The sequence below is a fragment of the Sminthopsis crassicaudata genome, chromosome 2 (genome assembly GCF_048593235.1).
Source record: "Sminthopsis crassicaudata isolate SCR6 chromosome 2, ASM4859323v1, whole genome shotgun sequence".
Taxonomy (NCBI): domain Eukaryota; kingdom Metazoa; phylum Chordata; class Mammalia; order Dasyuromorphia; family Dasyuridae; genus Sminthopsis; species Sminthopsis crassicaudata.
In genome coordinates, this window is record NC_133618.1 from 440,760,847 (window position 1) to 440,882,742 (window position 121,896).

The 121,896-nt window shown below is 41.6% G+C and overlaps 1 protein-coding gene across 12 annotated transcripts; it reads left to right on the top strand.

Annotated features, from left to right (window-relative positions):
• Positions 1 to 28,042: 28,042 nt before the first annotated feature.
• Positions 28,043 to 121,329, top strand: DLGAP4 (DLG associated protein 4). Of its 12 annotated transcripts, none has more exons than XM_074292573.1 (11): positions 28,043 to 29,158; positions 30,648 to 30,868; positions 32,500 to 32,614; positions 35,434 to 35,484; positions 50,187 to 50,415; positions 98,765 to 99,129; positions 103,111 to 103,190; positions 104,245 to 104,657; positions 116,716 to 116,807; positions 119,004 to 119,156; positions 121,040 to 121,329. In XM_074292573.1, the coding sequence occupies exons 1-11, from the start codon at positions 28,118 to 28,120 to the stop codon at positions 121,256 to 121,258; spliced, it is 2,979 nt and encodes a 992-aa protein (XP_074148674.1). In that variant the 5' UTR covers positions 28,043 to 28,117; the 3' UTR covers positions 121,259 to 121,329. The 12 variants fall into 12 exon arrangements, with proteins under 12 accessions (XP_074148674.1, XP_074148663.1, XP_074148662.1 ...); XM_074292562.1 differs by lacking the exon at positions 103,111 to 103,190 and adding an exon at positions 103,449 to 103,537 and having other exon boundaries at positions 28,052 to 29,158; positions 119,004 to 119,231; XM_074292561.1 differs by lacking the exon at positions 103,111 to 103,190 and adding an exon at positions 103,449 to 103,537 and having other exon boundaries at positions 28,063 to 29,158.
• The last annotated feature ends 567 nt before the right edge of the window (positions 121,330 to 121,896 follow it).

Genomic DNA, 121,896 nt, shown 5'->3' on the forward strand with positions numbered 1-121,896 from the left:
GTGACACCTTTTGTCTGGTCAGTCCCACTCTGCCCTCTGCACCTTGCCAGCTTTAAACTTCATTGAAAATTGTCTGCAAGAATCCTTAAAGATCAAACCATACAACCTCCAATTAAAAATCTTCAATGGCTCCCTATTGCCTCTAGGATAAAATGCAAAACATTCAAACTATTTGAAGGATCCACAAATTGGTTACCACTTCCCTTTCCAGGCTTATTTAATATTTTCCCCCTAAATATTCTCTGTGCTAGCCAAATTGGCCCATAACTCTTCCCTCAATCAACATGGTTTTTCTATCTCTTCACTTTTGCACAAATTCTCTCCCTTCCTCATCCTTTCCTCTCTCCCTCTCCCTCTCCTTCTTTCTTTTTGTCTGTCTGAGTCTGTGTGTGTCTCTGTGTTTCTTTTTCTTTCTCTCTTTTTCTCTCTCTCTATCTCTATCTCTATCTCTGTGTGTGTGTGTGTCTCTCTCTCTTTCTCTCTCTCTCACACACACACACATACCCCACACACACACACACACAGACACGTCTTCCATGTTCTCCTTCCTCCCTCTCATCTCCACAGTAAAGACAATTCCCTCGGCTCCCTTCAAAGCACAGTTTGGATAATCCCATCCCTCATACTTTTCCTAATCTCTTTAATTTTAAAAACTTTCTCCTCTTAAAATTACCTATAATTGCTTTATATTTATTTCTGTACATATTGTATCTGGTCAATAGAACGTAAACACCTCGAGGGCAGGAAATGATTTTGTTTTTATATCTCCAGTGTGTAACATAATACTTTCCACATAAATTTAATGTTAAAGGAATCTCTGAGGCTCCCTTAGAATAGAAAATAGGCTTGGACATATGTCTTCCCCAAGAGGGCATAGGCATTAAGTGTTATAAATTGGATTTGAACACAGCTCCCCTGACTCCAAACCCAGTTAGGACTTAATGTTTATGAAATTGAATCCCTTCATTTTACAGAATGGAGAAACAAAAAACCAGAAGGAAAAAGTATTTTGATCAGCCAGTTAATTAGTTAACAAACATTACTATGAACAGTTATTCCTTTCACATTGTGGGGGTTAGGGGATTGGCACCCTGCCTTGATGTGGAAAAATCTTTATGTAAAAATTTTTGACCCTCCCTTTGTACCAGAGAAGTCTGAATTATTAAGGTATGAAAGGATAGAATATGTTGATTATTATATAATACTATACATATATTTTATGCATTTCTGAGTTTCTAAACTTTTTATATGTCATCATTTGGCTTTTGCATGTTATCTATTCCACAAAACTTCCATTTGATTTCTCATGGCAACCTGCGATATATTGAAACCAAAATGGGGAAACTCAGAATGTGGAAGGGATAACTGTATTACTATGGATTACTATGTGCCAGACACTGCACCAAGCACTAAGGACACAAAGAAAAACAGAAATAATCCCTATGTTCAAAAAGCTTACATTCTAATAAAGTAGAAAACATAAATAACTAGACATGTAGAAAAAATGAAAGATAATATCAGAGAGAAGGCATGAAGGGGAGGAGAATAGGACAAAGTAAGACCTCCTACAGAAGGTAAGATTTGAGCTAAGTCTTGAAGATGGGAAGAAAGGAGATGGCAGTGACAAGGGAGAGCCTTTCAAATAGTCAAAATTTTCCTGCATTGGTTGATTAGAGTAGATAATATGGAAAGATATTTCAGAGCAGGACTAATTGAGGAGGTAAAGAGGGAGAGGCTTTGAGGGTCCTTGCTGTGCTATGGTGGAACAAGAAATCTGCTCTTAGCCTGTCCACCCCCCTTTCCCCTCCTCCCTTCCCCTGCCCTGCTTTCAGATAGTGAACAACACAGTCAGGTATTGTCATAACGGGAATGAGCATGAGACAGGACGATTGCTTACCAAGAATTTGGCAGCCAGAATAACTGCCACCATCTTAGGCTGCAAGGAGAGTGACGGCATCCAGAATCAGGGAGGTGATAGCCCTACTGGGCTCTGCCCTGGTCATACAGCATATGGATGCTTGTGTTCTGGGCCACATTTAAGGGGACATTGACAAGCTGGAATTTATCCAGAGCAGGAGGTCTAAGATGGAAAGAAGTACAGCGTCCATGGCACCTAAGGAGCTGCAGGGAAAAACTAGTCATGTTCAGCCCAAAGAAAAAGATGTGGGGAAGGGAAGAAGAGTAATAGACATGATTAGCTGTCTTCAAGTATTTGAAAGGCTGTCATACAGAAGAGATTAGACTTGTTCTGCTGGGCCCCAGAGGGGCAGGGGGGAGAGGAGGGAAGGTGAAAGGAGGCAGATTTAGGCTTGAGATAAGAAAAAAATCTTAACACTCTGAGTTGTCAACAAGCAGAATGGGCTGCTTTGGGAGGGGAAGGGGAGAGTTCTCCATAACTGGATATCTTCCAACAGGAGCTGGATGATCACTTAACTGGGATGTCTTGGAGTGCATTTTGTTTCAGGTGTGCATAGGACAGGGTAGCTTCCAAAAAAAAAGGGGGGGGGGGAGTTAGGGTTAGGATTAGGGTTAGCTTTCCGTCCGGCTCTGTGATTTTGGGAATGTGCCATAATTCTGGAACATCTCGGCTTTGGAAAGAGCTTTTTTCTTATAGAAAGCAGCAGAAGTACAGAGAAGGGACTTTTCATCTACTGTAAACATTGACATTCACGGACATTTAGGAGAGACCAAAAGCCATTCTCCTTGTGTGGCGGCGTGGGGGTAGGGAGGAGGGAAAAGCTTCATACCTGGAAGTTGCTATAGGAAGGAGATCTGATATCAAAAGATAAAGATGGCAGATCTTTGAGAAACTGCTGAGAGAAACAAAACCAGACCTTGCTGAGGAAGTCAGCATCAACCCCTACCCCAGAATCTGGGGCTACATGGGTATAACCTGTATGCATTAGAGGGGACTACTAGCTGTTGTCAACCAGGAAAATCAAATGAAACTCCATGGCTGTGACAGCTAATTCGATGGTAAAAGCTCTGGGCTAAAGGCTATCTCTTCAACCAATTTATGCCCTGGTCTACACAAATTATTATCCCTACCTGAAACTCAATTCTCTTTTTCTACAAAACAGAAACTAAAATGGAAGGACCCTTAGGTGCCCTTTGAAATGTCACTGCACATTTTCAATCCATAGATATGACAGACTTATAGAACATCAGAGCTGAAAGGGCCCTTCAGAGAGACCCAGGTTGGGGATATGTTCTGCACCACACAATTCAGAGAAACTACAGTGAATTCAAGGAGCCCCCTTAGGGTTTTTTTGGCAGAGATACCAGAGAGATCTGCCAATTCCTTCTCCAAATCATTTTACAAATGAGGAAACTGAGGCAAACAGGGTTAAGTGACTTGCTCAAGTTCACGCAGCTAATGAGCTAATCTGAGGCTAGATTTGATCTCAGGTGTTGCTGACTAGTTAAACAAAACCTTGAATGATGAATAGAAGGGTGGCTCAATATGCAGAGTATCCTGTAAAGCTTTATTAAGCTTAAAAATACATATTGAAGCTGTCATTTCCTATTCCCTGCCTATTTACTGGTTCCTCACTATCTCTAACCACTGCCAATTAAGTTGTATCACTTTTTAGGTCTTATCTATTGATTTATTTTTGTATAGATTGCTTCCCTCAATAAACGTTACACTTCTTGAGGGCAGGAGCTATTTTGTTTTATGCTTCTATATATCCAGGATCTATCACAGTGCCTGGCACACAGTAGAATACTTTAAAAAAAAAATGTTTTGGAATAAATAAATGAATGGGAAGTGTGCTGGATTTAAAATCCATAGCCCTGAGGCTGAGTTTCAGATTTGCTGTTTACCAGTTCTGTGACTTTGTTTCTTCCCCTTTCTGAGTCCAAGTCTCTTTATCAAGGATAATGGTATTTATAATTTAAAGTACTTAATAGATCTATAATATCCAACTAATTTCTTTCCTTTTCTGAGACTGAGAATCATTATCTGAGAAATGGGCATCATAATTCTTGCACTAGCAAATAAAATTCTCCTTCTCTGACCCTGTAATGGTTTCTGGGATGCTTGCTGCCCAGCCTGTCCAGCCACAGTCTGGCTGGGAACCTCAGAAATACAGGGAACAGAACTCGTCCCTGATGGAGATTTCAGAATATCTTGGGAGACCCTCAGTGCCAGGCAGTCTTTGGAGATATTGTAAACTAGCACGTATGCACATGAATATGCACACACACAGACACACGTGCAGACATACACGTGCACATGCGTATTCATCCTGGATTACTGCACTGGTTGGTTTCACTGAGCAATCAGGAAACTGGTGACAGATGTTCTGGGTCTCCATGACAACCTGCGCAGCTGGATGGACAGAAATGGCAATACAAGGACATATTGGTAAAGGGTCAGCCTTCTGGTGTTCACTGGTCCTCTGGAACTTGCTTTGAGGTCTCCAGAATCCTGATATATTGTTCACCATATTCTCCCAGGGTTCTGTCCTTGCAGAGACCCAGCACAATACGTACCTCCTCGAATCATAGAACCAGAGAATTTTAATCCCTTAGAGGACATCTTATCTAACTCCTTCATGTACTTAGGAAGAAACTGGGACCAAGGAGAAGAATGACATTCCATAGAGTCACAGAGCAAAGAAATACAGAACTGAAGTTCAAAATCAGGTCTGTCTTTTAGCTCACACTTCACGTACCTCTAGAATATCCTAGTGGAGACACCCATCACATATTCCTGAGCTCCTACAGGGAGATAGAGATGGCTAGACTGAAAATTAGGGCTTTCTCAATTTTTGATGTGTGATCTTGGGCAAATAGTTTTTCTTCTCAGGGCTTCAGGTTCCTCATCTGTGAAATTAGAATAATAATATTTGTACTCACAGGAATGTTTTGGAAATAGCATTTTGTGTCCTTTAAAGAGCTATTAAAATGGGAGCTTCTGTTTTTCATTCTTATTTTTCTCCTCCTATGTCTCACCGTAATACCAATGGGACCTTAGTTTGTGTCTGGAGAGTGAAAACTCCACTCCCACTAAGATAGAAACCGCTCAAGTGTAAACATGCAGACAGATTATGTCTGCTCTCTGAGGACCAGGCTAGCTAAGGCCAGCCATCAGGAGATGAACTTGGGTCATCATCCTCACCACCCAGAATGCAGCAGTTGTTACTACTAAGAGTTCAATTTTGGTCTTAGACTAGCTGCTTGACTCCAAGCAAGTCACTTAACTCCAAATGCCTCCATCCTCTCATCTGAAAAAAAAATGACAATAAGAATAGCACCTACCTAAGTTATTATGAAGATAAAAATGAGTTACTATTTATAAAGCACTTGCAAACCTTAAAGCATAATACAAATACTAGTTATTATTACTGTTTATTGTTATTATTCATCATTCTCAAAGACCAATGGTATCATGAGGATGAACAATTTATGTGAAAGAGGAGATTCTTTACCTCAATTGCCTCATTTGACCTGTTTAAAAACCCTTTAGCTTAAAAATACCAAGGTCTCCCAGTGCATCCAGGGCCATCTACAGTCATCATGATCTATATCTGGCCACTGGACCCAGATGGCTCTGGAGGGGAAAGTGAAACTGGTGACTGCCCAGTGGTTCTTCCCTTAAGTCCAATTCACGTGCATATCACAGCATCAACTCTCTGATGTTGTGGTCCTCTCTGAGAACAAGAGCAAAACAACAAGTACAGTAAAGAGGCAGATCTGTGCAATGGCTGAGATCAGCCTTACTCTTTCCTCCAGAGTCATCAAAATCCAGTGGCAAAACAAAAGTCAAACGACTGACCCAGAATGCAGTGGGTGTCCTTGGCCCTTTTTAAATTAAGTCTTTTCCAGGTCTCAGTTTGTGTGTTTGATAAAAAACAATCTGCTTTGTCTCTAGAGACCTTTAAGGTTATAAAATACTTTCTCAGTCCCATGAAGCAGGCAAAGCAGTTATTTGTATTGGGGATGGGGGTTGGGGGTTTCTGAGTTTGCTTTTGACTTTGGTCTGGACCTGTGATGTCATCTTTTGGAGAACTCCCAGGAGGATAACTCCCTAGACACAGGTCCACACCACCATGGTACAGGCTTAGAGATGGGTAGTCTGGAGAAAGGAGAGGCTGGATGACTTGCAGTGAATCACCCAGCTAGGATGGGACCAGAATCCAGCTCTTCCTGCCTCTAAGCCCTGCCTTTTTGCAGATAGGTCCTGCTGCCACTCATGGTTTATTATTTTTGTTTTAAAAATGAGGAAATTGACACCCAAAGAGATGAACTGACTTACTCTGTGCTAGGACTCTGGTCCTTTGATTCTAAATCTAATATATGTATCATGGACAAGATTTGAGGGCAATTATATGTGATGCAGTGGATAGAGCTCCAGGCCTAGAGTCAGGAAGTCTCAGCCTCCTGAGTTCTGATACTTACCATCTGGGACTGTAGGCAAATCATTTAGCTCTGTTTGCCTCAGTTTCCCCATCTGTAAAATGGGCTGGAGAAGAAAGTGGAAAATCAAGCCAATATCTTTGCTGAGAAAATTTCAAATGCAGTGACAAAAAGGCTGATGAAACTAAAAAATAGTCAAGATTTGAGCCCAGCCTGCTTTGTACTGTGCCAGTCTGATATGGCTTGCAGGGACTATAATCTGCATGGGTTAAAGAAGCACTCTCTGATGAAACCACATGTCTCTGAGATGTTGAAATGTTATTTTTATTTGCTCTGGGGTGGGCTTTGAAGGGAAAGAAGACGTCAATTGGCAAAGACTGGGGAAAGGGGGAGAGGAGAGATCCCAGGTATAAGATCCACTTGAGTCTTTAAGTTCTCCATAGGATTACTTGAACAGGGCTGGACTCAGACAGATCACCACCACACAGGGTTCTTTGGGAAGGGGGGGGGGGATTTGTATAAAGGCCCAGAAAGGACAAGTGGAAGTCCATGGGCCAGGGATATCAAATAAGCCAGCTAGACTGGAATGCTTACACATGAAATGAGGGGGAATGAGAAATCAGTCCATAAAAAAAATCATCTTTTGGAGCCAAATTGTAATAAACTGTGTTTTATCCTAGATAAAATAGGGAGTTAGGGAAGCTTCTTGAGAAGTAAGAGTAACATGTTTAAACCTGTAAGTCTCACAGATTCTTACAACTAGAAGAGAATTTGAAGATTATAAAATCCAAATCTTTTATTTTATATATAGATATAGTATGTGTGTACATATATTACATATAAGTATATGTATATGTATGTATATGAACATATATATATGTATGTATATGTGTATGTGTGTATGTATGTATGTATGTATATACACATAGAGTAAATATCCTGACTCCCCCAGGAGTCTGACAAAACAGGATAAGGGGGAGAGAGGTCTCAGACCAGAGTGGGGAGTAAGGGGGTGGTCCTTGACTTTGAGTTGACCTAAGAAAGAGGGAAACAGGGAAAGGGAAGAAGGGTCCTGAAGCATCTTCTGAGATTCAGGTTGAGCCTGGGCCATAGCCTTGGCAGATGGGATGGTCCCACTGACCCAGGCCAAGCAGACATGGAGCACCAAGCAGATGGAGAGGGAGGTGGTGAAGTAGGGAGGAAGGAGGAGAGTTTTACACAAAGACCAAGGGATTTCACAGCTAACATTATGAAAAATAACATCTTCCCTTAGGCGGTTGTGCTGTGTGTGAGTGTTTTGTATCTCCATGTCTATGTTTTCGCAGAATGGGAGGTGTCTGAAAACCATACACAGCCTTCAGATTCTTATTTGTATCTCCAAGGTGCTTAATTAAGTGCTAATTAGCGACCATGGGTCCTCCGGGGCCACATTATGCCTGGCTCAGCCAGCCACTAGACTGGATGTCAGCGCAGCCGCAGCCAGAGAACCTGGGCTGGGAGCCTCAGGCCTCTGTTTTGCCAGCAAGACAGTTGCCAGTAAAAGAGGAAAAGCAGAGGGCTGGGAGAAATGCCTCCTTGTGTGACCTTGCTTTTCCCTGGACCTCAGTTTCCCCTCCTGTCTAATGAGAGCATTCATGCTCTGAAGTGAGTGTCTGGGCTTAGACGCTGCCCTGAGAAGTATGTCTGGAGATTGAAAGAAAGGTTCAGGGATAGACTTCAGGCATGAATGCCTGCACAATGCCCTACCCTACCTGTCTGGGCCGGGGATCGAGCCAGACAGTCAGCCAGAGAGCCAAGCCGTTGGTCAAGCACACACACTGTAGGAAGTCTCAGTCATTATCCAGGGCCCAGCAGTCATTCGTTGGCAGTCAAGCCCTGGGCAAAGAGGCTTCTGGGAAACAGGGCTTGTGATCTTTTTCAGAGCTTGACAAGAGGCTTAATGGGCCAAATCCTTGAAAATGCTTTTGCTCTGTCTGCCAGTTTTACTGAACACCATTTTGTATAGGGAAAGAGTTTGCTCATTTGAAGATGGGGTAATCATAATAATAATCTCATATTTCTATAGTACTGCAATGAGATTTACTAATGAATTTATTTATGGCAACCCTGTAATGTAGGGAGTACCAAAGTTATCATCCTCATTTTACAGAGAAGGAAACTGAGGCTGAGAATCTGAATAACTTGCCCAAGATCACATTGGTCGAAAGTGGCAGAAGCAAGATTTGAACTGGCCCTGCCATTTACCATGTGTGTGACTTTGGGCAAGTTTAACCAGTTTGGTACTCAGTGTCCACCTTAAAATTGGTGGGGATAGGAGTGGTGATTTCTAAGATTCTGAAATCTATCTCCAAATCATCTAATGCTAAGCATGGATGTAATAATTCCTTATGAAAGAAAAAGCAACCCCTATGCATTTGGGAGGGGTAGTCATCCAAAAAAGAATAATAAATATTCCAATGAAGGAAAGAGCTTTTCCAGCCTGCCTTTATTGCCCCAGCTTGGATTAAAAACTGTTGTTCACTTAGACTGCTTTCCACTGGGAGACAAATAACTCTAGATTCCTGTAAACGCAAAGAAATCAGATAAAAAGTGTCAGTTTTAGAAAGCAAAGGGGAGAGCACAGACAAAATCACTTACTTCTAAATTTTGCCTGGGGCTGGCCTATCTTGTCTTAGACTCCCCAGCTTTCCCTACTTCCCACTTGCCACTCCCTCCATCCAGCCCTCTCCTGGAGAGGGGAGGTAATTGTCATTCATGAGAGGCAGCTGAATGGATAGATGGAGAGCTTCCTCTTGAGCCCTGCAGAACTGGGGTCAAGTCCTGCCATAGACACATCCTGGCAAGTGTATTAAACCATCAGTGTTCTAAGAAACTTCCTGGTAGAGGGTTCCTCATTCAGGATTCCTTGTGCCCCTGAAATCACAAATCTGGTACTTAATGCAATATCCATGTAGCCTTCATAACAAAGAGGCAGTATAATTATCATCATCATTATAATGGTCTTCATTTTTATTTTCTTTCCTTTTTTTGCTTTTGGTGAGGCAGTTAGGGTTAAGTGTCTTGCTCAGGGTCACACAGTTAGTATATTAAGTGTCTGGAGAAAGAGATAGAGAGAGAAGGAGAGAGAGAGGGAGGGAGAACACCAGACTAGATACTCTTTCCACCATGAAAAAAAATTGGAGCTAAAAGGCAGAAAAGAAAGGTTTGCCTGCCTCCAGTCTCTTCTTTCTCCACTTTGTATAGTTGCCAACCTAATATTCTTGTAATAAATATGTGTATGTGTATATGTGTGTGTGTGTGTGTATATATATATATATATATATCTGTGTCACTCTACTGCTCAGAAAGTTCTCATGGCTCCCTATTACTTTGGGGATAAATTCAAAATCCCCAGCCTATCATTTACTTGGCCTTTCATAATCTGGTTCCTAACAATCTTTTCTGTTTTGTGTCATGTTACTGCCTTTCATACAATATCCATTCCAGTCAAAGTAACCCACTATTTTCTAAACATGCTATTCCAACTCCTACTTTCTCCATACTTTTTCATTGGTATGTCTGAAGTGTATTCCTTCCTCACCTCTACCTCTTAGAATTATTAACTTCCTTCAAAGTATATCTCAAGTGCCATTTTTTCCCATTTGAGAACTTTTCTGACACTCCCTCCCCCAATTATTACTATTCTCTCCCTTCTAAAAATTATTTTGTGTTTCCCTATCTGTGTGTTTGTTCAATTCAAGAATTATTTTAGGAGCTGTTATGTGCCAGGTATGTGCACAAACATGCAAACAGTCCTTGCTTTCAAGGAGCTTACTTTCTATGGAGGGAAAGGAGTATAACCTCTCCCTTCCACCCCCAGGTAAGATGAAAGTCCCTTAAGAGAAGGGAATGGACTGTTTCATTTTCATCTTTTCATTCTCCAGTGCCCTGACACGTAGTAGGTATATAATAAATGTTTGTTGAATTGAATTGAAGTGACAAGGCTGGGCTCATCCTGAGCCATTAGCTGGGAAAGTTATTTTTCTGTTCCATGAAGCCAAATATGGGACAATGAAGGCAATTAGATTCCCAGGCAGAGGGAGGTATAGCATTGTTAATGGCCTCCGCAAACCACCAGCCACTGATAAATATTTTATTTTCCTCTAAGCTTTCCCAAGCAGAATATTAAACAGGCTTGAGTAGATTTCATGGCAGTTTTGAATAAAGATTAATGGGACCCTCCAGAGATAAGCTCCTTAGACCCAAACAGTTTCTGTGCTATGAGGAGAATCCAGTGGTTAGAAATCTGGGTTCTAATTCTGGCTCTGCCACTGACTTTCTCTGTTATTATGAGTTAGACATTTCCCCTGCCTGGGACTTAGTTTCACTCTCTGTAAAATGAAACAATTAGACTAACTATAATTTAAGATCCTTTCTAGTTTTGCCCCTAAAGGGGGCATTGTGGCATAATGATTAAAAAGCTGAATTTAGAGTCAGAAAATCCCAGTTTTCAAGTGCTACCTCTAAACTCTGTACTGGCTGTGTGGCTTTAGGAAAGTCACCAAGTCTCAGTGTCCTGGGCAATGCTCTATAGGTTGTAAAGAGGTACCAGTCTTCATTGGCAGAAAGGAGTTTCCTCATTCAGTTGCCTCTTTTAAGGAAATCACCTAAGCCCAGTTGCTATGCCTCTCTAGCTCTGATATTCTGACTCAAGAATAAAATTTCAGTGGAAACTAATCAGAACTTGATCAAAAGAAAACAAGAGCAAATCTTTGAATTGAGTCTTCCAATAATAATAATATAATTCAATGCTTTATAAATGAATATTTCTTCCATAAGTATAGATCATGCTTTACCTATACCTGCTCATCCTGAGCAATTCTCATGTATGCCTGACCAGAAATATTCTCCAGTTCCTCTAGGCAACAGGCTAGATTGAGACCCTTTACATTTCATAGGATCATAGAAGCCATCTAGTCTAACCCTTTCATTTTAAAGATAGGGAAATTGTCATTGAGAAAGGGGTATCTCTCTGGGGCCACACAATGAAGTAGTAGCAAAGCCAAGACTTAATAAGGCTATAAATGTTAGAGTTAAATTTGAACCTAGGTCTTCTGACTCCAAAGCCAATAAGTATCAATGCATCCCTTGAGTCATACTTCTGTTAACCCTCCCTCTCATTGCATGACCAGCTGGTCCCCCTTTTTTCAATAATGCATTTTCTGGATGACATCCCTCTAAATTCGGGGTTGGCAACAGACTGAATCTGCAATCTGAAGATTACTCTAGTTCAATATGGAGAGGCACTCAGCCAAGCATGTTGGCTACTAGCTGATGAGTTCTCTGGCCATGGAAACCTATGTAATGAATAATAATAATTCTACATTTCTATAGTACTTTAAGAGTATCAATATATCAAAGGAAGAAGCAGAGAATAGTAGAAAAAGCAATATATTTGGGATTAGAACATTACCTATGGGCAAGTTACCCCATTTATAAAGTGAGAAAAATGATCTCAGTAACCTCTATAATCTTTTCCCACTCTAAATTTGTAATCATATGAGTCAGGATCATGGATCTATGTGTTTTCCCTCTATCCACTCATCAATCAAAAAGTATTTATTAATTTCCTTCTACGTGTCAATCAGTAAAAAATGATTCTAGATAATGAAGGTACTCAGTCAGAAATGAAATAGTGCCTGCCCTCAAAGAACTTAGCTTCTATGGAGAGAGGAAGCTAAGATGCATATATGCAAAATATATAACAGATATACATCTACAAAGTAAATATACTTGGGAAGGGGAGGAAGCACCAGCAGCTAAGGAGATATAGAAAGGCTTCATGGAGGATGTAGCATTTGAGCTAAGCTTTCAAGGAAGGTAGGCCAGGGGTTCTCAGAAGTAGAAATGAGAGGCCTAAAGGACAATCTGTGCAAAAGTACTAGATGTAGGAGATCAAATATCTATGCAGAATAGCAAGATCCAAGTCCTTCCACTTTATGAAATGGGCTTCAGGAATTGCTGGAAATGCCTTGTAGTGGCCAACTCTGGTGATGGGCCTCTCTGCATTGAATATAGCTGAGCCTTGAAGAGTAGACATATGGTTCATCCTGGATGTATCCATGAAGACTTTATGGTTTGACATCACCTCCAGGATCAAATATTAAATCCTCTGTGCATTTTGAAATCCATTATTATTATTATTAAGTGGGGCCTTCCTATCTTTCCAGTCTTCTTATACTTTACTCTCCCGTCCAATGACACCAGCCTCCTTGGTGCTTCTTGCACAAGATCCTTCATCTCTGACTGCATGCATTCTTCCAGCCAGCTCCCATGCCTACAGTGCTTTCCCTGCTTGTCTTCACTCCTCATGTTCTGTTTTCCTTCAAAGCTAAAATCCTATCTTCTACAAGAAGCCTTTACAATTTTCCTTTAATGCTGGTATTTTTCTTCTGAAAGTACCTTCACGTTATCCTGTATATATGCTGTTAGTATAAATTTGTAGGTTGTGTCCCCCATTAGATTTGAGCTTCTTGAGAGCAGGGACTATTTTTGCCTTTCTTTGTATTTTCAGCACTTAGCACAGTGCCTCATATATAGTAGGGACTTAATAAATGTTTCTCAACTTGGCAAAGGACCTACCAGAGCTTGGATTCTCTGGACATAGACTCCATTACCCCAACACCACCTCTGTGCCACCAGAAAACATGAAGGAGGACATCAGCAAAGAAATTAACAATACCAACAAGATCAATTTACTTGTAAACAGTGTATAAATTTTTCCACATTCCTAGATTCATCTGAGCATAGATTTCACTAATTTTTTCCAAGTCTAACTTCTATGAAATCTGAGTGTAATCTGTAGCATTTTTATTTAACTGTCCTGGTCTTAGATGCAGTATAAATCAGTATAATCTCTTTCCTTTAAAAAAAATGCTGTGTCTTCTACTCAAATCTTTAAGACAGATTCTTCTTCCTGTAACGAACCGTTGTCTCCAGGCAGTTGCTGTTAACTCTTGTCCTTAGAAGTGACTTCCCTTCCTGCAGAGAGCCCCGTCAGGCCTGATGTAATGCAGAGAGTCTTCCTTCTTGAATCCTGGCTCTGAATCTCCTCCAGCTCTTATCCTTCTCCAGGCCGATCTGCTCTCTGCGCCCAGTGCTGTCTCTTTTTATCCTCCCAGAGAATGGGCGTGGGATAATGCAAGGGCTTCTGGGAAGAACCACCCCAGCCAATGAGCTTGCCCCCTCTATCAAGTTAACCTGAGTTCTCACCTTGTAATTGTCCAGAAAACCTGAATTCTCACCTTGTCACCATCCAGACAACCTCAGTTCTCACTTAGTAATCCTAACATCTCCCCCTTTCTTTTGATTTAGAACATAGGACAGTCATGACCTTGAAACATAAATCCATCAATATGGGAAGTATTACAGATAATTACATAAATGACCTTGAAACATAAATCCATCAATATGGGAAGTATTACAGATAATTACATAAATTACATAAGCATATAGTAACATAGTAACATAACACATGCTAGAAGTATATAACATAATCATAATCATAAATTGAAAATTTATAAATGTCCATAAGTCCATTGTCCATTATTCTCATCTTGTGTGAGGAAGTCCAATGATTCCTGCTGGTTTTTAAGTTCTTTAACAGTCTTCTTATTATCCATGCTCTTTCAGTGTCAGATGTTTCTTAGATCTTCTCCTTTATTTTGAGGTCTTTCTCTTTTTCTGTCTCTCTCTGATGGACAAGGCGAATATGACTTGTTGGCACCCATCTGATTCCTTCTCCTGCTGAAGAAATACAAGCAAACCCTCTCTCCCAGGCAGTTAACCTATCTAATTTCCTTCTATTTACTACTTTCTAAATCTCTTCTCATCATCTGACAATTACATTGGAGTTGTTTGCACTGGGCACAGCCCTGTTGGTTTATAAGGCCTGTATTCTCCCCAAGTGTAATCCATTTTTGCAATCTGATTGCCTTTTGACTGACTTATCAGGTAATCCCTTTCTGCCATGTGATTGCTTCTCTGCTGATTGATTAAATCAGAGTCCTGGCCTTCTAAAGGCTCTTTAGGTGTAACATCAGCTGCCATCATGCCCCAAGTCTTTTTTGCCTGGGGCCCTGGACCTGGGCCCCTCATCCCATTTCCCTGAATTATTCTACACTCTGATGCCCAATGGAGTCCTCTGTTGCATTTTGGACATGGGGTTTTAGGTCTTCTCTCACCCTGTCTTCTCACTGTATCTCCATACCTACACTGAGCTCTTAGATGTCCAATTTTTCCACATTGAAAACATCGCCGAGTTTCTCTAGAAGTCCCTTGCCAGGAGGGACCCTGCCTTTCCACATTCATCATTGTCCGGGTGTAAAAAGCATTTGTTCCCACTGTAGCACAGCGTCTTATAATCTCTTCTAAAGGAGCATCTTTGTCTAATCCCCATATAATTCTTTTGCAAATCTCATTGGCATTTTCCTTAGCCAGATGTCTGGTCATTATTTCTGTAGCTGAATTTTCTCCAATAGTTCTTTTGACAGCAGTTTGCAAACGTCCCACAAAATCTGCAAAAGGTTCATTGGGACCTTGCTGTATTTTAGTGAAAGCCTCTCCACGATCTTTCTGTCCAGGAAGGACACCCCAAGCTTTTATTGCAGCCTTAGCAATTTGCTCATATATTGTCATGGTATAATTAATCTGTTCCGAATTCTCTCCATACTGACCTTCACCAGCTAAGTGCTCAAAAGTGAATTGTGTGTTAACTCCTATTTCCAAATTGCATCTGACTTGAATTTTACATAATTCATGAAATTCCGCAAGCCATAATAAATTTTCTCCAGGTTCCAGACATGTCCTTGCTATGGATTTCCAATCATTCGGGGTTAGGACTTCATAAGACAAACCATCTAGTAACATTTTGACATAAGCTGATGTAGCCCCATAAAGGGTACAACCTTTTTTCAAATCCTTAATTTTATTCAAATCTAAAGGTGCATATCTTCTCCTTTTTTTACCTACAGAGTCAGTATTTTCAATCACAGGATATGCATGTATAAAATCACTTATATCCTGTCCTTCTCTCTTAGCTTTAACCAATGCTTTTTCTAATCTTGTCATAGGCTTAGGCTGCTTCACAGGCAATTCTGTTTATGTTTCTGCCTCTTCCTCTCCTTCTTCTTGCTCCACCCATGAAGGGTTAATTGAGGGAGGAGATGGGAGGTGCTCCTGTTGCTCAGAATTGTACTTAACTTCATTGTTATCTGATTCATCCTTTTCACCTAGTTTAGTTGACACTTCCCCATTTTGCTCCTTCATCTCTTCCTTTAGAATAACATTGTTTAAAGCCAATTGGATTACATTGTATATATGAATTGTATCTTTGGAAATTGTTTGGCCTGGAATTGTAGTGTTCACCTAATGCTTTCCTACTAATTCCCATTCATCTGGATCCAATTCTTCTTCCAGAGAATGGGCGTGGGATAATGCAAGGGCTTCTGGGAAGAACCACCCCAGCCAATGAGCTTGCCCCCTCTATCAAGTTAACCTGAGTTCTCACCTTGTAATTGTCACCTGAATTCTCACCTTGTCACATCCAGACAACCTCAGTTCTCACTTAGTAATCCTAACACAAGGCAAACTAATAATGCTTATTGAGAGGTAGTATGTTAATGGAAAAATGATAGATGTGGATTGAGAGAACCTGGGTTTGAGTTCCAACCAAATTTATTAATAATGTGACTTTGGATATGTATGAACCTCAATTACTTCATCAGTAAAATGAGAATAATGATATTTTCTCTTACCTACTTCATATGACTTTCCACCAACAAATGCCATCTACACATCAACACTAAAACAAGGAGTGAAAAATATTTCCCTCTTTCCTTTACTCAATAAAGGGCTGTTTTCTTAACATTTAGTTGAGAACCCTGGAAATGAATGAATGGACATAGGTTTAGGTTTTATTTTGTTGGGTGTTATGAGTAGGAAGAGGCAAATTTTGAGCAAGAAGGCTGCTTAGAAGAGGAAGAGAGGGTGCCTTGAAATACAAGCAGGATAATAGAATGTAAAAGAGTCAGGGGTTATTTTAGAAATTTTTCTTTGTAGTCCTCCATGCCTGGCACATTCTAGGCATTTAACAAATATTGTTTAATGAATTGTAAAGTGAAAATGTGGTGTGAATTATGAACAGCTATAGAAATTGGATCTGTGACTTTCAAAGTATCCTCTCTGACAACAATCCTGGGAGATTATCATGACATAGATTATCAGAGGAAACTGAAGCTATTGGCTCACTTTTTATAGTACTTTAAAACTGGCAAAACCCTTCTTCAAAGAAGTCTTTCCAGGTACTTATAAAAGTGTTACTGTTCCTATACTGCAGATGATGAAACTGAGAATCACAGAGATGAAATGATATATGCAAAAAGTCACAATATTAAGTGTTAGAATAAGAATTCAAATCCAGGGATCCTGTCTCCAAGTCCAGCTTTCTCTTTCTTTGTTTAGCTGTTTCCCAATTATAATTTTAACATTCATTTTTTAAAATTGTGTGTTCTAAATTCTGTCCCTCCCCTCCCCCTTGAGACAACAAGTAACACATTAATTATGTATGTGAAGTCATGTAAAACATTGTTTCGTGTGAACCAGTATGGCCTCTTTGCATAAAAAAAAAAATCTTATTTTGTTGATTTCTTCTATCTTTATATCAGTCATTTCCCCACCCTTTCCCACACTCTCTAGAGGCAGCTGGGTGACATGTTGACAGAATAACTGGGCTTAGAGTCAGGAAGGCCTAAGTCAAATTTAACTTTAGACACTTTTTAGCTATGAGATGATGGACAAATCACTTAAGTTTCCTCAACTGGAAAATGGGGCTAACAATAGTGCATATCTCAAGAGGTTATTCTGAGGAGCAAATGATAATATATTTGTAAAGTGTTTAGCATAGTGCTTACAAATGGTGTGTATTTAATAAATGTCTGTTCCTTCCCTAGCTTCCATTGTGACAAATAAAAATTTGCAAAAAAAAAAAAAATTGATGCAGAAAACTTCCCTGACATTCTCCACTTTTCAAAGAAAGGTATATTTAATTATCTCTTGACCAGAGCCCTCAATGATTTTTCCATTTGCTCAGAGTTCACTTCTTTTTTATGATCTTTCATTTTCATGGCTGAACTCACTGTGTCTCTACAGATCAATAGTATAATGAATAGATCAATAGACTTGAAATCAAGAAGACCTGAGTTCAAATCTTGCCTCAGGTATTTCCTAGAGTTGTGATCCTGTGCAAATTACTTAACTTCTCTATGCCTCAGTTTCTTAACTGGGAATAAAAATAACCCATCTTTCAAGGTTGTTGTGAGGATCAAATGAGTTATATGCAAAACGCTTTGCAAACCTATAAGTGCTACTCAAATATTAGCTGTTCTCTTGCTTTTCCTCATTTGTGTAAGACACAAGTTCTTACAGATCTTCCCACATTTCTCTCAATTCTTCATCTTCACCATTTTCTACTAATCAGGTCCTGTGTTGTCCCTCAGGACAGGAACGATGTTGGTTCAAGGCCAACAAAGGAAAGATGATAATAGATTTTTTTCCAAGTTACTTTTTCCAGGGGATAACAAAAGTATTAAAGATTGGGAACAGCCCATGAGGGTGGATTATTCTTTGTTCCAAAGTGAAGATGCTGAGAGCATAAAAAAGTAATTTGATAGCCTCCTGAGGGACTCTCTGGGCTCTTTAATGGGGTTGGGAAGTCCTCTGTTGTCCTACTCCAAGGAATTGGTTAGCCTGTTCTCCTTCTCTCCCCCCCAAAAAAGTCCTTCACCTTGAAAAGGAGCTGAGTGGCTTGAAAAATGCAGCTTTTGAAGCAATGTTCATAGGCTTTAAAGTTAAAAGGAGTCCTTGGAGATCATCTAATCCAATCAACTCATTTTATAGATGAGGCAAAAGAGACCCAGCAAGGCTAAGAGTGATTTATCCAAGGTCATAAGAGTAATAAGTAGAAGAGCAAGAATTTGAACCTATAGCCTCTAAATGCAAATTCAGGCTCCTTCCTTACCCTTTATTGACTCTCTGCTCCTGATTTGGAAGCTATGCCACCATGCAGATCCAACTCTCTCTCTCCTTCTGGCTGATTCAAGTGGGAGTTTCAGCTGCAAGGCAGATTTTAGGGTCTCAAGTTTTGCTTTTTGCCATTATCCCCTCTACGGAGGGCTTACACCTGTATAGTGAGATAATTAGCCACCTGCCCCAAAAGAGAGTTTCTGGGCCTATAATCTCTGAGAGGGAAGGAGAGGAAAATAGATAAGAGAGCAGGGTTCACTTGGTTTCTTTAGAATCTTTTATTCTCCTCAAGCTCCCACTCTTCCTCTCCCAAGCAGTTCTGCTCCCATATCGAACCTTCCAGAAAAACCAACAAAACTCAACTCAAGCCCACTTCCCATTCATTCCTTACTACAGTTCTCAACTAAACCTTAAGAAAGCAATCTGATCAAAGGAATTCATATTAAAAAGTGACTAATAGTCCATCTTAACTTTCAGAAATGTTTGCATTTTTAAGAGCATCTTGATTAGTCATAGGGATCTTAAGTTGGTTGAATCTCTTATGTATCTAAATAAGGAGTTCTTAACCTGGGTTAACAGAAATATTTCAGGGGATCCTTGAACTTGGATGAGAAAAGTTACTTTTAATTTCACTAAACTTTGGTTTCCTTTGTAATCTTATGTATTTTATATATTTAAAAACATTATTCTAAGAAGGGGGTCATAAACTTCCCCAGATTGCTCAAGGGGTCAAGGACACAACAAAGGTTAAGGATCACTGAATTAGACAATATCTAATGTCTCTAGAAGCTCTATGTTTTATAAATCTGTAATCTCAACAAATTTGATGAGTTCCATAGGATTTGTTTAGTTGGTCACATCTAAAGATAAGATTTCATTCTATACCTGCAATCCATCCTCTCTCTTTTAGGAGATAGCTGGCATGCTTTATCAATCTTCTGGAAATATAACTGGTCATTGTATTGATAAAAGTTCTTCAAAGTTGTTTTTATTTACAGTGCTGGAATCATTATATTAATGTTCTCCTGGTTCTACTCACTTTACTCTGCATCAGTTTATATGAGTCTTCCCCAGTGTTTCTAAATCTATCTTTTTAATCATTTCTTGTAGCACAAAATTGTAACATTTCATTATATTATATACCATGATTTGTTCAACCATTCTCCCATTAAAAAGTATCTAGCTCATTTCCAGTTCTTTGCTACAACAAAAAAATGCTACTCTAAGTGCTACTCTAATATTGTCTTTTCCCTATTCCTGTGATCTCTTTGGGACTTAAAATCTCTTTGATTTCTTTAATCTTTACTAGTGGTATTGCTAAGTCAAAGGATATACAGTTACACTGGGAAATGAGTGTAAACTGTTATTTCTACCTTCAGAATCCAATTCTTCCTGTGCAACAAGAAATTCGGTTCTACACATATATATTGTATCTAGAATATATTGTAATATATTTAACATGTATAAGACTGCCTGCCATCTGGGGGAAGGGGTTGGGGGAGGAAGGGAAAAAATCTGAACAGAAGTAAGTGCAAGGGATAATGTTATAAAAAATTACCCATGCATATGTACTGTCAAAAAAAAGTTATAATTACAAAATAAAATAAAAATTAAATTAAAAAAAAAGGATATACAGTTTAGTGACTTTTTGAGTCCAGTTCCAAATTACTTTGCAGAATTGTTTGATCAATTTCCAGCTCAAGCAACAATGCATCAGTATACCTGTCTTCCAAGAGTCCCTCCAACAATCCAGATCAGAGCTTTTCTCATCATACCAGGCTATGTTTGTCCTTCCAGAGTATATGATTTAAAGGGACACTCCTTCCTTGAATAGTTTAGAAATGAGCAAATGCTTGATTTAATGTTTTGTTGATTGCCTATACTTAAGAAAGTGATAAAGAAAATATTACTAATATAGATTAAACTTAACAATATATTATGAGAAAATAAGATGGCCAGTTATTAAATATTTACTAACATATCACTGTCTCTTCTCCCAACAAAGCTCATTTCAATTGATGGGAATGGAGCTCAGCCTGTAAAAATAATAAGGACTCTGTCCGGGACAAGAGTTTAGAACTTCAGTTGTGTTCCAAGTAACAGCATTTACTACTCTGCAACTTTTGATACTAGTGTGTTTGGCAGGCTTCCCTACCAGTGATTGGCTGACTTTGATTATTTAGTTCTCATAGGGGCAGCAAGGTGATATAGGCATAGAGCACTATGAATACTTCCTGGAGTCAGGAGTACCTAAATTCAAATAGAGCATCAGATACTTACTAACTGGGTGATCATGGACAGTGATCACTTATCCCTAATTGCCTTCCCCCCCCAAAAAAAATGTAGTGCTCATCCATATGAAAAAAACAAAATCATACTATACTAAAACTATACTGAAGAAGTTAGGTAGTATCACCATGTAAGTTGGCAAGTTTTATGAGAACTACTAGAGACCAATCTATAGGAACTATCATCTAATAGGCCTGGGAATGTTTATTCTAGGATAGAAGAGGTTTAGGAACAGTGTGAGAAGTGAGTCCCACTCTGAAGGACAAAGACAAAATGGAGCAAATCCAGAAGAGTGTGATGAGGGCAGTTGAAGGACCTCCATATCATTCCATCTAAAGATCAGATGAAATTGAGGGTAGTTAGTCTAGGGAAGAGAAGACTTGGGGGAGAGAATGAAACAGGATACCCATCTTCAAATTTTTCAAGCACTATTTTGGGGAGGGGTGAAGAGTTAGACTTCTCTTTAGGTTGAGAGGGCAAAACTAGGAACAAAGAAAACATTTAAGCTCAATATAAGAAAAATTCCCTCATGAGAGCTTTCCAAAAGTAGATTGTCTCAAGAGATAATGAAATTGTTCAAATAGAGCCTAAAAGTGAGGGCATAGAAAGAATTCATTCAACAGGAATTTTAAATTTATCATGAATAATAATTACTAAATTTTATGATTATAGAATACTTTGTATACATTCACAGAATCATTAAATCAGAGATTCTGGAAAATTGGAAAGAATCTGAGATATTGTCTAAGTCAACTTGAACTTCCTCTCTTGGCCTTTTTTTTTTGCAGTTATTTCTGTCTTAATCTCTATCCCTCTCTTTTGTTTGGCTCTCAGGCTTTTTATAGCTCTTTCTGTATCTCTCTATATCTCTTACTCTTCCTTCCATTTCTTATTTCTTTGCCCATTTACTGACACTCCGCCCCCTATTTTTCCCAGCCTCAAATTTCCACTTGAATCCCAAGGCTGACCTTCAAGGACCTCAGCCCAGTGAGGAGAAAGTAAACACCATTCTGCTGATGTTCTGAAAGAGTGGGAAGTCTGTGATTCAGACTCTATGTTCTAGTCTAAGCATTCCTTGGCACATGGTCCTTTGGAAAGGAGAAGGGAAGCAATAAGCATTTATTAAATGCCTATACTATGCCAAGCACTGGCTAAAGACTTACAAATATTATCTCATTTGATCCTCACAACAATCCTGTGATGTAGGTGTCCCTTTTTTACCATTAAGGAAATTGAGGAAGAGGTTAAGTGATTTAGCTAATAACACAGTTTAATTGTCTCAGACCATATTTTAACTCAGCTTTTCCTGACTTCAGGTCCAGTTTTCTATCCTCTTTGCTACCAAGCAGCCTCTAGGCATTCTGGATACCCGTGATGAGTGCCAATTTGGAGAAAAGGGCAAATAAGCCTCCATTGCCTCTTACACCAGGTTCATTCCTATCCCTTTCCTATAAGGAACTTTCCTCATCTCCCAGTCTAACCAGTCCTACCCATCAGCTAAGGTCCAGCTTAAACCCTACCTCTCCAGTACTGCTTGCTCTGATCTCAGATCTCTAGTCTCCCTCTCCAACTCTTCCATCCTTCACTCTACCAAATGGTTTTATTTGATCGCAAGACATTCACTTTGTAAAATCCTCCCAGGAACACATTGAGGCAGATGGGGGTGGGGGAGGAATCATTCTCTCTACTTCATAGAAGAGTAAACTAAAACTCTGAGACATGAAAGAGCAGGCACAAGGTTATATGACAAATTAATGACTAAGAAGGGTCTTTAATACAAGTCTTCAAACTCATAATCTTCTACACCAGGCAGGATATAATAGATGTAATGATAATCTAGCAAAGTTAGGTGAGGTATTTTTATTACTGTGGTGATCCTTGACCTTCCTCTTCATCACTCCCCCAACAGTGCCTGTTGTTTCATTGGGTAATGACATAATAATTTTGGGCTCAGGCCAACTCTAGATGTCATATGCACATTCTTCAAATGTCACTGTCAGAGAAGAACAAAAGCTGAGGATTTACTGTGAAGGAGCTAGGTGTGTGTTCATGGTGTGTTTATAGCACCTTATTTGATTCCCACAGTGACCCTCCAAAGGAGGCAGGACTGGGTATTCCATCTATGGATGAAGAAACCAAAGTTCCAAGATGAGACAAGATTTAGGATTATGACATCATAGCATCTAGTGCCAAAAGGAAACTTGGAGAATCATAGGATCGTAGATTTAGACCTGATATGAAGCCTAAGAGGTCACCTAGTCCAATTCTTTCATTGTACAGATGAGGAAACTGAAAGACAAGAAAGAAAGAAGACCCAAGATTTGAAGCTAGGTCCAAATCCTACATTGTTTTTGAAACATGGTGACTTTAGATATCCAGACCAACCACCTTAATCTTATGGATGGGGAAACTTGAATGGGGGGGGGGAATTTACTCAGATCTGGAACTGAACCAGGATCTCCTGACTCCCCTTTCAAAAGTTTCTCTAGAACTATACTTGGGAGGCTAATCAATCAACAATCATTGATTTAGTGCCTAATAGACATCAGGCACTATATTAGTTAGTCATCAAGCCCCTGAAGTTCCCATGCACAAAAATAGAATGGTGGGCAAAATACCACTTCAGAGATTTAACTATGTAACCCTGAGCAAGTAATTTAACTTCTCTGTACCTCAGTTTTCTGGTGTCTATAAAAGGAGGGGGTTAAACTTGATAGCCATTATGATCCTTTCTAGATTTCAATCTATGATTATGAGGATTTCAGGCTTCTTTTAAAAATTTATGCATTTTGTTTTCTCCCTCCTCCACTCCCCAGAGTACCTTCCAATTTAAAAACAAAAAAACAACTTACAGTTGAGCAAAACTACTTTGTTAGAATTTCAGAGACCTGCATTGACCCTGCATTATCTACCAGAGCACTGTGAAGCTGCTCAGTGGGAGCTGTCCAGGTGCTGAGATTGCTTTGGCTCAAGAGCCTTCAGTAAGAGCCTTCAGTCTGGTCCATTTGGGCCTGCTGTGAATACTGGGAAGGTTAGGCTATTTTTCTCTCTCCCCTTTTTTATCCATTGCCCACTCTACCAAAGTTCACAGGCAAAAATGGCCTTTTGTTAGTGGTCTGTTCTCTCCAAAAAGCACAGTTTTTGCACATGGCACTCCCACTCATCCAATCTTTCACCAAGAATAAATTCAATTTTGTAGAGCCCAAAGAGGAATTGATGATTTTCAATGTGTTCTTAGGAAATCCCAAAACTGACATGGTTAAATCTTGAACCCAAGGAGAGGGAGGGACCATATTAGTTGTATGTGTGATTTTTGGGGGGGGCAAGGAAATTGGGGTTGTGACTTGACCAAGGTCATACAGCTATTAAGTGTTAAGTGTCTGAGACCAAATTTGAACTCAGGTCCTCCTGACTTCAAGGCTGGTGCTCTATCCACTGCACCATCTAGCTGCCCTGAGATCACAATGTTTTAAGAGTTTTAGCCAACCCACTGGCTTACTCTTCTCTCTCTCATCCTCTTGCCCTAGGAATGGAGAGTCAAAATTTAGAGTTAGAGTTAAGCAGGGCTTTCCTTAGAATTTTTCTTCCAAAGTGACCATCTTAGTTTCCTATGTTTAGAATTATAATCCAGTTCTCCAAAGTACCAGCCAACATATCTTTCTATCACATCTCATTTGACCCCTTTGGCATTCTGGGAAGCTTATGAACCCCTTATTAGCTTTTTTGTTACATTATAATTGGAGAAATTGCAAAATTTTAGTTAGAGGTTAGCAAAAATAAAGATGAAATTTTCCAAGTTCATAGACCTCAGTTAAGGATCTCTGTTCTAACCTCTCCTACGCACACCCAGAAATATGTTCACTAATGACACAAGGGAATTATTCTTCCTTATGTATCCTGTGGAAAGAGCCTAGTCTGGGCTCTGCCACCTCACTATGTGACCTGGATTATTTTGTGGTTTTTAATTACCCACATGTAAATTGAGAATGATTATTTAAGGCTCCTTCTAGTTCTAGTTCTAGTTCTAGAATTCCATACTTGTCCCTGAGCTGGAATCAGAACTCAGTCTAACATTAGGACATTAGGTTAGGACTAAGGCCAGACCCAGAGACTGGGGTCACTCTAAAATAGAGACTTTTCATATTTTTTGTCATGAACCCCTTTGACAATCTGGTAAATTTTGCAGATTCCTCAGAATATTGTTCCCTATTACTCATAATTCAAAGAAATGGTAAATTTCACTTGGAGGTTAGTAAAAATAAAGATTTTTTTTTGTTCTCATCCAAGACCTCATAAAGTTTGTTCATAGATCTGAGATTAAGAAATTCTTCTGTAAGGCTCTGGAAGAGGGGTTTATTTTCACTTAAGGTTAGGATTCATTGTGGGGCCAGGTTGAAGGCTCAGTCTGGATCTGTATACAGTGTTTCTGGCCAGCTCCCAGGAGCTTAGAAGAACCCTAGGCCAATCAGGCAGGAAGCTAGCCACTCAGAAAGACTATGGAGGAGCCTTATGGGCAGATGGGGGTGGGGGTGGGAGCTCCTGAAGCCAACCCCCTGTGAAGTTCCATTTCCTTGAGGGCAATGAGGCTTGTATTAATTACTGCTAATTATGGGGAGGCTGCATAGACCTAAGAATAGCTTGGATGTTTTCTTCATGGTTCTAAGGAGAGAGAGCTGAGAGCCACAAGGGGAGGACCAGCCCTGCCTACTGTGCTGAGATGGGGAAGGAGGTTGGGTGAGGGGATTTAGTTTACCCCATACACCCCCCATCCAACTCTTAGCCTTTGATATATGGGGTTCTTGCCTCTTTCTTCTGTAGCAGTGTTTCCAGAATTGCTGCTCTGCCCTATAAACCTAAAGGAAAAATCCACTCACTTTGCTGATGGCCCCAAAAAACCAACAAGAGCTCTGCATCTAATAGGGCCTTCTGCTGACTCGAAAAGGTTGCAGCAACACCTCTTGCTTCCTTGTCTGCACCACCTCCCCTTCCCCAACTAGCCCTCTCAGCTCTACAAATCTTTTAGGAATTTATCAAGGTCACACAACAGTCCAATAACTGAGGCCAGTCTGTTGATTCCTTATATAGCGCTTTTCTATGATACAGATTTTTTTAATCCAGCATTCAAGACCTAGAAAAAAGAATTGATTGTAGAGTAAGAGAACCTTGACTCATATCCTACCACTATTATCCAAGTGACCTGTACCAGCAGATACATTACAGAAATTATGGGGCAGCCTCCCCATAATTAGTGGTAATTAATACAAGCCTCATTGCCCTCAAGGAAATGGAACTTCATAGGGAGTTGGCTTCAGGAGCTCCCTCTGCCCCCATTTGCCCATAATGATCCTCTATAGTCTTTCTGAGTGGCTAGCTTCCTGCCTAATTGACCTAGGCTTGTTCTAAGCTCCAGCAACTGGACAGAAACCCTGTATCCAGACCCAGACTGAGCCTTCAACCTGGCCACACAATGAATCCTAACTTTAATTGAAAACAAACCCCTCTTCCAAAGCCCTACAGCAGAATTTCTTAATCTCAGATCTACAGACAGACCTAATTGTGGAAGTGGGACTGAAAAATACCACTCAGAGATCAAGGAGGGAGAAATCAGGGAGGGCTTCTCAGCCCATATTCCCTAGAATATGGAAGTGGTATGGTACAGGGGAAAAGGCACTGAATCTGAAATTGGAAGATCTCAGTTCAAATCCCATCTCTAATGCTTACTACTTGTGAGATCCTGGGCAGTTCATTCCCCTCTATGTGGTATGTCTTAGTTTCTTCAACTGTAAAATGGGAGCAATAATAGCACCTACCATGCCCAGGCTCAAATGAGATAATATTTGTAAAGTTACTGGCATATAGGAAGTATTTAATAAATGTTTCTTCCTTTATTTCCTCCTCTGTAAAAAGAGAGAATTAGACTTCACTCCCAAGGCCTCTTCCAACTTTGGTCTTTAAGTCTAATTATCCTTTATTCTAAATTTTTTTCCCCTGAGGCTGGGATTAAGTGACTTGCCCAGGGTCACACAGCTAGGAAGTGTTAAGTGTCTGAGATCACATTTGAACTTGGGTCCTCCTGAATTCAAGGCTGGTGCTCTATCCACTGCGTCACCTAGCTGCCCCTATTCTAAAATTCTAAAATAAATATCCTTTATACTAGAATTAGCATCAGCATCATAGACTATAATTTCTGGGTCATTAGAGTTCATCTAATCCACCCCACCCATTTTACAGATGGGGAGCCTAAAACCCAGAAAAACTTCTTGCCCAGAATCATGCAACAAATCAGTGCCAAAACCCTTTCAGATCCTTTTGCCAAATGGCAACGGAGGCCAAAGAACATAGGCAGGCCCCAATGGTTGGAGTGGATGGGAAAGGACTTAGTTCTCTGAAGATTTATTTTTTATTATTATAGCTTTTTATTGACAAAACATATGGATGGGTAATTTTTCAACACTGACCCTTGCAAAAACTTCTGTTACAACTTATGTTAAAATACAATATATGTATACATATTTATACAGTTGGAAGACTTCTTTTCGATGGCTATTTCAGACACATTCCAGCTACATAACTGTGGACAAGTCAGTTCTCCATCAGCCTCAGTTTCTCCCTCCATAAAATGAAAATAATAATACTTGCTGTTTCCACTCAGGACTGTTTGGAGTTATTAATATTATTTCCTCTTATGGAACCATAGGAAATCAACTTTGAAAAGAACCATCTAGTCCAGCTGAGAAAACTGAGATTCAGAGAAAGCAAGAATTTATTCATGGTCACCCAGCTGTAGAAAAGCTCAGGAAACACAGCAAAGAACAAAAATAAATCCACAAGGAAGCAAAGAAAAGCCGGACAGCTTCAAAAACAATGTGTAATGTTTATTAGATAGGTTTCCTTGAGATGAAAACTAATTTTTTTTATTGAATCCTCTCTTGTGGTTTGCTGTTTATATGGCAATGTGTTTTGTTCTCGTTTTATACTTGAATTTAATATAAACTTACAAATTTATAAAAGAGAGAAGGAGAGAGAGAGATGAGAGAAAGAGGAGAGGCAGAGACAGAAAGAGAAACAGAGAGAGGAGAAGCAGAGAGAAGGAGAGACAGAAAGGGGGGGGGAAGAGGAAGACAGACACAGAGACACAGAAACAGAGAGGAGAAAAGTAAAGCTCAGGAAAGACCTCACCTTTTAGAAAGTGTTAACCTCCTTTGGTTTTGGCCAACTCAATGTCCCGGGACTCTTACCCCTGTCCCTTAAAGCCATGTGTCTGGCTGTGTCCCCTTAGCTATAACCAAGTATCCTCCTTCCTCCTCAGGACAGAGCCCAGGGAGGGGCCCAGCAGCAGCTGCCCCTTTAGCCATCAAGGGTGAGAAGGGGGCAGACGAGATGCTCTGAGGCTCCGATTAGGACCATGAAAGGCCTCAGTGGGGACAGTCGAGGTCGTCACCTTTCAGACAGCCTGGAGCCACCACCCCCGGATGCTCTGTTCCCTGGATCTGATCGGAACCCCTACCTGCTATCTCCAACAGCAACTGTGACAGCTGACCCCTTCTCCCGTGAGTCAGGATTCCCAGGAGCCTCAACTGCTGTGCCTGGGGATACCCTTTTCCCTCTGCCCAGCCCCCTGCCCACCAGTGGAACCTTCCCTCGTCTCCACTACAATTCCCATTTTGAAGTACCTGAGGAGGGCCCCTTCCCAAGCCATGCCCAAGCCACCAAGATCAACCGGCTGCCAGCCAACCTCCTGGACCAGTTTGAGAAGCAGCTGCCTGTACATCGTGATGGCTTCAGTACGCTTCAGTTCCATCGGGCAGAGCCCCGGCCTCGAGGGGAAAGCCCCGGGCGCATCCGTCACCTGGTCCACTCAGTCCAGAAGCTCTTCTTTGCCAAGGCTCAGTCTCTGGAGGGTGGTGGTCTTAAGGGCAGTGGCAATGGCCGGAAAGGGGGAGCTGGGGGTGGGGAGACCGGGAAGGGCCGGAGGGCCAAGGGCAAGGATTCAGCCAAGACAGCGGAGCCCAAACGAAGGAGCCGATCCAACATCTCAGGCTGGTGGAGCTCAGATGACAACCTAGATAGTGGCAACAGTGGGGACTGTGGTTACCGGCCCCCGGCTGGGCTGATGACATTGGGTCGGCAGCCGGAACGGGCACAGCCACGATACTTTGTCTACAATACCTTCAGTGAGCACATGCTGAAAGCAGCCAAGAACAACACTGAGCTCCCCCGAGGAGGAGCGGGAGGAGCAGGAGGGGGAGGAGGAGGGGGTGGAGGGGCACCCCCACCTGCCAGCCTGCCTGCCAGCACAGAAGCTAGCTATGGCAAACGTGGCTCCTGGTCCACTCTGACCCTCAGCCATGCCCGGGAAGTCTGCCAGAAAGCTTCAGCTACCATTGATAAGGCCCTGCTAAAGTCCAAATCTTGTCATCAAGACCTGGCCTACCACTACCTTCAGGTAATCTTGGGCTCCAGGAAGGGAATAATAGGGTATGGGGGACAAGGAAGAACAGGCAAGAAGGAATCATGGGGTATAACCTGAAGGAACCAGGATTTCCTTTATTCGGCCATGTCAGAGCCATAACTTAGCTCTCGTATTATACCTTCTAAAGCACTTTTCAATTTACAAAAAGGAATAGAATTTTAACGAGCTTTACAATTTACAAAGAACTTTGCTAGAGAGTGATGAGGAGTAAACTGAGGTCTAAACCGAGATGGGTCAGTTCCTTTTCTCTCTCTCCTTCCTTCCCCAAAGTAACCAAGGGCGGGTAGACAGCAAATGAATTTGCTACTTAATGCTGTATGGAAACATAGTCTTTATTGATTAGAATGGAAACACCAGAGCCCGTGGGCAAAATGGCTGCATGGTACAAGGCCAATTTTGCAAAGAATAGATTTTTGACGACTCTCTTTTATACAAGAGCACAATCATTCAGATGCAGTGATGTAAGGAGGTTCCAGAGAGTGATGTAAATAAGATAAGGATTCTCTTGTTATCTTTTGGGGACAGACAGAAGTCTCTTCCTGAAAAGGAATTGCCTGATGGTATTTGGTCTATCTGAGCAAATTAGAATGGGGAGCTGTAAAACCCTGGCCAGCTCAGATAGCCCAAACTAGTTTGACCAGATCTTGTATCAAAGGTCCAAGTCCCAAAGAAAGTTGGAGATCAAACAAGGAATATCAAGGGGCTACCGCCCCCAACAAGAGCACTTCACAGTTTACAAGTAACTTATAAATGACAAATTTATATGACAAATGATTTATATTTTATAAAGTACTTTACAGAGTGCAAGGTCCTTTATGTTGTTCAAAACATTTTTACAGTGATGACAGTATTTTCTCATCACTTCCATTGGATCATAACATAATAAGAAGACAAAGATCAGATATTATCATTCCTTTTTACAAGGGAGGAAACTGAGACCCCTCAAGAAAAGAAGGGATTGTCTCACAATTACAGCTTGTTAAAAGGGATTTAAGGGTCATAGTAATGGCCAGAAATGGCTGAGGATAGCAGTTCTGATTATTTCCTTATAAAATCATAAGCCACGAGGCTTTAGAGCTTAGGGCTTAGACTATCATATCGGGTAGGATATAAGGACAAAATGTCAGAAGGTCCTTAGAAACTTGAACATCTACTTGTAATATTAACTAAATAGGGGGAAAAAAAGAAAATTGAACATTAAAGATGAAAGGGATCCTAAAACATAGAATGCCATGTAAGAGGTATAAGGGACTTTAGAATATAGAATATGCCAAGGATGGAAGGAACCTTAAGATGTCCATCCATTTTATTAATGGAAATTCAGATATTTTTATCAGAATGGAGGTCACTGGAGTGGCGATCAGTGAGTGGCTTTGCAGGGCTCTTGCCATTTTCCATGTAACCGGGGCTCTGACAGTGGGGCTTGGTGCTCTCTCTGTCCATGCTGCTGTCCCCCCCTCAGGTGCCCCCAAGTGAGTGGAACAGTTCCCTCTCCAGGACGGGTGTGGACAGTGAGATTCCTTGCAGACGCATGCGCAGTGGGAGCTACATCAAGGCCATGGGCGATGAGGACAGCGAAGATTCGGACACCAGCCCCAAGCCATCCCCCAAGACAGCTGCCCGCAGGCAGAGTTACCTCAAAGCCACCCAGCAGTCGCTGAGTGAGCAGAGCACCACCCACAGGTGAGCTTCCCCTTGCTTTGGCCATGCCAGGAGACCCAGCCAGGCTCAGTCTCCCTCCCAGAATGGCCTGGTATATACCCTGAGCCCCACAATCACACTGACGACAAGTTGTCCTGGTTAGAGGCTCCCTGTGTTAAAGCATGCCCTAGTTAGAGGGTGTCCTGGTTAATAGTACTAATAATAATAGCTTGGGAAGCAGCACAATATAGTGGATAGAGAGCTGCCCTCAAAGCCAGGAGACCCTGAGTTCAGGTTCTGCCTCTGACAGACACATCATCTCTATGTGAGCCTGGACATGTCACTCGATGCAGCAGACAGTTGTGACTATATTGTAGAAAAGGTGCTGGTTGTCACTCAGTCAAGTCCGACTCCTCCTGTCCCCATTTAGGATTTTTTTGCAGAGACACTGAAGGAGTTTGCCATTCCCTTCTCCAGCTCATTTTACAGATGAGGAAATTGAGGCAGAGTGAAGTTACTTGCCCAGGATCACACAGTGTGTGAGGCCAGATTTGAACTTAGGAAGAAGAGACCTGGCAGTCTATCTGCTGTCCCACCTAGCTGCCCATCTGCCACTGCCAAGGCGCACACCTACATTGAGAGAGGGGCTTTTCACCAGAATTCTCTCATAAAATCATAGAACCAGTCTCTGTCCTGTCATAGCTTACATAGCAATTTGAGGCTTGCAAAACTTTCCCTCCACTTGGTGAAAGGGCTAGGGTGAGTATTATCATTTCCCTCCCTCTCCCATTTTGCAGACAAAGGTACTAAGTTCAGTCAGACGAGGGATTTGCCAACAATCCCACTTTTGGGGGAGCATTTGGGCTTTAAAACCAAACCCTATTCCAAAGGCTTTGTTCCTCCCACTGCACCACATTGCTGAGGTTACTCCGGTGAGGGGATACCATGGGTACCTCACCCTATTTCCCAGCCCCCAAACACTCACACACATTAGTGTCAGAGCTAAGATCGCCCGGGCTGTGACAAACGTTGCCCTGGCCTGTTTGGCTGTAGGCTGAGTCCAACGTGAGTCGTGGCTGCCACCTGGTGGCGAATGAGAGTAAGAGCCGTTTCTATGTCATCCAAGACCTCGGTCCCTCTTGCACTGACCAGAATCCTTCCCCTCCCTCTGAGGTCTGCAAATGCTGACTTGACTCAAGAGGGTATTGATGAGCGCCGCCCCATGAGCCCCCTCCCCTCCATTGCAGTAGAATTTGTCCACCAGTGTTCCTTTTAAGAAGTAATAATTGTATTTCTGGATTCCCCTGGTGCTAAGGACAGCTCCTGTTCACCAGAAACCAAGGGAAGGCTCTTTCCGTTCCCCACAACAGTGAGAGGATTCCCATTCCTTGCCCTTTACCTCCCACTCCACCCCCCACAGATACAGACCCTACTGGAGCATCAAGAACAGGCTGACCAGCCCAGGGGGTCGGGGTCCTTCATTCCTGAGTTCTGCCCTCTGACTCACTTCTTTATCCTCAGTCAAGTCATCCCCCTTCTTTGTGCAGTCAGTTTCCTCCTCTGTAAAATGAAGGGGTTTTCCTCGGGCTTCTCTAGCTCCCTTTCCTCTCTGATGTTTTGTGAGTCTGTAAATCCCTGTTCCCTGGCATCAGCCTTGATTATCTCCCCTACAGGAGCTTAGATCGCCTTGATTCTGTGGACATGTTGCTACCCTCCAAGTTCCCGAGCTGGGAGGAGGAATATAATCCTATTGGCAATAGCATCACCGAGTCCAGTTGCATCAATCAGGTGAGAAAGGGACCAGGGTAAGGGGAGGTCTGGCTCAGATCGGAGTGGGGGGGAGGTCAGGGATTAGCAATAGTGGCTAATATCAAAGGCTAGGCAGGACTTGTAATGAGGAATGAGCCATCTCTAGATCTGGTGCTTCTGATGAGCCCTCTGCTCCCAAGATAAATAGATTCGGTAAGACTATCATCATCCCATTATAAAAGTTGACATTTATTTAATTCCTTAAGGTTTGCAAAGTTTCCACTTGGTGTAATAGAAAACATACTGACTCAAGTTTGAATCCTGTCTTTGATATGTGATATACGTATAATCTTGGAGAAGTCCCTGGACTTCCATCCTGTTCTCAGAAATGTGGTAGATAGACTAGAATGCTTCAAAGGGCCCGTCTAACTGTATGATCTGAGTTAGTTCATATGCACTGTTTCATTTGATGATCACAGGCATCTGTATCAAAAGGTAGCTAGGCAGTTCAATGTACATGGCCTGGAGTAAGAAGACCTGAATTCAAATCCAACCTCAGTCACTTTCTAGCTGTAGAACTACAGGCAAGTCACTTAATCTCTATGTGTCTTAGTTTCCTCATTGCTGAGAGGTCTGAATAATGGAAGCATTGTAGAGTACTTAGCACAGTGCTTGGCACATAATAAGTTCTTTATAGATGTTGTAATTATAATAATTATTATTTTACATTTGAGAAAAATGGAGATTCAGGGAGATTAAGTGATTTGGCCATGTTCACACAGTTGAGTGTCAGAGGTAGGATTTGAGTCCTGATTCCAGGTTTAGCCATAAAAGTGTTTGCATTTTGCAGCAGAGAGGAAAGCTTAGCATTTCCCAACAGGGAGCAAGGATCAGATTAAAACAAGAGAAAGAAATAAAAGAAAAAAGAATCCAATCCAAAGCATAACTTGTCACTGAAACCAGATATTAGCCTTGAGAACTAAAGGCCAAACTGCAACTCAATCTCTCTTACTCTCTGACCATAACAAGAATGTACAGTCCACAGGGGATCCCTAACCTTACCCTCTCCTCAGTCCAGATTTCTTATGGAAGTTGAGAAGGCTGTAGCAACATTTCTATGGATAGTAAAGGGGAAAAGTATAAGGACCACAGGGTGGTTAGTGTACAAGGACCTGAAAGTGGAGAAAGTATGACTTTGGGCCTGGTGGGAGAACCTGGAATCCCCTATAAGGGCCTTCATGAGTGGGAGTAAGACATACCTCACTGATCTCTAGCCTTCCAGCTTTCATTCATTGGACCCAACCCTGCAGCTGGCTCAGCCCCAGTCTTTCTGCTCTGTGACTCCATAACCAGAAACCCTGTTTATTACAATTCTTTGAAGGATGGGTATGGGTCCAGAGAAGAGAATCCAAACCCTGGCCCAAGATCCTATTCTCAGTGTCCAAGCTCGACTCCAGCCTTAATCTGGACCTAGATTCAACTCTTTACTCTGCCACTCTACTTGTGTAACCTTGTGTAACCTCCTCCTCTGGGCCTTTTCATCCTCATCTGTCAAATGAGAAAGTTGGGTTAGATCAAGGTTTTTATAATTTTTTTGTGTCAAGCTGTCCAAAAGTGGAATGTACTGCCTTAGGAAGTAATGAGTTCCTCATCCCTGGAGATTTTCAAGCTGAGACCGAAAGGTTTTTGAGAGTATTTGTAGGATTTGGAGTTGGAAAGGACCTGGGAGATAATTGCATCATAAGATCACAGATTCTAGAGAGGGAGCAAACTTTGGTGGCCATCAGATGCAACCTGATATTCAGGTCTTTCTGACCCCAAGTCTAATCCCCTGTCTACTACCAGAAGTGTCAAATTCTAGCCATCAAGATCATCCAAGGGCTGGCAAAAGGTAATTGGGGAATGTTTAACAAAATAAATACACTATAAAGGAGATTACATTAATTGTGGCTTTCTAAGCCAGTATGCTTCCAGCAGAGATCTGTTTCTTTATGAGTTTGATACCACAGCACCACACCCTACAGTCTAACAGCCCCTCACTTTGCAAAGGAGTCCTCCAGTGGGGAAGGGGCTTATCCAAGATTTCATGGCCAATCACTGTCCCAGCATGGATTTATACATGGGTCATCTGAAGTTAAGCCTATTCTTCTTTCCCCTATGCCCTTCTCCCTCATGTGTTATTGAAGAATTTTGCTTAAGAAGAGATTGACCTCAAAGTTCTAAGAATCTGTGCCCTCCATGAATTCCCCTATTCTAGAGGTATTTGGGGGGAGGCTAGATGGACCTCCACTGGGATATTTAAAGAGAGTAGACTAGTTCTGGGAGGGGAAGCTAGAGTCTTTTTAAAAAATAATAATGGCTTTTTCCCCAAATACATGCAAAGATAGTTTTTAACATTCACCCCTGCAAAACCTTGTGTTCCAAATTTTTCTCCCTTCCTCCCCCTCCGTCTCCTCCTCTAGATAGCAAGTAAGCCAATATAAGTTAAACATATGCGATTCTTCCAACATAGGAAACTAGTCTTAAAAAAGCTTTCTAATCCTTAATTCTAGTATCTTTCCTCTGTTAATTATTTCCCAATTATCATGTGTATATTTTGTTTATATGTATTTGTTTATATACTGTATTTCTATTGTATTGTGAGTACTTTGGAGGCAAAAAAAAACCTCTATGTTTTGCTTCTTTTTTTTTCCTCCCATTTAGCACAATGCCTGGCACATAGTAATAAATGTTTATTGATTTAGTTGACTAAACTCTAAGAATTTGACTCATATTAGGAATTGTAAAGAGTCTTTCCCTATTGTCTCAGGTTTCCTCTCTATCCTTCCATTAACCTCCCTCATCTCTCTCTTCCACAGATCTTTGGACAGGCCTCATTTGTGCCTCAGATATTTTCCCATGAGGAACAGGTATAGTATACCCACCATCTCACCCTCTCTCTCCTGCCTTTTCTCCCTGCCCTCCCTGTCCTCATCCCTCCCTCTCTTGGGGGAATTCTTCCTCTCCAGCTCTGAGGCCCCAGAAGCACAGCTGATGGTCTGACTCAAGGATGCCAGTCATTTTCTGGGAGGCTCCCCCAGCTCTGTGTTTGGCTCTGGGCATCTCATCCCAGGGCTGAGAGTATACGCTTCAAAAAGCCCTGACTCCCTGGCTCAGTGTTCACCCCTGCAGGCCACACCAGGAAGGACTTTGTTTTCATACTGTAGCATAGTTTAAAGAGTGTTTTACCAAGCCTATGATTTCACTGGTACATAAAACTCCCAGTGAGAAATTTTCCTCTACCAATGTATACCTGTCCTTGCTCTGCACTATGATCCCAAACAATTACCTAGGGCACTGAGTGACTTGCCCAGAACCAGTATGTATCAGAAGTAAGATTTGAACCCACTCTGAGTCTCAGCTTTAGCAGTAAAGACTCACATTTGAATTATGATCTACTGTTTATAGGAAGCTTCACATAATCCTATGAGGAAGCATACAGACATCATTCCTTTTCTGGGATACTTATGTGTTCCTGCTATTGTGTTATGTATCCACCAGAGTTTCATATCTCAGCTCCTCCATACTTTTCATCCTATGTAATACAGGTCCATGTCCTTCCAAAACTCACTTTTAAAGGAGCCATCCATCTCATCAGAGACCCTCCTCAAGAATTTTTTACTATATTGTAAATCCCAGTGCAACCAGGGACAGTTTTATCTGTCATCACAAATTATTCTATGATCCTGTTACCTGATTTATCTGACACACATATCTGAAACATATATGTATATATATATATGTGCACACATGTATACATATATACACATTTGTGCTACATATATATATATATGTAAGTTTATAAATGTTACTTATTATTTAGATCACCTGTGATTTTTATTCTTCTGATGTTTAGTGTTCCATGATTGAGAGACATGGATATATGGCACTATGGTGAAAATATTGGTTTGTAAAAAAAAAAAAAGAGGCTCTTGTAACAAAGATCAGTTCGGGAAATTTCCCAAGTGCAGTCCATCCTGATCTCCTTCTGCCTGTCAATTCTGGGCCCATTGCCCATTTGAATTTCCTATCCAAGATATGTGCGTTACTGAACTAAGTCAACGGGCTGCAGATCCAACTCTCTGTCATAATCTGGGCAATAGGCATTTTTCATTCATCATCACTTGCTTTTTCCTGTGGATTAATAGGCCAATCTTTTTTGAGAGGCCCTGGATCTCACTAAGGAGACCTTTTAGTGTTCCCAGGCTCAATTCAATTAACAGTCAATCAATTAATCAATCAACCCAACTTCCAGCGCACTTCATGATTTTTTAAAAAGGCTTTCCAGTTTCCAGAGCATACAGCACTTTTAAAGCCAGGAATCAGGAATGCAAATATAAAAGTGAGACAGTCCCTGCCTTCAAGGAGCTTACGTTCTACTGGGTATTTTGTCATCTCCAAACAAAAGCATGTGGAGAACTTCATTTTCTATACAGAATCTCACCATCTTTTTAACCTTAAAGCAACATATTCTTCATGCTCATAATGGGCAAAGTACTTTGGCAAGCATGCACCTTCCTGTTTTATTGATGGAGAATTATTAAAGTCATCTGTGGAATAACATTCTATCAAGGAATCTTGTGTGATTTTGAAAAATGCATAGGAGATATCTTGTTGGAAAAGACCATCTAAGGTCTTCCTCTATCAGGCCAAATAACAGTGGCAGTAACAAGCAGCAGTAATTTTATACTGCTTTAAATTTACCAGTTGTTTTACATACATTATCTCCTTTGAGATAGGCAATTCTGGAAGGTACATACTTGTGGCTAGTGTTAGCCTACTCACTGATAAATCAGGAAATTGAGACTAAAAAGATTAAGCTAGTAAATGTTGGGGCACAATCTGAACTTAAGTCTTTCTTGAGCATGACACAGAAGAGAATTCTGAAATTAAAGTCAAGGGACTTGAATTCAAATTCAAGCACCCTTCCCTACTACTTTTGTGATCTTAACCTCTTTAACTTTACATTTCTTTATCTGAAAAAAGGAGAAAGATAGATCTGCTGACTTCGGAGGTCCATTCCAAATCCAAGTCTACAAACTTGTAATTTCAAGTTCAGAGGCAATGTGCTAGATTTATTTTGTTTTGTTTCATAGTGGATGGAGAGCTAACTCTAAGCCAAGAAGACCTGAGTTCAATTCCTATCTCTGCCATATACTGCATCTGTGACATATGGGAAAGCACTTAGTATTTTACATGCTCTAGTGATTTTTAAGACTATAAGTTGCTTTTTAAAAATTAAGCCTATAAATTGCAAGGAAGATGCCAACCTGTATTGGTGGAGGAAGTTTCCTCACCTGGTAATACCCTTTATCCAATGAAATCGTGGGTTTAGTCTCCATTCTAGGAGGAGATAGATGGTAGAATGGATTCATCATAGGACCTAGACTCAGGAAGACCTGAGTTCAAATGTCACCTCCTACTCTTAAGAGTTACATGACTCTGGACAAGTTCCCTGTTCTCCACTTCCTCAGTTTCCTGTCTATAAAATGAGAATAATAATAGCATCTACATCCTAGGGTTGGTTTGAGGATTAAATGAGATGACTATAAAGCACTTAGCAGTCCCTGGCACATAGTAAACACTAAATAAATATTGCCTGTTGTAATTATTATTATTCCTGATCTGTAGTCAACAAACCATAAACTAAACATGGTTTTCTATTCTCTGTATTTCCCAGTCAATTGGATTTTGTGAAGATGTGATCTAGATAGCTATTGCAAAAGCCCTTTTCTCCTCATTTTCATCAAGGATAGGCTATTATTATTAAAATTTTATAGTAATGAGAGAGTAGATATGTGAGTTATCTGATGCTTTCTTAGTCATTTATTTTTTGTTACCAAAAACAAAATATTTTACTAACAACAAATAAAATATATTAAAATATTTGATAACAGCATGTTATTAATAATAAAAATAGTTTTAATATTTTCCACCAGGGTGGGGGGCTTTTCTTCCCTGAGCTAACATATAAATACTTTGATAACTCTATGATCTCATCAGTATAGCTATTCCCCTCCTTGGTACATATTATAATTCATCCAACCTTTGTGACTCTTATCATGTCTTCCAGTGAATTATTTCCAAATATTCTCCCTAGTGTCTCAGATGTCTTTTTTTCTATCCCTCTCTTGACATTGCCTGGACACCCAATTCTTGTGTAATTCCTCACTCTCACTACATAATCAGGTCCCCTACTTTTCTAAACATACCTCTCTATGATGATGTCTTTTATCTGGCTTTTTCTTTTCAGTCTCTTGTTGGTAAGGCATTGAAGTCTATTCCTACCTATTATGAACCTCTCCATTGCCCTTTGATTGACCTACAACTTTTTTTTTATTTTAAAAGTATTTTATTTTTCCAAATATATGCAAAAATAGTTTTTAACATTTACCGAGTCTATTGGAATTGCCCTGAATTGTCTTATTGTTGAAAAGAGCTTAGTCCATCACAGATGATCATCACATAATCTTGTTGTTACTGTGTACAATCTTCTCTTGATTCTGCTCACCTTACTTTGCATCAATTTATAAGTCTTTCCAGGCTTTTCTGAACTCAGCCTGTTCTTTCTTTCTTTCTTCTGAGGCAATTGGGATTAAGTGACTTGCGCAGGATCACACAGCTAAGAAGTATTAAGTGTCTGAGGTCAGATTTGAACTCGGGTCCTCCTGATTTCAGGGCTGGCGCTCTATTCATTGTGCCATCTAGCTCCCTTCATTATTTCTTATAGAACAATAATATACCATTACATTCATATACTATAATTTATTCAGCCATTCTCCAACTGATAGTCATTCAATGAATTTACAATTCCTTGCTTCTACAAAAAGAGCTGCTACAAACATTTTTGCACATATGTTGATGCACAATTTTAATGCTTCAGAGACTGGCACTCCGTAACTTACTATCATAAATGTAGCATCACCAGAAAGAAGCATCACATTAAAAATGGATCTTTATTTGGGGGGATTAGGTTGGGATTATAAGAAAACAAATTTAGAGCTGGAAGAAATCTTAGACATCATGTAATGCATGACTATTCTGCAGCAAAAGTAGAACTGAAAACCAGGTGACTTGACTCCAAGTCCAGCTCTCTTTTCACTATATCATGTTGTTTCTCTGTTTTATGAAAAACTCAAAGTTCTGATTAATTTCCCTAACCTGTTCGTCCTATTGGAAGGAGATATATTGGAACCCTTATTGCCCAAATCACCTTCTCTCCGGACTCAGACATCTCTAATTATCCTTGGACAGACTGTCATAAAAATGGTCCCCTCTCCTGGGAATATTCTCATTTCTAAGAGAGACCCAGGACTTTAATTCACTTTGAATCATCAAAAATCCAAATCAAAAGGAGTCTAGAAAACTATTCAATCACAAAGTCACAGAACCCTAAAGTTATCAGAATTCTTAGAAGCCCCACTAGTGCATGCTTGAACAAGAAAGAGTATCTGCTATCATTCACCTGATCTATACACAAGATATTGCCCAGTAGTCACCCAGACTCAGCTTGAAGACTCCAAGTGAATGTGAACTCACTACCTCCCAAAGGCGGTCCATTACACTTTTGGATAATACATAATTAACAAGTTTCTTTCTTATGTCAAGTATAATCTGCCTCTCTACAATTTTTATCCATTATTCCTGCTTCTTCCCTCTGGGATCAAAGAGAACAAATTAATTCATGCAAGCCTTGAAGCCAACTATTATGTTCCCTCCAAGTCTTTTTTCCAAGGTAAACATCTTCAGTTCTTTCAACTAATTCTTACATGGAATAATTTTCAGACCCTTCACCAGTCAAGTCACCCTCTCCTAGACATTTTCCAGCTTATCATTCTTATAGAATGCAGAATTGAATGCAACACTCCAGATGTCATCTTACCACAACAAAGTCCAGTGAGTGCCATCATCTTCATCCCCTTCCCAATCTTGGACATTTCTATGATTGCATTAGCTCTCTGTCTACTTGGCTTCACTACTGACTCATGTTGAGTCATTTAAAAATAAATGCTCTACAGATATTTTTCAAACAAATTGCTATTACTTCATATGATATTTGTGAAACTATTTCTTTCAATCCAACTAAAACAACATTTATTCCTAATAAATTTCATTTTATTAGATTTGGCCCATTGTTCTAGCTTTTAGAGACTTTTTTGGGTCAGGAGATAGTAATTGTGCTTCTTAGTTTCATGATGTCACAAAATGTGACAAGCATTAAACCATTATTGACCATTCTCTAGGTTTAACCATTCAACTAGTTCCAAATCTACTTGCCTGCACTCTTATTTAACTTACATCTGTCAGTTTTGTCCCCAAGAATTATTACATAAAAGACTTTGTAAATGTTTTGCTAAAATCTAGGTAAACTATGTCAAAAAAAATTCTTTTGATCTGCTGTCTCAAAAAAGAAAATGAGGTTGGTCTTGCATGTTTTATCCTTGATGAAACCATCTTAACTCTTCATGATTGCTGTTCCTTTTATAAAAATTCACTAATTAGTAGTATTTGCTAATTAATGAATGAATATTAATTAATAATGTATTCTAGAATTTTCCAAGTAATCAAAGTCAAGGTCACTAGTCTCTAATTTGTAGGTTCTCTTATTTCAAAATCAACACACTTAGCTTTTTTGAATGCTGTTCCTCAGTCTTCTGTTCTACTTTATAATCTTTCAAAGACAGTGGTTCAATGATCTCACCTCCTTTGAGGGAAGATAATAGTCTCTTGCTGTTGTTGAGTCATTTCGACCATATCCAACTCTCTGTGACTTCATTTGGGGTTTTCTTGGCAAAGATACCAGACTAATTTGCCATTTCCATTGCCAGATCATTTTACATATGAGGAAACTGAGGCGAATGGGATTAAATGACTTACTAGGAAGTGTCTGGTCCAGATTTGAATGAAGAAAGATGAGTCTTCCAGATTCCAAGCTTTATCCACTGCAACACCCAGCTGCCTAACAATACTCTTTTCTTACTTCCTTACTTGTCTGAGATTCCAACTTCCAATAAGCCATTATTGTTCTGTTCTCTCCAGTTCAAAGATTATTTTTCTTGGCAAAGAAATAGTCATAATTGAGTAGTTCTCCCTTTCCTCTTGAGCCTAAGCTCTGGTTCTATCCCTTCTTTAGTTTTCCTTTTCCTTAAATAGCTAAAAAAGACCCTTTCCATTGTCTCTATGATTCCTCACCAGCTCAACTCACATCCAGATATAGCATTCTTGACGCTGTACTCCCACAACACATTTTTATATTCATCTTGTTACCTTGTTTTTGTTTCCATCTTCTGTGCAATTGTTTTATTTTTTTTCTTTGAACATTCCTCCTCCTATATTATTTAATTTAAAAAAAAAACTTTAAATATAATATATGATATTATATAAATATAAATATAAAACAACATAATGGAAAACACAAGTAAATTGAACAGCTATCTATTGGGGTACTCATGATGTCCATCAGCCATTGCCATGATGATACATATCATCACAAAACCAAGAAAAACAAACACAAATAGTATAACACACCCTCTTACCCTTTCTTGGTTACTTAATATAATTTCTTCATGCTTTAACTAGTCTTTTACACTTTTAAAATATGTGTTTATATCAAAAATTTATTATAAAAGAAAGGGGGAAGCAATTCAGTCAAAATAACAAATACATCAATTGAATCCGACACAATATGCTGTGTTCTACATCTATGATCCAGAAGTAGTCTGAGCAGCATATTGTATCCCCCCACCTTCACTATCTCAAAGAATAGAGGGAGGAAGGTTTTTTTCTTTCTTCTCTGAGGACAAGCTTGTCATCATAATTACACAACATTCAGTTTCTTTTATTACTGTTCTTCCCATTCACAGTATTGTATTCATTGAACATTATTGTCCTATTTCTTCTAGATTCACTTTAAATCTAATTCATTTCAAGTCTTCTCATACTTCTCTAAATTCATAATGCTCATGATTTCTTTTTTTAAAATAGTATTATTCCAATTATGTGCAAAGAACTTTTAATGTTCATTTTAAAATAAAATTTTGAGTTCCACATTTTCTTTCTCCCTTCCATTCCCCCTCCCTAAGAGGTAAGCAATTTCATATGTTATATATGTGAAGTCATATAAAACATATTTCCATATAAGTCCATATATAAGAAATATAATAAAAGAACAAACTACAAAAAAATAAAATAAAAGTAGTATGTTTCAATCTTCACTCATATTGCACTAATTCTTTCTCTGGATATGGATAGCATTTTCCATTATGAATCTTTTGAAATTGTCTTGGATTATTGTACCACTGATGCGCATCATTTCTTATATATTATATATGTCCTTTTTGTTGTTGTTCAGTGTATCCACATTAATCTCTTGAGACAATTTACTCTTTTCAGAATTTTTCTCTTTTATTCTTGAGAATTTCCTATACTTCCTGGGGATACCCTGTAAAATTTTAGTTCAGAAAATCTTACCTGGCTTTCCTGAACCCTTTAAAATCTGCTCTGTAAAAATCTAGGGTGCTTGTCACACTATGCCCAGTTTTTCTCTCCTTTTCTATAACATATTCAAAGAAGGAAGTCACTTCTCCCCATCATTTTCATTCCAACAACTAGTTCCACCCCACTGATGAGAATTGGGTCAAAAATAGCAATTCTCTCTGTTGCTTTCTCCACCATTTGACAGATTAAATTACCAACAAGGTATTTTGGTTTCTGACCTCATCATTCAAACTGAAATTTCCTTCTCCAAGGTTACCAGTGATCTTTTAATTGCCAGATCTCATAGCTTTTTTTCATTCCTCATCTTTCTTGAACTCTTTGCAGTCTTTTATACTGTTGATCACACTATCTCCTCTTAAGTATTTTCTCCTCTCTAGATTTTCATTTTATTCTTCTACTCTTGAAATATCATTTACTTGTCTTATAAATTTACTAGTTTATTTTCAGTCTACTTTAATGGATGTTTATCCAAGTCATGACCACTAACAATTGGTGTCCTCCAAAGTTGGGGCCCTTTTTCTTCTCTCTTGGTACTATCTTGTTTAGTGATCGTCAGCTCCCAAATAGGTTTAATTATCATCATTATACAGATGATTCACAGATTGTTATATCCTATCTTAGTCTATATCTGGGGCCCCAGTCTTATATCTCTGCCTACTAGACACCTTGAACTGGTTGTCTTATTGTTGTTGAGTCATTTCATTCATATTCAATTCTCTATGACCCCATTTGGGATTTTCTTGGCAAAAAATACTATAGTGGTTTGTCATTTTCTTCTCCAACATTTTACAGAGGAGCTGAGACAAAAATGGCTAAGTGATTTACCCAGGATCACATAGCTAGTAAGTGTCCAAGGCCAAATTTGAATGAGGGTAGTTAGGTAAAACAGTGGATAGAATTTCCTGAAGTCAGGAGGACCTGAATAGATTTAAATAGAACTAACTATTCTACTTTGGGACTGGGAGAGAGAAGGAAGGAAGGAAGGAAGGAAGGAAGGAAGGAAGGAAGGAAGGAAGGAAGGAAGACCTCCCTCACTTAAATCCAATTCACTTATATGTTACCTGCCTGATGTCATGGTCCTTTTCGAGAACAAAGGGCAAACAATAGTGGCAGCAGCAGCAGCATTTATGCATAAACATCTAAGGGATTGGATTTTTTTCTTGGATTTTGGTCTCCTACGTATTTGGGGACTTTTCTATGCCTATTCTTCCTCTTGCATTGCCACAATTCTTATTCTGTATAGCTTTGTAAATCTATGCAGGCAGATTTCTCTTTTCTCTTTTTTCAGTTCAACCTCTTCATTTTACGGATGGAGAAACTGAGTCCCAGAAGGGAGCTGGGATTTGCCCAAGGTTCTTATAGAAGAACTATAGTTCTTATACAGTCTTATAAAAAGCCTTATAAGAGAACTAAAATACAAGAAAGAGAAAGTTCTCTTGATGTTGATCTCTTGGCAACTTAGAATAAAACCCAAACTCCTCAGCATTGATTGTCCTCTGCAATTGGCCCCCAGTCAATGCACTACTGTAATGAAGGATAGAATATAATTATTGTATGAGAAATTGGCAAACAAAATCCAAGGGGAGTTAGAGGAAACAAAGATGATTCCTCACTAGGGAACTCAGAGCAGGTATTATCCAGATAATACCTTCTGGAGGAAGTATTATTACAACTGAACCTTGTAGAATTATTAGAATTTAGATAACTTGATAGAGAAGGGAAAGAAACACAGTATCTCAGTTTTAAGGAATTCTATAAGGAAAAATTGAGGGATAGGAAGACATGGTTGAATGTTTGAAGTATAATAAGCCATTCACTGTGACTGGAACATATCTTACCTATATTGCTTGCTACAGCCTTGGGAAATAGGTAATTTATAGCCTCATATAGTGGATAGAACAATAGATTCAAACTCAAGAAGTCTTGATTTCAAAATCTGCCTCAGATATTTAATAGGTCTGTGATCCTGATAAAATCACTTAATCTTTCTTTATCTTCAGTTTTCTCCCATGTTAAATAAGCAAGTTGGATTTAGTAATTTCTATGGTCCTTTGTGGCTCTAAATCTGTAGTCCTACTATTTAATTCTATTTATCCAATGAGGAAATTGAGATTCAGAGAAAGAAAGTAAATGAGAGATGAGGCTGGACCAGGGGATTGGTAGAAGAAGTTGAATACTGAGGAGTTTGAACTTTATTCTGTAGACTTCAGGCTAAACCTAACAGCTTTCTCTTCACTCTTTTGAGGGACCCATTTGGCATAGTTTTCAGACCAAACAGCACCTCCCAAATTCTCTCAAGACCTACAGCAGTGACTCTCCCCCTCCTTCACTACTCAGTCACCTCTTCTTCCCTGACACCCCAAACTGTGTAACCTTGGGCAAAGTCCATTGAGTTTAAGTGATACCATCATCTGGTGGAAAAAACTTGGAATGGGAGTTCAGAGACCTGGGCTTGAATCCTAGCTCTGGGACTTTACCTTTGTGATCTTGCAGAGGTCACCTCATCTCCTCAGGCCTCAGTCTCCATAGCTTTAAAACAAGGGACAAGATCCAAGATCATTTTCAGTTATGAACCCTGAAACTTATGGGAACTTCTCTGGGATTCACTTGACTTTCCTCATATGTAAAATAGAAGTGATCCCTGTTCTATTTAAAACAAGAGGCAGAATGGTATAACAGACAAACAACTTTGAAATCCGGATGACCTGGCTGCCAGGCTTACCGCTGACACACATTGAATTGACAGTGTCATATTGGAAAGTCATTTACCCACTCAGGCAACTCTAAGACTATAAATGTCAAGGGGAGGGCTGCTTTGCCTTTGTGTAGGGAATTTCCTCTTTAGGAGTTCCCAATACCAATATACCATAGATCTGCTCTCACAAATAAAGCCATCTAACATACAAGGCTTCAAGGGAAATTATTGTAAGCATTAAAGCACTATAGAAATAAGAGTTACTCAACAAGATTATGTGATGATCAACTGTGATAAATTTGGCTCTTTCAACAATGCGGTGATTCAAGGCAATTGCAATAAATTAGAGATGGAAAATGCCATCTGCATCCAGAAAGAGAATTACAGAGACTGAATGTGGATTGAAGCTTGGTATTTCCACTTTTTTTGTTATTTGTCATGGGTTTTCCCTTCTAATCTGATTTTTTTTTGCACAACATGAAAGATTTGGAAATCTGTTTAAAAGGTTTGCATATATTTAACCTGTATCAGATTGCATGCTCTCTTGGAGCAAGAGGAGGTAAGGAAGGTGAGAAAAATTTGGAACACAAAGTCTTACAAAAATGAATGTTGAAAACTATCTTTTTATGTATTTTGAATAAATATTATTGAGAAAAAAGGAAATAAAAGTTACTTTTGGTGATGGCAGGATGTGATGGACCATCTAGTTAAACCTCTGATATTGTTTTATGCAAATAACCTAGGCTAGTAGAAAAAGCACTGGACCTCGAGTCAAAAACCAAGACTCTGATGCCTATTTAGATATACAAACACTTTCCCTGTCTCCTATATTATATAGCTATAATATAGATAGCCCCCCCCAAAAAAATTTCTATGCTTTAGTGGACCACAAGCTTAAGATAGGTCATTAAGAACAACCAAAAGAAACTAATTCCACTTTAGGTTTCACTTAGAAAATATTAACATTGAGCATTTGAGAGATAATAGTCTCACTGAACTCTACCCTATTCATTGGAAGTATTACTTCACTTCTGTGCAACATATTCAAGGGGGATATGATAGATGCCATTGATTCTCAAATATCCCAGGACATGTTAATGTTGTACCATGAATTCAATTATCATCTCCATGCATCTGACTTTCAGATCTATTTATACAGCTCTAATCTCCCTCCTAACATCTTGTCTTATATTTACAACTTCTCCTAGATATCAAGCACTAGATGTGTTGTTGATTTCTTAAATCAACATGTCAAAAACTGAACTCATTTATCATCTCCCCAAAACCCTCCCCCCTTCTAACTTCTCTGTATTAAGGAAGTTGTCACCATCCTCCCAGTCACCCAGGCTTGCAACCTGGGGTCATCTTCTTCAAATTTGTTGATCTTCCTCAAGCTCTTATCATTCCCACCCACCCCCATATCCAGTAAGTTGCCAAGTCTTGTCACTTCTACCTTTGCAACTACTCTGGTATATGATCCATTTTCTCCTCCATTACAACACTTTAGTCCAGGCTCTCATCATCTCATACCTCAATTATTGAGTGTCCCAGCCAAAAATCTCTCCTCCTTCCACCTAACAATGTGATCTTCCTAAAGCTATACATCTTACCTATGTCACTAACCTAGTCAATAAACTCTACTAAACTCTCTTGCTATTATTTACAATATAGCATAAAAAAATCTGTTTGACTTTTAGAAATATTAATTAAAACAAAGATCTGCCTTTTCTCCCTCTAAACTCATCTCCCTGAAACAGAAAAAGCAAAGAAAAACAAAACTCGTTACAAATAAGCATAGTCAAACAAAACAAATTCCCACATAGGCAATGTCCAAAAAAGAAAAAAAAAATACATCTTAATCTGCACTCTGAGTCCCTCTCTATTAGGAAGTATAAAGACTGCTTCATAATGAATTCTCTGTAATGATTTTTGGTCATTGTGTTGATCATAATTCCTAAGTCTTTCAGAGTTGTTTGTCTTTTCTATGTAGCTATCATTGAACAAAATTTTCTCCTGGTTCTGCTCACTTCTCTTTGCTTCTGTTCATAGGAGTCACCCTGGGGTCCTCTTTCATCATTTCTTATAACATGATAGTATTCCACCACATTTATATACCATGAGGGTATCCCTTCATTTTCTAATTCTTGGCCACCACAAAAGAGCTTCTATATGAAGAAGCATGAAAAGAACATGAGCTCTTTTCCTCTTTCCCTCATGTCTAAACCTAATAGTACCACTGGATCAAAGGGCATGCACAGTCTAATTATTTTCGGGGAACAGTTCTAGGTTGCTTTCCAGAATGTCTCACCCCAATTCATCTCTCCATCAATGGGATGTGATTTTCGATCCTTGGCAGGAGTGATTTTCAAATCCTGGTTCTCTGATCCCAAATCCAACACTCCTTGCACTGCACCATGCCATATTTGAAGCACTGTCATGAAGAACAATTACCAGAGGGTCAAACTAGGAGCAAAAGGTAGAGATTGCAAAGAGACAAATTTCAGCTTGGTAGAAGGGGAAAGTTCCTAACAATTAGATGTCTCCCAAAGTGGAACAGTCTGCCATGGAAAGTTTTCTTTCACTGATAGTCATTAGTAGAGGCTGGGTAACCCCTGATATACTATGTGTGTAGCAGAGGAGACTATTCAGGTAGCTTCTAGATTGGACAAAAGGGCTTCTAGATTCTACAATTCTTTGACTTGGTGGTACTTATCCCTCAGGCTATTATTATAAGGAAAGCACTTTCCAAATCCTGAAATGCTATAGAAATAGGTGTTAATTATTGATGTTCTCAAAGTACTACAAAAATGAGAATAAGGACATTATAGTAATAGTTTCATGAAGTCCTGATCTAAAACTTCACCATAGCACAGAGGTAACATAAGTTCTCTAAGGCTAGGACAATAAATCAAGATTCTAGAATAGAGAATGCTTAAGTATCCCCCAACATCTTCTCTCTCTACCCCTTATAGAGTCTCTTGGTTTTTATTATTATTGCTCTAATTATGACTTCTATTGTGGTATATAGTATGAAAAAAGGACCCAATTCTAAAGTCAGAGGAGCTGGATTCAAATCCTACCATGGATACTAACTACTTGTATATATTGTGCAAGTCATTAACTTCTCTAAGCCTCAGTTTTGTCATCTGTAAAATGAAAAAGTCAAACTAGATGGCCTCTTCAGTCCCTTTTAACTCTCAGTCTATGATCCTATATGATACTATAGTTCAAGCCTTCAAAGTTCAGTTCTACATTACCTGCCTCTTGGACAATTCCAGCTAGATACTTCTTGGGCATCTCAAACTCAAAGTGGCCTAAGACAGAGCTCACCATCTTCCTCTCTGAAACTCATCCCTCTCCCAATTTTCTCTGTCTTCATTGAGAGCATCACCATTCTTTCAGTCATCACCTGACTTCACAAGCTTAAAGTCCTCCTCAACCTTCCTCACCCCTCATCCTTTTTGTGGTCAAATTTGATTCTATCTTTCCAATATCTTTTGCAATTGTATCCTTCCCTTAGGGAATGTTTCTTTTCTACTGCTACATCCCTAGTGCTTAGCACAGTGCCTAATATATAGTGGGCACTACCAAATGCTGTTGGATTTATAACTGCTAACATCAGGAAGCAAACACTTCAAGTATGGTCCCAGCAATAATTGAGTCTGTTTTCCAAGGATTAACTTAGCCAAGTAAGGGGAGACTGGCTCCTTGGTAATAAGCTATGGCCTTGGTCTTTAGCCATGGCCACTCAAATGATAGAGAAAAATACAAACCCTCTCTCAAATCTGTCTTTTCTCCTTCCATCTCTGCAGTAACTGAGGCAGAGTAACAACAGAAAAGATAGAAGGAGCTAAGAATCACACACAGATGTTTGTTTTCTTTTAATGAACAAACATTTATTAAGCACTATTTCAGGGCCAACCACTGTGCTAAATGCTGAGAATACAAATACAAAGTAAAAATAGTCCCTATGCTCAAAGAGCTTGTGGGAGGAAGATGTATTTTGGTTTGTAAAGTCAGAGATATAGCCCATATAAGTTTGGGAATTGTTTATATCAAATCCCAGTACTAGGTCCACTAACTCTAAACTCTGGGGACACAATTTTTATACAGTCTATAAACTTCTACTTAACTCGTGGTAGTCTAAATGGAAGAACCTTGGCTAATAATCAAATGGCTAATTATGGTCATGGACAAAAGTTACACTGGATAGGTAATTATGGATGGGCATCTGGGGAGGAAATGCCCCTCTCAATAACAGGTCCAGTGGTGTTTGTGAATAAGAACCTTAAAAACTTTACATATGGGAGTTCATTATTATGAGACTCAAGTCTTAAAATACCATAGATAATGTGAGTTACTATTTTTCTTCTTCCCCAGGTCAGGGAGGCAGAGCTGAGTGACCAATATGAGGCTGCCTGCAGTGAGGCTGAGTCCGCCACTGCTGATGTTCTGGACTTGCCTCTCCCCAGCTACTTCCGCTCTCGGAGCCATAGCTACCTTCGGGCCATCCAGGCGGGCTGCTCCCAGGATGAGGACAGCATCTCCCTCCAGTCCCTCTCTCCTCCACCCACAGGCAGCAGCCTGAGCAGCAGCCGCACACTGCCCAGTAAGTCCTACTTAGACAGGGGATGAGGGGGAAGGGATGGCTGGGCCAGGGAAAAGGAGGCATTCATTGGGAAGATGGACTACAGCTTTGTGAATCTATTTGCTGAGAAACCAAGGAAGGAGAGCAGGATTTTGAGTCAAAGACTTTCAGTTCAAATCTTGCTTCTACTTTTTGGGTTACTGGGGGAAAAAATCAGTTTCTTCCTCTGTAAAAGGAATCTTTGAGCTCTTTAGTAAATTATCCATCTGATTCCAGTTTGCATATCCTATCATCCCCTATTGCCTAGTGATCTGGTGGACAGAGAAGTTACTAGCTTTTTGGGCATGTGGGTAATAATTGTGTCATACTAAGTGCTAGGTGCTAAGTGATTCCCAGAACACAGTGAGAGAAAAAAAAAATTATGGCCTCAGCTTTCCAGCAGCTGTTTTGAACTCTGGGCTCTTGTACACTCAGGACTGCTGGCAAGGAGACCATGGGGGTCTTCAATAGCTAGATGATTCAGTAGAATAGAGTATTGGGGCTGGATTCAGAAAAACCTGAATTCAGTGTAGCCTCACACACTTACGGGGCAAGTCAAACCTTTGTCTTCGTTTCCTAACTATAAGAGAAGAAGAATAGCACCTATCTCAAAAAGTTGTGAATCAAATGAGATAATATTTGTAAAAGTACTTAGCACAGTAACTAGTACATAGTACATGCTTATTTAGTAGTAGGTACTATATAAGTACTTATTCACTTCACTTCAAATATCTGAAGAACTATCATGTGGAAGACATGCTTAATAAATGTTTGTTAATAGACTGCTTTGGATTGTCTCAAAAAATAATGAGTTTTTTATCATTGCATGTCTTCAGGTGGAAGCTATATGATTACCTGTTCAGAATTAGTAGTAAATCAATCAACTAGCATTTCTTAAGCACCTTCTGTGTGCCAGGCACTCTGCTAATCACTGCTTATTAGATTTTTGAATGGAACAAAGTGGAAAGAAAGAGTACTAGTACACTGAATTTAACTGAACACTTACCAGAAGCCCAGAGGACCTGGGTTCAAGTTCCACTTTTTGTGTTGGCTGTGTGACTTTGGACAAATCACTTAACTTCTCAATTTCTCAGGCAATTTTGTATGACTTAAAACTTCAGAATAATTGCCTATCTGTTCTATTAGAGAGAGTTCCCACTATAGGCCCAGACCAAAAAAAAAATTAGCACTTGTCTTTGAAGAAACAACATGATAGAAAGAGAACCTGATTTGTAGTTAGTTTCAAATCTTTGCTCAACTTCTTGCTTGCAGTGGGACTTTTCCCTTTTCTGAATCTGAGCTTCTCTATCTAAAAAAAAATGAAAGAATTGGACTAAATGACTATAGAGCTTAAATCTGGACTCCCCCCTTTATGGAGGAAAAAACTGTTTCTCAGAGAGGTTATGGATCTTGATCATAGTCACACAGCGATTAAGTATCTGAGACAGGATTCTGAACAGTGAATATTCTTTTTGCCTTTTTCTTCCAATTCTCTAATCCAATGCATCAAAATGCCATTGAGGCCCTTTTTACTTCAAAATCCTTTGCTCTCATGCTAGACAATGAACAAAGTGGGATCAATGAAGATTTTGAGGCCAGAAAGTTGAGTGTCATCCAATAAGAAAGATTTACAAGGTGAGAGAGTGAGGAATCCAAGATAATATCCAGCCTAGAAGATAAAATAAATGATACTACCATTAACAGAGACAGGAAAGTCAGAAGCAACAATTTGAGGCAAAAAATAAAATAATATAAAGCTAAGCTTAGTTTTGTAGAATGGTAAAAGATCTCTGGATTTGTAGTTCAGGCATGTGGGTTGAAATTGTGGCTTAAACCAATTATGGCATCTATAAATCTCTTCTGCTGGGGAAACTGTAACTGATGGATCCCTTGAGCTCAGGAGTTCTGCGCTGCAGTGGCCTGGGCTGATCAGCTGTCCAAACTAAGTTTGCACTAATATGCCAGGAGTGGAGGTCTACTCAGCTGCCTGAGGAGAAGTGAACAGACTTAGTCAGAAATGGAGCAGGTCAAAGCTCATGTGCCAATCAGCAATGGGATCCATCTGTGAGTGATTCCTGCACTTCCATCCAGAGTGAGATAGGGAGACCCAATCTCAATCAATCAGTCAAGCCATCAATCAATAAAGTCTGGCTCGGACAGTGTATGATCCTAAGCAAGTCACTTCTGTCTGTTTCTCATTTTCCTTCTCTATAAGACTGGAGCAGTTAAGTGGCACAGTGAATAGAGTGCTGGGCTTGGACTTAGGAAAGCTCATCTTCCTGAATTCGAATCTATTCTCAGACACTTCCTAGCATGTGATCCTGGGCAAGTCATTGCACCCCGTTTGCTTCAGTTTCCTCATGTGTAAAATGATCTGAAGATGGAAATGGCAAACCATTCCATTATATTTGCCAAGAAAACCCCAAATGGAGTCACAAAGATTCAGACATCACAAAAATAAGTGAGCACACACAAAATAGGAACAGTCATCCCTCATCTGTCTTCTTAAGGCTGAGAAGATCAATGAGAAAATGGATGTTTCTATAAACTTGAAAGGACTATACCCAGGGGATCAATTGTAATTAGTCTAATGACCTTCCCAGGAATGCTCAGGCAGCAGCTGTTACCCGGGAAAATGAGATCTTGCCAGACTAGAGGGAAAGGAGGGGCAGGGGCAAGTTGGAGAGAGGCCAGGAGGAAGAGAAGGGCAAAAGCTCTGAGTGGAGGGCCCCAGACTTGGATGGGCCTCAGGCTTAGGCCCTGAACTGGTCCTCCATATGTCCTTCCAGAGGAACATACGCACCTTCCTTTTTCCTGCCTCCTTCCTTCTGACCCAGATTTCACATTCCAGAAATAGCTTTCTCAAGCAGCCTGGCAGGGAGCACATTAGCCCCTGCCTGTGATGCATTGTGAGTCTGCTCCAACTTCTCAAGCACATGGACATGCACACAGACAAACAGACGCACACACTGACAGCTGGCAGACTTCCATAGTGCTGGGCCCGAAAATGCCCATGGTCAGACGAGCTAGTGAGCTCTTCCATTCCTTGTCAGTGTCCCTGGTTCTTCTCTGTTCATTCTCTCTCTGTATCTCTCTCTCTCTGTCTCTCTGTCTCTCTCCCCCTTTCTCTCTCTCTCTCTCTCTCTCTCTCTCTCTCTCTCTCTCTCTCTCTCTCTCTCTCTCTCTCTCTCTCTCTCTCTCTTTCTCTCTCTCTCTCTTTTTTTCTCTCTCTCTTTCTCTCTCTCTCTCTCTCTCTCTCTCTCTCTCTCTCTCTCTCTCTCTCTCTCTCTCTCTCTCTCTCTCTCTGTCTTTTTCTCCCATCCCTCCTATTTTTCTGTTTCTTTTTCTTCCATAATTTCTTCTTCTTCCTCTCCACCTCTTTTGTTGAAATTTTTTTACTTTAATTTTTTAGCTTTTTGTTTTCACATCTCTGCTTCTGTGTTTTCTGTTTTTCTCTCTGCATCCTCTCTCCCATTTATTTGTCATTCTTCCCTCCCTCCTCTCCCATTTTCTCCCTCTCTCCATTTCTCTTTCTTTCTCACTGACTGTCCTTCTCCTGTAAGTCTTTCTGTGTCACTTTCACTGTGCCTTGATGCATCTCTATTTCCTTTTCTTAGTAGAAATTCAGTGATCCTATCTCCTCCATCATATGGGATGAAAGCTAGCCAGCCTCAGCTGAATTAGAATGTCCATGTCAGAGGTGGTATGAAGTAGGGGCAAAAGACATAGGACTGAAATTCTACCCTGAGCCTATAGCTATTGTACCATGGAGGGTCATGAGGTCATGCTATGGTCTGATAATCTTTTTCTCTGCAGCATCAGATCTCCCTGTGGAAGGTGGTCTTTGTCCCTGAGTTGTGTGAATGATCGGTGATATTTTATTCAAGACAAGACACACAGAGGGGCAAAGACAAAAAAAAAGAAGTTGTCACAGAGAGGAAGTTACCCCCACTCCTCACATCTTATCCAAACCTGAATGTCAGAGGATGTAGCTGGTTAAGAACTAAGAATCCTCCCCTTTTGTAATGCCTGCCTGGCCTGAGTCCTCCACCTAGCAACATCTGAGGAACAAATGCTTCATAGTGACATCTTCAGATATTTTGGGGTTGGATGGGAGGGTGGATGGAAAGTGGGGAGAAGAGAATCTTGGAACAGAACTACAAAGGACTAAGTTCTAGCCCTGGCTCTGCTACTAACTCATTATGTGACCATAAACAAGTTCTTTCCCTCTTCTAAGGGTTCTCTGAGCTTTGATATCCTAGGAGTCTAATATTCCCCTCCCTTCTGGCATACCATCTTACCCAAGAAGAATTCACAAAACCCCAGTAAGTTGAGCAGAAAGGCACATAGTAAGGTCTAGGCAAATGATAACAATTTATCTTTATGTCATCCTTTAAGATTTATAAAGCCTTTTACAAACATTATCTCATTTATTCTTCACTATAACCCTATGAAGTAGGGGCTCTTATTATCCCCATTTTGCAAATGAGAAAACTGAGGCTCAGAGAGCTGTAGAGAATTGCCTAGGATTGCACAGCTAGGAAGTGTCTAGAGTGAGATTTAAAGCCAGATCTTTCTGTCCCCTAGCTCCTAGCAATGACATACTGGCTGTGGAAATGACAGGGGAGGGGGGAAGAGGCCCTGAAAATGATTGGGTTGTTGAAGTTGGCTTCTGCCTTCTTTCTCCATGGTGTCTTTGCTCTGTGCGTCAAATTAAGCTGGACCCACCCATCTGCAAAATCTTTTTTACACCTAAATGTAGTGGAATTTGACCAATCATCTTGCCCCAGGTTCCATTTCATTTCCATTAAAGTGGTTTCTTTCTATCTTTCAAAGAAAAATTCTTACATCTCACACTCTTCCACAAATTCTGATTCAGTAACAATGGTTTCTTTACTGTTCCTTGAACAAGATGTCCCATCTGCTGACTGAAATTTCACAGGCTGTTCCTTATACCTGAAATGCTTTTCTTCCTTATTTCTGTCTACTAGTTTCTCTGGCTTCTTTCTAATCCCAGCTAAAATCTCACCCTCAACAAAAGATCCAGAGATCCAATGGCTTAGCCCAGAGCTTCACACATAGTACATATTTAATAAATTGACTGATTTATTGCTGACTTTAAAGTTAATGCCTTCCCTTTGTTATTATCTATAATTTATTCTGTATGTAGCTGCTAGGTGGCTCCATAGTACACAGAGCACCAGGCTTAGAGTCAGGAAAATTCTTCCTGAGTTCAGGTCTGGCCTCAGACACATACAAGCTATATGACCATAGGCAACTCACTTCACCCTGTTTGCCTCAGTTTGCTCACCTGCAAAATGAACTGGAGAAGGAAATGGAAAACCACTCCAGTATCCTTGACAAGCAATCCCCAAGTGAGGTCACAAAGAGTTGTTCACAACTAAAAAATGTTACAATAGCTTATTCATCCTTGTTGTTCCCCCCCCCCCCAATTGGAATGTTAGTTTCTTAAAGATAGGGCTTGAAAGATTTTTTGCCTTTTTTTTTTTTTTTTTTTTATTCCTGTTGCTTACTGCAGGATTGGCTCACAGTAGGCATTTAATAAATGTCTGTTGTCTGAGAGCTTGCCTTATGTGGAATTTCCAACAGTGCCCCTAATTCTGTGCAAGAGACACACAGATTTTACTTGCCAAAGGAAGAAAGAATGGATCTTCTTCTGCTTTAGTCCTTTCCTATAAAGTCTGACAATTGGGATGTCCTACCTGAAAATAGGCAAGTAGGCAAGACTTCTGGGTTTAGAGTGGATAGCTAGCTGTGGGATTCAAACCCACCCCTCCCTGGTCTTAGAACTCTAAGACCAAAGCCTCAGTTTCCTCTTCTAGACAATGAAGAAGTTGGAGACAGTATGGTATAACATGTTTGGAGTCACAGAACCCGGGTCCACATCCTACCTCTACTATTTACAACTTAAACAAGTTACTTAACCTCTCTGGGCCTCAGTTCCCTCATGTGTAAAATAAGATTGGAGCAAATGGCCTTTCTGATTCCTTCCAACTTTAGCTCTATGATCTTATGAACTAGATGGTATGTGAGGTCTCTTGCACCTCCAACATTCTTTTAGCTAACTAGCATTTATGTAGACAAAACTTTAAGGTTTACAAATTTAAGCACTTTGCAATATTATCTCAGATGATCCTTATGACAACCCTGTAAGGAAACTGAGGCAGACAGGCTTGCTGAGTGTCACATAGTTAATATGTGTCAGGTTGGATTGAACTCAGGACTTCCTGATTCTAGAACCAGGGCACTATCTGCTATGCCAACTAGCTGCCTTTTATTCTACAGTTCCAAGAATCCATGGCTCTATTTTCTATGGTCCCAACATTCCATAATTCCAATATTCAATGTTATATGATTCTATAATTTTATCATTTTACATATATATGCATCTTTAGAGAGAAAGAATTTTGAATAGAGTTTGACTGACACACACATATACATTCATAAATCAGGGAGCTATAATTTTCATCAGTATAGATGCTCCCTATCAAAATAGATCACATAATTTGTCCATAACTTAATCAATCGTCTTCAATTTATTTTTACCTAATCTGATAAGTCTCTACAAACTGTACTGGGGCAACAACTAACACACCTGAAATTGTATTGTAGGTCTTTCCAGTTGGATGGGAGCCAGGAAAGTTTGTGCTCCATTAATATAGCCTTCAAGAACTCCATAATAAAGCATAAAGAAACTTGAGTGGGATAAACAAATCAGAGTTGATAAACATTTATTAAGCACCTACTATGTTCCAGGCACTGGGCTAAGTGCTAGGAATAAATAGAATAAAAAGAAAGACATAAGACCCTGCCTTCAAGGAGATCACACTGGAATGGGAAAGCTGAAGTAGGGAGAAGCTAAACTGGGAGGAGGCATAGAGGCATTCAATCAGGGTGGGAAATTATCTGAGGAGGTGTGAGTTTCTGCACTGATTTCATCTAGCAAAATGGAGAATTTCTAGCGAAGATGAAAAATAAAAAAAGTAGCAGGTGGGAAATGATGCAAAGAATTCCCTGAATGCCCTTCTTACAGAGTGGAGAATGTAGGAGGAACTCTCCAAGGTTAAATCTCCACTCTTTCCAGTCAGAGGGAGGGAAGAGCCCGAGGGGTAGGAGGTGCTGAGGTTCCGTGTTTCCTAGTTGATTTCATCTTGCAGAATGACAAGTTTCTGGAGATAAGCAACTTGGTATAGTGGATATAGAACAACCTTTGAATCCAGGAAGTTCAAAATCCAAGTCTCATCTTTGACACATTACTGGCTGTTGACTCAATATTGTCTGTGATCATGAACAAGTCATTCAAACACAGCTCTCCAGACTACAAGTTGTAGAGAAAATGCTACTTGTATTAATAGAAGGAGTTTCCTCTCGGGGAATTCCCCATACCAAAGAACTTACAAATTTTTGTTGCTTCCCTAAATAGAGAAAGAGGTAGATATGAGAAGTGCCCATAGCATAGTGGATAAAAGAGCTGCCCTGAGAAAGCTAGGTGGCACAGTGGATAGAGCACCAGCCCTAAAGTCAGGGGGATCTGAGTTCAAATATGAGGATACTGAGACACTTAAGACTTCCTAGCTGTGTGACCCTGGGCAAGTCATTTAATCCCAATTGCCTCAGGGGAAAAAATTTATTCATAGAATCATAGGATTTAGAATGGGAAGAGCCCTTAAGATTATTTAATTCAATCTCCTTTTTTTGCAGATTAAAAAAATAAATAAACCCGAGGTGCCAAAAAGGGAAGGGACTTGGCCAAGATCTTATATAAATATCAAAGTAAGGATTCCAGCCTGTGTCCTTTCACTCCAGCAAAGCCGAATTAAATTCAAGGTAGAAACTAGACATAGTAACTGTTGCTTCTTAGTGAGGCTATGGGTGTGATGCAAGGCTCCTTCCAGACCCTGCCCCCCCTACTCCCCCACACCAGTCTTGTAGCATGTATCTCTCTCAGGAAAGGGTTCAGCAGGCAGGAATAGCAATGCCTCAGAGCCCTAGCTTGCTCATCAGGGTGGGAGTTGCTTAGTACTGACGCCAAGTAAGGCATCAAAATTCCTACGAATCTACTACGAGCTGACCTCCAGGCTGCTGGAAGACAGGAAGCAGCATGACAGACCATACAATGAAGAGAGTCCTCAAGTCATCCAACCTCCAGCTCCCCCTCTCCTGTCTCCCACTGCTTCTTCTCCCAGAGTTCTCAGGCCACCCTCTGAATGCACAAAGCTCTTCCCAGGCCTGTGGTACCCCAAGTTATCCCTCCCCCCATTAAAACTCCCATGCTTTCAGTGGGGGGATTTCAGCAACCTGATAATAACACTAAGGATTCTGATATAGTGGAAATGGTTCTGGCCAAATAACCTAAGTGAAGTTCTGGCATTCTTCTGACATTTATGACCTCTGTGATTCTAAATAAGTCACTTAACGTGATCCTCAGTTTCCCTATCCATAAAATAGGGACAATACTACCTATCTTACCTACCCCACAGTCATGTTATAAAGAGCTTGTTTGTATTGTTACCATTTTACCACTACATTGCCTTTAAAATAACATCATTCATTTAAAATAACATCCTTCGTAACTGAGGGATGCTGAGCAAGAGTTATCCAATTTTACAGAGAGGGAGACTGAGACCTAGAGCCAAAAAATGACTGCAGTTCAATTTAACAAGCATTTACTGTCTATTATGAGTTAGACACTGGATTTGTAAACGTGTTATGCCTTTAAGGAATCTTTGTGTGTGGGGGGGGGGGGGGTGAAGGGATTTTACTATAGTAAAAGAACCATAAACAATAAAAACAGAATAATTTGGAAGGAACTGAGACTTAGGGAGAAGAAAATGGTGAGGAGAAAGAACGTTCTAGCACGGGGGACAAGCAGGGCTAAGGCAGTGAACATGGAGATGGAGTGTTGTTTGTGGGCTAGAAAAAAGAGGCTCAATTTGGGTAGGATGGCAAGAGTGAGGGAAAAGGAACCACAGTAACAAGACTGGACAGACAGGTTAGAGCCAAGTCATAAAGAGCTCTAAGTATCCTAGAAGCCATAGGGAAACACTTAACTACGTTGAGTAGGGAGTAGATTCTTCTCTCAAGAGGAAACAGCTAGTCAGTCAACAGCCAGGGACAAAGTAGTCCACTTAGCTGGGAGTAGACCATGTGAAAGAAGGAGTGGCACAAAAAGCATAAAATCTAACGAGGTTGTGATAAGCCTTGAATGCCAGGATAGGAGTTTATACAAGAAATAAATAAGCATCCACGGAAGGTTTTTTTTAATAGAGTAGTACTGAATTCTTGGGAAGATGCTTAGTATCCATGGATTCTCCTTTTTTTCTTCGGTAAAATGAGGGGATTGGAATTAAATGACTCCCTAAAGCTCTTTTTAGCTCTAAATCTATGATCAAATGTTAGGAAAATTATAGCTCCAAGAGGATGAAACTGCAAAGGGAGGCAGCCAGATAGGAGACTGTTTTAATAATCTAGGTCTGAAGGTTTGAATTGGTTCAGGGATGTGAGTGGAGAAAAGTTAGGTACAAGATTGTGGAGTTTGGTGAAGTTACAGGACATGGCAACTAGTTTTTTTTTTATCTATGTGATGTCACTCTGGAGCGGTTCTGTAGAATGAGATAACTGACCCACACTGTCCCTGCGGGCCCCAGTATTTGTGATTCTCAAAGCCCTGTTGCCCTCTAAATGCCTCTGAATGCTGCTTACTGAATACCAGTAGGATTTATAGAAAGGTGCTCCGGCATGGGATGGAGAGAAGGCTGTCTAACTTGTCCAGGACACCCTTTTCGGAAAAGAGCGTGCTAAGGCGGCTCTAGCCCTGACTGCTGGCCCGGGAAGGAGGAAACAAAAGGAGAACAGAAAGAGAGGGTCAGGGAAAGGGGAAAGGGAGTCTGCGGGATTAGGAGGATTGATTTGTCGGCTCGTGCCAGCTCCGGGCCTGGACGGTGTGGGCTGAGCTGACCTGCACTAGCCAGCGGGCGATCGGGGAGCGCGCCACCACTCGTGTTCTCCAAAGGCGGCAGGGCTGGCCCGTGGGCACCCGCCCGGGACTTCGGCACTGAGCATGTGCAGGATGCCAGCTGGGAACAGCGCGGGTGGGGCTGGTCCCGTGCGAGACGCTGCTAGGACCAGGAGAACGAGTAACTGCGGGCGTGCCTCAGCGCAGGCAAACTCGCCTGGCGAAATATCCCTTTCCCCGCCTGCAGGACCTACAGCGCAGCGGGAAGTATGTTTGTGGGTGGGTGTGCCCACGCTGCTTCCAGTGTGCACGGAACATGTGCGCGCTCGTGCAGCGCGTGCACCCGCCCGTGGGGGAGTTGTGCACGTGCGTATGCGCGCTCCGCACCGGAGTACAGTGGTGCTTTGTCGTGCACGTCTGATTGGATGTCGTAGTGCACGCATGTTTCCTACCCGCCCTCTCCCCCCTTATGTGAGTGCACGCCCATCCAGTCCTACCCGAGGTCGCGTGCGCGTGCACTCCGCTCTGTTGGGTTTGCACGGGGTTGCCTGTGTGCATCCCCCCACCCCCTTACCCTGCATCTCCAGGGCGGGCACGTGCACACTTGAGCGTGGACTCCCTGCGTGCACTCGACGCGCTGTATTGCGTGTGCGCGTGCATGTGTTCCTAAATCCTTCCCTTCCCCGGACCCCCCCCTCAACCCCCCACCCCTCCACCGCCGCGCCCCAGAGCCCAGGGAGGAGGGAGGGGGAGAGGCCCGGGGAGCCGCCGCGCGGCCGGTGACGCGGGCCCGGAGGTGGGGCCGCGCGCGGGGCTTTAACCCAGAGGCCCCTCCCCTTGCAAGTACATCAGCGGAGCGGCCGGGGCTGAGCGAGGGAGGAGGGTGAGTTGCAGCCGCCCCCACCGGGCTCTCCCTGTCTCCGTGCGCCCTCGGCTCTGGCCGAGCCACGAGCCGCCGCCTTCTCTTCCCCCAGCGCGGGCGTCCCGCGAGCGTCGTGGTGTCCGGGCCCGGGCCCCGAGCGCGCAGCCCAGCGCCGCCGGACCGGCCACGCCGGGGCTTTGTGCCGGGAGCGGGCGGGGCGGGGCGGACTCCGGCTTCCTCCCAGGCTCCGGCCTCTGGCAGCCAAGGGGACTCCTCCTCCCGGAGCAGACCGAGGCACTGCTGCCTCCCCGCCCTCTGTCTGTGTCTCTCTGTCTCTCTCCCTTCTCTCCTCTTCTGTCTCTTTCTGTCTCCGCCCCTACGCCCCTCGGGTCTCATGGCTTTGTGTCTGGACCTCTTGAAGCAATGTGAGTGGAAGCGATTTTGTGGTTTTTTGCCCCCCACCCCGCGCCGGCATGAGGGGCCGAGTCCGGCCCCGGGGGCTCGGCCCGGCTCGGCTCTGTTCGGCTCGGCTTGGCTCGGCTCGGCTCGGCTTGTGTGGCTGGCCCCGGAGGGAATGCTCGAAGGCTCGTTAACAAAGCGGGGCTGGGGGCCCACGCCCTGGGAATGGGGGAGGGGGCTGCCGCTTTGTGCGCGGGGGCGCGCGGGGGGAGGCTCCCCGGCTTGGCGGGGGGCTGCTGCCAGAGCTCTCAGGGAGGTGGACGGAATGGAGCGGACTCTGCTTGCCTGGCCTGGGCCGACCCGACTCTCTGCTGCCACGGACTCTCTGCGCTATTTTAGCCTGCCTGGGCTATTTCAGCTCCCCACAGGATGTGAGCTCAGCTCCCGTTTATTTCTGGGAGCCTGGCTGTGGGGTGGGGAGAGGGAGATGCCGGTTACTCAGCGGGAGTTGGCCTCTACTAGCCCCCGGAGCCCTGGGCAGCTTCTGTGAACTGGTATTTTTAAGGACCAACTTTGCAGGGGCCTCTCCGCCTTCCGGGGCTTTCCTAGGACCCTGACTTCAGCCAGCATGTTACCCCAGTACCATCTTCTTCCACCGGGGGACGAGGATTCCGAACATCTCAGCTATTTAGGGATAAAGGGGAATTAATCTCAATGTGACATTATGGAGATTCTCCCCGTGATAGTTGGGAGGGAGAGAGAGAGTAAGGGAAGAGAAGCTGTCTGTCTCTAGAAAATGCAGTTTGGCATCTATTGTGGATTCAGTTTATAATGATGGGTAATTAAGCTGGGCACGTAATGATAGGCGGGTGTGCGCCTTTGGGAAGGGTTGTTGAAATGGTCTGTTGTATTTTCCATCCTCTCATGTTAGGGCCTCCTCCCTCTCTCACCCTTCCCTTCTTTTTTAGCCTCCTTTGGTTGTCTCCTGCCTCCTTTTTTTTTTTTTTTTTCTTTTTTCCTTTTTTCTTTTTTTTGGCTTGTTGCACTAGCTGACAGCTTTGTTCCTGAGAGGGAGTGACTCAATGTACCCAGAGTTGAGCCCTACCCTATCCACCCCCTTCTCTGGGTGACACAGCCCCAAGTAGCAAAAAGAAATCCCTCCTCAACCCCCAATTCCTTCCATCAGTCTTTCAGGGGAACAAAAACCCAGAGACACAGAAGGAAATTCTAAAAAGAGTGAGGAGGTCACTTGAAAAATCTCAGCGCCAGAAGGAGACTTAAGGATCATTAATTCCAATCCCTTCATTGTACAGATGAAGAAATCAAGGCTCTAAGAGGGGAATGGACATTCTTCTAGAACATGTCAGTTCGGTGGCAGCTTGAGAGAGATAATAAACACTTACTAAGTGCCAGGCACTGTGTTTTATTTGAGCCTTTCCTCCTTTTAGCAGGGCCAAAACTAGGAAATCATCTAAGGAAGAGGGGGAAAAAACCTATGAGATATAGTGGAAAGAGAAACTGACATGAAAATAAGATGTGATGCTAATTTGCTAGGTGACCCTGAATTAGGCAAGTTTCCTCTCTGGAATGTCTCCACTCACTTCTAATGGAGCTAATAAAAGCTTGCCTCTTGAAACACAGGGCTGGCGAATAGGAAATAACTATATTTAATAGAAATCTATATTTCAGGATTGGAGCAGTAATGCTCTCTATATTGCCCATCCAACTACCAAAGTGTGGCAAGAGATGGGATGCTCATTGTTTCCTCTGGTCCAAAATCTTTTTGGAAGGGCTTTTCTTTTCTTTTTTTTCCCCCCACATCTGTCCTTTGTTAATTGATTGTTATTAAGTGAATATAAACGGGGAAGGATGGGAACCAAGTGACCTTTTGGTGGTTCTTTACCTATAAGATATAAGGAGAGAGAAAGGCAGCCTAAGGGTAACCATGCTTTGGTTTTCATGACACTTTACTGGTTAAAAAGCACTTGTCACAAGGACTGTTGGGAAGGAGCACTGGTTTTGGAGTCTGAGGACTTGGATTTGAATCCTGCACCAAGCTAGCTTGGCCAAGACACTTTTCCTCCTGTAAAGTGAAAGGTCACAGCTTCATGATCTCTAAGATTCCTTGCAGATCTAACTCATATTGTGATCTTATTTAAACTCACAGGTGGGGAAATTTGAGGTCCAAAGAAGGAAAGAGACATATCAAATCACACATCCAATCAGGACTTGAATCCAGGTCACTTGATTATCTGTCTGCCCTTGAATCAGTTAACTTCCTTTGTGACATTGTTATTACTTGACTTCCCTGGATCTCAGTTCTTTCATCTGTAAAATCAGTGGCTTAGACTAGATGTTCTTACAGATTCTTTCCACTCTAACTCCTTGATCATCTGTGACCTAGTTCAGAGACAGCTGCAGTTGTTCAAGTGTGAGATGTCATGCTTAGAAGGGACATTGATGGATTATTTTTTGGGGGGGAAGCTTAAATGAGCTTGTATAGTCTTCTCCACATACTCTTCTCCAACAGGTAGATATTGGGGTGAGGCGGCACTTAGGTGAGTGTTTTTATGGACTGAATATGTGTAGGAATCTCTAGCCTTGAATGCCTTAAGTTCCTTCCTCAAAAAAAAAAAAAAAAAAAAAAAAAAAAAAAGGCACATTTTTAAACCTCTACTGCAATAAGGGTGTTTGATAATAGGAAAAGAAGCACAATCTTCATTCCGGATAGGGAGTGATATAGAAACCCAATGCAGAGTGAAGCTGCCTGGATCCTAGAGTTTAGTTGCAATTACAATGGGGGGTGAGGGGTGGGACAAGACCAGAGAGATGGGCCACTGCTGCAGCAGGGTAGGGTATCAAAAACCAGAAATCCCAAACTTAAACCATCTTTGACTGTACTGATCAGACAACGTATCTCAAGTATTGTATTCCCTTCGGGATGCTGCATTTTAGAAAGGACATTATTGACCTGGAGAATGACCAGGAGAGAGCCACCAGAGTATAGTGTAATGCCTTGAATCCAATGTCACTTGAGGGTTGGTTAATGGATTAAACTGTTTAACTTGTAGAAGAAGAGGCAAGGGAAGAGCTAGAGATGGGACACTGGAAAGTGTGTCTTCAAGTGCTTAAAAGGTTATTATTATGTTTTGTTTGGCTGTTGTGGAGAGAACTTGGGGAGGGCAGAGCAAATGTAGGGTTGGCAAATACTTCCTATGAAACCCATACTAAAGAACTGTGGACTTCCCTTGGGCAAGAGGGGGAGGATCCACCCCCTCTCTGGAGATTCTGAAGCTGAAGCTGGCCCGGTAATTCTAAAGATTCTTTTTCTTTAGGATGAGTTGGACTAGCTGCCAGGGAGGTCCCTTCCAGTTTTTAGATTCTGAGTCACCATCTGAATTCTCACTGTGGAGAACTAAGGTTGGGATTAGTTCTCAGATAGGCTGGAATCAGATCCCTCTCATCTTCCTCGGGGCCAGTCCCCCGAGTTCCTCAGAATTCTGAGATTGGGTGCAGAGAGAATCAAAATCTGAACCCTGGGCAGATGAGGAAGCTAGCGGTCAAAAAAGACACAGGACCTATTCAGTATCATACAGTGGACTGATGCCAGCCCAGCTTTTGCAGGAAACGATGAACTATGAGTTGTCCTAGAGGTAGGAGAAAGGGGAAGTTGACAGGCCAGAGGAATTTCCCCAAACTAGATGTTAAGACTGTTATTCCTTCTGTGAAAAACTGGGAAGAAAAATTTAGATGAATCTTTGCCCTCATGGATTTTACCATCCAGCAAAGAACTGCAGTAGATAACTTAAACATCCATTTTTACTTAAATGCATTCAAGAAGTGGAAAACAAAGTGTTTTGTGAGGTCTGTGAGAGAAGATCCTGGGGAGATTGGAACATTTTAGTGGTGCTTTTTAAGACTCAGGGAAGGCCTTCCAGAAATAGGAAATAAAATGAGTAAAGGCACAAAAATGGAGCTGCAGAACATGTTCAGGAGTGAAAGACATGAGTCTAGTTAAGGTGCAACAACATAATGTGAATCAAGGGGGAGAATGGGAGAGGCCAGAAAAATAAGCTGCCTTGCATAAAGGAAACATTTAATACATGCTTGTTGGATCTAACTGAATTGATAGCACCAGATTATAAAGAGCCAGGCAAAGGAATTTGAATTTTTCTCAGATATTTGTGAATCCCAGAAGATTTTTAACTTAATATTGGAAAGAGGTGACTAAGTGGAACAGGGATTCTGCCTTGAGCAGGCCTCTGCCTAGCTTATGCACTTACTAAATTTTTGGTCACTTTTAGAGTCCGAGAAGAAAGCAGATTGGTTGAAAAAATTATTCTAGGAAATCTAGAGAGAAAAAAATCCCACTGTCTTTGTGGAAAGAACACTGTCTCTAGATTCAAGGCACTGCCTCAGACACTTTTATGTGTTCTTGGGCAAATAATTTAACTCCCTCTCTTCATCTGCCTACTCCAATGGCCCACTCTAGATTGGTGCTCTCTTGAATGAGTTCCTGCCAAGGTGTAGTAGTCAAAAGTAAATACACAGGTTCCAAATATTTTGATGTGTAGATGCATCTCTTTCAAAGAAATCTGGAAAGGCAGTCTCATGGCACATTTATCTGGCATGAGCCATTTTTAAGAAGAGTCAAAGATACAAGAAGTAATTAAAACCTAATCAGACCATAATCTTTTGGCTCTCGATAAAATCCTGAACAGGAGCTGAAAATTCTAGTCCTTTTTCTTCCCATTAACTTATGTGACCTTGGTCAAGACTACAGCCCTCTCTGACCCTAATGTCCCTTCCCACACTGGCTTTCTCTGAGATTATGTGCTCTACTCTGGAGTATACAGGAAATGCTAAGTGCCTTTACTATTCATTCATTTATCTTCATGGGGGAGGGGAATCCATTCTTTTTCGACTTCTTCCCTTAATTGCAAGGTCTGCAGATATCTCATTCTTCAGATGCCCGAGGGTTCTTAGGCTTCCTTTGATAGTGCAGATTAGGGAATGGAGATCAGTCTATCAGTAAACATTAATAAATCACTTACCTACAAATTTCTTACTACGTAGAAATTTGAAGGCCAGAGGTATATACTCCCACAGCTAGGAAGTCGGGGGACAAGGATTGAACCTCTATCTCTTGAATCATTCTCTTTAGAGTATAAGCAGCTTAGGGCAACTAGGTATTATATTGGATAGAATAAAAATTCTGGAGAAAGGAATACTCATTTTCCTGAGTTCAAATCCAGCCTCAGACATTTGTCAGACATGTGACCCTGAGCAAGTCTCTTCACCCCCGTTTGCCTCAAGTTTCCTCATCTGTAAAATGGGCTGGAGAAGGAAATGGCAAACCACTCCAGTACCTTTGCCAAGAAAATCCCAAATGGGGTCATGCAGAGTCTAATATGATTTGACTAAACAACAGAAGCTGAATAGAAGCCCTTCTCCCTAAAAAATAGCATATCCTTTTGTGTGGAAACTGATCAGTTTAATTCAAAGGACAAATTTTGTTTTGTGTGAATGTACTTGTAAAGCAGGCATTCTTACTGGCTTTCCAAATCTGTGCATGGGAGGAGATCTGCTCCCTGCTGTCCAGGACCGTCTGGTTCAACTGGGGCAACCAGACTTATAATTAAAAATCTCTGGGAGACAGACTGTGATTGAATACCAAAATGAACATTACAAGGTTTAATAGCACTGTGCTAGAGGCCTCTGAAGATGCAGAGTTTATGTGAAACACTATTCCTGCCCTCTGGAAACTAACTCATAGGCTTGAAAGGGAATACGATGCAAACAGTAGTAAACAAAATACATGAAATTATTTGAGTAAGCACATTAGAAAGGTATGAAAGCATCATAAAAATAAAAGACACACTCAAAGTTGGAAGGGACCAAAGAGACCATCTAATCCAGAGAAGGGGAGGAAGCATCCTCTCATTTTTATAGATGAGAAGACTTCAGGGAACTAAGCAGGGGAGGATTTCTGGAGGTGATGGCATTTGAATTGGACATGAAAAAATGGGTCAGAATTCAATAGTCAAAAGAAGAGTATCTAGACATAAGGAACAGTGTAAGCAAAGGCAGAAGTGAGTAGAATCATAAAATCTGAAAAGGACCTCAGGGGCTATTTAGTCTGTTCCTACCCCTCATTTAAGAGATGAGGAAACAGGCCCAGAGAAGTTAAGCAACTTGCCTATGGTCACACAGATGGTTATTATCTTCCTGTCTCTGTATTTAGCACTCTCCATTATACCAACCTGCCTCCCTACATTTGCAGATTGGCTGTAGGTTAATCATAGGAGAGAAGACTGGCTAGGGGATACCAGATTGTATAGGGCTTGGAATGCCGAAGGGAAGTATTTTCATCAGAAGCAGGGACTAACTCCCAAGTGCAGCAAGTCTACATTGTTCCACAAAATCTCATCTGGCTTCCCAGCAATCAGGAGCACTTCTAAAAGTCCTGCTTGTGTTCCTGTTCCCAGCTTCTGGGGTCAGTTATGGGCCCTGAGCATCCCTGGCATTGTGAGGGGAAACATGATCTGGCGTGCAGCTGTGCCGAGGAGTCCGCCCAGCTCCCTCCCAGCTTCCAGGAAGCGCTCATGACCAGCTGGCTGGGGCCGGCCTCTGCCACTTCTTAGGCTTCATCTGCCAAAGGCTCCTGATGACCCCATCTAACCTCTTGAAATTTGACAGTGGACAGAGTTTGGGGTCTTTCCTGGGTGATGCCTTTTCAAGGATGCTTGGGGGAAATTGAGGGACTGCCTACCCTACTACTGGTAGAGAAGGGTAGGATTCTCTTCAGCAAGCCTATACCCATTGCTGACTGAGTGCACAGAGGGTTCAGCATGGGATAATGTTTGAGGGGAAAATGCTTTATCAGCCCTCGCCAGCACTTGAGGAAATTAGTCTAAGAGACTGTTTGCAGGGCATTATATTTAATGGACACAATACAAATCACCTGTAATGGGTATGCTAGCTGTGAAAGTATCAGAGAAAGATTGGCACACCAGGGTCAGGAAGATTAGGGAAGGCTGCTGAGTGAGGAGCTTGCATTTTCTTAGGTTCCAAGGATCAGGAAGGGATGCAATACAGGGAAGGAACTCTGACTCTGGACTGGGGAGATAAGTTCATATTTGTACGACTTGTGTTGCTTGCTTCCATGTATGACATAAGTCACTTCCGTTTTTAGGTTTGTTACCTCCTCTAAAAAGGTTTGGTCCAGATCAGTGGTTCTTAATCTGCAATTTATGTACTTCTAAAAAATATTTAAGTAAGGGGCAGCTAGGTGTCGCAGTGGATAGAGCACCAGCCCTGAAGTCAGGAGGACCCGAGTTCAAATGTGACCTCAGACGCTTAACACTGCCTAGCTGTGTGACACTGGGCAAGTCACTTAACCTCAATTGCCTCAGCAAAAAAAAAAAAAAAAAAAAATTAGTAATTTAAATAACTGGATTCCTTTGTAATTCTATGCATCTTGTTTTATGCATTTAAAACATTATTCTAAGGCTTTATGACAAAAGGATCCATGACCCAAAAGAGCTTTAAGAACTCTTTGGCCAAGCCCCCTAGCCCCTCACTCTGACTCTCCATTTTTACAGATAAGGATCATGCAACTTTCATGAAATAACTTTCCCACTGTCAAAACAAGTACTGGAAGCAGAATTTGAACCTACAACCTCTAACTTCATTTTCAATTTCTTCCATTGGACCAGGCTTGGACTAGGAGGAGGCCTTGGAAATGGAATGGAAAAGGGATAAAAAGGGAAGGGCAAAGAAATGAATCACTGGTGAGATACTCAAAATAATGACTGCTGGCTTTGGTCAGAGCTTGCTATTTAGCTATGAAGAGTCCCTACAGCTCTTCAGAGCTCAGTTTCCTCATCTGTAATACAAAGGTATTGAAGTCATTTATCTCTTAAGATCTTTTCCACCTCTTTCATGCTGTGTTGTAGGATGTTAACGCCAGAAGGGAGCTTAACAAATTTATCAGATCAAGGCCAGCTCCTTTAATAAATCTGGGGGAATGGAATCTGAGTGACCTAAAAGGACCAGCCTCATAAACTCTAATTTACTGGGTCCTCAAAGCTCAGGCTTGCAAGGAAAGGGGCCTCTGAGCATTTCATCCAATTCATGCCTAAGCAAGAATTCCCCCTACAACATCCCTGACAAAGGATTACTCAGTTTAAATCTTTACTGAAGCGGAACTCTTACCCAAGAAGTAGGCCCTTTGCCATCCGGATTCCACCCCACCTTTCCAGCCTTCTCTCACTGTCCCCTCCCTGCTCTCACCAGTTACCTAAATGAATGATCTAGTGCTGAGCTCCCCCACCCCCAAGCATGTTGACACTGGATGGGGGTTTTAAAAGTAGGGTGTGATTCTTCTATGAGTAACCTGTGGCTCCACAAGCCTTCTGAAGCCTGACGGTGAAGAGTCTGATCCTGGGCTCTCCAGGGATAACAAGTGGACAGTTGTAAATGTGATTTTAAGCACCACAAGCATGAGCACTAGTTTTTGGTTTTTTGTAGGGAGTTTGCTTTTATGTCATCTCTGAACAAATCCTCTCAGGTCATCCCTCTTAACAAAGAATGAAAAATAAAAGGGGGGAAAAAGCAGTATAGTAAAACTAACCAACATATCAACTGACAGCATATGCAATATTCCACACTTGTAGCCCCCCATCTTTACAAAGAAGATTGGTGTATATCTTCTCAATTCCTGGGGCAAGCTTAAATGTTGTATAGTATTATCTTTGGGAGTGGGGAGAGGTGTTCTTTGCATTTACACTTTTTGTGTTCTCTCTGTAGTTTTTTGTAGTATAAAATTGATTCCCACATTCTGCTTATTTTATTTTATATTACTTCATAAAGGTCTTCCCATTTTTTGTATTTTTATCCATTGTTTTTATATAACATTCTCATGTTTTTGTACCAAAGTCTGTTTTTGACATTCCCCAATCAACAAGCATCTACTTTGTTTCTAGTTTCTTGCCACAACAAAAAGGAATAGCTCTGCTTTTAAAAGCAAAAGTGGAGCCTTCTCCTATGAAATAACCCCATTGTATAATAGCTCACATTTTTAGGAGCTTTGTGCTTATGTCATCTCATCTGATCCTCACATCAGCTTTCCAGCTGGCAGGTAGTTTATTGCTCAGTCCCTAATGTAAAACCTTCCTATGTAAAACCACGATGTTACAAAGTATCAGACCATATAGAATCAATCTCAATATGTATCAACTAGATACATGGCTTCCCCCAAAAGGTAACATAAGTGTCTCCTATATTAATAGAGGCTCAGTGACCAAAGAATAAAAGGAGTTTGGTTGTCCCCCAGCTTCCTCGCTCCCATCTCTCCAGTTCCTTGTCCCATTCAGAGAGTTGAGGTTCCTAGTGTCACATTTTAGGAAGGACATGTACAAGCTAGAAAGGAGAGTCCAGAGGAGGATGACTCTGATGGTGAGGGAACAGGGCTAGGCTATCTAAGGATTAGTTGAACTCAACAGGGAGAATGGGTTACCACAGAGACATTGTTATCTCCCCAACCATGAAGGTTCAGTGATCACTTCCCAGGGATCTGTCTTGTAGAGAAGGTTCCTGATAAGATATAAATTGGATTGGGTGATCTCTGTGATTTCTTTCAACTCATATTTGTGAACACCTAGTGCAGGGGAAGCTAGATGGATCAGTGGATAGAGCACTGGTCCTAGAATCAGAAGGACCTGAGTTTAAATTCTGTTTCAGCCACTTACTAGCTGGGTTACCCCAGGCAAGTCACTTAATCTAGATTGCCTCTCTTCTTCCCCTTCACCTAGCAAAAAAAAAAAAAAAAAAAAAAAAGTACACTGCTGATAAAGACTTCTGGAATTGAGAGGAAGCTTTCTTACTCAGTGCCCTGGAAATCTCTCCCCCTCTAGATTTCTCATCTTTGAAATGACAAAGGTTGGGGTAGGTGGTCTTTAGAGGCCTCCTGACTGTTAAAGGCAGCCTTTTGGGGATGCATTAGAAGGAACTAGACTGGTGACCCAGAATACAGTCATGAGGGGAGAGGTTTTCTTCAGAGGCCATGGATATGGATAGGAGAGAACTGATGAAAAGATAAATCAACCGCATTTGGTAACTTGGGGTGGGGAGTGCCTCGAGGCCTCAAGACAGACAACCTAAGCCTCTTATGAAGATGCAGCTTATATGCTGCAACAGTCTCTAGCTAAGACCTCAGCCTTTACTAATAATGGCTTTGCCTTTCTTTTAAGGTGTTTGTGCTTGAGTTTATACCAATGAACTCCTCCTAAAGGACCAGGAAAACTTCACAGGTCAAAGAAGAGACTATAAATCCCATATTCGGGAATTGTCAGAGCTGATAGGGTCTTAGGAGGCAGGTGTACTATTCCATCCCTCTCATTTGACAGGAATGTGAGGTCCAGGTACCAAAAAGACATGTACAAGGTCAAGGAGAAAATTGTTGCCATTTTGTTTCTCTTTTCTCTTAGAGGTTACATAATGATAGCAATCACATGATGGTGTACCTTATTAAGAGTTAGGCGGTACTAGAGTTAGACACTTGAAACAAGCCAGCACTGGGAACTAGGAAATCTGGCTTCTAGGTCTGTTCTGCCATTAATTCACTGTGTGACATTAGGTCAGAGAAGAGAAGGCTTGTGGAGTGGGGGGGTGTAAGGGATGTCATAAATAATCACTGTGTTCAAGTATTTCAACTGCCGTTACATGGAAGAAGGGATTGTTCTGCCTGCAATTGGGAAGATCAGAACTAAATAGTAGAAGACAGATTTTAGCTTAACATAGAAACCATCCAAAAGTGGAATGGGCTGCTTGGGAGGAAGAGGGTAATCCCTATGGCCAAAGGTCTGCAGAAGAAGGCTGGATCAGGAGGTATTAAAGTTGAGTCCATGAACATTAAATACATATCTATAATTTTATTTATATAGATATAGAGTATGTTTATTTCTCTAATTGCATTGTAATAAAAGTTTCCTTTGGGATGCCACTTATTTTATTTTTGCATTTAAAAATATTCTGAGAAGGGATCCATTGATATCACCAGACTTTCAGAGAGGTCCATTCCTTCCTACCTCAATGGGGTTATGAATTCCTATATTATTTCATAATTCCCATTCACATAGTATAGGACAATTCCCATTCACATGTGTTAATAAACCTGGTAAACCTGAAAGTCTCTTCCAGTTCTGAATTTCCTTGACTTTGAAGTCCTTCCTTGGACCTTATTGCCTTATCTGTAAAATGGAATATTTGATGATCTCAGATCCCCCTGGGTCTTTGTTCTAATATTCCTCCCCCCTCCCCTTCCACCCCATCACAGAAAGTCTTCAGGTTGACATTTAAATTCCTCTACAGTCTGGTTCCCATCTACCTTTTGATTTCACATTACTCTCCCCCCCTCATTTACACTCTGCTCCAGCTCTGATATCCTGTGTTCTAAGGTCCACAACATCCCCCCCCAACTCTGACATTCTGTGTCCTGTGCTTCAGAGATGGGCTGGTCAAAAGCTAATGTTTTTCTAAACAACAGGTTTAGTAACAATTGTTTTGGATAGCATTTTCTCGATCTTTTTCATTAGTCCTCCCCCAAAAATGTTATCCCCAATTTAATAAAGAGGAAACAGGAAGTGACTTGCCCAGAGTTAATATGACCACAGTTGGTGGCTCGACTAGGATAACAGCTCCCCACCAGTAACCATTTCCGGCTTCCTAGACCACTGGTTTACCCACCAAAAGCTGCTTTCCTCTGTGCCAGTACTGTGTGAAGAGTCAGTAGGACCCTTCTAATTCCAGGGGATAGACTGAAGTATGACCAGCTCTCATTTGGGAATAAAACATCCTTTTCCATTTCCTTTAAATGATCCAGTGCACACTGAATCTCTGAGCTGAAAAGGATCCTTCAGAGATCTTTGCCTTCCCTGACAGAAAGTTATCTGCTTTCTGCCAAAATTCAATTCAACAAATATTTTTAAATGCAGTTATTTAGTGCTGGGTTTACAAGAGAAAAAAGAAAACCCCCCACCTTCAAGGATCTTAAAATGAGTGGGAAACAGTAGATATACCAATAAGTATAAAGTCATTTCTAAAGATGAGTCTGCTGATGGGGGAGGGGTGAAGTGGAGAGGTAAAAGTCAGGAAAGGCCTCCAGTAGAAGGTGGCACCTGAGCTATGCTTTGAAGGAATCCTGTGCAGATGAGAAGGATGTTCGTTCCAGATGGAGAGGGGCCATTGACTTTTTCCACAGGCCCAGAGGATTAAGACAGGATGTTGTATATGGGTACAGACAACAGAATAACTTGATTGGAACTGGAGCAGAGTAAATGAGGGGGAGAGTAATGTGAAATAAGACTAGGAAGGTACATGGGAACCAGATTGCAGAGGACTTCAAATGTCAACCTGAAGATTTTCTGTGATAAGGAGTTCATTATCCCCTGGAAAGCTATCTGTTCTCCAAACAGCTAAGTGATGTAAAAGTCATCCCTGCAATTCCTTCCAGTTGGCCTAGGTTCTCTGCTTTCTAGGGTCAAGAAAAACAAGCCTGTTACCCCTTCCCCAACAGTTCCAGAACTCAGAGGCAACCTGAGCTACATCTTTTTGGAAGGGTGCTTTGTTATTATTTAATAATCAGTTCATGCCTCAGCCAGAAGGGCACAGCTGTGGAGGGTGTTAAGTTGGACAGGTAGAGGTTATCTTCCCCATCATCCTCCCAATGGATGAAGAAACTAGTGTTCTGCAAGGAGAAAGGACTCCCCAAGGTCATACAGTTAGCACAGAGCTGGGTTGCTGTCCAGGCTCTCCAATCTGCAGTAATTATTTGCATTATCCCACCCTAACTTTGCAGATTAGATTTCAGATAGGATCTTAGGATTCAGTGATGATTAATAAGCCATAGTATCCAGTCTGAGTTCTTCCCCCACTTTGCCTCAAATACCTCCCCAAATACCTCCCCTCTTCCCCATCTCCCTCCAAATCTATACCTTCCTTTTCCCCTTCCAGTCTCCTTATATTTGCCTAATCCAGGCTGCTTCTAGTCTGCAGTGATGTCCTCCAGTGCTTTAAATCATAACTTGCCTTTTGTTGTTTTTTATGCAAGTCACACTGTCCTCCAAACCTCAGTTTCCTTAACTGAACTTTCCACCAGCTTTCATTAAACACCTATAATGTGCAAGGCCCTGGACTCCATGCCAAAAAATACAAGGATAAATGACAGACTTTGATCCCCATTAGTGAACCATCTAATTGGAGGAGAAAAGTAAATAACTTTAAGAAAGGGAGTGACAAAGGGCTATCAAACTCTACATACCCTTTGATCCAGCAATGTCTACTGTGTTGGTATCCCAAAGAGATTATAAAGGAGGGAAAAGAACCCACATGTACAAAAGTGTCTGTAGCAGCTATTTTGTAGTGACAAGGAACTGGAAATTGAGTGGATGCCTAACAGTCAAGGAATGGCTGAAGAAGTTATAGTATGTAAGTGTTATGGAATATTATTGTTCTATAAGAAATGATCAGCAGGATGATTTTAGAAAGGCCTGGAGAGACTTACATCAACTGATGCTAAGTGAAGTGAGTAGAACCAAGAGAACATTGTAAACAGTAACAACAAGATTATATGATGATCAGTTCTGATGGACATGGCTCTTTTCAACAATGAAGTGATTTAGGCCAATTCTAGACTTATGATGGAGAGAGCCATCTGCATCCAGAGAGGGCTGTGGGGACTGAATTTGGATCCCAGCATTTTTATTTTTTTCACTTTTTATTGTTTGCTTGCTTTTTATTTTCTTTCTCATTTTTCCTCCTTTTTGATCTGATTTTTCTAGTGTAGCATGATAAATGTGGAAATATGTATAGAAGAATTGTACATGTTTAACATATATTGGATTGCTTACTGTCTAGGGGATGGAGGAAGGAAGGGAGAAAAATTTGGAACACAAGGTTTTGTAAGGGCGAATATTGAAAACTATCTTGGCAAAAATTTTGAAAATAAAAACCTATTCGTTTATAAGGGAGGGACATAATTAGATGAAACTAAATAAAAACTCACATAACACTGTACTAGAGCTAGAGAGAGGTGGGTACAGAACAGGGATAAGAGAATAGTTCAATTTGTCTGAAACTAGAATAAATGGTCATGGGTTCAGTTTGGAGTCACATTATAAGAAGTCCTTGAATGCCAGGATCACTAGTCTATATCTTTCAATATTCAAATATTAAGTGCCCTCCATGTTCGAGGTACTGTGCTTGACAATGGAATTTAGAAAGATAAAAATAGCCCTTACCTTCAGGGAGTTTATATTCCAGTTCAGAAAACTACTATCCACATAACTACAAAATGATAGAGGGGGAAAGGTGCTAATAGTAGTTGGTGATACCAGAAAAGATTTTTGTGTAGAAGGTAGTATTTGAGGGTTTTTTTTTCTTTTTAGGATTTTGGGGTTTTTTAATATATTTTTTTAAATTTTGAGTTCCAAATTTTCTCCCTTTAGCCCATCCTCCACCCCCTGAGAAGGCAAACAGAATAACACTCTTTGTACATATAAGTCATGGACTTTTTTTTTTTTTTTTTTTTTACCTATGTTGCAAAGAAAGAAAATGAAAATATATATTTATGTATATGTATATATGTATTTGCTTCATTATTTTATCCAGAGTTCATTGGTTCTCTCTCTAAAGCATTTTTTCTTATGAGACATTTATAATTGTCTTGAATCATTGTATTGATCAGAATAGCTAAATCTTCTACTGTTGATAGTCAAAATATTGCTGTTCTGTACAGTGTTCTCCTTCTACTCACATCAGTCTTCTCAGGTTTTTCTAAAATCTTTTCATTTTTTAATAGCATCATAGTATTCCATCACAATTTCATCATAGCATGTTTAGTCATTCTCTAATTAATGGGCATCTTCTCAATATCTGATTTTTTTTGTGGCATTTGAGGCTTGAAGGAAAAAAGGAATTCCAGAAGGCTGAGATGATGGAGAAAGTGTATTTTCAGCACAAAGAACAAGCCAGTGAGAGCTAGAGGAAATGGAATGAACTGTCAGGAGGCTAATTTGATCTGTCCCTGTGGATTGGGACCAGATTGTAAAGGACTTTTTATGCCAGAGGTAGTTATTTTTGATCGAGTCCATGGAAAGCCACTGGAGGTTGAATACAGCATGCTACACATCAGACCTGCACGTTGGGGGAAACAATTTTGGTGATCATGTGGAGGATAATTTTCTAGTTGGGTAAAGACTTGAGATAGGGAAGACCAATTAGAAGAACTAGGTGAGAGAGGATGGTCTGCACTCTTAGAAGTAGTTGTGTAAATAAAGAGAAGGCACTAATTGCCAAAGATGTTATGGAGATAGGAAAAACAAAATCTGTTAACTGATTGGATGAGTGAGAGAAGAGTCAAGGATACCACGGAGGTCCCAATTCTGGCTGAGAGATTGGAAAGATGATGATGCTCTGGGCAGAAATGGGGAGTTAAGAAGAGGTCTGGATATGGAATGAAAATAACGAATTCTCATTTGGACAAGTTGAACTGGAGGTACTTATGGGGCATTCAGTTTGAAATGGCCAATAGGCAGTGAGTTGGTAATGCAGAATCGAGGGCTCAGCTGCTTTATTTGGTAGTCAGTAAAGAACAGCTAAAAGTTTTGAATACATTTGGAATATTTTGGTAGAGCCAGATGACAGAAGAAATAGCACAGTGAATGGGAGCCCAATTGGGAAACTGTTAGAATAATTTAATATAATATTGTGCAGTTGCCATAAATGAATTGTTACTCTTTAGTTTGGTGAAAGAAAGCCGTGTTTTTCCAACTAGATGGTAAGCTCCTTCTGGATTCTGATTCGGGGTTACATTGGGGGAAAGGAAGACCTTGTGTTTGTTGAAAATGTTGGAACAGGGTGGTTCTGAGAAGAATCCTGGGGGAGTGTTGGAGGGGAGGGATTGGACCAAGAGTAGTGAAAGAAAGGTCTGAAAGCTCATTACATTTAGTAAGTATAGCCAGCTGGGCGGATGTCAGCTGAAGAGCCCAGACAGGGAATGGGGGAAGAGAAGGAGACAGGGCGCCCTGGGTCCCTTGCAGGAATCTGCTTTCTTGATTCAGCATCTCCCCAGCCCCGAGCCTTTAACAAAATCGAAAGTAGGTGGCCCGGGAGGAAGTATCCTGGCCCCGCCCCAGCTGGCTCAGACTGCTTTGTATCCGGGTCTAGGGTTGGGGCTCAGGCTCCTGGGATTGGTCCCTCTGAGGACAGTCTTAAATGGTAGGTTGGGTGAGGTGTTTTGCCTGTCCAGAGACTCTGATGGAAACAGGTGCTGCCTTGTTCCCAGGCTGGGGAGCCAGGCAGTCTGGCAACCTGATGGTTAAACGTGCTTGGGAGACTGGCTGAAGGTGTGGCTGCCAAGAGCCAGGAGGGCACAGGTGTGGGCGGCTTGCCTGGCAGGCCTTTTAAACCTCAGCCCAGCTAGACTACCTTATGCCTTTGTCTGACAGTGCTGGTGGGGGCTGTGGGATCCTCCATGGAGCCTGGGTTTCTGATCTCCCCTCCCCAAAGGTAAGATGCCACTTTATCCCTAACGGCTCCGGCCCCCCCTACCCAGTTTTTCCTTGCTGGTATCACTTTAAGCCCCAACCTTTGGGGGACCACGCTACATAAAGCTAGAAAGGACCTTGGTGATCATCTGTCTCCCACGAAGTTTTAGCTACAGCTTAACTGAGGGTTTTCTCTAGAGACCTTCTGGTTGAATCCTCTCATTTTGTGATTGAGAGAACTGAAGGCCACAGGGAAATGACATACCCTCAAGGTCACATGAGTTGCCGAGACCAGGATTCAGATCCAAAGCTCTTTGGCTCCATATGCAAAGCTCTTTTCATCTCAGCCAGTTTCTTCTCAAACAGCAGACAGGCAGCTTTCTAGTCAGCTTGGATATCCATCTTTTGTGGGACTTTCTCCTTCTGTTGTCAAGGATCGTAAGACTTGTTTTACCTGAGGATTAAGTTTTCTGGTAGCTATTATTTAAGCAGCTTTTCTCTTCTCCAGTTCCCATTTTTCTCGGTTCCTTTTCTAAGGAAACTCCCAGGGTTGCCAGAGTCTGTTGTAAGTTCCCTATATGAGTTGGCGCCAGCTTTTCCCCAGCTGGCTCAGGTATCAGCCATTCCCCGGAGTTTACTCAGCCATTCAGACCTTGCCAGAGAGTAACTTCAGACGGCTCCCCATTTCAGCCTAATCCTGGGACCACCTGGGGGTTGGTGACAGAATCCTAGATTCCAGGAGGTTCATGGAAGGAGCTTCAAGGGCATTGCGCTCTTGTTGTGTCTGAGCAAGAAATCCTCCTTTAGATATCCCAGAATAATCAGATTATCACCTCAGTACACATCCCTCTGTTCTGCTCTGTGGGGAGTAATAATTACAAAGTGTGGGAATGATAGATCACTGCCCTGGAAGCTGAAACCTGAATTTTATTCCTGGTTCTATCACTGATTTTTCATGAGGCTTTGAACAAATCCTATCCCTAAATGAGTTGGTTTCCTGGCCTCATAAAATAGGGAAGGGCTAGATTGGCTGATATTTGGGGTCCCATCCAGCTTTGGTTTATGATTTCATTCTTGCAAATTTCTAATTTGTCTTGAGACAGGATAGTACAGTGGGTAGTACTGGATTTATAATTTGATGCCTGTAATTCTGCTATTTATTAGCTATGAGATCTTGGACACAGAAAGTTGGACACGCCTGAGCAACTCAACAACAACAGCAACAAAAACCAAGGAGTTGGGGCTGTCCAGTGTCAAACACTGGCCCTACCCAGGGCTCGCTGAATCAGATTAATATGTAATTGGGAAATAGGTAATAAAATAAATAAAAATACAGTGGAACATAAATGATCTTAATGTGTCTGTTTCTAAGTCAGTATTACAGTCTAGGGATCTTAATAAGTGGTTGAGCACATTTGTTTCTATTAGGGTTTGACACCACTGTATAATGAATAGCATGAATAAAGTCCAAGACTTAGAATTAGACAAACCAGTGATTCACATAATCTTATTCTGGAGCCTGGAAAGCTACACTAGCTTCTACCTTGTTTGGGAGCAGAAAGGCACTACTCTGGAGAGATAGATTGGGAAGGGAGGAAGAAAAAAAAGAAAATTGGGCAGTAGTTGCTTTAGTGAGAAGCAGCACAGTGTGATGTTTAACATAAGTAAAATTCAAGACTTGAAATTGGACAGACCCGGATTCAAATCCTCCCTCTTGATATATTTACTAATTTAGGAGGTCATAGACAAGACACTTAACTTATTTGAGCCTCAGTGAACTCATCTATAAGATGTATTTTTATGGGGTTCAAATGAAGTCATGGATTTAAAGTATTTTGTAAGCTTTAAAATACTATATAAATGACATTATTCTTGTCCACATTACATGAATAAATCTGACAGTGAGACAGACCTTATTTTCTTAAATGCTACTGGAATGGAAAAAAAGGCCAATTTCAGTCAGTATAAGGAAGAGTTTCCTAATAATTAGAGCTTTCCTATAATGGAATGGGTTGCCTTGATATAGGTAATAAATTCTCCTTCACTAATTACTTTTGCTCATGCTTAAATGTTCAGAAATAGTGCCCTCCCTATCTTGGGGCAATCTGGTATTAAAGGTATATAGTGTAGATTCCATTTTTCATATTTGCAAAGGACTTAGAAAAGTGCCTAACACATGAGCAAGCACTACATAATGTTCAGGGTTTTGGTTTTTTTTTGTTTTGTTGTTAAGTGTTATGGGTCAAGTCTTTGCTTGTAGTCACCTGATCGCAATTTCCATCATTGGTATTCAAGTTGGTCCATTTGTTGTTCAGCCATTTTCAGTGATGTCCCCTAGTTGGGGTTTTCTTGGCAAGGATACTGGAGTAGTTTGCCATTTCTTTCTCCAGTCCATTTTTGACAGTTGAAGAAACTGAGGTAAACAGGGTAAAGTGACTTACTCAGGGTCACACAGCTGGATTTAAAGTCAGAAAGATGAGTCTTCTGGACTGCATTGCCCAGCACATTAATCAATACTCCACAAATAGCAAAGATGATTTTTTTAGTGGGAAGATATAAAATATTGATTAACATTTACTGGTAGTTCATGTTTATATAATGCTTTCAAGTTCGCAAAGTGTTGGCCCATTTGATTCCACCATCCAGTGAAGTGTTTCAGATGTTACTAGCCCCATTTTATAGATAAGAAAAAAAAAACAGCAGCCCTAGAAAAATGGCATGACTTGCTCAGTGTCATGTAGTTAATAAGTTTTAGAGGCACGATTTGAACTCAGGTCTTTTGAATCCATCGTTCTCCCCACTGTCTAGTGGAGCTGCCTCTGTAATGATCATCATATTTAGAGATAAAAAGACAGGGCATTTCCATGGCTATCTCTCCTCTCCAAAGATGTCTATGCTCAATGGAGTAAAATATTTCCAAAGTGATTCTTTTTAATGAACAAAATTTGAAGTAGTCTGTGAAAATACTTCCCCCTCATTTTCTATTCTAATTCAGAATCTACACAATGAAAAGCAACCTCTATATTAGATTATGTTCCTGGTCAAACCATTTGATAAATCACTGATTTATTGTCAGTGCTTGCTCAAGCAAGTCCCTTCACTTCTAGGATATTGGAGTTGCCAAGGACTTCTGACAGCAACTTGTCCAATCTGTACCTAAAAAAGAATGCCCTCTACTATATCTCAACAAAGTCAACCAGGTTCTGCATGAATACCTTCATGGAAAGGAGCTCACTACCTTTTATGTCAGTCCATTCCACTTGTGTAAAGCTCCAGCTCTGCTCTCAGATTCCAAGAGAGTTTGCCCCCTTGATCCTGCTTATGAATGAACAAACTCTTGCTCAAGCTTCTGTCTTCAGACCAGACTGAGAGTTGGCCCTCATTACCCCATTATGCAGTAGATAGCAAGATGTGTGCTGATGTCATAGACCTTTGAGATACCCCCCTGAGGCTTTGGCCAAAAAAACCCCAAAACCAAACTCCTGGTTTTGGGGGGAGACAGTCATTGTGGACTGGAAGACCATCTTAAAAGAGGCAATCTTTCCTGGAGAAAGAAGGTCTGAAAGGTAAAATTCTACTACCAACCTTTTAGGAAATGTTTAAGTACAAAGCTCAGTCTTTGGGACAGGATAATTTTTAAAAAGGATACTTTGGGGCGCACCCTACATTCTTCCCCAATAGCCTATCAGAATACTCATAGAAATGGCTTTACTACACCTGGAAAGAGCCCTCAATTGTAAATCTTTTCCTGTTTCTCTGGTTCTGGGAAGTAAAGATTGTGTTGCTGATCTCAATGGGCTCAGTGCTTGCAGACTCTCTGCAGAAAAGTCCAAACACTTGTTGGGTAAGCCAAGTCCCTATGAGAAGAAGGCTCTGGGGAAGAATGAAGACTGCCACAAGGTGACCCCATCTGCTGGATCAATTGCTCCAGCATCCTCCAAAAAGACACTTTAATAACCTAATGGTGGTATGCTCCCCTTTCTTGCAATGGGTTCAGTAGAGAGGAGTCCTAGATTCATAGTTTATCAGAATTAAATCATTAAACCAACCCTCATCATTTGGGGAAACTTGAGTTTCCACCAGAGTGAAGTTATGTTTCAATAAACTACATTTCCCCCAAACTACTGTATGTAGAACTCTTTTCTCCTGCCTAGTGGAAGAAGAATCTTAATTAATGCTATTGGTATTTCTCCCACTCCCTTAACATGCAATATTAGAATAAGTAATAGAGGGAACACTGGCTTTGGAGGATTTTATACAAATTAAAACCCTAGCACAGTTCCTTTAAAAAAAATTTCCAAATTATTGGTAAAACTGTTGCCTTTCCTAGTGGGACCAGGATAGAAGAATTTTAATGCTGGGGGTATTTCTCCCAGTCTCCTAACATATAATATCAGAGTAAGTGGAATAGAGATAACACTTGACTTTGGAGAACCTAATACAAAACTGGTCTCCAGCCCTTACTACACCTGTGCCACCTGAAGTAAATTCATTCAGACACCATTTTCTACATTCTATAAATTGAATGAGATGATGGACTAGATTGACCTTTTCTAAATTCTGTTTAAGCCCCAAATCTCTGCTTCCTCCTGGTTTCCTAGGCTAGAGCTCTTTCTTTAACAACCTGCTGTCTTCCAGGTCAACGCTTTTCAGTGGAAGGGTAAAGGCAAAGTATTGGGCTCTAAGCAGTGCTGGAATGAGGGAAGGAAGAAGACTGGAGAAAAATCCCATTTCTCACATTTCTGTAGTGCTTTAAAGTTTACAGAATGTTCTTTCCATCACAATCCTGTAAAATTGGCCACATGAGACCATAACAACACCCGTATAGAAGTAAAAAAGCCAAGATAACCAAAGACCCCCTGTGGGGGTCAGGGCTTGATAATGTACCCAGAGGAGCCAATCACTGGGTTTCCCCTCCTCCCACTTTTATTTTCATTGCTATATTTGGTTTGCCTTACCCTACATTTCTTAATGTTTCCCTCTTCTATTCATCAAATACCTCCCTTTTGATAAAGATTACACAAAAAGGGGAAGGCAGTTGAGTAAACAAACTTTATTATCAGCTTCTATACAGTGTGTGCACAATCTCCACAGTGAAGGAAAGAAGGTACATATAAGGCAGAACTTTCTAAAATTAAAGCTGAAAATCAAAAAGAAATGGCATGGACTGCCTGGGGTATCTGAGCCCTCCAAGCATAGCTATCTTAATAAAGATGCTATTGAATTGAAAGTTATGAGCTATTAAAGATAGAATTCAGATGATTCTCTGAGAGTATAATAATAATAGAATGATTGTAAAAACCTGGGAGCCAGGAAATGTCCTTCCTTGGCACTAACTCAAGTTCTTTCTTTGGGCCTCAGTTTCTCCTTTTGTAAAATGAGGATTGGACAAAATGATCTTTAAGGAACATTCAGCTCTGATCTTATCCATTTTTAACAGATATTTGAAAGGGACGGAAGGGCCACATTTCCTGACCTATTCCGAAAGGTTTATCCACTATTTTGTGCTTTCTGGAGAGCAGACTCTCAAAGGTAAAAGATTTAGAAATGCCCTTTCTATTCCTTTCTAAGAACTTGGCCTTAACTGATACAAAATGATATGAGCAGAACCAAGAGAACCTTGTACACAGTAACAGCAGTATTGTAAAATGATCAGCTCTGAATAATTTAGCCATTTTCAGCAATACAATGATCCTAAACAATTCCAAGGGATTCGTGATGACAGATTCTATCTACTTGCAGAGACAGAACTGATGGAGTCTGAGTGTAGATCAAAGCATACATTTTTACACTTTATTTTTCTGTGTGTCTTTAGCACTCTGGCTATATGGAAATATGTTTTGCATGATTGCACATCTGTAATCTATATTAAATTGCTTGCCTTCTCAAGGAGGGAGGGAAAAGAGAGTTTGGAATTCAATTTTTAAAAAATGTTAAAATTTTACATGTTGTTAAGGGGGAAAAAAACTTAAATAACAACAAAAAAAAAGTTCCATCAAAATCTCCTTTAAAGGAGCAGGGAAGGGAAAGAATTCAGCCTTTAAAGTAGCTGGTCTCAATCATTAGTCAAAGAGAAAAACTCATGGCATCTTATTATTTTTAGCCTATGACCAGCAACAAGATGAATTTAGAATAGGAAAAAACATAGAAGTAAATATCATCTCTTTCTCTGAAGCTCTTGATGGCTCTCTAAATGTGGTAGAGTCATAGAGAATCCTAAAAACTCAGAGGGCAAGAGTAGGAAATCTCCTCTTCAACAAGGAGAAGGGAATTCACTACCATTCACTATTATCTTAGGATACAGTAAATGCTTGTTACATGAAGCCATGACCATCTGCTGCAAACCAAGCTTTTCTGGTGGCTTTCTTTTAGGTTGGTTTTTTCCCCCTTAACTTCATCTTGTTTTTCCCAGACTGACCAACCGACCAGTGATGTGTCTGAGTTTTGTCATGATAGGTTGGTTCATCCCTCCTTAGGCAACCTAGTGACGTACCACCATGACCATGTTGGTGCTGGTATATTGGAGTTCAGACACCTCATTGGCTTAGATCTCTGGGCAGCTTAGAACTCCTGAGCTCTGGAGAACTATCCATTCCTAATTTCTGCTGGTAACAGACCCATAATCACCATCCCTGACTTCTGCCCTTTCACCCACCCCAATAACCTTATACCCAACTTGAAGAGATCATTGTAAGGTCCATGCTGATTCTTGCTTTTATTTTCCCCCAACCTTTTGGCATCTGGGCCTGTGAAGTTCATTTAGGCCATTTGGTTTGTGTGAAACCCTGAGAGATTGTCCTTTTCTTGAAACTGCAAGTTTTGTTTTTTGTTTTTTTTAAAGGAATGGCTTACAGACTGATAGTGACTTCCCCATCCCTGGAAGTACTCAAGCAGAAGCTGGGATACTGTGAAGGAAAGTTTCTGAATATAGTAGTAGCTTTTAAACTTAATTAGGAGCTTCTTGCTGTTCAAGTCAAGTGTTTCTTCACCTGGTTGTTCCTTGTTCTGGTGATGTCACAACTCCTGTCCTCCTCCATACCTGCATCGTGTTTTAGTTAACTCTCAACTAGAGAATCCTAAAAGGGAGGGAGGGGAGGAAGCAAGGGTCAAAGTTAGAGGCTGTAATTTAGTCATCCACTCTCAAAGTTGAGAAAAGGACCTCCTTGGGCAATCCTACCCTAGATCTTGTCTAAATTCAGTTGTTTCTTTTATCCCTTGAAACTACAACCCACTTTTCATTTCCCAGAAGCCCTGCCTTAGGTAACAGCTTCTATCCCTACATCTGGAGATAGGTGCAGGCCAGAATTAAGATATTCTATAGGTGAAGTTAGGTGACTAAGATTCAAGTAGCTCTTTCACACACTATTTCTTAGTCACTTCCCTCTCACCAAGTGAGTCAGCTCATCTGTAAAATGGGTATAATGACACTTATTCTTTCTCCCTACCTCTGAAAGCCTGAGGGAGAGCCTTTTGTCAAATTGTAAATGACTATAGTAAAGTAACCATTATTATTGTTGTATGTTGTTTTTGCTGCTTCCCAGACTCACTCTGGGAAAGCATGTTGGGACAGAGACCTCCACCCCAGCGGGTGAGTAATCTCTCCAGACCAGAGTCAGCACTTCCCCATGTGTCAGCTGTTAATGAGGCTAGCTGTTCCTCTAGCAACAGGGTGGAGGAGGAGTGAGAGGGGCAGGTCAGCCAGCTGGCCATCTGTATACAGTCCACAGCCTGCCCACCTTCCCAGGAATGCAGCCACCCCCAGAGCTGGGCGTGGATGGGAACCACTGACGAGAGCCAACACGGGGTGTTTTCCTGTTGCTCTATTAGAGGCTGAAAACAGAATTCCCAGGGTTCCAAGCTCTTCTGTTTTCAGGTTTTCACTTAGCCTGTATCACAGCTGCCCTTTAAAGGGTGAGAGTATCTCCAACAAGGACCAGGTTCTAGAACTCAGAGCTAGAAGGAACAGTAGAGAAAAGGCTAGATAACTCCAAGCTCCTCAGGAAACTGGGGCCTGGTTGGAAAAGCCAAATGTAGTATGATCATTCAGTTCTGGAGTAGATCTAACAGCTGTAGAAAAGAGATCATCTAGTCTAAATCCCTCATTTTGTAAGTGGCTAAAGTGAGGAATAGAAATTAAAGGGACTCGTTCACAGTCGCACAGCAGTTGATTTCATTTGCGTAGCATTTTAAATCTACAACTACAGTAGTATTTAATACAGTAGTATTAGTGCACTTACCTTACCGGAAAATGAGGCGGAGAGGTGAAATACTGAGTCTCCTCCACCCCACGAGCCAGGCCTTCCAATTTCTGAATTCTGGGCTCTTTTTCCATACCAGTGCCTCCCTAAAATGGACTGTTTGTCCCCGCCGACCTCACTTAATGTTTTATTTTAAAGCTCTTTATATACATCATCCCCCATCTCTCCCCTCAGTAATTAAGCCAGACTAATTATCATGTAATGACTTAACTCAAGCCATCAAACATACAGTGTTATTGTGTCCTAGGCCTTGTTTGGCCCTAGAGATACAAATAGGAAAAACTACAAATTGCCTGTCTTCAAGGAGCATATTATACTCTTAAATTTATCTCCTCTCTACTGTCTGAAAAGATATACTTCCACATTGTGACTTTCCCCATAGAAGTTTCAATATATCTCTAGTTGGCATAAGAAATTAAATGGGAGAGGGGGGCAGCTAGATAGTGCAGTGGATAGAGCCCCAGCCCTGAGTTCAAATGTGGTCAAAGGCACTTAACCCTTCCTAGCTGTGTGACCTTGGGCAAGTCACCTAACAACAGTTGCCTCAGCAAAAAAGCAAAAAGAAATGGGAATTTCTAGGGAGTTTTGTGGAAGTCATAGACACAGAAAAAGTTTTGAAACTCAAATGTATAAAATATGTGTATTGTATTATATCAAAATATGTAATTGAGACTTCTGGTATGAAGGGAGAGACAACAAATGTTAACCTGGATTTTCCAGATTGTGGGGGTGCCACACTCCTAACCTCTTTGGTGTGGAAGGGATACTATAAACTGCAGAAGGCCACAGTCCTCCCAGCTCAGGCCAGTATCAGTTTTCACTTGTAGAAAGGAGAGGCTCAGATCAGGATTTTTGAATTAAACATCCTCTGCCTGGCTCGCTCCCCTGCCAGGTGAACAGATTGGTAAATGTTTGTGGTTTGTGGGGATGGGACATGTGGCCCTAGGAGCCTAGGACAGGATGCTTGGATTATCTTCTGTGCTCTGCCTCTTGACTTGCTCTGGGTCCTTCCGGCTGCTGGCTAGGTAAGCTTTAAAAATCCATCCTAGCAGTGACATTCTGTCTTATGGGACCCCTTTTCATTCTTATCTTCTTAGAATATCAGAGCCAGAAAGGGTTCTTAAATCTTCCCTTTTCAGTTTACCAACAGGGAAACAGAAAGCCCCTAATGATAACTGAGAATAATAACTAACACTATAACTCTACAAGTCACAACAGCTTTAAGTATAATTATCTCTCTGAAGAGTCTTAAGAGGAGAGGGGTAGGGGGGAGGTCAGGACTATAGTCTATATGGCTTAGTCATGCAGTTTCTGAGTTTGGAAACCCATGCCTAAGCAAGATAAGCCCTTCTGCACCATCCCTAAGAAGTCCTCATCCAAGCTTCTATCTGAACAGCAAAGGAGAGTTTGCTTACTAATTCTGCTTAATGTTAGCGTTCCGAGCCCTTCATAGTGGAGCTGCCCTACTACCCCCTCCAGTCTCATCTCATTACTATTTCCCTCTGTGCATATCCCCTCTTTCCTGACATTGTTCCTTAGTCTTTAGCACTCCACTATCCTTGGAAGCTCTCAGTCATCTCCACAGTCTCTGCCTCCTATCTTCACACTGAAGGCCCATCTCAGATGTTGACATCCCTCTATCAAGTCTCTGATTCTCCATGCAGATGCTCTTTGGACCTCTTAGGTGCTTACCAGGCTCTAATCTACATCCAGTAGAATTGCCTTATCCCCACAATAAGACCAGGAGTTTCATCAGGCAGGGGCTTTTTCCATTTTTCCATCACTCCTCTTCCCCAATCCCCACAGCATGACTGCATGAAGCAAGTGTTTAATAAACATTGGTTAAATTGGTCTGACATGTTGTGGGCCAGCTCTTAGTCTTTACACAACTTAAACTCCTCTCTTTCCTGCTTCCACATTGACAAGATACGCCCATCAGGATTGAGAAATATTTGTGTTTTGAGTTCCTCAAATCCACACATATTTTGAGAGACCCATTGAGAGAAAAACGGTTCATGTCAAACCAGATGATGAGAGTGGGAAACCATCTTAGCACATGAATGCAGGGAGTCTTCAGTTCATTTCAGCCCTTCAAAGGGTTAATTACCAAGATAATGGGATCTTTCTCATGTCTAGTGGATGAAGCAGAATCTTAAATCAACTTCTCTTCAACTTTGCCACCCATAAAATAAACGTCTGATACTGCTCTCAACACTTCCCCCCCCCCCAAAAAAAAAAAAAAAAAAGATCTAAAAATCTTTACTTCTGGGTTAATATTTAAGGTGCTAAGCTCAGCATTAGAAAGTGCTTCACCCAGTAGGGATTCATTCAGTGACACTAGGACCCCTGTCCCCACAGATATTGATGAGGTTTATACCTCAATAAAATTAGGATTAATTGAGATCTAGTGGCAGGATTGGGGTACAGGGAGTCACATGGAGCTCCCCTGCAATCCCTTTGGATTCGGCCCAAGGATACACAGTTACATGAGGTCTAGTGGCGGCGAGAATCCCCTGTAAATGAATTTACAGGCCTGAAAACCTAGATTGATAAAAAGAGGTTTATTGCAGGGTTTGGAAGCAAGGTTAAAGTCTGGTTAGTAAAAGGTACTAGATAGAGGAAGAAATACACCATAAGCAGGGGGACAGAGAGTCTGTGATGCTGGCATCTTTCAACTCTCCACCAAAGGATGATTTCACCTTGGCTCTTTTATTTGCTTCAAGGAGCCTAAGGCAGTGGCTTGGCGGGCTTTTCAGATAAGGAAGAAACAGTTTTGGGGAAACCTGAGCAGATAATGGGGGCTGAAAATCCAAGCCAGCTTAGATCAGTGGGGTCTGGGTACAAGCCCTAACTGGCTCTGATAGGATCTTTCCCTTTGGAATACCAAAGGGTGGTTTTGAGCAGATCTTGTAAATCAAAGATTAGTCCCAAAGGAAGTTGGAGATCTGACTAGGAATCTTAAAGGGGTTATCACCCTCATCCGAATGATCAGGGATTAGGTGACAGGAATACCTGTAGGGTAGAAACTAGGGATCAGGAGCCCTTACTTAGCAACTAGAAGGCTGCAGAAAGAATGTAGGTCAGAGTGCTGGTGTAGTGGGTGTTGCCCTAAGAAATTGAGCCATTTCTGGTCTCAGTAATGGAGTGTATAATGGATAAAGAAGTTGTTGTCATCAGCTTCAGGTCGGAATGTCCTTGACCAACCCCAGATAGCAGGGTGAGCCTCAGGCCAGGACTCCACTTCTGGTATGTGCCTTCCCCAGCCCTGGTCAGAAAAGCTGTTCTGTACCTGGAATTAAGAGACCCCAGGTCAAGTTCTAGCATGGTTGCTTGCTTTATTACCTGTGTGACTTTGAACAAGTTATTTTTTAACCTGACTGAGGGAGCTTTAATTTTTCCCTTTCTAAAGAAATGGGAATCTGGGATCCCTTTGAGCTTCAAAATCCTACAAGCCAAAAGTTTTCTTGCTGTGAACAAACCCAGTTTTAAGAGAGCCTTTGATTTACACTTGGGAAATCTGAACTTCAATCCATGCTCTGCCATTAGTATTAGCTATGTAATCTTAGGCAAGGTCTCTGGGGGGGGAAGGAAGAAGAGGACTCAAAATTAATCAAATGTAAATCCATCTTTTAATTGTTTTATAGGGTTTGTTAAATGAGTTACCATCCCTTTTTTACAGATGAAAACATTGAGCTGCAACTAAGTATGTCCCCCTTTTCCAAAAGTGCCTCAAGAACCATCTTGATCACCATAACTACCTTGGCTAGTATAACCCTAGAGCACTTTCAGGGCAAGTCTTTTAACTTTAAGGGAGTTTAGAGATCACTGAGCAAGGAAGAGACAGATGGGGAACTGGGCATATTCAGAATCACCCATCATTAAGAACTGATCTGGGGGCTCTTGAGAAGCAAATCATCCCCTCCTCAGCCAGTAATGTGGCTAGGACACCTCATACCTGACTTTACACTGATCTTCACAAGTCCCCTCTTTTCTGGCCAGTTCTCCCCAACTATAAGATTTGGGATATCAGGGGGCCCTCTCCTTCCCCCATCCCACATTCTAGGCTCAAAGCAATGACTTTTTCAGCAAACAGATTTCTGCATCATTTCCCCCACTTCCTCCCACCCCCAAATCATCTTTGACCATTCAAACCTTGTTAGCAGCAGTAGAATACTTTATTGTGCATTCAAGAGACTTGCAAATGTAAAAACAGCATTTCCTTTGGGGCTTACACCTGCCCAGAGAGGAAGGAAGTTATACCCAGAAGCAAATTTAAAACCTATGATACAAAGTGATACCATGGGAGAAAAGCAGGGCATTGTTATATATGGAGTGTCCACAAAGTGGGGATACCTCACATATAAAAGAATTCTTGATACACTGTCAGGAAGAACAAAGCTCCAAACCCTTGGCCCTGCAACTTAATATGCTGTGTGATCTTGGGCAAATTGCTTCATTTCTTCCTTTGGTTTTCTGGTTTGGTTTTCAGAGCCCTAGTAATAACAGTTAATATTTAATGTTTTAGCACTAGAAGGATCAGAATTTAAGATTAATGATTATTATTAAAGATAAAAGATTATTACTAGAGGTAATTATTTAAGATCAAAATTATGCCCAATAAGCTGTACTATTGACAAGAATGCATTTTTTAAATCCATAAGACCATAAAAATCCATAATCCATAAAAATAGAGATAGTAGCATGAAAATTTTTGTGTCAATGTAAAATTTTATTTCAGTCAGGTAAGGAGATGACTAACTGGAAATGTTTTGTTTGACTGCATATGTGTAAGCTATATCAAATTACTTGCCTTCTCTGTGAGGGGTTGGAAAATGTGAAATTCAAGATTTTTTTAAAGACATATTTTTTAAAAATTTAAGCAATTGAAGGAAAAATAACATGTCAAATTAAAGGCTAAATAAATAAATAAATTGAAGCTCCTTTGTAATATTAGGGTTTACAAAACGTTTTACATAATGACAGCTCTTTTTCAGGTGGGTTACCACAGGCAGCATCATCCCCATTTTACAGATAAACCACAGCTCAGAACTTAAGTGATTTTACTCAATCACAAAGCTACTAAGTAATAGAGCTGAGATTTGAATGCAAGTGTTGCGGACTTCAGATCTAGCATTCTGTATCTACTAGGTCCTCTTACCTGGCTAAAAGGAAATGTGGGGACCAGAGCTATAAAAATCCTTCTAGCTTTAAATGAGATGATACTAATTTTTAGGAGAGATTCATGCTTTGGGTTGAAGTTAAACTCAATGACTCCTGAAGTCTTTTCTAACTCAGATTTTGCCAGTGGTGGATTGGGGTCCATTCTAACAGAACTATTCAATTCACAACACATTTAAAGGCCTTTTAAGGGGACCTTTCTTCAAAGCCACATTAGGAGATGAGAAAAATTCCATCTAATGACTTCATTATCACCTTTCCGTTTGGGAACCCCAACTGGAATCAGGATACTTTTTGTCACTGCCTCCTTTAGTTACAGTCACTTTCAAATGACTCTTATGATTTGCAAAATTAGAATCCAGTCTGAAAAAGACATTTTTCTCCTTTGAAAAGATCCAGAAGAATGTTTCTTGGAGAGTGTCAATATAGGGTTTTTTTTTTTTTATTAGCCTTCTCTTCATTCTGGAGGAGACACACTCACATGAGTGTCTAGGAGCCCTGTTCAATGTATTTGAAGAAAAAAATCAGTACATCTGATCCTGTGATTCCACAGGTATAGTATTAGGGTTGTTGGTGGAAGAGAGAAAGGAAGGCTTCAAAGATAAGATTCTACTTTCTTGTTATCACACCTGTAACAACTTTAACAACAGTCTCACTTTCCCTCAGCTGGCAGTGCCCAGAGTGCCCTTTATGATAGTTGAGCTGGAACCTAGCATGACCTCTAAGCTGGAGCTGACTCTGATACCCAGGTATATAGAATCTCCCATGTGCTTCAGGTCAGCTCTGATACTGAGTCCTCACCTCTGGACCCCCAGCAGCCAGACTGAAAGATTCAGCCTGTTTTGACTCAGCAGATGGATTCTACCTGCTCGGCATCAGAGTAAGATTCTCAGAGCCAGGGCATCTTCTCCAACCATCCCTGAACCAGAATTCCAGTTCCTGACATATGGTCATCCAGTTTTCCCCTGAAGCTACCCAGTGATAGTAGTATTATTCACTCTATCCATAAGTCAGGCAACCCATTTCTGCTTGGGGCAGCTCTGATAGGAAGTTTTAGAAATTGCTCTACCTTCAGAGGAGACTATAATACTTTTAAAAAATCATTTTAATTCAGTCTTTTAAGCACCTTCCCTATAGGAAGACCTTAGATTTTCCATAAAAAAAGAGGATACAGCTTGAGATGGGAGAAGGGCAGTAGTACATGAACACAGATAAGCATGAGTGGAATAGTTAAAGAAGCATGAAAAAGCCATGATTTTAATGACACAGGTCCTAGATTCAAATCGTGTTATGGCACTTCTTCCAGGGCAACATTAGGCACATCTCTTATGTAACCTAAACCTCTCTGAATGTTTGTTCTCTTCATTTGTAAAGGATTTTAGTTTTAATTGAAAGTTCTGCTCATGATCCTAGGACTTGTATTTCTATATAGTTTCTTAAAATTTACAAAATACTTGATGACGACCATCATCTCATTTGAGCATCTTCTGTGTGCCCAGCCCTGTTTGAAGAGATGTATATGGAGATTTGCATCTTTTTAAGTGTTAGATTTAGTTCAAGGCATTCATTCCATCTTGGGGAAAACATTGAGTCTGGAGTGGGGCACCAGATGGGGAGATTAGAGACTATACTATATATGATTTAAATGATCCAGGAAAATAGCTAAAGTTATTTAACCTGGAAAAGAAAAGACTTTAGGATGTGATAATTTAAACATTTGAAGGGGAGAGGGGTGGTGGCTAGGTGACAGTGGATAGAGCACTGGAGTCAGGAAGTCCAAGTTCAAATCCAATCTCATATCTTCTCCCTGTATAAATCTAAGCAAGTTACTTGTCCCCCTATATATATACACATACATATGCGCGCGCGCACACACACACACACACACACACACATATATTAAATGTTGTGTCACATTGAGAAGAGAATTTATCCCAACTTGGACTCAAAAGCCAAAACTAGAACTAATACAGAGATTTAAATTAACAGGGACATAAATATAAAGAAATATGCACAATTTAAGGAAAGATTTACTAACCACTAAAATTGTCTTCAAGTGGAATGGACTGCACTTCAGGGGAGAGTAGTAGATGTCATACCACTGAAGATCTTCAAGCAGAGGCTGGGTAGCAATTTATAAACTGTGTCATTGAAGGTATTCTAGTTCCTTTATGGTTTAGAGACCTCTGGAATCCCTTCCAGCCCAAATCTTCAAATTCAGGATCTAATAGGTCTTTCCATCCCATAAATTGGTTCATTTTTATTTTGGCATGAGCTCACTGAGACAAGCACTGGGCTTTCCTTTCATTATCTTTTTAGCTTATGTGTCTTCCAAAATTCCTTCCTGACTACTCCAGAGGTGTGAACTACATATTTTAAATTTTATTTTATACTTTATTTTTTCAAATTACATGTAAAAAATTTTATATATAATTTTTTTTAATTTTGAGTTCCAAATTTTCTCCTCCTCCCCATCCCTGTTATGAAAAAGGCAAGCAATTTTACACAGGTTGTACATGTGCAATCATGCAAAACCTATTTCCATATTAGCCTATTGTTAGAGAAAACACAGGACATCCTCCCCCCCAAAAAAAAAGAAAAAAAATTTTAAGTAAACAAGTTTGCTTCAACTGCATTCAGACTATCAGTTCTTCCTCTGGAGGTAGGTAACCTTTTTCATTACAAGTCCCTTCAGAATCCTTTTGGAGTATTACTGAGAATAGCTAAGTCATTCACAGTTGATTATCCTACAGAATTGCTGTTATTGTATACATTGTTCTTCTAATTCTGCTCTTTTCAGTTTGCATCATTTCATGTAAGTCTTTCCAGTTTTCTGAGAGTATCCTGCCTGTCACTTATAATACAATAATATTCCATCACAATCATATACCATTTGTTCAGCCATTCCCCAATTGATGATCATCCCCTCAATTTTTAATTAGTAAAGAATTAAAGGAAGGGATGATGAAAGATTGGAGGTTCAAAGTGAAGATGAAGACTCGATGATGAGTCCTAAGACAAAAAGTTGCAGTAAGATCGAGAAGTTCCAAAGGCACTCTATCTTCTAACTAAACCAGTGTGCTGTATTCCAAATTGATCATCCATCTATTACCTTCATGTGTTTTTTGGGCTGTCCCCTTGCCTAGAATGTTCTCTGTTGTATCTACCTCATAGATTCTATTACTTCCTTCTGCATGGGGCTCAGGAAAGGCACTTACAGAGTGTGACAGGCTGTCATCTTAGCTGAGGAGCAATCTGAAGCTGGTGGATCTCTTGCACTCACGAGTTCTGAGCTACAGTGGGCTAAATCTCATGCATCAACATCATGAGCCCACAAGAGTGACAGCCTTTAGTGGTCCAACTGGCCTAAATCAGAATAAAATAAGTCAAAGCTGTTATGACAGTCAGTAATGGGATTAGGCCCATGACTAGTAAAAGTACTTGTGTTTTCAATCTAATTGAGATAGGAAAGATTTCCAGTCTTCAAGAAATAAAAATAAAAAGCATAGTTCAGATGCTACCTCCTATACCTCCAATTTTCTGATCCTCACACTTCTAGTACTCTACCAAAAAAATTACTTTTCATTTTCTTTGTATATGTGCTTTCCTCCCAATAGAATATAAGCTTCTTGAGGGCTTTTCCCCCCCTTTGTACCCTAGTAGTTCGAATTCAGCTGCAGATTTTCAATAAATGCTTGTTAAATTACCCCAATGGCACAAATCCAGACCTCTTTTACCATGCCAGACATCTTCCCTGGTACTCTACAGAAAAAAAAAGGAAGGAGGTGGTCAGGCATATCCAATAACAATGTGAAAAAGTAGATATTTTTTTTTCCTTTTAAAAAAAAAAGGTAGAAAGAAGTGATGCTCCTTTTGGTCTCCCAATTGTTCATTTCCCTGCATTTTCTACAGAAAGCATCAGGACAGTCAAAGGGGCTCTTGCATTATGTGTATGAGTATTTTTAAATAGACTGAAGGGTTACTATGCTTAACCCCTCAGTCAAAATTCAGAGCACTGTTTGTGAAAAATAAGAAAACTCCAGCATCCAAAGATACAGTTTGGCGCTCATTCTAGGAACCTGAGCTCATGAACAATTCTGGTCCTTGTTGGGAGTCTAAAGCAGCTGGTGTGCAAGGGGAAAGGGGGGAGGGCTCTTGTCTACTAGAATCAGCTGGGATCTTGGCTGGAGTTGGGTAACATGTTTGGAGATGCCTTTGTCATGAGCAGCCCAGAATGATGGAATGAGTCCTGACCTTTGGGTTAAAAAGACCAGGTTCTAGTCATTATAGGGCTGTGGTTAGGATACTAGCTTAAGTGAGATTTTAGAAAAACTTTTTCTCTGTCCTCTTTAGTGAAAACAGGAGGCTGTGATTAAATGATTTCTAAGGTCTCTTCATGCTATTAAGTTCTGTGCTCCTAGTTTCCAGATTTAACATTTCCAGTAGGCTACAGGTCAGCCACAGACAAGTTCCCCTCCCTGTGAGGATCTCTTTTTCTCATCTGTAGAATGCAGAGCACGTCCCTCCCTGCCTCCCGTGTAGGACCATGGTGCATGGCTCCATGGCAAGCTTGGGGTGGGAGGCAGGAGATTGATTCCAACCCGACCTCACTTTGATCCCAACTCTGAGACCTGGGACAAATCTCGTCCTGTCTCTGAACCTCAGTTTCCTCAGATGTAAAATGAGAGAGCTGGGCTAAGAGGTTCCTTTAAACTGACACTGTTTAATTCATGCAGATGTATGTGTTCAGGCCTTAATAGCAGGTTGTTTTGCTGACTCGGCAGTTACTATAAGGAAAAAAATTGGCAATACATGAAACTCAGGGGACTCGTAACCTGCTTTTAAAGACTTGTTTCACCAGCCATGAAATTGAGTAAGGACTCAAGGTAGTCTGGGCCTTGGTTTTAGAGTCAGCCAAAAAAGGCTTCATCTTGGGAGTGATTCGGGTCTTTGTCACCCTCAAGACTCCCCCACTCCCTCCCTCTCAGTAGAATGTAAGCTCCTTGAGGGCAGGAATTGTCTCATTTTAATTTTTCTATCTTCAGCTCTCAACAAAATAAATTAATGTTTCTTAATAAGAAACAGGTTGGTTAAATGAGAGCCTGTGTTGGAGTAGAAAGAATAAAGTAGAAAAGGCTGACTTTGAAGTTCCTGTTCTGATTGATATTTATTTACTAGTTGCAGGCCTTATAACAGGGGAATGCTAACATTTGCACTTGTTACCTGGAGAGGTACATAGGGGGAAGGAAGTAGCATGACTAGCTTTGTGACTCTAGGCATGTCCCTTAACTTCTGTTTGGTTTGACTTTCTCATGTGTAAAATGAAAATAACAGCATCTACCTTTGAAGGTTATTGTAAGGCTCAAACAAGATAATTTCTAACGTGCTTAATTAGCACAATGCCCAACACATAGTAAGTGCTGTAAAATGCCTATTAATGAATAAGATGAGAGAATCACTATAGCTCATCCAAAGGAAGGACTGACTCCATTGAGAGAACACAGATTTATTGGAATTACTTCATATGGTTGTTAAAAAAAAAAAAAGTGCTTTGGGAACCTGAATGTGCTATAGACAGGATAATGAGTGATACAGAGATAGGGAAGTATCAGCCAGACATTCAGGATCAAGAGCAGCCTTGCATTGGCTCCCTATGCCAATAGCAATTCCCAGGTCTCCAGGACTGGGGTTTGAATTATTAGTGGTCTCTGGCCAGACCCTTGGAAAAAACTGGGTCTTAAAGGCAAGCATTTGTCAGTAGTCTTGGTTGTATTGTCCAGGGATAATCAGGAGAAACTCTTTTTAATGCTTAAAAATAAAACCTTATCCATTAAAGTCAGGAGACCTGGGTTAGGCTCTCTTATTTACTGTCTAGATATCTTGGGTTAGACAAGTTACTTAACAACTCTGGATCCTAATTTCTTCATTTTTAAAATAATAGGATTGGACTGTATGACCTCAGAAGTCCCTTTTTAAAAAATAACAATTTTATTTTCAAAATACATGCAAAGATAGTTTTCAGCATTCACCCTTGCAAAATCTTGTGTTCCAAAAATTTTCCCTCCCTTCCCTCCTCTCCTAGACAATAATCCAATATATGTTATGCATGTGTAAATCTCAGAATTCCTTTTTACCGCTAAATCTGAGTTGTCTCTAATACCCATAGAAGAAGAGATGGGACATTGTGGTCCCAGTCCCACAGAGGATTTTTTTCAGGCCTAGAATTACTGTTCCACATTAGTGAGTTAATATTCATCCCTGAAGTCCCCAGATTGAGAGCTGATCATAGAAAAGCTGTTTGGCATAGAGATAATAGATGTCCTATGGAATTGGAGCCAGAGGATCCTTGGGTGTGGCTGTGTGTGTGTGTGTGTGTGTGTGAGAGAGAGAGAGAGAGAGAGAGAGAGAGAGAGAGAGAGAAACACTTTGGGGGCTTAATTGTGCTGGGTTTCAATTTCCTCATCTATGAAATAGAAGAGAACACTCTCCCAGCTCTAAAACTACAATTCTGTGGTGAGAAGGACAGACAAACCATCTGTAAATTAGATTATAGGCTATTTTTGCAAAAGTCTTTTTTTTATTTAAAAATTTTTATATACCTCTTGAGATTAGGCTTTAAAAAATGTTTATCTTTTGTTTTTACATTGCATTCATTTCCAAATAGAGCATTCCCTCTCCCTATCCTGCACTTTGTATAGTATCCCTTATAACAAAGATAAAAGGGGAGAAAACCAGTTCAGCAAAAGCAACATTACCCACACCTGAGAGCACATTGCAGCACGCTTCAGGCATGCCCCCTGTGCCAATGAAAAGGGGAAGAGATGTACTTTGCATTTTTTCTTCCCTTAACCCGTGGACAAGTTTGACCCTTATAATCACAGAGTGTTTTAGTTTTATCTTTTTCTTAAGTCAGTAACTGCTTAGGATGGGGCAGTTTGCATATACTAGATATTCCAAAGCTAGGGATACTGATGACCCTCAGCCAGGCCCCGGGACCTTAGGAGACCTAGCCCAAGGACTCAGGGTCCCTCTCAGACGCTGACTGCGTCTCCTCTCTCTGACTTTGTCCTTGCTCCTCCCTCCCTCTCTATCTCCCTTCCCGTGGCTGCAGGTTCATCATGCCTAGTGGCGTATAAGAAGACACCGCCTCCTGTCCCTCCCCGGACCACCTCGAAGCCGTTCATCTCGGTCACCGTTCAGAGCAGCACCGAGTCGGCCCAGGACACCTACCTTGACAGCCAGGACCACAAGAGCGAGGTCAACAGCCAGTCTGGGCTGAGCAATTCCTCTGACAGCTTAGACAGCACCCGGCCCCCCAGCGTGACGCAGGGCAGTGGAGGAGGAGCTCAGGCCCGGGAGGCACCAGAGTTACCCCAGAAAAATGCAGCTCTGAAGAACGACAAAGGAACGTTGACCAGTGAGGAGCCCAAAGCCGAGACCGCCCCCAAAAGGAAACTTTCATCTATAGGAATACAAGTATGGGTCCCTTTGGTTGTATGTCAGACTCCACTCTGTGCACGTGGGTGTAATTACATCGGAGGCTGACCCCACTCACCCATCTTGAGGAACCGGCCTCACCATTACTGGAGGCCGGTTTTCCCCGGCTCTCCTTGAGGGTCCGGCCAAAATGCAGTCCAGAGTTCGGCTCCTGATTCCAAACCAAATTTCACTCCGTCGTGCCCTGCTCACGGCATGGACGTGAAGTGCTGTGCCTTTTTTTCCTCCCTCCCGATGGGGTTCCTGGTGAATGTAGTTACACTCATCCCACCATGTCCTGTACGTTTGCTCGTCCACTGTCCGTCCATACAATCTTTTTCCTTGCTGGCCTGTCTCCTCGAGGCAGGTTGCCACCTAACAGGTTTTCTGATCCAAGGTGTCCCTTAAAGTCGAGAAGGCTGGTATAGTAGCTGGACAAAGCAGCAGAAGCATGTAGGCCACAGTACCCAGCCCCCAGGGCCAGACACCCCAAGATATAGGGGTCACTCATGAAGAGCATTTCCCAGTGCTTGGAGAACAGGTAGGTTGCTTCTTGCACCAGGCACAAGGACAGTCTGAAGCTGGGGTGGGGGTGGGGATGGGGGGCACAAGAAGGTAGCTCTTCAGTCCCCTCAGAATAGAGATTTGGGGAGTGCCTACCCCAGACTGGAAGGGGATAAAGCTGCTTGCTGTGTTCTTTCTCACTGTCTGCACCAGAAGCTCCTTTCCCTGAGGGGCAGGGGAAAAGGGAATGGGATTAAGGGATGGGAGATGGGTGGAGAGCAGGGATTCTGCTCCAATCAGCGAGCCACAACCACTGACCCTGCTGCCCCAAGTCTGGGGTGGGGGATCAGCCTTGAACTGTTGGGAGAACGGACAGCATCTTTGGGGCATGTTCCTCCTGAGGTCCAAGCCTCAGACTCTCAAGAGCTTTGTACCATTCCGTCCTTTGGCAACTGATAGGATAAAACTTTGCTTTGACTCATAATTCAACAGAATTGATTTGAAACCAACATTTAGAATGGGACTAGATTGTGTGGAAAAGGTCACCAAAGTAAAAACGTGGCCAAAGACCAAAGGGGAAGAAGCTGGATAGCCAGTTACTGTGATGAGACCATTCTGCAGTTATTCAGTGACTAATGCCTCAGGCTACAAGTCCACCCTGGAAGCAGAGAACATGGCTAGAGAGGGCTCTGGCCCCAATGTGGCCCTTGCTATGCTCTCTGCAGGTAATCAGTCTGTGCTCATCTCCAACAAATCCTTGAATATTCTTCCCCAAATGCAGAGACTTAGGGGGATGCAGATTCCAGCTTTAATTCCAGTCCTAATTTATATTTATTATATTTATTTATATATTCCAGTCCTAATAATAGATTAAGGTAGAGAGTGCCCTGTCATTGGAAGTATTCAAATGGAATTCAAACAGCTATCAGTTAGGATGGCTTTTTTTTCTGGTTCTGGAAAAGAGGTTGGACTTAGAAGACCTCTGAGGATCCCATCTTTTCATTTAGGAGTAATACAGGCCCTAAAGTACTGACACGTTAAAAAAGGCAGACCTTAGAGATGACATTCAACATGTCTTATTTATCAAGGCTTCAGCCATTGGAGGACTAGATCTGTCTCATAAAGACAGCTGTTTTTCAGATATACTGCTCCTCTCACACCCTTTCTTTCCTGCCTCCTTGAGTTTGGGGCCCAGAATGTTTGCCTCTCTTTATTAAATAAAGCCAGTTAAAGGGTGAACCTTTGAAAATGAGCAATTTCATGCATAATTATTATTAATTAAAATGGGAAACCATTAATTTTCAAAAGTCAAAAGAGATTTGAGAGATCATTCTCTCATTTTTACACATGGGAAAACTGAGGCCCAGAGAGAAAGGGAATTACTTCATGCACATAATTAGTTAAGGATAGAATGAGAACGCCGGTTTCCAGTTTCCTACCATAGTGTGATAGATGTTATTAGTATTTTTCAGCCCTTTTGAAATTTGGGTTCTTGACATAGTACCACCACTCACTAGCTGTATGGCTGTATGACCTAGGTCACGGCCCTTCTTGTCTCTGACTTAAGACTAGATGACCTCTAAGGATCTTCCATCCATTCTTGGATTCTAAGATCTTACTTGGATTGATATGAAAGAATTTGAGAATGGGAAAGGATGTGACCTGAGCCTCAAGATGTTGGAAGTGTGCAGACGAGAGTTGGTGAAAGCCTGAAACAGGTGGGGATGGGGGGAGGGTCCTGTCTCCTTGGGCTGGGACAGGACCAGCTGTGATTAGGAGGGTGTGTCCCATGAGGAAGCTCCAGCTGGGAGTATGAAAGAATGACGTGTTTGAAAGGCTGCCATGTGGGAAGGGAGATTAGTCTCTCTGCTTGGTCCCTGAGGTCAGTAGAACCAGTGCAAGGAGATAGGTCTGCGCTCCACTTCCTAACACAGGAACTTCCCAGAAGTGAAGCAGGCCGATTCCGGGGGCCGTGGCTCCTTGGCAGAGATGTGGCAGGGTTCACTCTGTCAGGTACAAGTTCTCTAGAAGAGCCCCCTTCCAGCACTGAGATTTTATAATTAGATAAATGGAATCTAGAAGTTCTCCTATGAGAATTGGAAGAATTCCCAAGTATTGACCTGGGGCAAAGGAAACTAAATTCTTAGGACATGTCTCATTCACAGACATGTCACCTCCTCCTTGGGCCTAGATCCTGCTGGACTTCATTGATGGCAGATACGCCTTGTCTGTTTCCACATTCTCCTGGAGCACTTACCTCCCTCCTTTCTTTCCTACCTCAGGGGGCCCCTCGAAGGTCCAGTGACCTTAAAGGGCGTAGCCTAGAAGTACCCTGTGTGGGGGGCCTTGAAGCAGGGTGAGAGGGGGTACAAAGCACTGGTTTTGGAGTCAGTCATCTACAAGACTTTGAGCACAAGCCATTTTCCCTTTCTTCTTCTGTAAAATTTGGGGGGACAGCTACATGGCACAAAGAGCCAGGCCTGAAGTTGGGGAGACCTGAGTTCAGATACTTGCTAGCTGCCACAAGTCACTTAAATGCTGTTTTCCTCAATTCCTCTTTTGTAAAATGAGCTGGAGAAGGAAACAGCAAAGGGCTAATATCTTGGCCAAGAACACCCCAAGGGGATCTCACACAGACTTAGGCACCACTGAAAATAACAGAGCAGTAACAAGAGATTCCAAATGCTTGGGCCATCTCTTAAAGCCCCTTCCAGGTCTAAAGTTCCTTAGTTTAGTCTCTGGCGAAGGACAGTTTTGAAAGCTTTATCCTAGATCTTTTGAGGTGGGAGAATGAGTTCCTGTCTCCTTCCCTAACCTGAAGGCTGAGTCAAGGGCTCATTACCTTAGTTGGAGACAAGCTCCAACAGGAAACTGATAGAGAAGATCCCAGTGACTGGAGTCTCATCACTGCTCTGGGGCTGACTCTCCCTCCTCCTAAAACCCTTGGCCCAAGCTTGGTTTGTAGCCTTCAGGACATTCGCTCGCCCTGAGCAGATGGAAGACCTGTTGCCTGATGCCTTTCAGCATGAGTTTCACATTTTTGCCCCGGGGGAAAATAAAAAGAGTCCCCTGCTTGTTCCTCAGAGATATGGTTTCTCCCATACCCCCCCCCCATCCTGGGGTCCTAGCAGATACAGGGCAGGTGTCCTTGGAGTTTTCCAATGGAAAGTAACTTGTTTTTACCTGCCATTTTTCACTCCTGATTCTCCCCAGAGATATTCAAGGAATTCTTGCTCAGTTGGGCCTGTGAGAACTCTTCTGGGTTGATTCGTATTCATTCCACGCTGGACCGTCCGGCTGGCTCCTCGGTCCTCCCTGCGGGAGTCCTGGCTGCCGGGGCCGGAGCTTCCCCGGGAAGTCTCGGCCCAGCCCGTCCGGCGGCTTCCACGGCCCAGACATAACCACTGTGGCTCTGTGTGTGTGTGCGTGCGTGCGTGTGTACGTGTCTTTTTCTTCTTCTCTCTGATGTGTATAAAGGAGAGGACTAGAAGGAACGGTTTCCAACTCCCCGAGGACAGCGGACCCAAAGCCATCGATCTGATGCCTCCCTCTTCAGAGTAGGGACAGCCAGTAACACTCCCTTTGCCACCCTCCCCCCGCCCGTGTGGTATGAGCGGTGCCCGGCTTCCCTGCTCAGCCTGTACGCCAGCGTGCAACGTTTGCATGCCTGTCTCTCCGTTAGTCTGTCTGTCCGTCTGCACGGACCTTTTTTTGTGTTCTACTAATGTGAATTCCAGCCGCAAGTTCTTGTGTTTTTGTTTTATTTTTTTTTTTTGTTTCTGTTTGTGTATTTTTTTTTGTTGTCGTTCAATAAGGTTGACTGCATTCAGCCAGTGCCAAAGGAAGAGCCACCTCCCGCTACCAAATTCCAGTCCATCGGGGTACAGGTAGAGGACGAGTGGCGGTAAGTCAGAGAGAGGCGGCGGCGGCTTCTTCCCCTCCCTCCCCCCCTTTCCTCCTCTCCTTTCTCATTCTGCTTCCTCTCTCGCTCTCCCTCCTTTTTATCTTTGTCCCCTTCTGCTTCCTCTGAATTTCTTCCTCCTCTTCGCCCTCCTCCCCCTTTAACCTTGCCCTCTTTCCCACCTTGTTTCTTCCTCCCTACCTCCCTCCTCTTCCTCCTCCACCCTTAAGCTGCACTTACCATTGGCTCTAACCCATGTCTCTCCTTCCCACATTGATGATAACTAGACTGGGCTTTGGGGCAGGGGCAGGCAGCGGGCGCTCGGTGGTCCCATGAAAGCTTCCCCGTGATCCCATGAAAGCTTCCCCGTGACCGTGTGCTGCCAGAATTGAGCCTCTGCTCTGTAAGGCGAAAGCAGACGTTGCGAGAGCTTAGGGCAGAGGCGCCGTCGTTCTGGTGTAATGGCCTATCGCAGTACGCAGGCAACCTTATAACTGTGTGTCTGTGTGTGTGTGTGCGCGCGCACAGGGCAGGCAGGGGCTACGCAGAGAATGCGGCGGGGGGCCTGGGCGGAGGGGCTTCGGGGCCCAGCTGCGGGCATGATGGAGTGGTGCATCCTTTGTCTCCCCGATGTGTGTGCTGGGTGTGGTGACACACGGGCCGCGCGGCCCGGCGGGGGCCTGCTCTGATGGGCCGCCGTCCCCTCCCAGGTACAGCGGCGCACCTCACAGCATGTCCTCCAAGCGGGACACTGACTCAGACACACAGGAGGCCAACGACTCCAGCTGCAAGTCCTCCGAGAGGAGCCTGTCCGACTGCCCGCCGCACCACAACTCCATCAACATCGACGCCAGCCCCCGGCCCTCCGCCAAGGCCTCCCAGATCAAGCGCAACCTCTCCTATGGAGATAACACTGACCCGGCCCTCGAGCCTTCCTCGCTCCCCCCGCCCGACCCCTGGCTGGAGACGTCCTCCAGCTCTCCCCTGGAGCCTTCCCCGCCCGGGGCCTGCCGGAGGGATGGCTACTGGTTCCTGAAGCTACTTCAGGCAGAGACAGAAAGGTTAGAAGGATGGTGCTGTCAGATGGACAAGGAGGCCAAAGAGAACAATCTCTCTGAAGAAGGTAAGGCGGAAAGCGGGGGCGGGCACCTGAGGGGCAGTGAAAGTGGGCAAGAGTCGTGGGACCATCCACCCAGGGGGTTACAGGCAGGTCCCAGCCAGTCCCCCTCAGAGGGGACTCTAGCAGACAGGCAGAAATCTCCCTGCCAGCATCAGCAGGAAAGAGTGGAGACCGCCTTTTGTCAAAAGGTCTGCACGGAAGGAGCAGCTTCTCTGCCTCGTGGCTGCCTGTTCGGTGCTGGAACAGTCATGGTTAGGAATTCCTCCTCCCAGGATAAGGAGAATAGGGGTTGGACTTGGGCTCTCATTGGTAGAGAAGGAGCTCTCCTGGGAAACAAACTTGTGTGCAGTGAAGTCGGCTCCCGCTTTACAGTTTAATGATCTTGGGGAACCGTCAAAAGTAGAAACAGGGGCCACCTTAACTGTACCTAAGGGACTGCATGTTGGCTTAGAAAGCCATGTTAATCTTATCTGTGTTGGATTGTATTTTATTTATTTTTTAAAATATTTTCCAATTACCTTTTTTTCCCCTGAGGCAATTGGGTTAAGTGACTTTCCCAGGGTCACACAGCCAGGAAGTGTTAAGTGACTGAGACCACATTTGAACTCAGGTCCTCCTGAATTCAGGGCTAGTACTCTATCCACTGCGCCATCTAGCTGCCCCTTCAATTACCTTTTAATCTAATTCATGGGGCAGAGGGGAAGTAGGGGGTGAATGCTTATGTTTAAACCCTCAGGGATCAAAGCACAGAGAGATTTTTAATTAACTGAGTTACAGCCAGTGGATGGCAGAGGGGAGGCTGTCGAACCAGGTTTTTCTGGCCTGAACACTGGCTCTACTCTGTCTGTTCCTTCTACCATTCAGCTTCTCCTCACAGTTGGGAGAAATTTGTCTCCCTCTCACTTAAAGAATATAGAGCTGGTCCACAACTGAGGCCATCTAGTCCACATATATACCATTTTACAGAGAGGAAACTGAGGCTTGGGGACATCGTGTCTTACCCAAGGTCATATAAGTCGTAGGCATCCAAGACAGAATTTGAACCCAAATCCTCTGAATCCAAAGATACTGCTTTCTTCTCTATTTCTCCCCCCCACACACACCAATCTGATTAAATTTAATCCCTCTTCCCAATGTCCACTACTTAACAAAGTGCTTGGCATTTAGTAGGTACTTAATAAATGTTGGCTGATTGATCATTACCTTGTCATCCCCTTCACATATTTGAAGACCACTGTCATGACCCACTGAAATCTTATCTTCAAGAGTGAAAGCAGCCCACTTCCCCGCCCCCTCATTCCTCCAAGTCCCCACATGGCTTGATTTCCAGCTCATTCACCATCCTTTTGTGTGTCCTTCCAAAAACATGGATCCGGACCTAAACACGATACTCCAGATAGGGAGGGTCTGGTCTGACAGGCTGAGCCATGCTTCTCACATCCTACTTCAGGACAGTAGACTTGTGTTCTGTATCCTTGTGCAGACCTCCAGCATGTTTTGGTCCAGAGTTTCTATGTGGGCTCCACATAGAGGAAGGCCTTCTTTGGTGAGTCATCATGGGGGCAGAGTTGGACAAATCTCTCAAGGAACAAAGCTTACATGTTGGGGGATTAATTTAATCCTATTTTTAATGTCTTTTTACATCACATTTATTTCTGAATATTTCCTCCGCCAATTTATCCAGCTAGAGCTATTTCATTACCAGAATTACAAAACAGGCAGGAAAACAGTCCAAAAAAACTCACCATTCTGTGGTTGAATAAATTGTTATGTGATTATGATGGAATACTATTGTGCTATAAGAAATGATGAGCACAGTTCTCTCAGGAAAACCTAGAAAGATTTCCATGAGCTGATGCGAAATGAGATGTACCATGTACAAAGTAATAGCAGTGTTGTAACATGATCAACTGTGAATGACTTAGCTGTCCTCAGCAATGCAAGGATCCAAGGCAATTCTGAAGGATTTAAAATGAAAAATGCTGTCCATCCCTAGAGTAAAAACTGATAGTGTCTGAATACAAATTGAAGCTGAAGCACACTTTAAAGTTTTTTTTCCTTTTTCTTGAGGGGTTTATTTTGGGGGGAAGGGTCTATGTTTTCTTTTATAACATGTTTTGCATGATTACATATGTATAGCCTATGTTGAATTGCTTGCCATCTCAATGTAGAAGGTAGAGAAGGAGGAAGCAAGAGAATTTGGAAATCAGTTTAAAAAAAAAACACCAAATATTAAAAAATTGTTTTTACACGTAACTAAGTAAAAATAAAATACTAAATAAGTTTTTTAAAAACCTAACCATTTTACATCAACCATGTCTGATAACAGTTGCAACATTCCATACCCAAAGTCCCCCATCTCTCTCTTTGTATCTACATAATAGATACTTTGTAAATGTCATTTGATTGATTGGACAGAGTCCTAATGTCTAGCTAGCCCTGGCTCTGCCACTCTTTCCTTTCCCAGTGCCTCACTTTCCCCCAGTTGGTCATAGTGTGGGATCTCAGTCTCCTTTGTTACATTCAGTAGATATCAGAAACTAATGGTTTGAATTCTTCAAGAATATGTATCCTGTCTTTGGAGATTGTTATTAAGGCTCCCTTCAAGCAAATATTCTGCAGACTCCTTTGAGTTCCCTCAATCTGCTACTGCTTCAACCAGGCCAGGGCTACCCCCAGGACCTACTTAATTTCTAGAACACAGACCCCAGAAAGGGGCTGTCACCTTCTGTCATCAGGGCTCATCTCTCTGATTTTAGACACAAGGAGCTCCCATAAGCAACAGTGTGACCTATCTCTTTTCCTAGCTTTAGGTTGTCTTTCTACATTTGTTCTAATTTTTATTTCATTTAGATGTGCTCTCCTATTCCCTACAAGCCCTACCTCCCATGGTAGCTCATCTACTCTGGGGGTAGCCTTTGTTATGCAGATGTTTTTTCCTTATCAGGAGTCTCAGTAGTTTGGATTCCATGGTCTCTTGAGGGCGGCAGATTTCTAAGAACTTGCTAAGAAGATGTATATGTATATATGTGTGTGTGTGGTATATATGTATATATCACATATACAATATATGTGTATATGATGAGTAATAGAATTGAGGATAAAAGATCCCCTAACAGCAATGGGATCCCCTATCCCCTTGGCTGGTTGCGCAGGTTTTGTGAAAGAATTCACAAACCCCAATAAATACAGGCACAAGGTTTGTGGCAAAGAATGGGTTTATTTACACTTAGAAAGTAGCTTGCTAAGAAGACAGCTTTCTTAGTGGACAAAGAATCCTGTTAGGATAGTTTTGCAAAGATGGGTTTACATTGAGAAGAAAATGTCTTCATCAGTGAGTTAAGTCCAGAAGAACATTTAGCAAAGATTAGGGTTTCAGAGTCGCCTTTTATTAGCCTTCTGAAGTCTGGGGCTTCTTTGATCTTTGGCCCCCAAGCCAGGGGCCAATCTCTGGATGAAGCTGAGAGACTGATTTTCAATTCATTAAATTCAAAATTGAATGAGACTACTTATCTGGGAGTTGTTGGGGAAGAGTGTGCCCCTCCCAGGATATCAAAGTCGGGAGCACCCTTTTCCCCCCAAAGGGACACAGTCCACATCAGGGCCTTTTCATCGCTTCCCCTCAAAAGATCTCAATTTGTATATGTGTGTGTGTGTCTTAAAACAAAGAATTTAGGTACAGAATGAGATGCTTCAATACAGCTGTTATTTGGATTGATTCTGCTTGATGCTTCAGCTCTAACAACCTATTTTCCAAACTCTTCCACAAAAAAGATTATGCAAAAGTTTTAGGAGATGGTATTTCAGAAACTGGAAGTCCAGTTTTCAATCTGCTGCATCTACCTCAGTACTTAAAGCCTTGAAGACTCTTTTTATTTTATTTATTTATTTCTGAATGCCAGCCTGTGGCATTCAGTATCTAGAATTCCTAGTGCAGAAACTCCTTCTACCAACTACCTTCTACTCCTATGATAGCAGAATGTCCCTCTCATTTTTGTTTCTGAATCCATGGGGCAGAATGCAGTGCACTCTGGCTCACAGTATAGGTTTTTACTAAAACCTCATGTTTAGAGCTAGAATTTGAGAGTCATTTTGTAGATTGGGAAACTGAGACCCTGCAGTGTGATGTAAACTTACCTATACTCACACACATGGTGTCAGAAGTCACAGCAGCTGCCATGGGGTGGCTTAGGGAAAGAGGCCTGACTTTGGACAGCATCTTGCAAATGGATGACACTACCCTGGGTTAGCTCATCTACCCAGTTGGCTTTTGGAGGAGCAAAGTGTGGTACATAAAGCAGACAAGCAAGATCCTGAAGCAACAATATGGCAGCGACATCCCCGCTACTGTGGAAGAGCTGGTGGCGCTTAAACTCCACTTCTCGGACACCAAAGCCTATCGCTCTTTCATAAATGCTTGTTGGATCAAATCTGATGTGTCCATTGTCATCAGCTAGGAGATGGTTGGAAATTCAGCAGTTAAGTATTAAGTACCTACTATTTACAGAGCACTGTTCCAGGCATTAGGTGCTATTGTTCACTCATTTTTCAGTTGTATCCAACTCTTCATGATCTTATTTGGGGTTTTCTCAACAGAGATATTGGAATGATTTGTTACTTCCTTCTCTAGCTCATGTTACAGATTTGGAACTGAGACAAACAGGATAAAGTGACTCGTTCAGGGTTACAGAGCTAGTATGTGTCTGAGACCAGATTTGAGGAGGCAGATATTACAGGAGATGCCAAATTTAGATAAAGAGACATTCCTGCCTTGATAGTATTCCCAGTCTTGTAAGGAGAGAAGTTACCCCAATTACAAGTAATTGGTAATATACAGAATTATACAATAATCGTTTTAGAGAGTTAGAAAACTAGGTCCTTGGCAGCTAGGGAATCTAGGAATCAGAAAAAACTCCTGAAGGAAATAGCATCCAAATTGGGCTTAGAATGAGTTAGAAGTCTCATAAGAAGAAGGTGATGGTTAGTGGCACAGAAGGAGACCTAAATATTGATAAATAGCAGATGTGTAGATTTGTGCTTGGCTATCATTTCCCACAAAGAAGAAGGGGAGAAAGTGATGGAGGAACTAGAGAGAGGGGTAATGATGGGATGCCTTAAATAAAGAAAAGCACCTCAACAAAACATGTAAAATGCACAGAAGAGAATAGAAGGACGTATAGCACAGACAGGCAGGGTTAGAACTGGGATGTTAAATTTAATATATGTGTATATTAAATTTATATAGTATTATAATATGTAATTAGACATTTAATACAATATAAACTTATTTACATTATATTATATGGAAGTAACCTATTATGTTTAAAAAGCATAGATGTCCCTTTTTCTACTTTTCTTTAAAATAAGGAAATATCCTTTTAAAAAATGTTTGTCAAATTCATAATAAAAATCTTTTCTTTAAAGAATGGATAGAAAATGATTTACTTAAGGTCATAAAGCTAGTCAAAGAACACTAACCTGGAAATCAGGTTTCCTCTGTACCACAGCTGCTTCCCTGAAAAGAACATGGTCAATGCTATAAAGAGTTTCTGATAATCAATTCAATAGATTAACCCTAGGTAGGTTTTATCAGTAATTAGAACAACTTTAGCTCTCCTGTTCTTTACTCCCCTGTAATTTTTTATGTATAGACTGCTTCTACAAAGAACAGAGACTGGGTAGCTGTTTTCTGATATTTGAAGGGACTACTTGTGAAAAGGACTTGATCTTCTTGTCCCTAAGGGGCCAAACTGACTTCTGTGTAGAAGTGTTATGAGGAGGACTTAGAGTTAGATTTCCTATAAGGGAAACCTAACAATTAGAGCTATTCAGAATTGGGAAGGTCTGAGTCCAGAGGCAGTGAGTGAGTTCCTCTTCGTGGAGGTATTTATTCAAAGGCAGGTGTTGTGTGAAGGAAACTCTCTTCAAAGTATAGATAGCTTGAGATTGCCTCTGAGATTCTGTGATTCTGAGGAACAGCAGAAATTACTGATGAGTCAGTTACAGAGTAGGTGACTAATTTCTGAAATTTTGAATGAATGTTAGAAGGTTTAAACCTTGACATAAAGTTTTCTATGACTGGCTTTGACTGGGGGAGGAGAGGCATTTCCCTGAGATTTAGCCCCTTGATTTTTGGTTATTGGTAATTAATAATTACTTTGTATTTCTGCAGTTTCCTCAAATAGAATGTGAGTTTTTCAAGAGTAGGGTTTTTGACTTTGTATCCAAAATGTCCAGCACAATGACTAATGTATAGTAGGCATTAATAAATATTTGTAGATTAATTATTGAGGCAAATTGTTGTCATAGAAACATCACAAGATTTGGAGTCAGAAGACCTCAGTTGGGATCTCAGCTCCAACCCTCACTGATTTCATGTCTATGGACAAATCTTTTTCTTTCCCTCAGTTTCTTCCTTTGTAAAATGATATGATTGAACGAAGTGATCTCTAAAGTCTTTGTTATGTGTTAACCAAGAACTTGAACTACTGTTCTCAAAAACTTAAAGTAAACTAGAGAAGTTGAAGTATTGATAATGGGCAGAAGAAATGCTGGTTTGCATAGAAGCTAGTAAAGAAAACATACACATTTTCCAGTCCTGTTCTCATTATACTTTAGGCTAAATTCAGCCAGCAGATTTTTGTTCTTTTAAATAGGATGACAAATAACCTCTTGTTGATGGATGAGCATTTATTAAGCTCCTACTGTGTTCCAGGCATTGTTTGCTAAGTGTAGAAGTGAAAAAGACTCCAAATTCTGAGAATCAGATACTTCGAATTCATATCCTGCTTTGGTACTCAGTAGCTGTTTGACTTTGGGCAATTCAGTAGCAGAACTTGTACACATAACTCTGATAGTACTTCTAAAAGGAAATGCTCTGTAAATCTGGGATCATAGACTCAGAGGTAGACAATGGCCTGAGACACCCTCAAATGCAACTCCCTCAGTTTACAGCATCTGAGACAGGATCTGAACTTGGTTCTTCTGACTGGAAGTCCAGTTTTCAATTTCAACTGCATCCACCTCAGTACTTAAAGCCTTGAAGGTTCTTTTTATTTTACTTACTTCTGCATGCCAGCTTGTGGTATAATTAGTATCTAGAACTCCCAGTGCAGAAATTCCACCAAATGCAGATTGCCTCCAGTTCACCCGCAACACAGAGATCACATGATTTGCCCTATATCACACAGCTAGAACCTGAGCCCTACATCCATCTGATTCCAAGCCCAACTGCCCATTTATCTATTTTGTCATTCTGACTCATGATATCGTGTTCTGTGAGCTATAATATGACTCAGGGATGGTGCTTTGTACACAGTAGTCTCTTAATGTGTTGAATTAATCTGAATTAATGTGTTGAATAAAGCCTCTTTTGGATTGAGATTTCCTTGATTGCAGTTCTTCAGTGAGAACATTCACTGCTGTCTTACTCCCTAAAAAAATGATTCCAAAAAGTTGATCTCTTAAAGGAACTGATGATCTCTCCTGGGGAGAGAGTCCCTGATTTGATATAGAAAGGACTGTCTCCGGAAAGAGGAATTGAGCCGGTTTTACTTGACCATGAAGGTAGAACTAGATGCCACAGGTCAGGTTACTGGAAGGCAGATTCTTGGCTTGATAGAAGAAACTGCTTCCTAACAGTGAGATCTGAAATTCTGGGATGAGCAGAGCTCTCTTGGGAGTTGGTGTGAGTTCCCCAACACTAGGAGAAGCAGCTCATCTGTTAGAGCCGTTGGCACGGAGAGTGCCTTTTCATTCCATCCAGTTTGGAACATTCTGTGGAATCCCTGGGAACCATTATTATTGCCTCCTGCTCAAGCAGTCAATAACCATTCATTAAGTACCCGCTTTGTGCCAGGCACTGTGCAGGGCACTGGGGACACAGACCCATTCCTGCCCTCAGAGGAGAACAATGTATATGCCTAAGTAGAGTGTTGTTTGTCCTTCCTTCTCAAAGAACACCATGACAGCAGGGAGGGGACACCATGACATGCAAGTGAAGTGGATTTAAGGGAGGACTGGCTGGGCAGGATTCCCTGCCTCAGTTTCTCCTCCAGAGCCATCTGAGTCTGGTGGCCAGGTAGAGATCAGGACAGCTGGGGACATCCCAGATGCAGTGGGAGACTTTTGAGCTAAGGTCTTTAACAAGTCTCGGTTTGAGTCGATGCCCAATCGGTATTTAAGACGAGGTAAGATGATGATATTTGTCCTTCCTGAGGTAATGCTGTGATTTCTGAGTACTGGAGGCTCTTTTAGTTTGATAGAGAGGGAAAGGGGTGGGAGTGTTAGGAAAGGCCTGGAACAGGAGATAGTGTTTGTGCTGAGCTTTGAAGAAGCTTCCAGTAGGTTAAGAGAGAGCGAGTGGACATTCCAGAAGGGAGATGGAATGTCAGGTGATAGCAAAAAGACCATTTTGGCTGAAAGTGGTACTTCCGTGGTGCTTTAAGAAAGTAAGGTAGAAACAGCTCGGAAAGGAAGGGTTGGAGCCCTATTGTGAAGGGCTTTAAATGCCAAAATGAGAAGTTAGTATTTTATCCCAGAGGAAACAGGGAGCCACTGAAGCTTCTTGAACAAGGGAGGGACATGGTCAGATCTGCACTTGAGGGAGGAGTATCATTTTAGCAAGTTGTATGGAGAGTAAGGAGAGGAGTCCATGTTCCCCATAAGTGACATTATAGATGCTCAGGGGTCAGTTAGGCCTGATTGGCCATCTCTTTTTCTCTCTTCCTCCTCTGACTGCAGCACAGACACAGAAGGCCTCCTCAAAAGTGCTGTTTTGGAAACTCCCTCTGCTGAATTCCAGGAGAAGGGGAAGCAGGAGTTTAGGTCCAAAAGCTTGGCTCTTTCTTCTCTGAGAGAGAAAGGGATACTGGACTAGAATTATATTTCTCTCTGCTACTATAAGTATTATTAGTCTTGGAGATGTAGTTTTCAGGCTCCAGGAGAGAAAGGAATCTCAAAGACTGTCTAGTACAATTTGCTTCTTTTACAGAGGAGAAACTGAGTCCCAGAGAGAAGGGGACTAGTACCCAGGTTTACTAGCTCTTGATCCAGACTCTCCTTGCTCAACTTGTTCTGTCTGTGGTGCTTTTTGTTCAGCCTCTTAAACCACTGTGGTGAAAAATGCTCTACATATGTTTGTTGAATGAAAACCAGCTGTCAAGGCTTGTAACAGAAGTTAAACTCTCCAGTCTACAGTACTGGCTCTCTCTCTCTTGCAGAAATAGGTGTTAAAGCTGAATGGGTAAGCAATGAGACCACCAAGGCCATTTGGATTAGGAAATTGAGGCCTAGAGAAGGGAAAGACTGCACTGTTAGCAATTAGTAGTCTGTGTCCTAGAGAAGGGCCCCTGAAATGGCTAAGAATGGGCTGTATGTGGGACCTTGAAATGCTGGTTAGTAACTCTACCACTTTCTTGCAGAGGTAGGGGAATGAAGATAGAATGCTGCAGAGACATGGTTCATTTTGCTGACCTTTTCCCCCCTTTTTTTCATCTTAGTTAGTTACCACTAACTAGTGGGAAGGTGTATATTCAAAAATTAACACAACAATAACAAAATAAATGCAATGGGTAAAAATTAGTAAAAAAAGATAATTATATAATATATTGTTATATGCATTAATTACATTATATTAATATTTATTAGTAATGTCAATTAATAATAAATGTTCAGCACATGTTTAGGGTATAACTAGGAAGTGCACACAGCTTGGTCATCCAACCTTGACGGAATGTTAAATAGCTTCCTTTTGCACTCTGACCATAAAGCTTAAATCCAAGAACAAAGAAAGGAATTATAAAGAAGGTAGAAACATGAAGCCCATGTTTTCCATTTACTCAATATTCTCTTCTATTCTCCATAAAAGGGAGAAGTTATTTGACTAAGATCATATAGTGAGTTTGTGATAGCCAAGATTCTACCCATTGCTTCTCCTTGGTATCCCAGGGCTTTGCCCAGCACTTGCTTGGCACATAGGAATTGATTAATAATAACTGACCAATTATACTGCCCTACCCTCCTTTTTTTGGAAGTCAGTGGAATGGTTTTAGTGAGTGGTCAAGTCACCTCTTGGAAAAGAGGTGGGAAAGAAAAGCATTTCATTTATTTGGAGTACCTTCAGTCTCAAATAGGGACAGAGAAAACAGCATTTTCCCTGGAAAAATTAATCCTTACCTGGATTTGGGGGGGACTAGAAGAGTGGAGGGAGGAAGTTGGCTGGTATTAAGGGACAACTAGGGGTCACAGTAGATAAAGCACCAGCCCTGTAGTCTGAGGAGTTGAGTTCAAAACAAGTCTCAGATTCCTGACATTTACTAGCCGAGTTATCCTAGTCAAGTCACTTAACCCCAATTGCCTCACAAAAAAAGAGAGAAGAAAGGACATTAAGAATGTTTGATAAATGTCAAATAAGGCAGTACAATAAAGTTTTTTAAATGATGGATTTGAAGTAAAAATTCCAGGCCTGCTCTTCCTGCCTGTATGACCATTATTTCCTGGTCATTTGTTTATCTTTTAAATGGAAGCAGCTATACTAAAGATTTTTAAAATCTGAATTGGTTTGGTGTTTTATACTGCCAAATATGTACCACAAAAACAATGGGATTCATATGATTAGACCATTTTTTAAAAGCAGTTTTATTGAGGTCTTTAGAGGGCTTCTATCAGTCATTTCTGGAAGTGCCTTCCCTCTTTTACTGTCAGCCCCCATTACCACTGCATTCTGCCTTTATCCTTCTCTGCCTCTGTTTTGGGAAGCAGTGAGTTGATCTTTATGGAAAATGTGCAAAGAACTCCAGGCTCTGAGAGCCAAGAGGCCTTGGGTACTAACCAATTCTTTTTTTAATGTTTTCTTTATTTTATTTTTAATTTGTGGAATAAAACAAGCATTTCCATAACAGTGTATTTAAAAAAAAAAAAAGAAAAGAAAAAAATTATACCTGAAACTACAAATTCATTTTTTTCCTTTTTCCCTCTTTCCAACCCACCCACTCTGGAGATGGCTACCATTAGGCACAAATATGCACATAAATGTAAAAATCATTCTTTAGATACTGTTTATCAGTTCTTTCTTTGGGTAAAGATAGCATCTTCCTTTATATGTCCTTTTGAGTTAATTTGATTATTTATTACAGCCAAAATTACTTATTCACCCAAAGTTGTTCTTAAAACGATATTGCTATTATGTATATAACATTCTCTTGGTTCTGTTCATTTTGCTCTTCATTATTTCGTACATTTGTACCCATTCATGTTATTCTAAGATTTTCGAGCTAACCAATTTTTCATCTGATTTTGGATTAAATCACTTGCCACTCCCCCTCCCAAAGCCCCATTGTCCTCATTCTGTCTCTGCTGCTTGGGATTACCTGTGGGACAAACTCTTCTCTGGACTTTATTTTCCACCTGTTAAAAGTGTGAAGGGGCTTGCACTCTCAAATTCCCTTCCAACTCTAAATCATCCTATATTCTGTAAAAGGAGATAATGTTTTAACCATCTCTCTCCTTAGGGTTATGGGGGCAAAGCATTTTGGAAACCTTTTAAAGTTCATAGATTAGGTAATGTGGGCTTTATGACCAGTCATCGTCCCTAGCATTGCCACCAACAGAGTGGGAGGTTTGGAGCAGATTTTTCTTTTTCTGTGTCTGTGTTTGTGCTAAACTGCTAAGGAGGCAGCTTTGGAACAATAGGTGACAGCCTTGCCTTCCTTTTGTGGGAGGGCTGAGCTGAATTGTTGACAGCATGGAGGCAGTGGGCTAGGTCAGATCCGTAATTGAGAAGGATTAGACTCTAGCCCAGAAAATCTGGATTTAACTATTCTAGCACTTAGAAGTTATGTGGTACTAGACAAGGCACATGGTCTCTTCCTACAATGTCTTTATCCAAACAGGGATGAAATCTCATATTTTAAGAGATTATGAACAATGTGTTTTACAAATGTAAAAACTATAAATAAAAATGAGTTATGAATAATAACTACTTATGACAGTGTGTCCTCTTTAGGCCTTCTCTGAGATTGACTAGTTGTGATCTGGACCAACCTTTGTTCTCTTTCCTCAGTCTTAGGGAAAGTCCTCAGTGCTGTCGGTAGTGCCCAGCTATTGATGTCTCAGAAATTCCAGCAGTTCCGGGGTCTTTGTGACCAAAACTTGGTGAGTCTCAGTTTCTTTAGTGGCCCTAGAAGCTGCTGTGAACTTGGGTCAGGGGTAGCAGGGTGGAACAGGGATCTGGCTCCATCATAACAAGTTCCTCCAACTAGCTTGCTGCGCAAGAACAAAGCTATTCTTTGGGTGACGACTGCAGTATCTCACTTTCTCCTCTGGGGAAAAGAGATGTCAGCAGCAAATCCTGGATCTTTAAAATGACTCACACATTCCTGGACCATGAGTTTGGGGCGGAAGGGGGAAAGGGGAGGAGTAAGACTTGTCTTATGTCAGAGGAAGAAGTCTGGCCCACTTTGAGCCAGTGAGCTTGCTAATACCACAAACATCCCAAAAAAGGTGGGGGGGGCCCTAGAGGAGGAACTGAAATCTCTTACCCACAAGGGAATGTGTTCTTGTGGTGGAATGCCCCTGCTCAAGTAACAGTCCTCACTTTATTAGTAACTGTGTCCTGATGACCTCCGGGCTGATTCTAAGCACCAAGCCCAGGTGAGGAGCAATGAGAGGAGCTCTGGAATCTGTAAGATTAGGCCAAGATTAGGGGCAAGAAAAGGGCAGAAGGCTGAAAGGAGTCACTGGGACTCTTAAGACACCCCCTTAAAAAAGGAGATGAGCAGATGGTGACAGCATACAGGCTGTCCCAAAAGAATGAGTGCAGTTTTCAGCTTTAACAGCTCTTAAACTGTGAGTTCAGTTGGATGCAAGTCTTGGTTCTGCCCCTGTGACATATGCATAACCAGAGGCAGGCAGATCTCTCAGGGCCTATCCCTGCTAAAAAATGGAGCTAATGAACCTGGCCCTGCCTGGCAAGACCGTAATGAAAGTCCAGTGAGACAGTAGATATGATAACATTTCCTAAATGCTACAATATGAACAGGAGGAAATATCATTCTCACTGTCATTGATACTTGAAATACAATAATGGTTAATGCCAAATAATGATTAGAGAGCCAAATGTGCTACATCTAGCTTTTGATTTGTTTTCCTCATGCAAATTTTCTGAGCTCCTGGTAGCCAGCCCAGCATGAGCAGTACCTTCTGGAGAACAATAAAAATAACTACTGTTAAGAATATTGAGATCTATATTGAAAGACAGATGGAAAGCTGATAAAGTCAAGAAAATAAGGGTTCAATTTCCAGTTCTTGGTACCTCATAGGTGCTAGATCTACATTGGACAAGAGGAGTTATTTTATCATTATAGCTTCCTATATTAATGGAATTAACCAAGTTGGTCAAAAACATTTTTTAAATCATTATGAAATAAATTATGATCCTTTTTCATTATAGTTTTATCATTGATAAAGCATCATCACATCTATTCTCTCTCTCCTTGGATTTTCCCAATAGTCTTGAGAGGTGGGACACAAGAATTATTTCCCTGATAAATGGAAAGAATATGAAATTTGGGGTTCAGATCATAAATACAGACTCTGCCAAACTGCCCTACAGTAAGACCTTGGCAAGTCATAGGATATTACTGTACTTTAGTTTCCTCATCTGGAAAACAGATGAATACTAGATGATTCTCTGAGGTCCATCTCTAATTCTCTGATTCTGTGATGCCATTTGTCTGAATGCTCAAGAATTGGGGAATGATTGGTGCAGAGTCATAGAATGGCCCTCTCATATCTCAGCCCCTATTCCCATACTTCTACAGCCTGCCTCCCTTCCCCTTAAGCTGCTTTCCTACTTTGTGATAATGGGCTTTGGGAATGCACAGTATGAGATAGAACAAGGCTTCTTAAACTTTTTCTACTTGTGCCCTTTTTCACCTGAGAAATTTTTACATGACATAAAATAATTTTGCAACTCCTACTTTCAGTTATGAAACCCTACATGGGGTCACAACCCACAATTTAAGAAACTTGGAGATAGACTATCAGAAAAATCCTGTTGCTGACTAAAGGTCAAACAAGATACTAGTTTGGATATAAACTTGAGCAAAGAAGAGACTATATTTATAAAGTTTCCAGTATTATCCTCTCCACTGCAGCTTAGACTGAAGTCAGAGAGCAGATTCTTGGTTGAGGATAAGGAATGGCCTTTCTGATGCTTGATGTTGTTGGTGCGATGAATGAATGAATGAACAAAAAAAAAAAACATTTTTGTTCCTATCTGGGACATGATTCCCCAAAGAAGAAGGGGGGACATAGCCACTGAGCCTTCCTCTTTCTTTGCCCTTGTAGAACCCTGACTCCAACCCCAGGCCCACAGCCCAGGATTTGGCTGGGTTTTGGGACCTGTTGCAGCTGTCCATTGAAGACATCAGTATGAAGTTTGATGAGTTATACCACCTTAAAGCAAATAGCTGGCAGCTGGCGGACCCTCCCGAGAAGAAGGTGAGCATGGAGCACTGCCGAGGGGCTGAAATCCAGGGGCTGTGACCTAGTCGGAAATAACACTTTCTACCATCGGTCAGTGCAGCTCGGCTCGGTTCTCGATGTGTCTCTAAGCTAGGACCACGCAGACCCATTTCTATTCCTGGAATCCATGCTTCTCCTGCCATCTCATCCCATCCCATCCATCTCATCCCAAAGCTCTTGTCTTGTGGCTTCCTTTGTGATTTGTGTTGTCTTGACTGCTACAATACCATGCACGGACAATCCCAACCTTGGGACGGTGGCGGCAGCACCATAGGGTTGCTAGAGCCCTATTTGGTGATTTGAGAAACCTATGTTCAAATCCCAACTCTGATCCCACTTGCTGTGTGATATCTTAGGCAAGTCTAGTCCCCTCTCTGGGCTTTGTTGCCTCTGTTTCCTACTTCATAAATTTGAGAGGGTTGTAAATTAGCAAAACAAGAGAGTAATCTGTCTCCTTTTAGGGAGAAATCAGACCACTTAAGAGTTGCTCTGCAAAAAAAAAAAAAAAAAAAAAAGTATTGAGAACTGATAGATTCAAAAGTGATTTCTACCAAATCTTCAAAGAATTAGCAATTCCTGCAAATTTCCAACTGCAAAGAATGATAAAAGATTATTAATTTCTTCTGTGAAGTAAATATGATCTTGAATCTCCCAAACTTGGCAAAGATAAAGACAAAAAAGAAACTTCTAAGCTAATGTCATTAATGATTTTTACAGGAAGAAGGCAATCTAGATCTGTGATTTTATTGGTTTGGGAGATTCTCAGGGTAGACTCTTCCTCTCCTGATGCAGATCAGCAGTGCATCTGTAATTTATAGTCTTAGAACAAGGGTTCTTAATTGTTTTTGACATGGAAAAGTATCCATGATATAAAAGGCAGCTAGGTGGCATGGTAGATAGGATATAGAGCCTAGTATTGGGAAGACCTGAGCCTCAGACACTTTCTAGCTGTGTGACTCTGGGCAAGTCACCTCACCTTTGTTTGCCTGTTTTTCCATCTATAGGATGGGGATCCTCCCCCCAAGGTGGTTGTGAGAATTAAAAAAGATAATAATTGTAGCATAGTGGCTGGCACATAGTAAGTGCTAGATAAGTATTAGTTATTATCATTATGTAAAATACACACTCATTTGCAAAGAAAATCAAAGATTAGTCAAGATAAAAGTATAATTGTTTTCCCTATCCTCCAAGTTCATAGACACTGTCTCCCCCTTGAAATCTGTCCACAGACCCCAGGAGGGTTAAGTGACTTGCCTGTGGCCCCATGCTGTCAGGGAAAGGGAAGATCTGAACTCAGACCTTCTTGACTGTAAAAGTGACTCTAGTCACAGCCATGCTGCCTCCTTTAATGAATGCTAATGGAAAAATAATAAACAAAACGTTGGCCGGTAGAATACATCAGTGCCTCAAAAGGTCACAAGGACACAGGGAAATGAGCCCTAGATTTGCAGTCAGAGGACCGTGATTGAGATCTCGGCTCAGCCATTTACTGCCTTGACCCTGGGCAAATTCCCTCTGTGATCTAGACCTAGGTTCCTCACCTTAAAAATGGGAGTATTGCACTCTGGATTTTTAAGGGTCCCTTGTGGTTCTAGATCTGCTGCTTTGTTCTGAGAGGAATCCAGGGAGCCCCCCATTTGGCCCCCTGTGGAAGCACTTGGTACTGCCCCCAGCCGTCGTCCTCCCCTCCCGCATCCTGTGCTAATTGTGTCTATTGCTTGTGGCCCAGCCACCAGTTGGGTGGATGCCACGGGGTTGGGGGAGGAGGGGAGGAAAAGGGCAGGGAAGGGCCGCCGTGGGGCCCACATGGCGGCCGTCTTTATGTTGCTCTTTTATCTCCTTACTGTCTCAATCTAAAGGAAGAGAAGAAACCTCCCCCTCCTGTGCCAAAGAAGCCGGCCAAGTCTCGAACAGCTCTGAACCGGGACAAGGCCTCGGACTCTGGGGACAGGCAGCGCCAGGAAGCCCGAAAGCGTCTCCTGGCCGCCAAGAGAGCCGCATCGGTGCGGCAGAACTCCGCGACAGAGAGCGCGGACAGCATTGAGATCTATGTCCCGGAGGCCCAGACCCGACTTTGAGCCAACGAAACGGAAAAGGGAAGGAACACAAGCAATTTTTAAATCATTAAAGAGCAAATGAAATACTCCCACCCTTCAGTGTGATTATTCAGTCTAGAGACACCGGAGCCAACTCTAAAACAAAAATTACCAATTAATGAAAGGGCTCGAATTTGGCTTTTTTTTTCCTCTTCCCCTTCTTCCCAGCTTTCAGTGACGAAGATTTGGAACAGACAAGCAAACCACAGGACTGTCTTCTCTTGCTGAGGGCAGCATTGCCACGTGGACTGGACAGACTCCCGCAGCTCCCATGCTCCAGACTGTGGATCTTTTTACCTGTTTGTGTTTCATGAGAAATGATTAGTTTTATTTACAAGCTACAGAACAAGAATCCTGAGCAGCCACTATTGCCCCCGGCACGCCCGTCTCTCTCTTCCCACCTTTCCCTCCCCTCATCCCTGGGTCCTTGTTTTTGGCCTCCATCCCAGCACCTCCCCGAGGTTAAAAGGGCTCCTGCCTTCCCGGCAGGCCGGTGTCCTGACAAGGGCTGAGCCCTCTGTCTCTTACCATCAGGCTGGGAAGTAAGGGGCAAGGCCAAGGGGATGAATGGGTACACCGAAGTGGCCCTGCCCCAAGCCTGACCCATGACCCTCTGGTTA

Coding starts and splice junctions, on each gene's coding strand:
- DLGAP4 (XM_074292561.1), top strand. CDS start 28,118: ATGAAAGGCCTCAGTGGGGACAGTCGAGGTCGTCACCTTTCAGACAGC. Junction 30,869..32,499: donor GAGCAGAGCACCACCCACAG/GTGAGCTTCCCC, acceptor TCTCCCCTACAG/GAGCTTAGATCGCCTTGATT. Junction 119,157..121,039: donor CGGACCCTCCCGAGAAGAAG/GTGAGCATGGAG, acceptor CTCAATCTAAAG/GAAGAGAAGAAACCTCCCCC.